This window comes from Sparus aurata, chromosome 5, assembly GCF_900880675.1.
Source record: "Sparus aurata chromosome 5, fSpaAur1.1, whole genome shotgun sequence".
Classification (NCBI taxonomy): domain Eukaryota; kingdom Metazoa; phylum Chordata; class Actinopteri; order Spariformes; family Sparidae; genus Sparus; species Sparus aurata.
The window spans coordinates 4,832,736-4,976,914 of NC_044191.1; the positions used below are offsets into that span (position 1 = coordinate 4,832,736).

Consider the following 144,179-nt stretch of genomic DNA (forward strand, 5'->3'; position numbering starts at 1 on the left):
ATAAAATGAACAATTATGAACAAATAATTTAAAAACAACTCATACATTTAACTAAATAACAGAAATAATGTAAGGATTGTCCTCTGGAGCAGAGAAGAGCCTCTCCATCCTCTCTGTAGCCTCATGTCCTCCTTCATCCTCCCTCCTCGAAGCAAGAGAAAAGGTAAACTCAAGATCACATTAACACAGGGATGCAAAGATTTACAAAAAGTGACATCAGGACTGACAAATCGGCTATTTATTATTTATTATTATATATTATAGCCATACTCCCGTCCAGCCGGCGGAATGTTTCGCCCTGTGAACAAATGTTGTTCTGACTTCGGACAGTGATGAAGCTTCTCTGTTTACTCCCTAAAACACGATGAAATGTGAAACACACCAAAGAGTTCTAATACAGCAAAATAATATAATCATAAGGCTAATAATCATAAACATAGCTCTTTATTCCAACGTTTAACTATACTTTACACGGATCACAGCCTGATCTAAATCTGTTCATCTTGGTCCATTTATGTACATGAAGTAAAACGAGTCTATAACATCTCCACAGTCACAATGCGATATACGATATAAGTCAACCTCTGAACGTCTAATGGTTGAAAGTAAAAGGCATTAAGTTGCGCATTACCAACGTATTTTAACTGATATTTTGAGGTTTTAATATCCCTTGAAGTTTAACATATCTGGCGTTTGACGCTCAAATGACTAAAAACGGAGTATAGACCCAATGCTTACATTTGAATGCGAGATCTGCGCCATTTGAGGTCGCCATTATTTATTTATTTATTTCTTCTCTTTAGGCGCGCAATGAATCTTGGGCATTTTGTATCCGCGAAGGATAGTAGCGGTGTGTCCTCCAGGACCAGGCAAAAGAAGGAGGCATTTTTGGGGAGCATTTGGGGCACACTTTGAATTTGGACAGGCTTCGCGCGGCTTAGTGACGTAATTGCACTTCAAATACGCACTCCGAAGGATGGTGCCCCCCCCCCCCGTTGGGGGGGGCGCAAGATGGCGGCCGAGGCGCAGGGAGAACTTTTTCACTAACGGATGGAAATGGTTTTTTTCACCCTAAAAGTGGACTTTGCTCCCTCAGAACAGTTGTCGCCTGTTATTTTTGTCGCCCTTTGGTAGAATAAGCAACCGTGGAGTGACTTCGACGCTTTTTTGAACTCTACCGTCAATTTGAAATTTCAACTCATATAGGAAGAAGTGGACTTTTACACGGTAGTGGACAGCTTGATAACAATGGCGGAGAAAAGACACAGAAATCAAGGTAACAAGGCATGCAAGTCGCTTTCATTCATTGAAGATTCAACTGAAAACGACATGGAAGTTGTGAAGACGGGAGACATGCACTCTTATGCCGGCAGCTCCGAGATGGAGGTGGGCGGCGGCCCGCGCCCGGATTCGGCGCCAAGTACCCCAGTTACAAAGAAAGGCAAAATTGAACCGACACTCTCCGAACTACAAGACAACATTGTGAGGTTGGTGGCGGAAAAGATAAAAGAAAACGCCGACAGTCTTGCATTACTGATAAAGAAAAACACTGACACCATTGAGGCCCTGAAGGAGACGTCAGAGTTCCTCTATAAAGAAGTCCAAGACGTGAAAATGGTTGTTGCAACGGTCAAGCAAGCCAGCGACGTTCATCAGAAAAGAATAACGGCCGCGGAAGACAAGATAAACGACATGGAGCGCTATCACAGGAGATGGAACCTGAGGCTGTACGGTCTGCCGGAGCAGGAAGGTGAGGACGTTAAACAGCGCATGGTAGACGTCTGCAGAGCAGTTATCCCGGACGCAGGAGGAGACCTACGCTTCCACATTGATGTGAGCCATAGGATTGGAAGAAAAGAGAGCGGCAAGACTCGACCGGTGATAACAAGATTCACATGCAGATCGATGAAAGAAATGTTGTGGAAAGCTGCAAAGGACTCTGGCTTTCTCAAGGCTAAGAAATTGAAATTCGGAGAAGATCTAACTACAAAAGACAAAGAAATACGCAACAAGCTGTGGCCACAAATCGAAGAGGCACGTAAGCAGGGGAAAAAAGCATTCTTTGTAGGGGCCAAAGCCATCATTGATGGCATAGAAATTAGAGTGTGAAACAGTAATACATGTTTAACATCTAAAACAAAGAAAAAGTTAAAATGATAATACCTTGCCTTACAGGTTACTCACTACCGTTCATTTGTTATTATATATGTTCATTGAAAGTATAGTATTACTCTTAAACCAGAGATTTCGAAGATATGGGCAATGTTATGGTTAAAGATACACAGTTTAATTTAGCCCATACTTGATTGTTCAGCTTACTAATATTTGGGGGTGAAAAGGGTCATTTCCATATTGTTTTGTTTTTGGAAAACTTCGAAACTATCTAGATAACCTAGTGTTTTTTTGATTCATATGTCTTTGTCATTTTGTTCATTTAATGTGAGGGGTATTCGAGAAAAGACTAAGAGGAAGGCTGTTTTTTTGTTTTGTAAAAGCTTGAAAGCAGATTTTTATTTTCTACAAGAAACACATGCATTAGCTGCAGACTTAAATTTTTGGAAAAATCAGTGGGGTGATAATATTTGGATGGCTTATGGCAATAGTAATTCTGCTGGTGTAGCTATATTGAAAGGATCCTTTCAAGGAAAAATCCTCAAAAACATTGCTCATAACTCTGGAAGATGGTTAATTTTAGTTATTGAATTTATGAATGAAATTTTCATTCTGGGAAATATATATGGGTACAACAGCAGTCATAGAAACACAATCCTCTTTGAAGAATTTGAAGAAGAAATCACTGTCTTATTAAGCTCCTTCATGAATGCTAAATTGATATTTGGAGGTGACTGGAATTGCATCAATGATCCCATAATTGACTGTCACCCACAAAGACCTTTGAGGAGCCCATGTGGAGAATTTAATAACCTATGTTTACAATTAAACTGTTGTGATATATGGAGATTAAGGAACCCATCTCAAATCCAGTTCACTTGGAATAACAAAGATTTATCAAAGAGATCCAGGATTGACTTTTGGCTTATCTCAAATGATTTAATAGATAAAGTAAAGGAAACCAAAATAGAACCTTCAATACTCATGGATCACAAAATTGTTTCGTTGACATTGTATATAAGGAACCTTCCAGTTAAAGGTAATTCTGACTACTGGAAATTAAACAATACACTTTTGTGTGATAAGTCTTTCAAAGAAAAAGTCATAGAATTCATACATGATAATTGGAAGAAAGCTCAAGAAGAGAAAATATATGGCAAACACTAGGAATATACAAAATTTTTGATTCGTAACATGGCAATTAAAAGGGGAAAGGAATTGGCTAAGGAAAAAAAGAACTAAACAAGAGACTATTTTAAAGGATATAATTTCTATTTATGAAAATAACACACTCTCTCAGATTGAAATCAACAGATTAGCTGAGCTACAATCTGATTTGGACAATATATATCAAAATATGGCACGTGGTGCATTTATCCGTTCCAGACGGAAATGGATGGAACACGGTGAAAAAAATACCAAATATTTTCATAATCTAGAAAAAATAAATGCTTCTGTGAATAACATGTATAAACTCAAAGTTGATCAGCAGATCTCTGAAAACCCTCAAAAAATTTCTAAAGCTGTGGAAGAGTTTTATAAAAACTTATATTCTGAACCAAATGACATTTATAGCCCATCTCATTTTTTTTCTTCTATATATAACAAGGCACGATGCATTGACCAAACGCAGAAAAAATTTTGTGATCAAGATTTATCCCTAAGAGAAATTGAAAATAATATTAGATGCTTAAAAGATAATAAATCCCCAGGGAACGATGGACTTACCAGCGAGTTTTATAAGGCATTCCAAGACCACATTTCTGAATTTTTATTATGTGTTTTTAAGGAGGCCATAGAAATCGGTAAGCTTCCTGCAACAATGTGCCAAGGCCTAATAGCCTTGATACCTAAGCCCAATAAAGATCGACTACAGATTGAGAATTGGCGACCAATAACTTTAATTAACAATGACGCAAAATTATTGTCTCACATCTTTGCAGAAAGATTAAAATTTTGTTTAGACACACTTATAGACGATGGTCAGTCTGGATTTATGCAAGGCAGACACATAAGCAACAATATTCGTCTGATCTTAGATTTGATTGACTACAATGAATACATCGCAGACAACAGTTATATATTATTCATAGACATATATAAAGCTTTTGACACTGTAAAGCATGAGTTCTTATCGGAGGTGTTAGATTTTTTTGGGTTTGGTCAGTACTTTAAAAGGGCAATACAAACTTTATATAGTGAGTGCAACAGCTCAGTTAAACTTCCATGGGGGACCACTCACAGGTTCAACATCTCTCGGGGCATAAAACAAGGAGATCCAGCAGCCCCTTTCTTGTTTCTTTTGGTCATGCAAACAATGGCCCTACATATATATAATGATTCCTTTCAAGGTATTCAAATTTTAGGTAAAGAAATTAAATGTTGCCAGCTGGCTGATGATACTGCTATCTTTTTAAAGGACGAAATGCAGATTAAGAAAATCATAAATTGTCTTAATCTGTTCTCTAAAGTGACAGGTCTAAGTCTAAACATTAAAAAGTGCACTCTTTTTCCTCTTAAAGATGGCAACATTCAATCAGAAGAAATTGAAGGTATTCCTGTTAAAGAGGAAGTAACGTATTTAGGAATAAATATTTGTAAAAATCAAACAAACAGAATAGAATCAAACTTCCAAGCCCTTATTCCAAAAATTAAAAATAAATTTAACATGTGGCTCATGAGGGATTTATCACTCAAAGGTCGGGTACTTTTGTCCAAAACTGAAGGTTTATCACGTCTTGTTTATCCAGCGAAAGTATTAGATGTACCCAAATCAATTGAAAAACAAATAGATTCTACCTTATTCAACTTTCTATGGAGAAACAAGTCTCACTACCTAAAGAGGAGTGTGTTATGTAATTCAGACTGTCAAGGAGGATTAAATATGCTGGACTTTCATTCATCTAACATAGTCTTTAAGGTAAACTGGATTAAACATTACATCCAAAATAAAGATAAATTATGGTACTTATTTCCCAATCTTATTTTTGAAAAAATAGGTGGTATAGAATTTCTTCTCAAATGTGACTTTGACATAAATAAACTCCCGATTCGGCTATCTAATTTTCACAGGCAGGCGCTTTTATATTGGCTTCTTATATACAAACATAATTTCTCTCCCCACAAACACTTAATTTGGAACAATAAAAACATCAGATATAAAAATAAATCAATCTTTTTTGATAACTGGGTAAAAAACAAGATTCTGTTCATATCAAAATTGCTCAATGAGAATGGTCAATTACTTTCATACGCAGAATTTTTAAAGACCTTTGGTATTCCAATACCGGCACGAGAATATTGTATAGTGTTTGATGCGATACCAACATGCTTCTTAAGACTATTACAAGGCAGCATTGTGTTTACTGAACAACCAATTTGGAAGACTGATATCCTGCTGAATGGCATCAATATTAAAGATAAAAAATGCAATAATAAATTGTTTAGACATATGTTGCAATGCTCTATTAATTCTCGTGCCAAAAGTTATTGGAATGGTCTTTTGGATGGAATTAATTGGAAATTGGTATGGACTTACTATAAAAAATATTTGATCAACAATAAGGTGAAAGATGTTCATTATAAAATGATACACCTAATTTACCCAACGAACCATTTTCTCAAAAAATACAGACCTGATCTCTTTGATTCCTGTGTATTCTGTAAAGCTGAGACAGAAACGATTGTACATTTATTTTTTGATTGTATCTATGTAAAGTTCTTCTGGATTGATGTTGAAAATATGTTTGAATTGCTATGTGGAATTAAGATCAGCCTGCAAAAAAGGGATGTTATTTTTCACTTTGGAGAAAAAGTTATGGACCAAAGTCATGTATTTTTGTTAAACCTTTTTATATCACTTGGACGATTTTATGTACATAAATGCAAATGGACTGAAAGAAAACCCAATATACACCAATTTAAAAATGAAATGAGGATATACTTTGATGCACTATCAGGACTAACGAACAGAAAGGCCATCCGGACTGTAGCTCTCTACAGAGCCTTAAGATCCTCTTTGTGAATTTTTATTTATCCACTATATCTTCTCCACAAAGCTTTTGGATCCTCTAATTGAGTCGAATATATGTACCCCATGTTTACTATTGTCTGTTTGTCATTGGTGATGAATTTAAATAAAAAAAAAAAAAAAAAAGGATGGTGCCCCTGAATTTGGACACAGCCACAGTATATAGCCGTGTCTCAATTCAGGGTCTGCACACTTCGAGTGCGCATTTGAAGTGCAATTACGTCACTATTCCGCGGCGAAGGGTGTCCCAATTCAAAGTGTCGTGGTCTCACATATCCCAAGATTCATCGCGCGCCCGAAGAGAATAAATAAATAATGGCGACCTCAATTGGCGCAGATCTCGTCTTTAAATGTAAGTATTGGGTTTATACTCGGGTTTTTACTCCTTTGAACATCCAACGCCATATATGTTAAACTTCAAGGGACATTAAAACCTCCACATTTCAGTTAAAATACATTGGTAATGCTCAGCTTGATCCCTTTGGAAGTAAAGCCTTAAAAGCCTTCACTTTCAAACGTAAGACGTTCAGAGGTTGACTTGTATTTTATATCTTATTGTGACTGTGGAGATGTTAGAGACTATCTTTACTTCATGTACATAAATGGACCAAGATGAACAGATTCAGATCAGGCTGTGATCCCTGCTTTATTTCAGACCGTAACACTGTAAAGTCTAGTTAAACGTTAGAATTGAATAAAGAGTTTAAAGTTTAGGATTATCCTCGATAATTAGGATATTATTATCCTCGATGATGATATATTTTTTGCTGTATTAGATCTCTTTTGTCTGTTGACATAACACAAAACGTCTTTTACATTTCATTGTGTTTTAGGGAGCAAACAGAGAGGAGGAGGATGAAGGAGGACATGAGGCTGCAGAGAGGATGGAGAGGCTCTTCTCTGCTCCAGAGGACAATCCTTACATTATAGCTGTTGTTATTTAGTTATTGTATGGGTTCTTTTTATATTATTTGTTCATAATTGTTCATTTTATATAATTCATGAAATAAAATATTGTTCTATTGTTACACGTTGTCTATTCCATTCAGTATTTACAGCTTAAGTACAATTTATAACAGCAAACAGCATCAAGTGCTACTTTTCAGGGACAACAAGGGATTTAATGTTTTCTTTTATTATGAAGGTCTTAACATTTACAACTATTTCCAAATTTACAGCATAAATAACTATTTACAGATTATTATTCACTATTAACAAAAATAATTATTATTGAAAACAATATTAAAACAGTAACAGGTGATGTACAGTAACAGGCTGAGCAGGAGTCCCTGTTCTAAATTATTGTATATGCTGTAATATATTGTAACAACACTGAATCAGGAATGCAGAGATTTATTCAAGAACATTTGTGCTTTTGCATAAGTACTTCAGGACCATACAAAAAATAAAGATTACGTAAACAAAATAATGCAGAATCTCAGAATTCCAGGGGTAGAATACAAATTACAGTAAGAGATAAAACTAAAAAACAACACGTGTACACTGTAATATTCAGACCCTGTCATCTGCATTCGGTCACATCTTATATCTTCTCTGGCAGGGCACCTATGGTAGAATCTTCTTGAATGTCTGATCCATCCCTGGCAGGCTTCGGGAGAAATATCTCTACAATCAGCATTCATTGCATCCAGCAAGGAAAGCTGGTTGTGTGGAGAGCCTTCCTCTCCTGGCTGCTCTTCTCTCTCTACCAACTTCACCCGCTGCTCTTTGATCCATACTTGCACAGGAAAAAGAATCAGAAGCCACTCCTTTATATGCTTTCTAATTAGGCCAAACGCAGATCACCTGAATCAGTTTTCAGCTGAAAACTACCATCAGCCGTTTGGAATTGCATCTTCATTTCTGTTTTGCAGACTGTGCTAAGAGTTTTGAACATGTCGCTTCAGTTTCGACCAATGCGTCTTAGCAATCGAAAAAACCTGTATTTCAATGATTATATGAATCAGGTGTTGAAGCAGCATGAAAGCATAACTAAAACAAACACACACAAAAAAAAAAAAACATTTAAGTAAAAAGGTGAGAGAGTCTCATTTGATTAATTCGAGCAACACCAGTAAGGCAGAAAAATTTGGGGCGCTTCAGTCAGTCATATAGTGAGGAGACTTTGTTAACAACTTAATTTCATTCATCCATCCACTTAACGGTGTTTCACTAGCAAGGACCACAGCGTCAACGAGATGCGTTTAAGGATTTATTAGTGACAAAGGAAAACGAAGTGTCGAAGATCTTGGTTCTTTTGAGTTCTTCGAGTGCGTTGTGGGGATTCTTGTAGAGAATCCGCTGCCGCTCCCAGGCAGCGACGGACCCCCTCATGGATCTACGAAGGAGAGGAGAGAAAGAAGAAACAGGGAGAGATGAATGGGGTGGGGGGGAGGGGCGCAGAATACAAGAGCGATGCAGAGGAGAGGGTCAGGTGGTTATTTATAGTAGGCGCTTTAAGTAGGCGCTGTTGAGGTGTGGTCCTGCTCCTGAAACTTTGCCAATTAAGCTTCAATTCACTAGCAAGGACCACACCGTCAACGAGATGCATTTAAGGATTTATTAGTGACAAAGGAAAATGAAGTGTCGAAGATCTTGGTTCTTTTGAGTTCTTCGAGTGCGTTGTGGGGATTCTTGTAGAGAATCCGCCGCCGCTCCCGGGCAGCGACGGACCCCAAAAACCTCCAATTACTTGAGAAGAGATGGAGCAGCTCTGAGATCTTTGAGATCTGAACGGATGTAGCGGTGGTACGTTTGGGAGGACCAGCGGCCCATGAGACGTATGAAGTGTTCTGGGAAGCCATTACGGGAGGCTGAAGTGGCAGCTCCGATTCTGAAGGAGTGCCCGGAGTAGTTGTCGGGCAAAATACCCGACAATGAGAGCACATGACGAAAGTGATGGTGGAACCAGAATCGAGTAGCCACTGGGCCGGATTCGGAGATGAAGAGAGGATCTGTCATTGTTGTGAGATTTACGGGATTGCTAGAAATTTGCGAGGGTTTCAAAGGGATTCAGGGGAAGAACGGGTGCCGGCATCCCGGTGCTGACGACCCCAGCCGAAATGAGCTGCTGGGACTGATGGAGCTGGGAGATGGAAGCTCCCTGCATCCCGGCGTAGGGTGCTGGCACTCGGTGCCAGGAGCACCGGTTGAAGCGAGGTGCTGTGGTTGCTGGAATTGGACGGCAGAGGGCACTGGCATCCCGGTGCCAGGAGCCCTGGTTGAAGCAATCTGCTGTGGTTGCTGGAAATAGGCGCCAGAGGGCGCTGGCATCTCGGTGCCAGGAGCCCCGGTTGAAGCGAGGAGCTGTGGTTGCTTGAAACAGGAAGCAGGGGTTGCTGGCATCTCGGTGCCAGGAGCCCCAGTTGAAGCGAGCTGCTGTGGTTGCTCTAAACGGGAAGCAGGGGGTGCTGGCATCTCGGTGCCGGGAGCCCCGGTTGATCAAGCTGCTGTGGTTGCTTGAAATGGGAAGCAGGGGGCGATGGCATCTCGGTGCCGGGAGCCCCGGTTGATCAAGCTGCTGTGGTTGCTTGAAACGGGAAGCAGGGGGCGCTGGCATCTCGGTGCCAGGAGCCCCGGTTGAAGCGAGCTGCTGTGGTTGCTGGAAACAGAAAGCAGAGGGCTCTGGCATCTCGGTGCCAGGATCAGAATCAGAATCAGAATCCTTTAATGTCCCGCAGACGGGGAAATTTGTTTGTCGCAGCAGCAGAATATTACGAGAACAGAGCAATAACAAAATAGATAATAGAATAGACACTAGAATTAAAAAGAGAAAGAAAATGGAATCGAATCGACGTGTATACATATTTACATGATGTAGTGCAAGAATGGACGGCAATTTTTTAATATACAGACCGGAGCGGTTGAAGCGAGCTGCTGTGGTTGCTGGAAACAGGAAGCAGAGGGCGCTGGCATCTCGGTGCCAGGATCAGAATCAGAATCCTTTAATGTCCCGCAGATGGGGAAATTTGTTTGTCGCAGCAGCAGAATATTACGAGAACAGAGCAATAACAAAATAGATAATAGAATAGACACTATAATTAAAAAGAGAAAGAAAATGGAATCGAATCGACGTGTATACATATTTACATGATGTAGTGCAAGAATGGACGGTAATTTTTTAATATACAGACCAGGGCGGTTGAAGCGAGCTGCTGTGGTTGCTGGAAACAGGAAGCAGAGGGCACTGGCATCTCGGTGCCAGGAGCCCCGGTTGAAGCGAGCTCCTGTGGTTGCTGGACACAGGAAGCAGAGGGCGCTGGCATCCCGGTGCCAGGAGCCTCCGCTGAAACAGGCTGCTGTGGTTGTTAGCAGTGGGCAGTAGGGGGCACTGGCATCCCTGTGCCAGGAGCCCCCGCAAAGTTTAGCTGCGGTGATGGCTGTAACTGGATGGCGGTGGGCACTGGCGTTTGCCCTTGAGGTTGTAGGTTGCTGTAGCTGATGATGATAATCCTGATAGAAGTTGGAGGGTCCTGGAATCCATCTGGGCGCTCCCTCTGGAGTGTAGTGATGCGAGAAGTGGTAGCGGAAACTCTGGAGTTGTTTGATCTGGCAGAGGATCTCTGTCTCTGCTTTTGCTGCTGCTCTTTCTGTTTTCTTTGGGCTGTGTTATTTGATTGTACTGTCCCTTTAACAAGAGCGTAGACGTCACTGCCTGTAGGGCTGTGCATGATGATGTCACCTGGAAGCGATCTGGTGTTAACGGAACGAGCAGCCATGAGTTTATTATTCATTTTTTTTTTTTTTTCAAAGATTGGCTGTTGTGGTGGCTGGAACTGGATGGCAGTGGGCACCATGTTGTAGGTTGCTGGTGTCGATGATGAAAATCCTGATGGGGATTGGAAGGTCCTGAAATCCATCTGGGCACTCCCTTTGGAGTGGAGTGATGACGAGAGGTGGTAGCAGAAACTCTAGAGTCATTTGATCTGGCTGAGGATCTCTGTCTCCACATTTGCTGCTGCACTTTCTGTTGTCTATGAGCTTTCTGCTGTCTTTGGGCTGTAGTATTTAATTGTACTGTCCCCTTTTAACAGGAGCGTCGACGTCGCGGTGTGTTGCGTGCGCGTGATGACGTCACCCGGAAGAGAGCTGGTGTTGACGGAAGAAGCACACCACGCGTGTGGAGAAAGTTTGGCTTTATAGTCCATTCGGGGAAACAGAATTCATTTGTCGTTTAAAGTTTTCTGGGGAGTGGCTACTGTCCAATCGGTGACTGTAGAAGATGAAAGCCGGTCGGGGGAACTCACCGGAGCGTGGAGAGGTTGAGACCGGCGAGTTGTTCGGCCGGTGTTGGCGGAACGATGGCGGGAGGCTTCGCTTCTTGGAGGTGAAGGAGTCGGCGAACTGAGGCGAACTGCAGCGACGGTGACTTTCTGTTCCGGAATTTCCTCGTCCTCTCTTTGCTGCGGAAGGAGGTGGGCTGGGAGACACGGGAGAGTCGTCGGACGAACTATGATAATCTTGGATGTTGAGGAGAGATGAACCAGGCGGGATGCGAACCATGGATGAGACGAAGTTGGTGCTCTTCGGAATCGCTCGCGTCCTAGGCGGCTGTTGGGCCACTGGAATCAGGGTCTCGGGTACGGAGGTGACGGGAAACATGTCGGCTTCAGATGAATGGTGATCCTCATCTCGTCTGAAAGATTGTCCGACGGGGATAGTGATACGAAGTCAATGATGAGGTGAGTAGAGCCTGATGTTGCTCGTACAAAAGTTTGGATGTGCTCGGACGAGGCGATGTCGCGTGATCTCGTTTCTGGGTGCGAGAGCGCAGAATACGAGAGCGAAGCAGAGGAGAGGGTCAGGTGGTTATTTATAGAAATGAATACCTGTTGAGGTGTGGTCCTGCTCCTGAAACTTCGCCAATTAAACTTAAGTATTTGCATTTATCAATAAAATGCATACTCAACATAATTAGGTTATTTATCAAGAGTTCCGTGTTTTTGTCCGTCATTAATACTCCAGCTAATTGACAAAACGTTCAGAGGGTGCAGTATTATGTCTTTAGAATGAAGCAGGCCTTGAAATACAGTCCAAAAGTCTTGTTGTCATGACTGTAGATCTGTTTGTTGTGTTCTTGTTTGGTTTTGTCTTGTGGTTTCTTGTATTTGATTTCCATGTCTTTGTATCTTGTCTTGTGTCTTGTTTTTCCATGCCCTCATGTGTCCTTTAAGTTCTCCTGTGTATTTTCCTTATGTTCTTCCCTCTGGCTCCCTCTGTCTATTGTGGTGTTCCCTTCATGTTCTCATGTGCTCCTCCCCTTCGTTATCTCACCTGTTGGTCCACCTCACCTGTTCCTCATCTTGTCATCAGTGTCTGTGTCTTTAGTCTCTGTGTTCCCTTCACTCCTTGTCTGGTCATTGTTCTTGTCAGCCCCTGTCTATGTCCATGCGCTTGTCCATGTTCTTCAAGTCCCGTTATGGTAGGTTTTGGTTTTGAGTTTTCCATGTTTGATTTGAACTTTGCCTTTTTCTTTGTACTTTGTCTTGCCTTTTAGTTGCTACTTTGCCTTGCTGTTTTTGGTTGCTACTTTGCCTCTTGCCCCGTTTTGTCTGCTTCTGTTTTTTGTGTTCAGCTTTAAAATAAAGCTCGCCTTTTGTTTCCCCATATCCTTGCCTCTCGTGTAACTGCATTTGGTCCACCTTCCCCTTTCCATAGTCTTCCCTTTAACCCCCTGCCTGACACTTGTACAGGTTCACACTGGAAGAAAATATGTTCTGCAGTTTCAATATGTCTCTCACACAATCCACAACTAAATCCCTCATGCAGGAAATGATATAGCTGTCCTTTCAATTTTTAAATTTTTTTTTTAGTCTTGGTTAAAACTAGCAGACGTGAAAACTGTGGGTTTTTGGAATAGAATGCAATAATGTCTCATTTAACTGATTTTGATAAATCTTTTTTGTTTTAAATGACTTGCATTCATTTAAGTACTAATGATGACAATCACGGAGACACAAAATTAACAAAGTCTGCAAAAACACTACAACTGGCAGTGAATCTGCTCTATTTTCTTTTAGCAGTGAAATGATATACTCCATGACAGAAAAAGATATTATTTTTTTGTATTTAGTGGTTAAAAAAAAAAGTAAACTTGCAGCGGGCTTCTATTATAAATATGGACAATATATTATGCAAGTCAGTTGTCCATATTTTGTTTAATCAATAACATATTAGGGCTAAGTGCTTGAGACATTTGACTGTTTAAACAAGTGAGGGCGTTTCCATTTTCTCTTCTAGCAGCCTACTGCAAGTATGCATATATTTTTACTGTGAGGACTAATTGTATACAATAAAATAAGCGTATCATTTTCTGTCATGGAGTATATCACTTCATTGCCAAAAGAAAGCATGCTCACTGCCAGTTGCAGTATCTTATTTTTATTTGCAGACTTTGATAATTTTTTATCTCAATGATTGTCATTATTAGTACTTGAATATGTAAACCACTGAATATAAAAACGATTAATTAAATTCAGTTAAACATTTCTGCCTTTTACTCCAAAAACCCAGTTTTCACATCTACTCTGTCTAGGGCAGACCTGCCGCATCCAATATGGCGGTGATGATGTCATATGGTCCAGTGAGTCAATTCTGCATCTATGTATACAGTATATGTCTCTGGGTCAAAGCGTGGATACATGCCCAAATCCCGCCCCTTCCTGGGAACCCCATGCAACCTTTTTTCTTATTTCTTGCAACCTCAAGAAAGTCACAGTTTGTCATAAATAAAGAACAACATCATCAAAAACATCACTGCTCACTGAACTACGGTAGGGGAGACTGGGGTAAGTTGAGCCAAAGGGTAAGTTGAGCCACCCCTTGTTGCTGGGAAATGGTAAAAAAAAAAACATTGATCATGTGACCAAATATTTAGGAGTGAGGCATCATTCCATGGAGTCTGTGAAGGTAAGAAACACATGGGTAAAGTGGTTAGACATTTATTTCCAAAAACATTTTTCATTCTTGACAGTAAATTTAGTCTATCATAAGATTCATGAGAATTGTGTTTAGACCAAAATAGATCATTTTAAATTTGTTTTTTATATCAATTGTGGTATCTATGAGCTATAACATGAGGTCATAAACCCAGCACAAAAGTGCGCCATTTTAGCTGTGGGGACTAATAAAGTCAAAATGGTAGCTCTGGGGTAAGTTGAGCCACCCAGAGGTGGGAGATGGATGGATTGAGGGCGAGATGGCGATAAATGGAACGAGAGGAAGATAAAGGGAGGAGTTTAACGAAGATGGAGAAGTGAGGATGGAAAGAGGAAGGATGATGAGATGATGAGCGTTTCAGTTCAGATTGTCCAAATGTGTTACTAGTCCATAACTGACCTTACTGTCAGCAAGGACACCAAGAAACTATGATTCTGGACCAAGAATTCAGTTCTAGTGTTTTCTTTCCAAAAACACAGCTGTTCATGTTCTCTTCCCAAGCGCACTTTAATGCATTCTCATGTTAAAATGTTTTTTTTTGTTTTTTTTTTACAAAACAGCTGTTTAGCAGTAATATGCTATAATAATAATAATAATAATAATAATAATACAAAGTTATTGTACCTGTTGAATTGTGTATAATAAATAAAAATACACATTAATGTGAAGAAGTGACTGTTATTTAGGGAGGGAGAGGGTGAGAGGGCTGGGGAGGAAGATGGGGAGGAGGGTGGGAGGGAGTAGGGATACGGCTCAACTTACCCTGCTCCTATGCTCAACTTACCCCATACACGGGGTAAGTTGTGCCACAAGTCCACTTTTTTTGGACATGCTGTATTATTGAAACAGTTATGTTTACACTCATACTGTTTCCCCGAAGGGATGCACAACATCCTGAAATATATACAGATATATTCGTTAGCGACAAAACTATGATTGCCTTGATGTAGTGACCCTAAATATGAAAAATGGCTTATCTTACCCCAGTCTCCCCTACATCGTCTCCCTCAACATGTGACACCATCGCCAACATGGCTGCTCCCCTGGCACAGAGCAGATACTAAAACATATGAAAATCACAATAAAGCTGGCCATATTGACAACTGCAGTCTTGTGAATTGGTAGTTTGTCAGTTCTGCGAGCTGCTGGTAGGACCAGCTCTACAAAGTTGTGGGTTTTGGTGACCATTAAACAAAACAACAGTCACTAATGTGACTGCCAGCCACAGTTTTTAGAATGATGTATTTTCATAGTCTTATATTTCATTAGTTTTACGACTAACTGCAACTGCTTTCTCAAGTTAAAAAATTATGAGGAAATATAAAAAAATCTTAATAGAAAGTTTTGTAATTTACCTTTTTGGCAATTTGAGGTGTCCTGTGAACAGTTGTACAGACAGCAACCCACAGCAGTCCTCTGGTCTAGTATCTCACGCCTATAACACTGTTGGACCTTATCATTATGGATAATTTAAAAACAAATCAAAACTGGTAAAGCAGAACCAGCAATATCACCTTTTTCCATGCATTCTTTGTTGTTTTCAAAACTTGATGCCTAAATTACCCACAATGCAACAGCAATTTATATGGTTGCATGCAGCTCCCTCAGGAGCCACAAAAGGCTTTATCCTTTTCACAAAGGCAGCAGTACTCCACAAGACCTGTACACACACTTTAATGTGTAAAATCGGTGTAGTTACCCTTGAAAGGGTCATACATGTTGATAATAATTCCAACCCATGAGTAATCACTGCTAAATATTTTTTGTATTTGAGACATTGATTTTTAAATGTATGATTTGTAATGTAACAAATAATCTCCTCAACGCACATCATGTTAAAATTGGAATGTTTTAGTTGTATGTGCGAGTTGATTGTGAAATGTATTCAAAACTGACCGCATGGTGGCACAATTGTTTTGACTCAATTGCTTCAATTGACTGGCCGGGGGAGTGTAAGCATTGAATGCATTGTGACTTAAAGTGGGAAGCCGGAGGCAGTCAGTGAACGCATCGTCAGGCTTGTCAAACTGGCCCAACACGGCCAGGTGAGTTTCACCGCAGCACCGGCATATCGCAGGAATCTGAGAGAATTTTTTTCTCCCGCTGATTAACCCAGTTAACCCGGAGTTCATCCTAATGTCTGACCTGAGATCGGTGTGAGTGCGTCGGAGAACAAAAGGAGGGTGACGCACATGATGTTGCACCTGTTTGACTGAGAATAACTGACGAACTTATCAGCAGGTAAGTCAGCCTCTAACTATTGAATTCGATGTACCGTTTTCGCTTTGAATTAATTAGATTTTAACTTGTAAGACAGAGGAAGTCTTACAAGCCTTTGGTGTTATCCACAAAATTGATGTATTTTTCTTTATTTTACGGTCTCCAATATAAGTAGCTACATGCAGACACCTGTCCTGTACCAGTTATCTAACTTGAATACATGGACAAACACTCTGGCTATGGGCGAGCCTACCGTTGCAACACACTGACTTTGTCTTTCTTAATCCTTTTAATGATCTTGTCATTGAGTTGTTCAAAAATCTTACCTTTAACGTTACCATCAGGGGTCCAAACCTCAGCAGGCTACTAGCTACCAAGTTCTGTACAGCAAAATCACCATTTTAGTCAGTACCTGGCAATAGTAGCAGTACCGGTAGTAGTAGTGGTAGTAGTAGTAGAAGTAGTAGTAGTGTCTTTGCTCGGTCATCCCACATAATAGGTTGCAGTGAGTACACACGGTGTTTCAAGCATTACAAAGGCAGCAGTCTACGTATGAGGGAGTGACTGACAGAATGCTTGTATAGCTGTCCTATATTCTTATAAGTGACAACAACAAAAGTCATTCACACTTATCTAAAAAACAAGTTTTCTGAAAAATATTTTTAAAAACTAAAGTGAATGACACATGTTTGAATGTATATTTGCACCATTCCATAATTTAACCTCAACAACATATCTTTTTAATACCTTTAGTTTTTTGTACAGTAAACTTTCAAACTCCAGTCAGATCATTTGCTCTCCTGTGTTGAGAAAATCTTTTCAACAGTCTACAAGTAACACTGATTTATTTCTGAACCTTATTATTTCATTTTAAAGCAAATCATTGAATGAGAGCGATCCTAATGATCAGTCTTGTTAATGATACATAAGACTATTTGATTTATATTGAATATTATATAGGTTAAATTATATATCTCATACAGTCTAACTGTTCAAATTGAGGTTACATGAAATTATAAACTGTATGAAATTAACCATTTCACCCATATTTTCAGTCATTGCCATATTGTCCAAAAAAGATGTATTTGGGATTGTAGGAAGTTAATGCCCTCTTGAATATTTGTGACATGACTTCCATTTTCCTCCATGCTCTGATGAAGGCCACAAGGCCGAAACATAAGCAGGTTGTTTGACATGACCAGAATGAATTGGTTAACTTTGTCCTGAAGATTTGCCTTTACCTTTGTGCCTTTTAGATAATTAAAATAATTGATAATTGCAGCCCAAATACTGTACAAATTGTAAGTAAGTCAATCTTGAACAATTCTTCACAGTTAAAAATAAAAACACAATTGACCTATCACCAAACTAAAAGCAGTTTGTGGAGGTGTTCTGAGGTCAGACATCTGCCACCAGGCTAGTCAGAGACGGGCAAGATGGGAAAGTTGACCCAGATTGTTTAAAAGTCTGTAATAGAGGTAAATGGAATTTTTTCTGTGTGGCTAACGACAGAGGAGAAAACAGCAGAGACTGGAGGGGGAATCCAAAAAACCAGCAGCACTAAATATATGTTGCAGGCAATTCAACATGTCACAGGCTACATGCACACTGCTCAACCAATAATCTGTTTTATGGGGTTGCTAGATTAGAGTGTTCATGTAAACAGCATAATGCAATATGCTTTATCAAATAAAAGTTGTTATCCCATTATGTGAAATCCGATAAACAGGCCTATTTTTTCCCCCCAATATTCTCTTTTATTCGGCACACGAACACTGTTAATCTGGTTTCTTTCATTGTTTTATATCTGTGTAAGATCATTAAAGAAATGTAAGCGGATGCATTTTCAGCTCATCTATCTATAAATGCACGGAATCTCTGTCTGTCTGTGTGTGTGTATGTGTCTGTTAGTCGAATATCTCTGCGGATAAGGATCACACTGACCCGAGACTTTCAACATGGCTGCTGCGTGGTTCAGTGGTGTGCATCTAAGCATTTGTTTGGACTGCAATGATACCGTGAATAAATAATTTCATAAATGCTTTACAAATTCCGCCGAGCATAGTCCACCAGAGCCACCACAGTCACGTGCGCACCAGAGCCAATCACTGCACACCGTGGCCACGTGCGCACCAGAGCCAGTCACTGCAGAGCTCAAGCCCACGACGTACCTGAAGAAACAAGCAGATTTATACCTGCAGCGGCGCGAGCTGGACCGGGATTTTGCCGGCGGTTCGGTCCGTTCTGTTCTGTTCTGTTCTGTGCATCTAAACTGACTGCTAGGGCTGCACGATTCTGGAAAAAATGTGAATCACGATTTTTTTTGCTTAGAATTGAGATCACGATTCTCTGGCACGATTTTTTTCACAAAATGTTTATTGCACTGATGAACTTGAACAAAACAAAAAAAAACATTGTAGTATGGCAGAGGCATACTACTATGCCTCTGCCAAAGCAATGTTTTTTTTTGTTTTGTTAGTTCTATCATTGGATAATAAATGATTTTTACAAAAGTAAAAAAAAATTTGTCTCCAAGATGAGAGGGCATCCTCTAATACCTCATGTTGTACAGTGTTTATTGGGGCCGTAGCTTTGGCTAGGTGATATGTGATAGCTGCTGTGATCGGCTTTCTAAAACGGAGGCATAATATTCTTCCTTTTCCAAAAGCCGCCTCAGAGGTGACGTGACGTGAAGCCCGAAGTTGGGCTGCAAACAGTTGACAACAAATTTGTCTTCAAAATAAGAGCTTTACATTGCACCCCATTGGAGTTTAGAACTGGGTTCTTAGCGGGGGGCTTTTAATTTGAAAGTAGCGACCGTTCCTAGCTTGTCGCTACAACAACAAGCTAGCAGTCGAGGCGGAAATAAGTGTACCGTCCGAGGCAGCAAATCGGCGGACCAAAACAGACCCCCAATTTGCCGCCCTCTGTCTAAAACCGCGGACCTAGCCGTCAATAGGACGGGCAGATTGGCGGCTTGCTGCCTTGTCTAAAAACGGCTTCTCACACTCCTTCCAAACACTCAACTGCAGGTGGGCTTCCGCCACTGAATCACGTGTTGTAAAGACGCTTTACCACAGGTTGAGGGAGGAGGAAGCGGCCGTGCTGCGTTTGGGGGCGCTTCAAAAAATCCGGGAGGAAAATAGGAGCATTTGTTTGTGATTCGGCTCGAGATATAAAATGCTTCAGAATCGCTGTGTGTAGAAATGAGATCACGTGTATGTGTGAATCGAGATCGCGATTTTTTTAACGATTTTTTGTGCAGCCCTACTGACTGCTGTGGATTAATGAGATTAAACGAGTCCGGACCGAGTCTGTTCGGGTCTGAGGAGATCCGGAGACGCGCGGACAACAAAGTGGAAATTAGAATCTGTGGATGTTCGTGTGTAGCTAGCCGCTAGCTAGCTGCTAGCCGCTAGCTACACGGCCCACCTCCCGAGGCGACGGACCGGACGCATCGGCACGTCCAAAACCGAACCTAGGGTAAATAATGTCCGCCACGCTTTTTCGCGAACATTGCCGTCACGTTTGCTTTGTGTCTGGTGCAGGAAGAAATGGTAAAAACGGGCTTTTGTCACGAAAGTGTCCAAGCAGCAAGTTTGGTTGTTGAGGAACAGGGTTAGTTGTGGGAGGGACCTAGGCGGATGATTGACATGCAACGACGGTCGGTGTGTAGACAGCAATATTGAGAGTTGAGAGATTTGTGACATTTAGCGTGTTTGGAGTGTGTAGTTAGTGTGTTATGTAGTGTTTGGTGTAGTGTGTTTAGTGTGTAGTGGAGTCGGTTTTTTGTTTAATGAGTCAGAATGAGGAGAAGCTGAATGTGGAGCAGGCAGTGCAGCTCTTCATTCAGCTGGAAGGAGCTCAGGCAGACCTGAGCATTGCCTGCATTTAAATGTAAATAGTTACATATAACTTTGTACATTTTTAAATGTATGCACAAATTTAGCAAACAACAATTTATAATTGCATTATAAGTAAAAAAAAAAAAAATTGTTAAACATATTTGTGGTTTTCACAGTAAAAAAATCTAACTTTTTCTACTCGGATTTTATGTTTTTATTGTGACTTTAGGTCCATTGTGTTAATACAGTATGTCAAAATGAAAAAAGAACTGTACAGTCACACATGTGAGGTTGTGCTGAAAATAATGACACCAAGTAAACAGCTTTTAAGGTGAAATATAATGGCAAAATCAAAAATAGTCAAAAACAGCCAATTATACCCTGGAATATCGGATGTCACAACATACCTAAATATCCCTGACGTCCCACTTTCAAACACAGCCTCATTTGGCCATCCATGAAAAAGCTGCTTAACCTCCCACTTTTTTTATAGGAATACACTTTTCTTACGGGCACTGCACTAGTATGTATAATGCGAAGAAGGAGAGCGTTATTTTGCATGTTTTGCAAACCTAACAAACCCCACATAAGGACGGCCCTGACCAGCTGAGATGCCAAACACAACAACATGTTGTCAGGATAAAAACATCCTGACAAACAAATGGTTTTACGTCATGTAATTGGAAAGAATTACAAATAATGGAATCATGTAAACTGTTTCTACATGATTCAACCTGCATGTAAATGCATCAAATCAAATTATTATCATAATCTCATTATTCCCAGTTTTCAGAGTATTGTGGTCACGTTCAACACATCAAAGACCACATCCCTGACACCTTCAGTAGTGTCCTATCAGCAACAACAGATTCACAGAGGATCAGCATTCAACACAGTCTCACTCATGATAGGAAGACTTAACACTCTAAAGTACAACACTCTGCAACTGGATAATTGACTCCTCACAAGCAGCCCCCGGAGAGTTTGATTGGTAGTCACACCTCCTCTACGTTAGAACTGTGTGCTCAGCTCATTGGCCACATTATAAAAATTGATGAGGAGCAATTCAAAGATCTTGCTGAGTGATGCCCTAAGATACTAGAAGGAAACACCCGCCCATCCACAGTCTGTTCACCCTGCTGCCATCTGACAGAAGATATAGGAGACAGAAGATACCAGACTATGGAGCAGCTTCACTCCCCAGACCGTGAGACTCGCCCTCATCTCATCTAACAAAGGTCAAAAATTAAGACATGACACTGTTTTCTGAAGCAAGAACTCCTTATATCCTCTGCAGAGCCGAACTTCCATCTATACAACAAGAATATTTCATTTTTACCAAACTGAACTGTACACTCAGTAAATGTGGGTCGCTGTGGCTAAGAGTCAGTCCTTCAACATTCCCACTGACTCATGCTAACAATGATTCAACTCTACTGTGAGGCCAGGGCTACTATGTGTCTGCTGCATGAGAGAAGCTGTTTACTGGTTCTAGTTTTCCAATTCTATGTGTTATGTGTTTTGCAGGTTGATGGGCAGGATGTCTAGAGTATTGTGGTGGTCTGCTCATCTTTTTAGATTCAATATGGACCCATTTCTTTGTGAAATCATGAACCACAGAAAATGAATCTGGATGTTAATGCTGCATCTTGTTACACCAATTAAAGAAAACATATTTTTTCACCGATCTCTCTGCTCATGCCATTGGACGATATGAAAGTTTAGTGTCATAATTTATCCTGACCAAAATAATTGTGATTCACGATACTACCCGTGTTCATCAAAATATGCTCAACACTCTCAAAATGGCACTAAAACATACTAAAATGAATGTATCTTACATTTTGTTTGAACAAAAATATTTGTATTAAAAGAAAGGCTAAATAAATGGTGGTAACCTTATCTCCTGATTTTATGTTTTTGTGGGGATACAATCAAATCAAATCAAATCAAATCAACTTTATTTATATAGCACCTTTCATACATGTAAAAATGCAACCCAAAGTGCTTTACATTAAAAGAAAAGAAAATGAACCAAACCCCCATAACATCCCCACTCCCCGCACCCTCATTCATGTAACACACACACACACACACGCACACACACCCTTGAGCATACTACACTGATACGTACACCCCACCCCCCCACAAGATAAAGTGGAATATGGCTGAGCACTGATAGACCAAGTGAGGAAACACCATCTTATGGGAGCCATCCCCACCGAGAGCCGTCCAAGCCTATGACCACAGGGTACGCCGCCACAGAGACCACCCCGACCCAGACAGATAGGGGTCCATACCACAGCCGTAAGGCCCTGCGGCAGGACTCCCCAACTGTCGAGGCCCGGACAACCCCCAGGACGGCACCCCCGTAGGCAGGCCAGACAGAGCTCCCGGAGTGGAGGGGCCCATGAGGAGAACACTGGAGCTGGAAACTAAGAAACTATAAATAAAATAAGTACTGAAAGAAATAAAAAACCTCCTAAGACAACATAAATGAATGTTAATATAAATTACTAAGAGCAAAACATAACTTTTAATCACTAAACCCGTAAAAGCAGCATTAAAAATGAATGAATGAATGAATGAATGAATAATAAAAACCTTTAAGAGAAAATTAAAGGACAAAGAAAAATGACAGGACAGTATAAATGAGTGGAACTAGATGAGCAAAAGGGGACTCAGTTAAAAGCTAAATTAAAAAGGTGAGTCTTGAGCCTGCGTTTAAAAGCATCAACAGACTCAGTGGCCCTGAGGCCCTCCGGCAGGCTGTTCCACAGGCAAGGGCCGTAATGATAAAATGAGGCTTCACCAAAGGTTTTGGTTCTAACATTGGGAACAGATAAGAGGCCAGTACCGGAGGACCTCAGGGTCCATGAGGGCCGATACGGTAAAAGCAGGCCAGACGGATAAGAAGGCCCAAGGCTGTTAAGACACTTAAAAACTAATAAAAGAACGTTAAAATCGATCCTGAAACGCACAGGGAGCCAATGCAGTGATTCTAAAACTGGTGTAATGTGCGCCTGCTTTCTGGTCTTCGTCAGCACACGTGCAGCTGAGTTCTGGAGCAGTTGAAGCTGTGAAATGCTCTTTTTTGGGAGACCAGAGAGCAGGGCATTACAGTAATCTAACCAGCTAGAGATAAAAGCATGCATTAGCACCTCTGTGCTGGCCGGAGAGAGAAACAGGCAAACTCTGGCTATATTCTTAAGATGGTAAAAACCGATCTTTGTAGTATTTCTGATATGTGGAATAAAATCAAGCTCGGAGTCGAAAAGAACGCCCAGGTTTTTATGCACTGTGAGTGTTTAAAAGCATTTCGTTTTGGTAAAAGTTTCTCTCTCTTGCCTTCAGGACCAATAATTAAAACCTCTGTTTTGTTCTGGTTGAGCTGTAAGAAGTTTTCTGCCATCCATGACTTTATATCTAAAATACAGTTTAAAAGGGAATCAATAGGCCCCATGTCATCAGGAGACACAGTGATGTAAAGCTGTGTATCATCAGCGTAGCTGTGAAAATTGATGCCGTGCCTCCTAATGACGTCCCCAAGGGGAAGCATATATAAATTAAAAAGTATTGGACATAATTGACCCTTGGGGCACCCCACACTTAAGTTCATGTATCATGAACTTAAGTGTATCCATACTTACAAGAAAGTGACTGTCTTTGAGGTAGGAATAAAACCAGTTAAGAACAGTACCAGAGAGGACCACCAGGTGTCTGAGTCTATTTAACAAGATATGGTGATCTACTGTATCAACAGCAGCGCTTAGATCCAGTAGCACCAGGACTGACAGTTTCTGAGAGTCCATGTTACACCTGAGATTAACAATCTTCACAAGGGCTGTCTCGGTACTGTTGTTCATCCTGAAACCAGATTGACACTTTTCTAAAATATTGTTGCTGTTTAAAAAATCTTTTAATTGGATATAAACCAGCTTTTCTAAAATTTTACTTAAAAAGGGTAAGTTGGATACAGGTCGGTAGTTGGCAAGAATATCAGGATCCAAATTGCTCATTTTCAGAAGGGGCTTCACCACTGCTGTTTTAAAGGCAGTGGGGAAGACACCCGTCTGGAGAGAGCAAATCACAAGATTTAAAAGTTCAAACTCAAAGAATGCATAAAATTGTTTTAAGAGTGATGTGGGAATTGGGTCTAAAAGGCAGGTTGTTGGGTTAACTCGGGAGAAAACTCTACCGAGTGTTTCTGCATCAACCAGGACAAAATGCTCCATTGTCTCCTCAGATAAAAGCGATGGTTCAGGTCTGTTAAAAGCAACATTGTTTAGTTCTAAAAGAGTGGATCTAATGCCATCGATTCTACCTCTGAAGTGGTCTGCAATGAGCAAGCCATGTCTAACAGGCTTGGGCAATTCAAAATAAACTGGAAACCGATAAAGGACAGTGTCATGTGAGGATATTCATGATTATCTCAATTAACAATCATCCCAAGAATGAAGATTCACCACAATCATCTTATTGTTAGTGATTTTTATTAAGATATGTCTATTTCATGCAGATCATTTTTGTTTTCTTCTATAATTTCTTTAATATGTTTTTTTTTTTTTTCTGACACTAGTAACTATCAGGCTGATATTGTGTCATCTGATCATAAAACCTCAGGAATTGCTTTGTCCAGTGTACCATTATCATAAAAGAAATTATGTCCAAAGCTTTTAAAAAAAACACACATTTTATTAAACCGGTTGTGATCCTTTAAAGCCACTGTAGGTCTACCCATATACTATTTTCCTTTTTTTCTGTAGCGAGCAAAGACTCCAGGTCCCAATGTCTTCAGGAGGAGTTGGTTCTGTCACCAGGTTTGACGGGGTGCGGGAGTTCCCACACTATGACCAGGTCCCTGTGGGCTCCTTAGGGTGGGACCTGAATTTCCCTCCGCCCCCAGCATCTTTGCAAGGAACAATGCCTGTTGTCAGCTTAGACCCCCTCCCCCCTCCCCCTCTACCTGAACAGCCAGCTGTTGGGCCTGAATCCTTCTACCCCCCCAGCGACGATAAGCCAATGGAGGATGACTGTGATACGATGGACATTAAGCCGGTGCACCGCTTCATCCCCAACTCAGTCAAGAATTTCTTCCGTGGCAACAGCGGTAACCGAGGGAGCAAGGGTTGGTCCTCCCCCAATCCTTTACCTTCCCCTCAATCCCCTGCCCCCTCATCAAGGAAAAGTGCCAACTGCAACACCACAGTGGGAGTCCCCTGCTCACCTCCTCACTCTGCCCCTCCATCCCCATCCCTTCCAGGCTCCTATCGTGACCCCTATGGCAACACTGAGAAGGAGCAAGACATGCTGCTGCTGGGTGCTGAAGCCTTCAACTCCACATCTGCAGTGCCCTCTAATCTCTCAGCCCAGACTTACCAGGAGCGGGTGGAGGAGTACCACATGCGCTATGCCTACATGAAGTCATGGGCTGGCCTGCTGAGGATCTTGGGCTGCGTGGAGCTGCTGTTGGGGGCTGCTGTGTTTGCCTGTGTCTGTGCTTATGTTCATAAGGACAATGAGTGGTTCAACATGTATGGCTACTCTCAGCCACAGCTGTTTGGGGGACTTGGCGGAGGTGCCGGTGCATATGGGTCTGGGGGTGGTTCCTACACAGGCCCTAAGACACCTTTTGTTCTGGTGGTGGCTGGTCTTGCGTGGATTGTGACTGTTATTCTGGTCGTTCTTGGGATGACCCTATACTACAGAGCCATCCTTCTAGACTCTTCTTGGTGGCCGCTCACAGAATGTTCCTTAAACCTGGTCTTGGCAGTGCTTTACATGGCAGCAGGGATTATGTATGTGAGGGACACCACTCGAGGGGGGCTGTGTAACATACCGGTCTTCAACAATGGAATAAACGGAGCATTCTGTCGCACCGAGGCCGGCCAGACAGCAGCCATCGTCTTCCTCTTCATCACCATGGTGCTCTACTTCATCAGTGCAGGAGTTTGTCTGAAACTATGGAGGCATGAAGCAGCCAGGATAAGGGAGGAGGCTCTGTCACAGGAGGTTTGACTGACACACACACACACACCCTTACTCGACTGTACCTTACTCTTGACAAGCCCCTTTTTCTTTGGATGGATGCTGGAAAACAGTCCATGTCGAGAACAAAAGATGCTAAATGCTGAAATGCTTTAGCCAAAATGCAATCTAGTGTATCAACTTGCTAATCCAACTGTAAACAATTTCCAGCACACACAAGAGCAGGCCAAGGCCTGGATATCAACTGGATCATTTGAACATTAGCTGTTGTTCCATTTTTTTTTCTTAGTTTCTATTAGTCCTTCACTACTCTGCTGTGATGAGCTAGAACTACTATTCCATTACTACTCAATAGTACTTGTTGCCTCTACATGAGCATCAGCCAAACCATGATCTTTTCCTAAACCAGTAGTGGGGTTATGTTGCCTTAAAGCCAACCAAACTTTGACTGAAAACTGAAACTAAGAAGTTTTAGAATAAAAGAGAAATAATAAGTTAGCTGCAGGGCTAGTGCATTTAAAAATAATGTATTGTCAGTGTAGCCCCAGGGAATTTTACAACTTCCTTGCGTGGTCATTAAAGGGTTTGAAGTTAAGAAGGAAGCTGTCTAGCAGGACATTGAATAGGCCTAGTATGAAATTAAAGCACAGTAGTACTAGACGATCACAGTACACAGCCACGATCACAGCCAGGCCAATCATATCACAGTAGGACAGGACTTGGCGAAACTGTCCGACACTGTCCTCTATGATTTGGCACTTTTTGTACAAGGAAGAGCTCTAAGTGCTTTAAATGAAAGTGCATATAGGCACAGGATATATATAACAAATATATGTAATTAAACTACCAGAAGCCACCCACCGCGATTAGGACAGAATCCATATGTACCTCATAGACATAGAAATGTGTTGTTTTTCTAGCTTTGACCCAGCTATCACTTTCAATAAGTATGATTATTGAAATGCAGAGTTGAAACTTAAAGGAGAACTTCGGTCGATTTAAACATGCAGCTTCATTGCTCAAGCTACCCTTGACTTGCCAGTACCGAAGACGCGGACACATTTGGTCCAACCATTACAGAGCTCCGTGAACGGAGATTTAGCATAGACAGCTAACAGCATGGGGTCAGAACTTTACACTGTGTTTTAAGCATCTTAACATGCTCCACATCTCACACCGAATGTTATGCAACATCAGAAGACACCTTAGCACACAGCACTGTAGCGTGTATGACTCAAACTGAATAAAAAAGTAGTTAAAACAGTGTGTTTGTGCAAGGAGCTACTTACCTGTTTGTTGACATCTGTGTGTTCCGATAGCTAGACCAAACTAGCATATCCATCGAGTGTGCACTTAACAGGCTTAACAGGCTATTGTAAGGCTCATGGCCCATGACAGGCTGTAACATGGACATGTAAATTATGAACATAAACACAAAAATGCTGGAATACGTTTCCGTCTCCGCCAGTGAGGGAGTAAGTGCACGCTCGACGGATATGCTAGTTTGGTCTAGCTATCGGAACACACAGATGTCAACAAACAGGTAAGTAGCTCCTTGCACAAACACACTGTTTTAACTACTTTTTTATTCAGTTTGAGTCATACACGCTACAGTGCTGTGTGCTAAGGTGTCTGCTGATGTTGTATAACTTTTGGTGTGAGATGTGGAGCATGTTAAGACGCTTAAAACACAGTGTAAAGTTCTGACCCCATGCTGTTAGCTGTCAATGCTAAATCTCCGTTCACGGAGCTCTGTAATGGTTGGACCAAATGTGTTTGCGTCTTTGGTACTGGCAAGTCAAGGGTAGCTTGAGCAATGAAGCTGCATGTTTAAATCGACCGAAGTTCTCCTTTAAGTATGATAATGACTTGTAGTAATTGGTCTTTAACATTCAAAAGCACTAGAATAGTTGATTGAAATAAGCCATTGAATAATGAACCACTTCCCACCTTTTCATCCCATCACAATCAACCTAGATGAAGACAATTGGATCATCAGTCCCTTTGTCTATAGTAAGTATCAAGGTTAACTTTTTAAATAATTATTGCACACAGTGTGCATGAGCTGAACATATTGCTATCTTCTGTAGCTAGGTCCTTCCTCCAGGGCCTCGGAGCAGACCCCTCTCCCCACTATTCAGCCGGACATCATGGATGCTTCAAATCATTCTGCAGCTGCTGCTACGGTAGTGCTGGACCCAGAGATCATCCGAGGTTACATTCCAGCTGGACACATCCCCAAACCTGTTGTTATAGCCGACTATGTGGCGTGAGTATAAGCATACTAGTCACACTTTTTTGAAAATGCATTGCTGTGTTAAGGCACCCTGGATTGGCAGCCTCTCAGTTATTCATTATTCAACCAGATGAAATTTAGCTAGTAGCTAATTATGGTACGGCTGAGAGCCGTGCACTGTCCCTGTTAAATAAACCTTCATATTTGACATTCAAATTAATTCTACTAAAAAGGTTCTCAAAAATGTTCTGGATGAAAGATACCCTCCCAAAATGTGTTATAATTCGCACTCTTCAAAAACAATTACCTTTTTAATGACAAGTGTTAATTATCTGGTTGACCATAGGCTTTATTGTTTGTAACAGTAAGGAAGAATTGATATTCCCCCTTGTGTTAGTAAAAGCAGTTCACTAGTCTTATAAGATAATAATGATGATAATAATAATGATAATAATAATAATAATAATAATAATAATAATAATAATAATAATATAATTCATTTAATTTATATAGCGCTTTTCAAGGACCCAAAGTCACTTACAGAGATATAGCAGATACAGATAATACACCAATAGCGAACAAAGATAACAAAAGACAAAGCACGACAGGGAAACAAAAGCAATGATGGGGCGTGGAGTAGATAACGCTGGTACAGATAAACAGACAGAAACAGGTACAACAATAGTCAAGAGGTGGGGGGGATGGATTGAAGAGCGGTGGGGGGGCTGATGAGTGAGGAGAGTGGAAGGAGAGTGTAGGGGGGGGATCAGGGGGAGAGGGCAGGAGTGAATGTAGTTATGGGTAGGGGAGATCGTAGGCTTGGGCGAAGAGGTACGAAGAGGTTGACATTTAGTGAGTTAACAAAATGAACTCACTAAATGTCAAGAAAGGAAATATTTTTGCACCTGTGCTCCTCACCAGGGATGTCCCGATCCAATCTGCAGGATCAAGATCAGGGCCGATGTGGGCATTTTCCCACTGATTGGGGATCGGGAATTTTGAATGCGGACAAAGGCCAGATTTTTTTATTTTTTTATTTTTTTGATGTCAGAGCATGATTTGTGATGCGTGCGTAACATCTGGACAGAGCAGATATGCAGGACTTCAGCACAGCGCAGACAGGATTTCAAGCAGATAAAACAAAGACGAAGGAGCAAATCCTTACCGGAACCCGAATGCAACAGACATGCATCCAGTAGAATCTTGAGTCACACTGGCAAACCTTTGGATAAAACATCTGCGGTGTGGAAATATTTTGAATTGCGAAAACAGTCCAGCGGCGACATGTAACATCTGCAATACGACCGTTTTGCGAGGGGATAACAAAAGAGCTGCATTTAATAATACTCCATTTGATACGATAAAATATTACAAAGAAGGTAATTGAATTAATCGCTCTGGATAACCAGCTCATCTCTGTGGTAGAGGATCAGGGTTTTCTTCGTCATCTGGAGTTTTTGAATCCCCGCTATGCCCTACCACCTCAGCATTACATTACATTATTTTCGAGTTACAACGTGCCGGTATGCGCACTAATTTTGTGGGTCTCATATAGCAGAGCATGTAAGAAAGGCAATCAAGGAGATTCTGAACGTGTGTAAAATAAACAAGTAATGCATCCACGTCATTTTACGTGACAACACAAGATACTATAGGGAAATAGCAATGGATGGTATGGAGGTACAAAGCGTGGGCTGCGTCTTGCACACACTTCAGCTGGCTGTACTTGAGGGTCTGCTGTCACAGTGCAGCGTCACAGACTCACCTGCTAACACAAGGAAGGTGGTAGGCCAATGTTGCAATAGCATATGCAGAATAAGAAAGGGCCATATGAAAGTATATACTTTGTTTCAACAAAATAAAAATAAAAAACTATTAAGGAAGAGCTTAGATGCAGGTACTTTTTTTCTTAATGCTGCTCTATTATCCAGGAAAATATTAGTTAAAGGAGAACTTCGGTCGATTTAAACATGCAGCTTCATTGCTCAAGCTACCCTTGACTTGCCAGTACCGAAGACGCGAACAAATTTGGTCCAGCCCTTACAGAGCTCCGTGAACGAAGACTTAGCATTGAACGCTAAGAGCATGGGGTCAGAACTTTACACTGTGTTTTAAGCATCTTAACATGGTAAACAGGTAAGTAGCTCCTTGCACAAACACACTGTTTTAACTACTTTTTTATTCAGTTTGAGTCATACACGCTACAGTCTTGTGTGCTAAGGTGTCTGCTGATGTTGCATAACTTTTGGTGTGAGATGTGGAGCATGTTAAGATGCTTAAAACACAGTGTAAAGTTCTGACCCCATGCTGTTAGCGTTCAATGCTAAGTCTCCGTTCAAGGAGCTCTGTAATGGCTGGACCAAATGTGTTCGCGTCTTCGGTACTGGCAAGTCAAGGGTAGCTTGAGCAATGAAGCTGCATGTTTAAATCGACCGAAGTTCTCCTTTAAGGCTAAGTATCGGACTGGGTCTCGGTATTGGCATTTACTTGATATTAAAGGACTTGGATCGGGATCGGGGTAAAAAAAACCTGATTGGAACATCCCTACTCCTCACTGAACAGAAAAAATACAACAGCACACCATCTGAAATCAAGTTTGTCTCTTTTACCAAACTAAGACAAACTCTTGTTCAATGATTCATACAAAGTTGACATGAAATAAAAATACAATTTTATAATCGATTCATAATCATCAATATTACAATCGCAATTAATCGATTATCGATTTTTTTCACCACCGCTAGTCCTACGTGCCAGAGACGGGGACTCATTTATTTTTCAACATTAACAAAATGTCTGAAGAGCTGAAAGTCGATCCAGCTGTGTCTCAATTCAGGGGCTGCGTCCTGGATGAATTGAGACTCAGTTTCTTGTGTAACCTTTTTTCAAAGGATTATTAGGGAGCCAAGCCCGAGGGGGCAAGGGAACGCGTATGCAAGCAGATGCGTTTCCTAGGACCAGCGGTGCAAGGAAACGCTCAGGGGAAACTTTTATCAATTATTAAACAATTATCCCCAGCAGATTTGGTGGTGATCTGTCCCAAAGTAGTGTTGGATACGTAGATGGATTGGATTGGATCATTCAGACCTATTTTGCAGTTTCACATTCACTGTAGTCTAAATTTAAACTGTAGGCCAAAAAAATGTGTCATCTCCTGTCCTGTTTCCACAGGAAGTACCCAAGCATTCGCTCAGAGGAGGAGAGGGACCAGTACAAGGCTGTGTTCAATGACCAGTACGCTGAGTACAAGGAACTACACGCTGAGGTTCAGGCAATGGCAAAGAAGTTTGAAGAAATGGATGAGATGATGCAGAACCTTACATCCCGGCCCTCTAGCCAAATGGTAGAAGTCTCTCCTACACGCACACACACACGCACACATACACACAAACACACACACACACAGATGGATACACACTCTATATTTATGTCCAATAATATGCTGATTGTGTTTCAGGAGAAGGAGCGGATCGGTAGCATTTTAATGGAATATCAGAGGAAGAAAGTTGTAAGTATGATCCATTCAAGGTCACTCACTGTAGCTGTAACGTCTATGCCCTGGTTAGTCTGTTTATGTTAACCTTAATTACCCCGGTGTAACTAAAGAATCTGAAAGACATTCCCCCTGTACATATCGCATACTAAGAGCTTACTTTTAAATGTACTTACTACATTAAAGGGGTACTGCAGTGATATGTATTTCACTTCCATTAATTTCATGAAACAGGAATCGACAGAGAAAGGATCTAAATCAAAGTAGCAGAAGCAGGATATTCTCATTTCTAGTCCCTGGCACAGGTCAACTTATTCACATCTGTTAAAACCTGTTAAACACTGACATTTTCTTTCAGTTGGCCCACCTCAGTTTATAACCAGGACAAATCAATTATGATGGCAGTTTTCTTTCTGTCTCTCTCTAGACCAACTTTTAGTTGGCTCCATTTTTGGTCAGAGTATTTTGGTGATGGTTTTCACACACTCCCTGTGATTAAACATCAGAAAGGAAAGTTTGACCCTATCGTATCAAACTGGGTCCAGGTTAACTACATTGATGGTTTGCTTCTTAGCAAAACTTGGTCACATCCAGAATACTGTTTAATATTAAAGTTATTTGGCTTGCCAGGTCCCATATTTTTGACTGTGACCTTTTCGATTAAATCCTCCAATTGAATGTTTTATGAGCAGTGAATCAATACTTCACACCTCTGATGGTTGGATGCCAGAAAAGAGTTAACAAGACAATTAAAAAAGAATAACCGGTGTACTATGACAAGCCGGGCCCAACTTTTGTCAACCCATCACGCTAATTTAACCAACTTAACTCATCCTAAGGATGCCCCACTGGGCAGAAAATGGAGCAACGTGGCAACATTTGGGTGTAAAGTGTTCTGCCCCATATACTGTTACATTTGGTGTGCCGTGTCAAACACAGGTACCACCAGGAAAAGCCCAATATGATACACACATACCACCATTGAACTAAGTATGCCCTTCAGCACACAGACAAAGAAAGGCTCTAATTTTTCTTCAATCATTGCGGGTTCTAATGATAATAATGTTGCAGCGGAAATGTATATTTGTGCATACACACAGCACAAAAATATCTACATAGGTTTTTCATCAAATGTGTATTAGATCACAATTGGAATTGCCCAGGACAGGCCCAGCCCCAGTGTCCTTAGTGAGGACCCTTAAACTAAACAGCATGTGACCCACTGAGTTTGATGGGCACCAATTTCTGGTGTATATCCAGATACAGATATTCTTGTTAAACACGTACAGATAGTAGCTTTGTGTAGTATAAACTGTAATTTCGGGTGCACACACCAGGGTTTGTCAGGAACTTGGGGCACTGAGAGGAAATGTGGCCTTTTTTAAAAAAGTAGAACTTGTATTATTAATGACAGGAGCTGAAGAGGAACAACACCATTGTTGCATTTGTATAATTACATCAAAGTATAACAAGTTAGTATTTTATTTAACAAATTGTTATGATATGTAAGACGTTTGCATGATATAGAAACCACTTCGTCATCTTACCAAAACTTCAGAACATTGTGTGCCAGTTTCGTCAATCAAAACCTGGCTCCACTACTTAAGTCTTAAGACAGGAATTCTCTGTCGTTTTCATAACCATTGAGTCACACCAGGGGAATGAGACCATGGTCACCTGTTTCAAGCTGCTGAAACTATTATGGAGCATTTGGTTGTTCATTCATTGTGTTATGAGGAGGTAAAAATAGAATATAACAAAGCTGAAGTTATGTGATATAGGTTTGATGACCTAAATTCCTTCAGTGTGTTGGTGTGTTGTGGGGTTTGGACTGCAATTAAACCGTTTTGTTAAATAAATAAAAACATTTTTAACCTCACTAGCTTTATGTTATAAATCCCTAAGGTGAATAATTTTAGAGGGCATAAGTGAATACAATAAGATCAAGGAAATTATGCTAAACCTTGTTTAAAAGTTTAGAAAGTTAGAAATAATAACCCTGGTGAGGTCATCATAGGTATTTCAGTTTGAGTTTGAATACTACAAATTTTTAACGAAAGTCTATGTTACATACTAAGGCCGTGCACATCAACATAAGGTAGGAGGTTAAAACCGAGCTTTTAATGATAGGCCAAAAATCTAAAAAAACACAAATTAACGACTAAAAACCAAAACAAGGAACAAATGAACAAATGAACAAAACAAAAAAATAAAGTGAAACATATGTTACTGTATTCCTCACAGGGCTCCAGACTGCGACCAAATTTTACATGCCATTGTGTGTGAGAGGGGCAGGGAATGGGGAATGGCACTGTAATTGGCTAATGTGTGGAGGGGGAGGGTCCTAAAGTTGTTCCGAGCATTGAAGGAGAAGTTTTCTAGATTCCACCAGATATGTGTCCGCTGCGTTACGTCTTTACCATGCCAGCAGAGCTGATAGGTTTCACTTTAGTCTTAGGCGCGTTCAAGTTGAACTCCTGCTGAGCGCCTGCAGCAGCGAGATCTGCTGGCGACTGCAGGGGCAGGGCTACAAACGCTGCTATGAAGTCGAACACTCTCTCTTCCCATAGATGTGACGAGACTTGGTTGAGCTTGCGATGTTTGCCTTCTTCGTCTGTGAAGAAGTGGAGAAAATTGAAATTTCGTTAATGTTTGAGAAAATCAACCACGACGGCAATCAGTTTTGTTACCTGATGCTATGGGAACTTTGCTGGCCTTTTTCTCATATTAGTCCTCTTTGGAAATTATTAAATCTGAGATGTTCAAAATAGTAGTCAACCAAAACATGTAGGCTGAGGGAATAGAGCAGTGGAATTGCTGCAGCTTTGTCACAATAACAACTTCACATTTGGATATTTTATAATTGCTTCACTTGAAAACGGTCACACAGTGGCGCATCAAGTGTAGATGAATGTCCTAAATGTTGTCTTACTGTAAATGCTCATTTCCCCTTTTTTCTTGTAATGTCACCATTGATTAAATTTGAACTTTGTCTATCTGGTACATTATAGTTAGTCTTGCCCTATAACAATACAATACAATTACAACAGTTTTTCATTATTATGATGACAACTGTGCTTAAGTGCATGACTATATCACAGCTGAGGGGAATTTGCTGACTACATTTAACCAATATGCATAACTATAGACACATAAGATGATGCATTTTCTTATAGCAACATTATTCACAATGAATGAAATACATTTCACTGAATGAATGAAATACAATAATCAGAACAAATTACTGAATCAGATGCCTTGTCCCGCCGCGTCATCTCATCACACGCAAAATAGCTCAGGATAATTCTTTGTATTGTTAATGTGACGGGAACAGAAAGGGTTAATAAGAGTGGATAGTACAGATAACACTGGACACAGCAGTTAACCACTTCTCCATCATCACCACAAGTAGGGTGACAGAACTGAGCAATTTTTTGATGACACCTTTCAGGGTTGTTGCGTTACATAAAGGATTTTATAGGTTTATTCATGTTGACTATCCCATAGGTGCGGCCATACGGCTGCTACTTATCTGAAAGTATGTGATACTTGAGTAGAAAAGAGGCACAGGCGCTTATGGATATGGAAATTCATCGAAACACACGTCATATACGTCAGTGTAGATAAAAGCCAATTAGGGCAAAGTCCTGACGTCATTTAGGTGGGTCTAGGCTCGTGCAGTACCTGGAGAGCAACTGCGCAACTGCTCTGCAGCTGCCTTGCCCCCACGATAACTTAAGGTCATGTGACATCGGATGCGGAGCAGAACCCACTCCCATCCAGGTCATCGTGGACACATTTTAACCAGCATGCATCACAATTTAGGCAGCGTGATCTTGGACTCGCCTTAAGTGTTAACTTCCACCAGGTCCGCTGCGCTGTGTAACTACTCTGTCCCACCTCCGGCTGTTCGGAGCCCTCCGGCACAAATACACAGGACATCTATTTCGTCCAAAGTCACTCACAAAACAACAATATGACATTCAGTTACTTTTAAAATAAAACAGTCTGTGTTGACACCAGCACACAAATCTCAAAAAAGAGAAAAATACAAGCCTGTTGTTGTTTTTATAACACATACCTATAACTGTGGTACTGCAAAACGCAACGGACAAGTATCTGGTAGAATCCCGGGGTTATTTTCTCCATTATGAGCCAGAGAGAGTGAGAGAGAGAGAGAGGGAGAGAGAGAGAGGGAGAGAGAGAGCTCCCCTTATTATGCAGAACAAAACTGGCAAACAGGTACTACAAATGTGTAAAGGCTTGGGTCTGTACATTGTTAATGGCAGAGTCAGAGGAGACTCTCTTGGCAGACTCACACAATGCTCTGTGTTAGGTAGTAGTGTTGTAGATTATGCCACTACTGACATTGAACCACAATATATAAATGCATTTACTGTATCACCGCAACAGCCCCTTTCAGACCATAGCCAAATAACCCTATTTCTGAAAAAGTCATTTTCAACCACTGAGAATCCAAACCCTGAGCCAAGACTGTTGCCTCTACCGAGGAGATACAAATGGACTAGACTAGACAAATGGACTGCACTAGACTCTGCTCAAATTCACAACATGCTGGATACTTTTCTCAACACCCAGTATCAGCCTGAAAGGGAATACATAAATCTGGCCACACATCACTTAAACACAATATTTATTCAATTGGCAAAAGAATCTAAATTAAAAATCTCACAAACTAGAAAATCCAGCATGAAACAAAAAGAGCGATGGTTTGATAAAGAATGTGCTATATCCAGACAAAACCTGAGAAAACTGTCAAACAGAAAACACAGGAACCCAAGTGACCTAATGGGACGGCTTGAATATGTCCAAGCTCTGAAAGATTACAAAAGACTCCTTCATGTATAAAAAATGCATTATATGGAGGGAGAACTCAACAAAATTGAAAAAAAGCTATAAATGAAAACACCTTTTGGAAATTATGGTAAAAACATCAACAGAAACCCATGTACAGCGACCAACCCAATGTGTCACAGTCTAAATCCCCACCAAATTTTAACAACAGACAAACTGAAAGAACTAGAAATGACAGTGAAGGACACCCAGTGTGCCCTTGACTACCCCATCACCATTAAAGAAATACAGCACAAACTCAAAACCCTTAAAAATGGAAAAGCTTGCGGTATAGACAGCATTAACTCAGAGATGCTGAAACACAGTAATTTAAAACTCCAACTTGCCGTGCAAAAACACTTCAACCTGGTGTTGGCTGCTGGATATTACCCCAGTGTTTGGAATAAAGGTCTCATTTCTCCTATATTTAAAAGTGGAGACAAGTACAACCCCAGCAATTACAGGGGCATCTGTGTTAACAGCAACCCGAGTAAACTCTTCTGTAGCATCCTTAACTCCAGATTAATCACACTGATCATCATATTCTGTTTAGAAGCCAAATTGGCTTTTTACCCAATCATCAAACATTTGACCACATCTACACTCTCCATACACTCATCCAACAGCATGTTCACAAAAAACACAAAGGAAAGATGTTTGCATGTTTTTTAGATCTAAAAAAGGCTTTTGACACAATTTGGCACAATGGGTTATTTCTGACAACCAGTGCTGTGTCAAAACTGGAAACAAAAGAACAGAGTTCTTCAAACAAGAAAAAGGGATGCATCAGGGGTGCAACCTGTCTCCTGCTCTGTTCAACATATATATCAATAAATTGGCCACTCTTCTTGAACAGTCCACAAGCCCAGGATTAGATCTACAAGGCAAAGAAATCAAATTCCTCATGTATGCAGATGACCTGGTTCTACTGTCCCCAACAGAACATGGTCTACAGCAGAACCTCTCTCTGCTGGAGACGTTATGTCAAAACTGGGCGGTAGATATCAACCTTGACAAAACCAAAGTCATGGTATTCCAAAAAAAGGCCAGGCTACAGGAATCCAAACATGTTTGCAAGGTAAGAGGGACCACAGCATACAATGGACTATAATTATCTAGGCATCATCATCAGTGCATCCGGCAGCTTTGACAAAGCAATAAATTCCCTCACAGAAAAGGCACGCAGGGCCTACTATAGCATCAAAAGCTCACAATATAAATTCAATCCCCCAATTACAATTTGGCTAAAACTATTTAACAGTGTAATCAAACCTATACTTATGTATGGAAGTGAAGTGTGGGGCCCTCTAATTATCCAGAGACACACCTCATGGGACACAACACCCACAGAGAAATTTAACCTTCAATTCTGCAAGGAAATCCTCAAGGTCCACAGAAACTGTCCAATCCATGCATGTAGAGCAGAGCTGGGACACTTCCCTCTCTCTCTACACATGATCAAAAGGTCAATTAAGTTCCAGGTTCACTTAACACAAGCTGATCCTGATTCCTATCACCACAGAGCCTTTCTCAGTAACAGCCTTTGTCCAGAGACAGAACTCACCTAGCATCTATAGACAAAAACAACAAAATGACTTACATTGACAATTGGAAATATGAAATTAAATCCATCAATAAATTAGAATGCTAACGCTTACTGGATAGAGAATATTCTCCAGCACAATATCCGGTCAGCATAAAAAACCCCATACAGAGACGCACATTAACAATGTACAGAATTAAGAGTATGTAAACACTGTTCTTCAGGAGAAATAGAAACTGAGGCCCATTTTCTCCTCTCCTGCCCCCTGTACCAAACTGAGAGAGAGGCTTTCCTCCAGCAGATAACTGCAGCAGATCCATCATATCAGGGAACAAAATGTGATGAACTGTTAAAAGTATGTCTGGGAGAAGTTCCACAGTTTATAAAATTAGCTGCACAATATGTAACACTCTGCCATGATGCTAGAGAAACACACAAATGCTGATCAGAACCATTATTGCTATAGTATAATATTGTTGTTTTTATTATTATTGTTATCATTTAATATGAACTATATGTGTATATATGTTTTTCATTGTATATGACAACTTGTAATTGCCCAATCTTATTAATCCTTCCACACACACATTATTAAGGTCCGGGCAGCTAAGCTGCTATTGTATTCCTAGGAATTCTTTCTTTCTTTCTTCTTTCTTCAGAGGAAGTCATACTTCCCAAGGGCGAGAACTCACCAAACTTTACAGAAATGTCCGGCCCCATGCCAGATTTACTTAATTCCAAGGACATGTCAATATTCCTCCTGGGGGGGCACAATAAGCGTTTAGATTTTAAAAACTTAATACCTACAAAATCAACAGTACATGCTACAGTTTTGAAACTTTCACCAAACCGTGGCCCCAATACTGCTGAAACTTTAGTCCACTTAAACTTATTACAAATTATGAAGTCCATCACTCAGCTTTTTTCAAAACCTGTAAAACTTATTAAACCTCCTCCCTCAATTTTTGCTCAATTGTCACCAAACTTGCTAGAAAGCATCTTCAGACCGTCCTCCACAAAACTTGTTTCTCTGATTTTTGATTTATCAAAAATTAAGCCTACAGTGCATCAAAATGTTTGACTGTAAACAGTACTGTAAACATATACTATCAAATTCTTGCTAAATACATTTTCAATCTTCCTGAAAAAAATTGAGAATATTTTGGAGTCATGGTTGATGAAGTTTGGCAAATATCAGAATTTTATCTCAAAAACTGAATTTTTGAGAACATTTTGAATTCTGCTCTCATGGGAACAACTGGAGTCAATGTTAGAGTGGCATTTTTAAACATCAGATTTTTTCTTATGAAGCAAAACACTTAGAGTTAAAAACAAATCACCAACATTTCCATGCTGTCAAGATGCAATTTATGTATTATCAGATTTTTGTTCAGGTAACAGAATTTCTGACATTTTGACCATTTTTGAAATCTGCCTTGACAACAGCTGCCCAGACAGTGACTCCCTGAGTCGACAAATGAAGCTACACAGCAGGTCTCACTTCAAGCCAATTAGCTCAGTGAGTTAGGAGCTGGTTCTTGGTGTCAGGGGTTTCGAGACCCAGCAAGAGTGATGATGATGATGACAGATCAAAATGTCAGATGTCCTCAACATGAAACACAAGACAATTGTCCTGATGGTGGCATCACAGCAAGCCTCTAAATTAAATAAAAACAAATAGCTTGGACCGGACCATGGGTGAAAGCTAGCCAAATTTTGCACAAAGGTCCAGTCTCATGCCAGATTACCTCAGCTGTAAAACCAAGCCAATAGTCCTGATGGTGGCGCTACAGCAAGCATCTAAAGTTCAAAACATTGAAAATTCATAACAAATCAACCTGCTAGAACTTCACACTTTCATCAAACTGTTGCCCCAATATTGAAGAAACTTTTGTACATTTAAACCTATTAAAAATTATGAAGTACATCACTCAGTTTTTTTTCAAAAACTGTAAAATTCTTAAACCTATTTCCTCTCTCCTCCTTTGATTTATCAAAAATTGAGCCTCAAAAACTGAATTTTTCACAGCATTTTAAATTTTTCTTTTATGTGAACAATTGGAGTCAATGCAATAATGACATGGCTAAACATCAGTTATTCACTTATGGAGCAAATCAATCATTTTTAAAAAAACAAATTACCAACATCTCCATGCTGCAATATGTGTATTTCCAGATTTTTGTCTTGATAACTGAATTTTTTACAGTGGTTTCAAATCTGCCTGCACAACAGTGAATGGCTTACTCAATTTGTGAAGCCACTGTTAACTGCCAATTAGCTCAGAGCGATAGATGACAGTCTTTGGTTCCAGAAGTTGTGAGTTCAAGCCTCAAGTTGTCCAAAATGAACATTGTTGTCAACTCTCTTGTCTTCCTATTCTCCTGTTTGTTGCTCAGAATTGCCTAAATTTGCCAAAAATAGCCTGGACCCGACCCATCGCTGTGCAGCAGCTATAATTCTCTTTATTTTTTAAGTTTCATTTCATTTATTTGTATTTTAACCTACGAATTGTATTTTTTGGTTTGTTTAATTGATTCTTGATGCTTTGGCAACATAGTTCTCGTAACATTCATGCCAATAAAGCAAATTTGAATGAGAGAGAGAAAGAGAGAGAGAGAGAGAGAGAGAGAGAGAGAGAGAGAGAGAGAGACCCTGGCGCACTGTATGAATTGTTTAACTGGATAGAAAGCACCACATTTAATTTTTTTCCTATTTTTTTGTGTTCAGGACCCAACATATCTGGAGAAAAGGGAGAGGTGTGAGTACCTGAAAAGCAAGCTCTCTCATATCAAACAGAAGATTCAAGAGTACAACAATACCACAAACTGAAACAACAGCAACTCAACGCTGCAGCTCAACGCTGCCACCAACTCACTGGGAAATGATATGCAGACTCTGTCAGCATCATATTAAATCAGGAGGACATGCAACTACTGTTGTATGTAAAGTGACATGACATACAGAAAAATCATTGTCACAGGTAGAAACGTCATCAGTCAGGAGAAATGTCATAGAGAGTGGTAAAAAACAGGAAATGCATGGTTTACTAAGAAGAGGGTTGTAAAAACATGGCTGGAATGCAAACAGCCTGTATGGATCAGGCCTGACCAAAATAGATAGCTTAAGATGTTGTTCATTTTATTTACACACAGTCTGGCCTGGTGCACATCGCATTTTAATGGAATCTTTAGAGACTTTCTGTTTTTTTGTTTTGTTTTTAGGAGCCATTTGAGATGAACAGGTGATGAGTATGTGCAGAGGTAAACTATAAGAGAAACGTGGACTCCAAGTATTTTAATGACATGCACAGTTTCCATCAAATTTGACTACGAGTTCACTGTAACACATTTTTTATGAAGTAAATTACTTTAATTGCATTAAATGTGCCCAGTTTACATCGAACAGACGCATTATTATAATCAGATGAAACATGTACACGTAATTAAAACCAAAGAATCAATGTTTCATTGACTCATTTTTTTGAGTGAACATGACGTGTTACACATTTTTATGTGCCTCATTTCGTATTGACTTTGCTGTGACTACAAAATACACCATGACTTATCAGACAACAAATTAAAAGATCTATTCATCTGAGTGCGAGTAAGATTATGATTAAAAACATTTCCGAAAAAATGTGAAAATGTGTGAGTAGAACTGTAGCCGACAGAAAGTGGAGGTGAGCTGCTTGCCAGAAAGCTCACTGTTGTCACTGGCTTTTACAATACATGTCTTCTGTCCAGTAGTCCTGACTTGAACTGTGATGGACAATGTGAATTTGAGAATTTACTGAATTACCCACAATGCAACTTAGCCACAGTGTTGCATTGTGGAAAATGCAGGTGTCTTTTGGGCACAGTGTGTCTTTGGGCAAGACTTCCAGTGCTTCTTGTCACTTAATTGGAATCAAAGTTTTCCATGGTAATAAGACCAGGATCTTCCTTCTTAGAGTGATTGGTATGGCTTATAATTAAAATTAGGGCTGTCAAACGATTAATTTTTTTAATCACGATTAATCACATTTTGTCCATAGTTAACTCGCGATTAATTGCAAATTAATTGCAATTTTTTGGCACATTTCTTTCTGTTCTAAATGTACCTTAATGTATTTTTATCATGTTCTTAATACTTTTAACAACATAAGAAAGGGCAAATATGCTTGCTTTATGAAAATATTTATTCAACACTTAAAAACATGCACTTCAAATAAAAGGCTAAAAAAATATCCCCTCACCCTAAATGGGATCAAAACATGGTGATGTCTGCTTTTGGCGAGGGGAGGCGGGGGGCTCTCTGCATCTGCCGTGTGTTTGGCTTGCAAATGATATTTGAGACTCAACATACTTTAGTGGTAACTCATTTCATGTCGACAGTAGGTGCAGATAACTTTTGTCCTATCGACTGAACCATCTGGCAGTGTTTTGAAAGTGAATTTGCCGTTCATAAGTCCTTTCTCCATTTACTTTCACTTTCGCTTTTCCGTCCACCGTGTTTTTCCCGAACGCCAACCCTGCTTCTTCTTCTTCTGATTCCCTTTCTTATTCTTCTGCCACCCTCTGGATCAAGACTACAGGTGCCACCGACGGCCTTAAATCAAACAATGCGCGTTTCTTTTTTTTTTTTTAATACCGAGCATTAATCGCGCGTTAAAAAAATTAACGGCGTTAAGAGGATGTTGCGTTAACGCGTTAATAACGCGTTATTAACGCGTTAACTTTGACAGCCCTGATTAAAATACAACGTTATCCAAGGAATACCATAACACTTTATAACTGCTCTTCCCACTTAGAGCTTGTAAAGCCGTGAAAGTGCCATTGGTGCTATTATGATTTTTGACCCACGTTTTTTAAATTTTTTGCTCCGCCAAGTACTGGAATTATCTCCTATGATGGTTTCCCCACTAGCATCCTCAGTGACCTAGCCAGGAAACTACTGGCTGTGGCTAAAGCTGTGGTCAAACGTTTTCATCTCCTCATAAAGATCATGTGCATCATGTCAGTCTTCAGTTCCAATGCTTTCTAATGCTCTTATGTTTCTGGTCACATTTTCAGAAGACCTATAATAATTTCATGATTGAACCAAACTTCATGAATGTTTTAGTGTAGTTTGTGTTCCACTCATTCATCACAGAAACATGAGAGCTGTAGAAATCACTGGAACTGAAGACTGCCATGATGTTCATGTTTTTTATGAGCGGATGGAAACTTTTGACCACGACTATGATATTTCAAAACAGCTTTTTGCTGAGTAAGCACTATATAAAATAAATGTATTATTATTATTATTATTATTATTATTATTATTATACTTATTTAAAAAATAATATGTAATTGAAAATTAAGTTTGACCTACACTAAGTATATAGGGATGATATACAATAAGTATGATAGAACGCCTCATTTTTTGTGAAGGAATTTAATTCAGATGTTTCTGTAAAGCTGTTTTTTGTGTATCATTTAAAAAGATGTGCACCAAATGTTGACACAAAATTGTTTAAGAGAATTATTCTAATGAGAAAAAACAGATGTAAAACTGTCAAATTAAGAGACGCTGAATCCATTAATGCAGATCGACCTGGAGAATAACACCTGGTGTAGTGAATTGGCTGTGGTCGTGGCTCTGCAGGTACACAGCTGCAGGGACAGTTTGTTTTGAGACAAGTGTCAGGTTGTGTAAAGCTGGAGGCATTTTTGCTCAGCAGAAAGCCTGTCACGCCTCAGGTTAAATTATCATGACAGAAGCTGTAAAATAAATGTGTTGGTACTTGTGTTTTTTATTTTTAATTTCTTTCAAATTCGTTGGTTTGATTTCTTAAACTGATAAAGCCTATAGGATTTAATGATAACAGATAAGTGTTGTCATATGTGAGCTCCGTTTTAAACCACATTCATGAATGGCAACTGTGACATTCATACCGAATGTGCCACACAATGAAACTGGAACGGGCCTGGCCTCTGGAAACAAAGGACAGTTACCTGTTAAGATTCCCGGGAGCAGACAGGTTAGTCCTGTATGACCTGGGGAGGAGCCCACGTGACGAGCACACACCTGTGGGCGCGTCTCTTTGTCCTCTGTGAACGCGCGCTCTTCACCCTGCAGGGATTCGGCCGCGCGCACAACCTATGTGTTTTGTTGCGTTCATCACCTGAGCAGCTCAGCGGGCTTCATTTGGACCGGGCGGTTCGTCAGACGAGGTGAGTCTATTTAGACATAATAACTGAAGCCTGAGAGCAAAATGTAATCATAGAGAGTGAGAATGTTAACTTAAGACAAGTTGAATTATGGCATTTTAAAGATCGTCCTCTGGAATGAGCTCCTAAATTTTACTGCGTTTGATGAGCTGGCCTGCAGTTAGTTTTGGTCTTAACCTAGAGCCTGAAGTAGTAATTTCAAAGGCTTATTTTGAATTTCGAATAATTGATATGTTTTAGCCTTTTTTCTGCTCTGTAACTTTATATTAACGTTGAAAGCAACTGTCTTGAGCAAACGAAGTGATGAAGGGCCAGCGGCGTCCACTGTATGTTGCCGGAGTGTAGTTAAAGTGTGTATTGTAGTTGAGGTATGTTGTACAGGGTGTAGTTGAAGTGGGTCTCTGCAGTGACACTAGCTCACAGCTCAGGATTGGCTGATGAGCTGCACATAGCCTCAGCTGTGTGCCAGCATGTGTACACCCTGTCTACACCCTGTCTACACCCTGTTACTACTGCTTTGTTTCCCAACAAACAGTCCGACAGCAGATGTGTTTCCTGGTCGGTAGCAGAACAGCAGCTGTTGATGGATGTTTGAACATTGATTTTTAATTATAGAGCTAGCCAATAGGTTCTACTTCAAAAGTACATGGCATACTACGCTAGCTAACCGCCCACACATGACTGTGCCATCAACAACATATTACCATGTGAAAAGGATTACAGTTACATGTTTAATGTCCTCCTGTTACTCTCAGTCAGCTGCTGGTCTCCATTCAGATCAGAAGCACTGGCTACTGGACCTCTGCACTGGTTTTGGTACTCATAGCATATTCATAGCATGAAAACTGTCGAGCACTCAGGTCAGGTTTTCACCAACTTTAGTTGGTTGGTTAGATTGTTGGTTAGCAAGATTACACAGAAACTACTGCTTCCACAAGACTTGGATGGAGGATTGGTCTTGGCCCAGAGTAGACCCTGTTAAATATTGGTGCAGAACTTTATAAAGGGATGGATTCAGGAACTTTGAGCGGCTTCTTAAAATAGTTGTTGTATTTAATTTTTGTATTAATCTTTATTTTTTTGTGGCAGACTGATTCCCAGTTGTAGTTCAATATGCCGAGGGACAAACACAACCCCACTTCCTACCAGCCGGGTAGCAAACAGTAAGTTGACATACATGAATCCCTCATTACTACACTGTCATTCTTGTGTTTCTGTCACACACACAGGTAGATAACTTACATTCAGTCCTAACATCTGCAGACATATTTTTCTTTCTGTTTTATTCAGTGATAAATTGATTGACCTGATTAAATATATGTTCACCTTTGGTGGACTTTTTTTTTAACTCTCTGTACACAACCCTATGTAACAGTGGAAGGGTTCTTGCATTAGCAGAACAATTGTTCAAAAGAACCGTTACATTTTTGGGAAGTATGCATCTTTTCTTGCTCAGCAAGATGAAAAGATTAAATGTTTGTTATGAGCCTTGAAATCATTTCCATGATATAATTTTAATTTAAGTAAAATTTAGACTTTCTCTTATCAAGTGGAAATACTCTGCATGAAACACAGACGTAAGGGTAATTTGTAAATACCATTATGTCCCCTGGTAACACTAGTCCTGTGCAGCTGGAGCATAAGACAACAAGAGGATTTCATAAAATGTTGAACTGCTCCTTTTAATGAACAATCAACCAAAAATAGACCGCTCCAAAATGAAAAGTTGTGGTTGTGTAATTGTGTCAGCTTTGCATTATCTTTGTCCAGTATCAGTGGCGTGTTTGAGTTCTGTCAGTGTCAGTGTGATTTAGTGTGTGTTTACCTTCCACACCTGAAGTGCAGCTTCAGTCAAGAGCTTGCACATCACTCCTCAGTCTGTTCTGTTCCAGCACACTTTGACAAAGCTCCTCTGTCGTCTTATGTTGCAGCCATAGCAGCAGACACAAGCACAGTGAGCCCATGTCCAATCCAGCCTTTTCATACTACCCTGGAGACACGATGCTTCACTTCTACCGCTGGACTTCACCACCGGGTGTGATGAAGATACTTTCCATCATCATCATTGTCATGTGTGTGGCTGTGTTTGCCTGTGTGGCCTCCACACTGGCCTGGGACTATGATATGAGCCTCATGGGTTTGGGTGGTGGTGCTGGCTTGCTGCCAGGCATTGGTTATGGAGGTTCATATGGCGGCACATACGGTGGTGGCGGCAGTTTTGGTGGCTCATATGGAGGAGGTATTGGCAGTGGCAGCAGCAGCTATGGCAGCAGCTATGGCTACGGAGGGTCACAGATGAATCCCAAAGCTGGCAAGGGCTTCATCATCGCCATTGCCGCCATTACCTTCATAGCTGTGCTCATCATATTTGTGTTGGTTATTTCGAGGCAAAATGCTGCCAAATCTGCAAAGTTTTACCTCGCAGCCATCATCGTCTGTGCCATTTTGGCATTTCTGATGATCATCGCCACCATTGTGTACCTGGTAGCAGTGAACCCAACAGCCCAGTCTACAGGGTCTGTGTACTATAGCCAGATCCGCCAGCTGTGTGCTCAGTATCAGAACCAGGACCAGGCCCAGGGTATCTTCCTCAACCAGTACCTGTACCATTACTGTGTGGTGGAGCCCCAAGAGGTGTGATATGTTTTTTCTTTTGTTCACTATGGAGCACAATGAGTGTTTTGTCTCCTCTACCAACAGGAAGCCAGTGATGTATCCAGTTGTTTTACACGATATCGCAGATATATGATTCAGTTTTTGTCATATAATCAACACTCATTTTCCACCAGCAATTAAACAACTAGATTAACAGTATTGCTTCACAACATTTTTTGTAGCAGTCTTTCATTCCATTGTGTTCATTCTTGGTAATCAATAAAAGTATCCACAATAAAGGAGTTTATGTAGTGCCAAAATCTTAATTATAGTTCTAAATCAATCTTGTTTAATTCATGTCCTTAATTCCAGAAAGATTTACACACCATACCAGTGTTTTGCATACGGCTATTGAATGTTCCGCATCATCCAGACAGTCACTGATTTAATTAATTTCAGTATGATATAAAAATCTACTTCAGAGTGTTGTAACTTCATGGGGAAACTGTAGGTAATGTTTCACACTCTACAACATGTCCCTGTATCTGACATCACGACCACTGTGATGGGCAGAGAACTTTGTGTGGATTATTCTAGCCTTGACATTGTTTCTAGATCGACATGTCATTTTGGATAGACTCAGACCAAGTATTTATCAGTCTAATGCTTGTGATAGCACCCCCGATCAGACCACCCTCTTACTTACTGTCCATGTTAGTGGATGTAATTTCACTCCACTAATGTTGAGCCCTGTGCTTCCTGCAGGCCATTGCTATTGTCCTGGGATTCCTGGTGTTTGTTGCCCTCATCATCCTGCTGGTGTTTGCAGTCAAGACTCGCTCCCAGATCAGGCGCTGGGGCAAGGACCGTATTCTCTGGGAGGAAGTGAAGGTCCTCAGTGACGTTCATCATAACAGCATTGGGGAGTGGGTGAGTATGTGTGTGTATGTGATGCTGTGGCAACATCTGTGTAGCATAGATCAACTAAATATTTTATTTATCATTCAACTAAGTACATCAGGTAATTTCAACATATTACAAGACTATAATATAGTAGTTTAAAAATGTGAACACCAAATCAAACACAAGTGTTTGTATGTGTATTTTAAGTGGGAAGGGAAGATGCTCAATTAGACAATCAGCATTCAACCCACTGAAATCCAGTTCTCAAACCAACCATCAGTCATTGTAAACAGTTGTTGCTAAGCTTAGCACTGTTGAGACCCCTGTAACATTATTAATTTTCTGGTCTAGAGATTGCAAAAATGTCCCAAGATACCAAACAGATAACGTCTATTTGTGGGAAATTTAAACAAAGTGATAGGATGTTCCATGAAAAACCTTACATTTGGTGTGAATCTGGTGAGAGGGACGGATCCAAGAATTTTTTTTCTCACTGTCTTTATCATGTATGTATTTTTCAGTATTTTGTTACTTTCTCAAGGATTTTTGCATGGATCTTGATGAAAAAACAGGTGTGTAAAGGGGCTGGTATTTCTGAGTGAGTACATTTTGATGCAAATTTAAATTACGGTTAAGCAGATATGGGTGGAATTTTTTTTAAATTATACAGGGCTATCTAGTTTGCATATTGAATTATGCCTAATTGCATTAAAGTGTTGGGCCTTGTCAGAGTTCTGTGCTCTACAGAATGCTAAAGAAGTTCTGTTTAGAGTTTGGCGAATACTGGAGTACAAGCTTGTGTTTGATCATTGTGTTACATTTTTTGCTGCTTTTTTTTTCTATGTCCAAGAGATATTCACATAAGCTGTTAACATACTTGAGCGACTTCTGTCTTTGAAGTCTAGGAAACTTAGAATCCTTAAACCATTACAAAACTACTTAATGTTCAACTGTCGTCCTTCAGAATGAAAATGGCTACATAGGAAAGTTCTTCACATTAAGGAACCAAGCGTAGAGTCTGGCCTGTTCTGCTGAAAATGCAACTAGACATATTTAGGCTATATGCACAAATTTACAGGCCCACACAGAATCTTCTGCGCGGAATTCCACAGACAACTCAGCAGATATTCTGCAGATTTTAAATGAGTAGAAGTGCTCTTTGGTAAACGTTGGTAAACAAAACATAATTTTGACAGCTGAATAATTAGGTAATAGATATTAATTTCAACCTGCTTGAGATAATTTTAAGTTGTTTTAATGAATTGTGTTTGCTCAAAAACAATGTTATTAATCTTAAATGAAAATGGTTAACACTTTAAGAAACATTCCTCTAAATTCTGCACATTTTCTTCCTGGATTACTGCTTAAAAGTCTGAAACAAATGTGCTGTTTCCATTTAGTCTGTCTGAGTTAAGACAGATGAGAAGTGATAAAGGTGTGTGTGTGCGTGTGTGTGTGCGCGCTTGTGTGTTACACAAGGATCTGTGTCATTTGCAGTTTCTGGGTGTGGTCTGTTAAACCACTCTTAGCTGTAGCTTGATGTCCTCTGTTGTGAGGAAGATGAAATCCTGAGGAGTGCGTGTACAAAGGAACATGGATACAAAGCCAAGGGTTCCTTCATTACATGGTTTTAGGTTTGAGTGGCATAAGTGAAAGTATTTACCCGAAAATTACTTTCATGCCAGGTGTGTGACGTTTCCAAGAAATGCCGACAGACCAGATACTTCAGCCATTGTACTGGCTGAAAAAATAGTTTCGAGCTTCCTGTTGATGGCAGTGAGGGTTTCGGTGGTATTCAGGCATAGAGGCAGAAGTAGAGGAACCGGTTAGTCCTGGTCAATGTTATGTACAACCAGCATGTTTATCATATGAAGAGAACAGGTTGGTGTAAACTAGGGCAAGTATGAGAGGAGCCTCAAAACACCTGACTGAAACCCCAAGCAAGCAAATCTTTCCAGGAGAAGAAGAGATAAAAACAAAATATATGGCTACAGTAGCCATAATAGCTATTGTAAATGGTTAAAGGGACAGTGTGTAACGATTTACGTAATTTATTAACTCAAATCAACGTCTTCGTTCATAAGTAAGTCCTCATTGGTGTACAATTACCTCTGCCGACAATCTGACTTATCCTCCTGAACGAAGAATTACCTATCTGAATATACATAGCATGGGCAAGCTCTATGGAGGCCGCCATGTCTTTCCGGTTTTAAAAAAACTACGGACTGCCGAGAGGGACAGAAAGCACTATGTGGTACTACGTAGTAAAGCTAAACGCGTTTTCGCTCAGAGCTAGCTTGACTGCGGAACTGAGAGGGAGCTCAGCGAGTTTTATATTTTTATAGCCCTAATAACTAACTACATCTTTACCTTATTACTTGAATCAGTAGAAATACTCGACGCTGTTGGGAAAGAGTCCATATTTTGAAAATGAGTTTCTTGACCGTCAGGGCCACCGTAGCTTCTGGAATGTCTCCAATGTCTTCAGAACGGGAGGGGTGAGCAAAGGAGTGTTGCAATGTAGAACCTCACAGCTAGATGGCGCTAAAAACTTGATATATTACACACTGTCCCTTTTAATACTATAACAAAGGTGTGCTTATGCAGATTTTCAACTTATGTACTAAGAATGTGTCAGGTTGTCCCTGATTAAAAAAATATGATATTTGTTAATCAGATGATGGAGGGGGACCAATCTAGTTATAATATTGCACTTTCATAGGGTTGATGGTTTTGTGAGAGACAGTTTAAAATAAAGTGTAGTCAGTATTCAAGTAAGATATCTTCAATCATTAGTTTTGCCAAAGTTCCAAAAACACTGAATGCTACACATGCTTAAGACATATTTCCTAAGTCCTCTTTCCTACCTTGGTTTCACTGCGTCTGTCCACAAATCCATAGTGGGCAGGACAAGGTCAAAATGAAAGGACACAAATGAGGGAAACATGGGAACAATGTATATGTGTAGCCTGTTCCGGGCTACCGTGAGTTGTCTCAGCAGTCACAGAGCACACAGAAGTTGATTCAAGCCTTTATTTGCTTCAATCACACTTTACACAATATTCACACTAGGACCGAACGCGGCTCCTGCGTCTTGGCTCCTTAGTCGCTGCTCCTGAGTCGCTTCTCTCCTGGGCACCTTCCATGCCTCCCCGATCCGAGGTCCAGCATGCTACTGCATATAAAAGGAGAGAGAGTGATAAGTAACCGGGTGCCAGCCATGCCAATCACTCACCTGGCGCTTCTCTCCTGAGACATCTCCGTCTCTCTCTCTCTCCCGCAGCCGCGCCTCGACCGCACTCACCTCCACAAGGTGAAATAAGAAAAAATCTTTAGTGCTAAGCTCTGCTGAAACCTTGTCTCTTGTTCCAGGTGAATAATGTGTCTGGTGCCCCAGAGGTGTTGTTGAATGACCCCAATCCCCATGTCATTGGATCAAGAGACTATCTGGACCAGCTGGACCACAAGAAGCCTCTTTATCTGCCAGGGTAAGATATGAGTCATACAGTACACAAGAAGAGCTTGTTGTTTATTTAAAGATGTTCCTCAGTGTGAAATGAGCCAGATGAGTTTACTGTAGGCCTATGTTAGCTCAGTCTTTCGGCTCTTCTCTCGGGTCTCATTTATAAAACTCTGTGAAGAATCCACACAATTTTTTGCTAACGAACAAGATTAATGAACAAAAATTGTTTGCCTATATAAAACCTGGAATATGCCATACTGTACACTTTTCTTTTTTTAAATCCCAAATCAACGTCGAAATGTGCACACATGGATCAAGAGCCTCACTTATAAAACTGCCTGGGATTCACGTCAGAAGGTGGTGTACGGTGAAACACAGAGTGCTTATGGTTAAACATGATATGATTTATAACAGTGCACAAGCTGGTTTCGAAATGTGAACCTTGTGAACCAGCTGCCTATGTTGAATTGCCCTGATCAGATGACTGAGAACCTTCATCAACAAAGCTTTGGGGCTCAACAACTGACCACTAGCTTCCACACTGCGCTGATGGTTTCGAGGTCTCGGAAATTGTCTGACACTACAGAATCCACATATTTAAAAAAGAGACACTTGCAGCTACTTGAGGCTCGAATAACTTGTTAAATTCCAGGAATTTTGTCTGAGTGAATTAAAAAGGGTAGGTTACCCTGGAGCTTTTAGGAACATAATTTGCCTGAATCCACACTATAGCTATCTCATAGATGTCTGTCTTTTTAAAGGTTGGTTGTTGTATTTTACCACATTATTTTCAACCTTTTCAGCATCCTCCAGTGAGATAGCTTTGCTGTTTGGAAATATTCACTAGATAAATATCAGAATCAGAAAACTGATATTTTGCCATGTAAGTTTAACATAAAAGGAGTTTAGTGAAATGATCTGTGCAGTGTTTAAAATGATGAGAAAGGACTGTAGAGAATACTGACATGGAAACTGGCAAACGTTATTATATAAGGAATATATGCAAGTTTCAAATAATAATGCAGAAATGAGCATTAGTGTAACGTAAAGGTAAATGTGGAAGCTTTAACCTTGATGTCTTGATGGATCGTAGCTGACCACTGGAGGGGAGTCTTTTAAAGACTTCACGACCAGGTTGGGAGGAGTCCACCGCTGCGCGTTGGACGGTTGCCTCCGCGAAGTCCATTAATTCTTGATTATGGACACCTCGAAGGGCATTATCCCGCTTATACCATGGTCACTTGCCAAAGAAAACAAATTCAGACCATTCATTTATATTTTCATATGTTTTACAATCAAAATATAAAGTTTTTCACAAGCCATAACTTAGTTTCCCTGGTAACGCCTGAGGGTTTGACTAATACCTGGAACAATCATTACCCTCCCGTAAGATTCTAATGCAACGGAGACGTTGTTCACTCCTCCAGTAAATAGGACTGACCATAGATACGACTTGGCAATGGGAGATATTCTAGTGCACTCACCGATGAGCCAGAAAGCTAATGCTATGCTAGCAAGATTCAAAGTCAATAACATTGTGCACTGTTGACAAACAGTAAATGTAATTTCAGAGTATGCTAGCTAACCAGATTAGCTACCTATCCAGTCATGTCATTGTACCTAAATCAATAGCAAGATTTTCACGAACAAATGATCGGCCATGTGTAACGTTACTGTGGCCGCAGCCTGAAGTAGAGAGCTGGACAGCAAACGGGATGTGAGATTATTCACGTACCAGTAAGTTTAGATGGGAAGTGTACTTTCTGCAGCTTGTGTGTTACAGTCGCCATCCTGTGGTGTTCAGAGGATAAGGCACTGAAGGACTGACGGACTGCACTCAGTGCTGGAAATGAAATATTCAGATTTGATACGCCAGCTACAGCATTAATTTAGAGCGGTGAACAGACAATTTGACTGGAACTACTTAGTAGGTGTCCATTAGGGGTGGGCAGATCGATCCAAATATCGATAGTATCGATACCAAGGTGAGTATTGGTATCGGATCGATACCAGCGTGATGAGATCGATATTTTTGTTGTAGTTTCTCTTCTATAAATTCAGCAAATCACTTGTATTTCTTCCCAGAGTTTGTGTGAGCGCAGCGCTCCTCTTCACCTCTCTCACTCCGCTCACTCAGGTTCACTGTAACTGGAACTCAAAAATATATACTTATATTAAGATATACAACCTACCTCAAGAATATAATAACCCTTTTGTGTATCTGTTGAAGGAACATTAGTATTCCTATTTAGGCTACATGCAGGTTAGAGATTTAATATGTTAAATAAAGTACAAAATCATTAATTGATCAGGAATTTTCAAGTAAAAAGTATCGGTATCGGTATTGGTATCGGCAATACTGGCCCTGTATTTACTTGGTATCGGATCGATACCAAAATTTGCAGTATCGCCCACCCCTAGTGTCCATATATCAGGGGTTAATTGATACCCTGCAGCCAATTAGAATCGAGTATTCCCCCAGACCATGGTATAATGTTAATGTATTTGCAGAGACTCGGACATCAGCAGCTCAGTGGGGGGCTTGAAGCCCAGGCTGAAGGACAATGACACTGATGCGTATTCTGGAGATGAGCTGGACGAGGAGGACTTCAACTAGTGAGTGGATATTAAGGCCATCTGATAGTAATGATTAAGCAGCTTGTGCCCTGCATATTCTATGCTTTACTTACCAATTCTAGGCTTTACTTTACTGACCTCTACCTCTTTACTTACCTTTCATATCTATCTATATATCTATATCTATATATCTATATCTATCTATCTATCTATATCCTAAATATATCTATCTATATCTATCTATATATATCTATCTCTATATATCTCTATATATCTATATATATATCTATATATATAGATATATATCTATATCTATATATATCTATATATATCTATATATAGATAGATAGATAGATAGATAGATAGATAGATATATCTAAGGACATGAATTAAATAAGATTGATTACATACATACATACATACATACATACATACATATCTATCTTGTCTGTAGTATGTTTCCTTCAATTGTGGATGAGCAAGAGCGTCTGAACTATAAACGGGAATTTGACCGGGATCACCAGGAGTACAAGAGCTTGCAGGCTGAGCTGGATGGCATTAACCAGGACCTGGCTGGCCTGGACAAAGAGCTGGACCGACACCCTCAGGGCAGTCAACACTTCCTTGTGAGTGTAGCAGTACCAGTTTGAGTTGTGGCTCAGTCCACCCTTTTTCAATGGAATAAGGAGGTTTCAAATCTGTAATTATGATAGCAAAATTAATTATGTTTAGATCAAAATGAAAATGTCGCCAACTATTGAGGAAGTAGAGAGCAATATTTTATTTAGAACAATTGGTCACTGACCACTGTTTCCATTCATAGCATGCTATGGATCAATTCACCCGACTGAAGAACCTCAAAAAGGTAAGGCATATACAGTAATTTCCACCAATGCTGTTCTAGACAGTGAAATGCTGTTACTCTGTGATTAAAATGTAATTGTTTGAATTACTTTCTATCCACTGCAGTCTCCAAACTATGAAATTAAGAAGAAAAGGTGTAAATATCTCCGTTCCAAACTGTCGCACATTAAGAGGAAGATCAGCGAATACGACCGCCGACCTTGAGCCCCCCCCCCCCCCCCCCCACACACAAAACCATTTCCACCACCACCAACCCACCACCAGACAAATCTGTCATCTCCCATCCCCACCGTGTTTGAATTTTTGAAATGGCCGTGAAGGAAATGTACATGTTTGATTGTTTTTTTTTTAAACATATTGCTGTGGTCTTTTAATAAATTCTTCAACCTCTGAGATCTTTATGAAGAACTATTTTGGTATATTAAATGTATTTTGTGTGATTCTCCCTGACTTTAGAAAGTGAGAGGTGTGATTTGACATGTTTTATCAGGGAGTAATTTTTATTAATTTATAGGCTTTTTAAAGAAACGTGTTATATGTTCTATGAAGCCAAAACTAAGATGAGACATGAATTTGCTTGGCACAGAGCATCCCTTGTAAATAAAGTTTACTTTTACTCTTAAAATACATGTGATTTTACCATAGTAAGCTTCCTTGTACCTTCTTGAGTTATCTGCAAATGATAAAACCTTTGTGTCCTACAACTGTAACGTCTCTTTTAGACCTTTTTGATAACGCATATTAAAAGGGGATAGTAATTCCTCCAGCATGTCTATATGTATTCTGCATATTTTCCATCAATGGAAAGACTGCCTGTTTCTGTCAACTGATGATTTCAACGTGTGTGATTTTTTGTACAATCAAAAAGTTATATTGGATGAGATCTGGAGATAACCGGGATGTACGCTTTCAATAAAACCAGTTTTAGTTGAATTAATGAGACCGTTTAACGTGTTTTCCACAGACGGGCAAAAATCGAAAGCGCCTTGGTAACTGTGCTGCAGTAGTATTATTGTTAATATTAATTGTTATTATTATTTTCATTATTACTATGTTATTACTCGTAGCAGTAGCAGAGAATGCAACTTCATGCACAGTTGACAGAGGGGAAACTTTTCTCTAAAGCGCATGTTTCTTCCGGACTAAATACTGCGTGGCACCAGCTGGCGTTGCACTGCACGGTATTGTAGGTATGACTGGTTGTTAAAATTAGCGTATACTATTTTGTTTAACACATAATAATGATAACAATGATAATAATATATTAAGTAGATGATAAGGATGACAACTGGGTGGCGTCAGAAATTATTTAATCCAACTGCGAGGTTTATTTGATGTGCATGATGAAGTAGACATGAATTCGTTTCACACACAGCGTTAGCGCTTGTCAATAACGGTGTGTGTTTGTATGTGAAGAAGAACAACATCCAGTTTCGTTATAGTTTCTTCTAAAATTAAATAATCGGCACAAAAAACGATGTATACATGATGTTATGTAACAAGGCTAAGCTCAGCTGGCAACTCCGATGATCTGTGTTGCACACGGTTCCGTCCACAACACTTGTACTGAGCGCCGAAGAGAAAGACTTTGACTGACTGTTAAACAAACCAAATGAACTCAGTTCTGTTTCATGTGTGAACAAAGTGACCTTAAAGGACAACACTATGTCACACTGTTTCACTTTGTTTATATCTGGCAGACCCTGCCAACAGTCTTCTGGGGACCTTGTTTTTCTCTGAGAACAGCTTGTTTGTTCAGTTAAGGAAAAAAACAGATGTCTTAGTCTGTATCATTACCTCATTATATTGTAAATATTAAAATGCTGAGTTTTGAATTTGTCTTCCAGAAGTTTTTTGATGGATTCATTAGTCCCCTCTCATATATTATTTGGCACGTTAGCAGACCAGTTGGAGATATAATGTTGTGGTAAAATCAGTATGACCATTGGTGCTGGCCATTCTTTGCTCATTTACACAGTTTTGACACCATAAGACTAATATGAAGGTGATATTTATTAGTTATTTTATTGCTGCGTGATTAGTGGAATTTCTGTCTGTTAGATATCATGGATGAAGAACCAGAGAGAGCCAAGCGGTGGGAAGGGGGCTATGAGAGGACATGGTAAGACAGTGGAGATTTCAAACTTGAGATGTGTGATGTCATCGTATGCAACATTATGGGGTGTATGAATTTTCCTCCAGGGAGGTGCTGAAGGAGGATGAATCCGGCTCACTCAAAGCCACAGTGGAGGACATCCTGTTCCAGTCCAAAAGGAAAAGGTGTGTGCATGTGGTCATTTCCAAGAGGAAATCAGTTAATTCTCACAAAGGTTCATACTGTTGTTGATACAAATTTAACTGCCACATTTTTTATCTGGTAGGGTGATAGAGAACCATGGACAAGTGAGGCTTGGAATGGTGAGTGTTTTCTGCCTCCTTCCTACACAGTTCCAAACCTGAGGTCTTTAAGATCTCATGGCAACATTGTGTCAATTTCTACACAGCATTACATTTCAATATCTATAAGGACATGTGGTGGGAACAAAAACAAAGTCTCTGTCTATGATCGGTGAGAAGGCTATTCATTCTGATAATGTTTTTTTTCTGTTTTGACTGGCATCATGCCTGATTCAATTAATTTCTCTCACAGAGCAAATTATACTTTAAATTAATATTGTGTGTATAACTGAACCCAACAAACGGGTTCAATATCAGTCTCATCATCTAAACCTTCATTACAGATAGGAGTACATTTTTGCCAAATATCATTACTCTTTATGGAACACCCTCATCTCAAGAAAAAGAAAAAAATCAATAAAGTGATTATTAAATGAAAATTATAAAGTAAATAAATAAAAATCATATCACCCCCAAAATATTAGGTCTAAGTTAGGTTCCAATATTAGGTCTCTACTCAGTGCCTGTAATACCTCCATCCATATGATTTCAAATTGGGTTAATTTATTCTTTTCCATGCTCAAATAATAACACATTTCTCTCTTCCAGTGCGGTAATGTGGGAGGGTGTGTGGATTTCTAATGTTTAAGGATCAGTTTCTTTCAAACTATTGATGAAAAAAGAATAATCCAACTCAGTGGATACTAGGGCTGCACGATTCTGGAAAAAATGTGAATCACGATTTTTTTTGCTTAGAATTGAGATCACGATTCTCTGGCACGATTTTTTTCACAAAATGTTTATTGCACTGATGAACTTGAGCACAACAAAAAAAAACATTGTAGTATGGCAGAGGCATACTACTATGCCTCTGCCAAAGCAATGTTTTTTTTGTTTTGTTAGTTCTATCATTGGATAATAAATGATTTTTACAAAAGTAAAAAAAAATTAGTCTCCAAGATGAGAGGGCATCCTCTAATACCTCATGTTGTACAGTGTTTATTGGGGCCGTAGCTTTGGCTAGGTGATATGTGATAGCTGCTGTGATCGGCTTTCTAAAACGGAGGCATAATATTCTTCCTTTTCCAAAAGCCGCCTCAGAGGTGACGTGACGTGAAGCCCGAAGTTGGGCTGCAAACAGTTGACAACAAATTTGTCTTCAAAATAAGAGCTTTACATTGCACCCCATTGGAGTTTAGAACTGGGTTCTTAGCGGGGGGCTTTTAATTTGAAAGTAGCGACCGTTCCTAGCTTGTCGCTACAACAACAAGCTAGCAGTCGAGGCGGAAATAAGTGTACCGTCCGAGGCAGCAAATCGGCGGACCAAAACAGACCCCCAATTTGCCGCCCTCTGTCTAAAACTGCGGACCTAGCCGTCAATAGGACGGGCAGATTGGCGGCTTGCTGCCTTGTCTAAAAACGGCTTCTCACACTCCTTCCAAACACTCAACTGCAGGTGGGCTTCCGCCACTGAATCATGTGTTGTAAAGACGCTTTACCACAGGTTGAGGGAGGAGGCAGCGGCCGTGCTGCGTTTGGGGGCGCTTCAAAAAATCCGGGAGGAAAATAGGAGCATTTGTTTGTGATTCGGCTCGAGATATAAAATGCTTCAGAATCGCTGTGTGTAGAAATGAGATCACGTGTATGTGTGAATCGAGATCGCGATTTTTTAACGATTATCTGTGCAGCCCTAGTGGATACCTCACTGTGTCCTGCGACATGTCTTGGAATATGCAAACTGATGGGTTGAAATTAAATCTGACCTTAAATATGTCTGATAGCCAATTGTCTATATTAACCCAGATCTTCTGAATTTTGCTGCAGTCCCAAAATGCGTGGATTAATGAATCTGAAGTTCCACATTTAAAACAGTTTCCTGATATATGTGGGTTGTATTTATGCACTTGTGCAGTAGGTTCTATACATTATCTTATATTGTATTAAACGTAAATTCTCATTGACAGTAATATCTCTAGTTATACCATGGTCTGGGGGAATACTCGATCATTAATCCCTGATATATGGACACCTACTAAGTAGTTCCAATCAAATTGTGTGTTCTAAATTAATGCGCTAGCTGGCCATCGAAAAAAAAAAACGGAATAGTCCGTCAGTCCTTCAGTGCCTTATCCTCTGAACACCACAGGATGGCGACTGTAACACACAAGCTGCTGAAAGTACATGCATGAAAATATAAATTAATGGTCTTAATTTTTTTTCTTTGGCAAGTGACCATGGTATAAGCGGATAATGCCCTTTGAGGTGTCCATAATAAGGAATTAATGAGCTTCACGGAGGCAATCATCCGATGTCGTACATGGCTCAGGTGGTAGAGCGGGTTGGCGGGTCGGCCTATGTTGGAAGGGTCGGCGGTTTGATCCCCGCCCCTGCCAACTGTGCCATGGTTGTTGTGTCCTTGGGCAAGACACTTACCCCACCTTGCCTCGTGTGAATGTGTATAACTGCTGTACGTTTGAGGTGGTGGTCAGAGGAGCCGTAGGCGCTGAATGGCAGCTACGCTTCCGTCAGTCAGACCCAGGGCAGCTGTGGCTACTATTGTAGTTTACCACCACAAGTATGACTGTGTGTGAATGAATGGAACCTGGAACCCTGTGAGGCGCTTTGACTGTCTAGAAAAGAGCCATATAAATCTAATCCATTATTAATTCCTGATTATGGACACCTTGTCGGGCATTATTCCTTAGTTAAATGACAACAATCCCTCCATCTTACATTTATTACATCAGTATCCTCTCGTTTTTAAATCTTGGTTCCACAAATGTATTCTTGTCAGTAGCAAACTATCTACAGAATACGATTTCTGTAAGAGTCTGTAGACTTGTTATAGACCTGTTAAATGATCACCTATTTCTGAATCAAATATTACATCTTCTAAATTACTCTGCTGTCCGATGACTGTAAATCCAAAGTTTAAAATAAGCTTCGGAGTTGCATATACCTAAAGAATTCTCCATGAGGCAAACCAAATTCCTTTTGCAGATCAGCACATGAACTGAGTTTGTTACCATACATTAAATCATTTATAGTTTCTATACCGCTATCTCTCCATGTAGGCCAGCTTAATGGGGAGTTTTGAAGAGCTATCTAAGGATTGTTCCATAAAGAAGTATTTTGGGGGGCTGATATTACTCATTCAAAATACCTTTCATTTTTCTCCATGTTGTTGCTAAAGTTCTTCCTACAAAGTTGACAGAGCTAATGTTTTGTCATTTGAAAATGTATACGACAAAAGGTTTTGAGGATAAACTTGTGCATTTTCCACTTGGACCCACAGCTCTTCTATTGTGTTTTTGACTATATAATGTAAGTAAAATGCTTGAGAAGCAAGATGATATAGTTCTAAGTCCGGGAGGTTAAATCCCCCTTCCAACTCTGGAAGAAGTAGAGCTTACCTTTTAATTAAATGATTTTTCTTCCCCCATATAAAGTCTGTAATAATAGAATATGCTTTATTAACATATATTTTAGGGGGGTCATTGTTACTGTTGAAAATAATAAGAAGAAGCTATTGGAAGCTATGTCATTTTAAATAAATTGATTCTTCCTGTAATGTTTATTGGAGGGTTCATCCATTTATTCAAGTCTGATTTGACATTACTGAGCAACGGAATGAAATTAACTTTATATATTGTTGCTTATTGTGACTTATTACGCATCCTAAATACATTAAACAAAAATATAAACGCAACACTTTTGTTTTTGCTCCCATTTTTCACGAGCTGAATTCAAAGATCTAAAACATTTTCTATATTCACAAAAGAACCATTTCTCTCAAATATCGTTCACAAATCTGTCTAAATCTGTGTTATTAGCACTTCTCCTTTACCAAAATAATCTGTCCCACCTCACAGGTGTGGCATATCAAGATGCTGATTAGACGGCATGATTATTGCACAGGTGTGCCTTAGGCTGGCCACAATAAAAGGCCACCCTGAAATGTGCAGTTTTGCTTTATTGGGGGGTCAGAAAACCTGTCAGTATCTGGTGTGACCACCATTTGCCTCACACAGTGCAACACATTTCCTTGTAACCTGCAGATCAAACGACGACCCGCTCTATCTACTGAGCCACAGCTGCCCCAATTGGATTATCTCGGCAAAGGAGAAGTGCTCACTAACACAGATTTGTGAACAATATTTGAGAGAAATGGTTCTTTGGTGTATATAGGAAATGTTTTAGATCTTTGAGTTCGGCTCATGAAAAATGGGAGCAAAAACCAAAGTGTTGCACTTGAAAGATTGTTGTGATTTCTGTTTTATGTTTTTATGTTTTCCTACTGCCATTATTTCTGTTTTGTTCATATTGATTTTATTACCTGAGACCAATGAATATTCAGAAATAATTTTAAACAAGGAAGGTATAGATTTTAGATAAGTTAGTTGGTACATCAAATGATCATCTGCAAACAAATTAAGTTTATATTGTTGTTTGTTTGTATTTGTTTGTATTGACAACCGTAACTTTTGGATCCTGTCTGATTTTCTCTGTGAATGGTTCCATTGCTAAATCAAAAAGGAGTAGGAAAAAGTGGCAGCCCTGTCTATTGCCTCTCTCTAATATAACTTTTCCAGATAGTAAATTATTAGTATAAATCCCAGCTGTGGGATATTTATATTCCAATTTTATAAAATCTATTATCTCAGCTGGAAGATTAAACACAGCCCAGTTTGACTGCCCAATTACCATAAATAGGTTACTCGTGTTTTCTTTCATTGGCTTACAGCTTCATCTGATCAATGTTAAGCTGTTGCGTTTGAAGCAATGCACAGGAATGATTTCAGTTCTACGAACCACTTTGGACAGCTAGCATTAGTGTTACATAAAGTGCTGTGTAGGGATTAGTGTATTTTGCTATTAGGGAAATAAAATCTTCTGTTTAGGATGTGTCATAACATAAAATCTCAAGAAACTATGGGATGTCTTGTGCTCTAGATGCGTCACCTCTATGTTTTGATTGACTGTTCGAGGAGCATGGAAGACCAGGACTTGAAACCAAACCGTCTCGCCTCCACTCTAAAGGTAAATTCAGTGGCAGACTATGACACTGGCCACCAGCAGCCATACGGTATGATTAGCTGTAAACCACTGTCTCATTTCTCTCTTCCTGTTCAGCTCATGGAAGCTTTTGTTGATGAATATTTTGACCAAAACCCCATCAGTCAGGTATGTCCATCCAGTACAATCATGAGTTTTACACTGAGCTGTATGGAGACTTTAAGTGTAATCCTTTTCAGGTCATGTTTTAACATGTCAGGTTCAGAAGAAAAAGTTACATCCTTGTATAAAGGTACAAGTAGGCAGTAAAACTCTGCACTATCATGTTGAAAGTACATCGCATTATAGGGTTCCTGCCCCTGTCTTTGCACTGGCCACCACAGAGAAACTGTTGTGATGGGGAAGCTGTAAGGTTAAACATAGCTCTGGGCTGAACCTTCAACACACTACCAATGGCTATTATGTGACAATCAACCTTGTGTTATGTGTCTTCAGGTGGGTATTATCACCACAAAGAATAAAAGGGCTGAGAAGCTGACTGACCTGGCAGGTGAGGATCAAATAAGTTCTACACCTCAGTGTAATGCTAGAAGGCCCACTTAATAGTATTTATTAATCTGATTAATTATATATCAAAATATTATCAAATCGTGATAGGAAAAAATGTAAAGTTTTAAGAAATCTGAAAGTTATATGTTGATGGAACAGGGTCTCAGGGCAATCATGCAATATTTTAAGTTTGTGCCTTTTCTAATATGCTTTTATCCCTATTATCCTGTTTTTGTCGACACCGCCAGACACCATATGAAACGTATTATTCCTATTTATTTAATCTACATAGATTCAGAGCTTATAAAGTATTGTGTCCAACAACAATTCCAACAATTTCACCACTCAAGTCAATGTTCCATTGATTAACATCTTTATGTTACAATCTGGTCATACAAATGGCAAAAACAACTCAGGATGTCCTGATCCTGATCCTGATCCAATTACTATGCATATGCTAGCAGGTGAGTCTGTGATGCTGCACTGTGACAGCAGACCCTCGTGTACAGCCAGCTGAAGTGTGTCCGCGATGCAGCCCACGCTTGGTACCTCCATATTAGTTGGGGGCCTTAAGCACATAAATGGGTAATTTCGCCCAAATTCATCTAAAAGTGCAAAATTTGGCAGAGATGTAGCTCAGGTCATACTGAAATAATTTAGCTAGGGCGCCGGAGCCAGCGAACCTCGGGGCCAAGATGGCGGCCAAATCCAATATGGCCGCTGCCCGAAAAGGGTTCTGACTATAACTTTGGAACCACATGAGCTACAAATACAAACTTGATGTCTTTTTCAGCTTAATTGATCATGGGGAACACATAGGAATGTTAATATTTATGATCCGGTGCATCTGGACCCCTTATTTCCTCCAATTCCAATATGGCTGCTGTCCAAAAAAGCAGTTTGACTGTAGTATGGGCCTGTTTATCTACAAGCACCAAATTTGGCACAGATGCAGCTGAGGCATACTGAGATGATTTAGCCAGGGCGCCGGAGCCAATGGTCCCTGAGACCAAGATGGCAGCCAAATCCAATATGGCCGCCGCCTGAAAGGGATTCGGCCTTAACTTTTGAGCCAGATGAGATACAAATACAAACTTGATGTCTATTTTACCTTTTTTGACCATAGGAAACCCATTGGAATACTTACATTTATGATTGGGTATATCAGGACCCCTCAAATTCCCTTAATTCAATATGGCCGCTGCCCGAAAAAGGGTTTTAGCTACAAATCTTTAACCAAATGCGCTACAAATGAGGATGTGGTGTCTATGTTATGTTTATTGACCACAGGAAGTCCATTGTCATATTTATATTTATACTTGTGTAAGTCTGGAACCTGTATTCTTTTCAAGACTGTGGTTGAAAAACCCTTTTTTTACCGCAACTTTGAAGGTTATTCTCAATGTTGATTCATTTCCTTATAAAAGTGAAATGCATTCAGTGTACCACAGGTGAATACATTTTAAAGTGTAATCATATAAGAAAGAATAACACACAATTGTTATTGCAAGGCAATATTTATATTATGTCAAATTGTTAAAAGAATAATATAGTCAATTTGTCCAAAACTTTTAAAGGTTTGCTTAAACAGCGATAACATAAAAAAACAACAGTGAATTTGTACCTTGTACAGTACACGGAGGTGGCTTCCCTTCCTGCGTGGGTGTGGCTCCAGCGCCTCTAACTGACACGCCCCCAGTGTTTCACAGCAGAGAGAAGTGCTAGTTTTTCCATGATTTTGAGACCTAATTTTATATAATTGGCAACTTTTTTAATCTTTCAAATTTGGCACAGTGGTCAATGATACATGTTTCTGTGGTGTGACAAACTCATAACGCAATTTTTTTCCTGCTTTACACTGTCTTTACGGCCCCCAACTATATTATCCATTGCTTTTTTCATATTCCTTAAGTAGTCACGTAAAATGACATCAACCCGTTGCTTGTCTATTTCACATGTTCATCATCTCCTTGATTGCCTGTCTTACGTGCTCTTCTGTATGAGACCCACGAAACTTGCGTGCATACCGGCACACGTTGTAGCTCAAAAGTGGAGTTGGCAGCCGTGTTTATACTGGGCAGCAACCTGCCAATTTGGCTGTCCTTTTTGTGGGTAGGTCGACGTATTTAGACAGAAGGCAGTATATTGGGGGTCTGTTTTGGTCTGCCAATAGGACGTCTGGGAGGGTACACTTTTTTCCACCTCTATTGCTATGTAAATCCAAGGCGTCTATGTGCTGGCAATTGCGTGAGATGGGCGGAGGTGTCGATGACGTGCACTGTTGTGCGACCTACAGCCAGGGAGTTTTTTTTTTTTTAACAACTTTTATACATACACACACATAGGGCTGGGCGATATATCGATATAAAACATATCGATATATATTTTAAATGTGATATGGAATTAGACCCTATCGCATATATCGATATAGTTCAAATTTGCGCTGTGATCCTTGCTCCTGGCAAGCTGCTGACCCAGAGCTCTCTGCACTGCTCCCCGCGTCCCTCCTCTTTCATGCACAGAGAGGGGAGGGGCTGGAACAGACACTCCGGCACTCTTCAACAAACATTTGTTGCCCCGCACTTTGGCCTTGATGCCCCGTGAAAAAAAATCATCGTATGGCCGCAGTGGCCCCTGTGCCCCTGGCCCGGTCAGCGTAGCGGTCTTGCCTTGAATTACAGCCACCTGAGTGCACAGTAGTCACTCACAGTAACTTCAGTGAGTCCGCGGTTCACGCAGGTGGAGCCTCGTAGTAAGGAAGACAACGAGCTACAACCGTATTTTCATCAAAACGAGCGGCTGGACATGAACTCTGGGCTCTATGGTCAGCCGTCTGTGAGACAAGTGCAACACCGAAAAGAAATGCTACAAAAAATATTCAATAACTTCACTATTATTCAGAGTGTAGTGTCACCAAAATCATTCCACACATCACTGGTCTCCTGCTGGTTATTCTACAATTTTTTTGTTTGGGAAAAAATGTGCTATGCCATAATTTTGGGGAATTTCTATTGGGAGAAATATTCAATAACACTAATATTCGGTGTAGTGTCACAAAACTCACCTCACCCTAACCCAACTTACAAAAAAACTGTTTTCTAATGTAACATTAACTTGATATTGGTATTTAGAAAATGTTTTAATACATAATCAGTGTCTTATTATAAATTAGGATGTTATGGTATCAGTCTGAAAGGTAAATCAACAAATTTTACTTAGTGGTCTTTGTGCCGTGTCATGTGGCCTTGGTGCCCCTGAAAAAATAAAAAGTGAAGGCCAAATGGCCTTGCCCTAAAATGACGAAATTCCCACCCACATGGCATATTTGGCTTTGACTTTGACTGAACATTTGCTCTCACTTTTCAATAAAAATATCGGGATATATATCGTATATTGATATTAAGCCTAAATATATCGGGATATGACTATTGGTCCATATCGCCCAGCCCTACACACACATATCAATTCTCATGAACATAATCCCATACTAGTACCCTCCCCACATACCCTCCCTTGGGACCAAGAGTACTACCGCCAGGGAGTTTTGAAACCAGGAAACAGCTGATCACATCAGTCAGTCCATCACTTCATCCGCGGATGTCAAGATGAGCAACTGGAAAGCTGCTGAGATCCAGGAGATGCTAGCATCTCCTCGGTCTCTGTAGCTGTCTTGGTTGTCTGCTTGTTGTTGTAGCGGCAAGCTACTAACGGTCGCTACTTTCAAATTAAAAGCACCCTGCTCAGTGCCGGTCTTGAGTAATTTGGTGCCCTAGGCAAGATCTTAGCTGGCGCCCCCTTGCATCGCGTCAATTTCACAATCAAACTCTCTCATACTCTCAGACAGAAACTGCATGTATGTATTCAAGATTTTATTTCTTTTAAGTCAAAAATATCACACCAAATAAAAACTGAAGAAAGAAACAAGTGATACAAATATAATGTATTTTTGGGAAATCTGTAACTGCTTTTTTATTTGAAATGGTCCTCTGTGAACTAACTCTCATCTCACTTTGTCAGTTAGAAGAGATGGTCAGTAGGCAGGTTCTATTGGTGCAGCCTTTAGTCCTGATGCTGTGTCACTCTGCTGTGCTGAGGTATAGGGACAGGAGCACCTGCTGCTGTGTCACTGGGCTGGTTGTGAAATATGTTAAAACTGCATCTGAAGAGAGAAGAAAAGTATATAGTCAGCTGCAAATATGGTTTGACCCTGAAAAAATTCTAACAAATACATTAATACATACACTAGCGAATTGGCATTGAAGAAATCAAAGTTATCTTATTTAGAACAAGGGGAAATGGCAGGCAAGTTACTAGCTAGATATATAAAAAAGGAATCAGAAGATAGAACAATTGTTAAAATTAGAAAACAAGATGGGTCCATTACAGTGGACCATCTTCAAATTAATGGTGTCTTCAAATCATATTATACTGAATTGTATACCTCTACATGTGTGTGTAGTGTAAATCTTTTTTGGATAATATTTTGCTACCTGTTTTTTTTTTTCACTTTAATTTTTATTGATTCTTCAACTTTTATCTACATACACCTCTCATCCAACAATACAAAAGAACAAACAAAGACACAAGACAGTCCTGTAGGGAGTTGCATTCCTTCTTGTTCGTTCATTGGTTTTCTCAATTTCGTCCTCTGTATCTAATGTTCTTTCAATAGTCTTTGTCGCTGGTCCTGGCCCTGAAAAAAGTCCATTTCAGCCATTTGTCCTCCAGTTGTGATTCTTGTAATCTCAGGCGATGCGTCAATTTTTCCATCACATAGATTTCCTCTATTATCTCCATCCAATTTTCCTGGGTGGGAAGGTCTGCCCTACCCCATTTTCTTGTGATAGCTTTTTTACCAGCTATTAACAGAATTTTTACCATGTATCTATCCCCTGCATGGACATTTTCCTCTTTGAAATTACATAAATAGAGTACCTCACAACACATAGGGATCTTATATCTCAACACCTCTTGCAAAGTTTTATGGACCGTCTTCCAAAACAGTTGCACCTTATCACATTTCCAAAATACATGTGAATGGTCTGAGTTTAATGCTCCACATTCTCTCCAGCATGGTTGATTCACACTCAGATAATTACTCTTGACCTTGGGCGTGATAAAGAATCTGACCAAATTTTTCCAAGAGAACTCCCTCCACATCCGCGAATTGGTGGATGTTTGATGCATTTTCCACATATTTAACCAATCTTTGTCCGAAATTTCTATGTTTAACTCTGACTCCCACTTTTCTTTTATATAATTAGTTGTATTCTTGTTTAGTGTCAATTTTTGGTACAGTGCTGAAATCATTCTAATTTTGGTGTCCTTGTAAATACTAATTATTGTTTGTATCACACCATTCACTTCCGTGGAGGGGTCCGTCTTGATTTCTTTTCTGTAATAATCTCTTACTTGTATGTACCTATAGAATTCATGTTTACTCAGATCATATTTGACTCTCATGTTCTGAAAACTCTCCAGCCCCCCGTCTTTCTCTAGCGTACACCAAGCTGTAATGCCCTTAGTTTCCCATTGTTTGAATCCCTTGTCGTATTTGGCTGGCATGAAATTGCTGTCAGATGCAACCCACTTTAACAAATGTATGTCCTTATTCATCCCATATGTTTTAACAATTTTATACCATGATTCCAGTGTGAACAATGTAATCGAGTCAATTTTATCTTTAATTTTATTGTACGCCTCTTTATCTCCAATCAAACTCTGGATTGGGTATCCTCCAAACTCTTTCTCCATTTCTTTCCACTTTGCTGTGTAGTCTGGTTTACACCAGCAGAGAAGATATCTCAGCTGGGCTGCAAAGTAGTATTCTTTCAGACTTGGCAGACCCATTCCCCCTCCATCTTTTGGGAGCTGGAGAGTTTCGAACCTAATTCTAGGTTTTTTACCTGCCCAGATAAACCTTGATATCATTCTGTTCCAGGTCACAAACTGGGTTTGAGGAACCTCCACTGGTAAAGAGTGAAATAAATAGAGGAGCCTAGGTAGCAAATTCATTTTGATTATTTCAATTCTCGAGTTAAAATCTAGCGGCAGAGTGGCCCATCTTCCAATGTCTTTTTGTATCTCTTGGCTTATTTTATCATAGTTTTCTTTGTATAGTTTAGGTAATCCTTTAGTGATGGAGACCCCCAGATATTTTATTTTTTTAGATTCCAACTAAGATGATATGACTCCTGGATCTCTTTTGATGGAATGTAGTTAAGTGATAGTATCTGTGTTTTCGAAATATTTACTTTATATCCTGAGAGGTATCTATACTTTTCTAAAAGTTTCATCAATGCAGGGAGTGAGTTGTTTGGTTTTTCTAAGAAGACTATGATATCATCGGCAAAAAGTCCTATTTTGTGTTCTGTTCCGTTCACCATTACTCCCTTCAGTTCTTCGTTCTGACGGACTGCTTGTGCCAACGGTTCAACGAAAAGAGCGAACAAAGTGGGTGATAGGCCACAACCCTGTCTGGTAGACCTTTGCAAATTAATTTTGTCGGACAAACTTCCGTTTATTTTAATTTTGGCGGTAGGCTGTTGATATACAGTCTTTATGCATTGTACTGATTTACTGTTAAATCCAAATCGTTTTAAAACTTGATATAGAAATCTCCAATTCACACAATCGAACGCTTTCTCTGCGTCGATACTTACTAATATAATGCTTTGTTTTTTCTGTTGCGCTTCATCCACGATATGTAGAGTTCTTCTGATATTGTCCTGCGCTTGCCTTCCGCTTATAAATCCTGTTTGATCTTCCTCGATAATTTCTGTTATGAAAGTATTCAATCGTTTAGAAATAATTGTAGTGTATAATTTATAATCCACATTTAGCAACGAAATTGGCCTGTAATTCCCACAGTGCTCCTTGTCTCTTCCTTGTTTATGGATGACCGTAATGATTGCTTCAGTCCAGGACGGAGGTATTTTATTGTTTTGGAGTGTCCAATTGAAGGAAGCTAAGAGTAATGGTGCGAGCTCATCCTTGAACACTTTGTACCACTCTATGGGGTAGCCATCGCTGCCCGGAGATTTATTATATTTAAATGCACTTATTGCATCATTTACCTCTTCCATTGTAATATCAGCCGTTAGCCTATCATTTTGGATATTACCGATCGATGGCAGGTCCAGTGAATTCAGAAACACTCTCATTTCCTCTTCATCCGCAGAGTCAGGCTGTGTATACAGTTCCTCATAGTATCTCTGAAAGATTTTCTCTATCTCCTCTGGGTTGTGAGTTAACTCACTTGTATTTGGATCTCTGATTTTACATATGTTGCTTAACACTTGTTGTTTTCGTATTCTTTTTGCTAGCAGTTTAGTGGCCTTCGAGCCTGCTTCATAGTAGTTCTGTTTCACAAACTTATTCCTTTTTTCAACTTCTTCCAATAACAGGTCATTTATCTTTGTTTTCAGTGTCTTGATCCATTGATACGTTTTTGTATCCTTTGTATTCTGATATTCCTGTTCCAATTCCCTCAGATTATCTGTATACTTTTTATATGCCTCTAATCTAACTCTTTTCACATGTGCTGTTTCAGCTATCAGTTTTCCCCTAATGACAGCCTTCATGGCATCCCACAATATTGTCGGGTCCACCTCTCCATTATTATTTTCCTCTATATATCTTTTTATTTCTGCTTTTACTTTCTCTTTTCTTTGTTCATTATTCAAAATTCCTACATTGAGTCTCCATACTGTGTGTCTTTTCCTGTTGTTTATATTAATTTTCAGGTAGAGAGGGTTTTGGTCTGACACATCTGCAGCCCCGATCTCACATTCCTTCACTCTGAAGCTGTGACTCTGGTACATCAGGAAGTAATCTATCCGTGAATGAACTTTATGTGCAGCTGAATAATGTGTAAAATCCTTAAGCAGAGGATGAAGGCTTCTCCATACGTCTACCATTTTGCTACCTGTTTTAACACAAGTTGATAGACAAAGTTTAGAAAAAGATATATCTTCAGAATAACTCCTGTCTGCTATGGCAGTACTTCAAAAAGGCAAATCACCAGGTTTAGATGGCCTGCCAATTGAGTTTTATAGTCAATTTTCAAATGATTTATTGCCTCTTTTTCTTGCTATGATCAGTGCCTGTTTTAGGAGAGGCTGTCTCCCTCAGTCTTTATGTTTGGTATCTATAACCTTCTCTTAAAGAAAGATAAAGATCCTCTCCATTGTGCCTCTTATAGGCCAATTTCAGTTAATAATATAGATTCCAAAATCATTGCCAAGGTTCTAGCACTACAGCTTGAAAGGGTTTTACCTAGTATTATTCATCTAGATCAAACTGGGTTTGTTAGTTTGTTTATTATTCTCTCTGTCGATGCTGAAAAAGCATTTGAATGGAAATATCTTGCGTCTGTCCTTAGAAGGTTAATTTTGGTCCTAAGTTTTGGCACTGGACATTAACTCTTAATAGTTCTTCTATGGCCATTGTAAAGACAAACACCAACTATTCTAAACCATTTCTGCTCTCAAGGGGCACCAGACAAGGTTGGCCGATGTCCCCTGCATTGTTTGCCATTGCTCTTGAGCCGTTAGCTGCAATGATCAGATCTCATGATCATATTAAAGGTATTACGATTGGGAGGGAGGAACACCTCATATCTCTGTATGCTGGTGATATATTTTTATATCTACATGACCCCTTAAATTCTATAACATCTATGTTATATCTATTTAAAAAATTTGGGAAGTTATCAGGCTATAAGTTTAATTGGGATAAAACAGAGATGATGCCAATTTCGAATTTCGACCATACTTTATTGAGGAACCATGTTGATTGGAAATGGTCTACTAAATGTATTAAGTATTTGGGTATGTTTATTCCGAGAAAACCGGAAGACACCTTTAATTTGAATTATCTTCCATTAGTTAATACAAAAATCAGAGAAATTAAAGAGAAATGAGATTAGGTCAAACCGGGGCGCTGTTTAGCTCAGTCGCGTCCCATGTGCCGAGGCTCTGCAGCGGACCCAGGTTCGACTCCCGGCCTGGGTCCCTTTCCTGCGTGTCACTCCCCCTCTCTCTCTCCCTGTTTCCTGTCATATCTTCAGCTGTTCTATCAATAAAGCCATAAAAGGCCAAAATAATATTTAAAAAACAAGAGATTAGATCAAACCCTAGGCATAACTGATAGGGATCTATATCTCTGTGAGTTTTATATATCCCCAGTAGATTCTCCTTATTTCGAAGAAATCTTTCCATTCAGAAATTGCCTACTTCGAGGCCCAGGGAAACATGCTTTTAACTGGAGATCTGAATGGACAAACAGGAATTGAACCTGATGTCATAGACCCACAGGGCAACAACCATGTACTTGGTCACGCCCCCCTGTTTACCACACCAACCATAACCCGTCGGAACAACCTTGACTCTGAATTAAATCAAAGTGGCAGGGAGATAGTGCATCCCTGTCGGGCCTTAGGCCTGTACATAGTTAATGGTAGGTTCAGAGGGGACTCTTTTGGGAGATTCACATACTCATCAGCTCTTGGGTCTAGCGTAGTAGACTATGCAATCACTGACATGGACCCCTCCACTATCAGTGCATTCACTGTCAGACAGGTGGGCCCCAGACAGTGGAGACAAATTCATCATGGCCTTGAACTCACCTGATCTGATGAATGACATATCAATATATGACCTAAACCAATATTTCTCTACCAGAGATGGTGTAAACAAGGCCACTGATGATATCAATAAGGCAGCTATAAAAGCTGACCGTATAAAACAAAAACGGAAGCCTGTTAAAAGGCAAAAAACTGAGAAATGGTTTTATCAAGAATGCAAGACCATCAGAAAAGACCTGAGAAAAATAGCAAATGAAAAACATCGCCAACCAAACAACCCATGCATTAGATACAATGAAATATGAATGTACAATTAGGAACAAAAAACAAAATTATACTCACATGAAAGTTGAAGATGCCATTAATCAATATAAATTCTGGGATATGTGGAACAAGTTCAACATAAAGCAACAGACATTACCCATCTAAAATGGTGACATCTGGGGAGCACATTTTGAAAATAAATAAATCAAATCAAAATATATATCAAAATCAATTCAGATCAACGTAGTATACAAGAAAAACTCCAAACATTAGAAGAAACAATTAAAAACAACCAAAACCCCTTGATTTCCCAATTACTTGGGAAGAACTGGCCACACAGACAAAATCTCTCCATCTGAGGAAAGCTTGTGGTCCAGACAGCATTAAAAATGAAATGCTCAAAAGCAGCACCCCAGAGATGCAGGGTGCAGTGTTGAAGTTGTTCAATACTGTACTACAGTCAGGATGGTTTCCTGACATCTGGTGCAAAGGGCTCATTTCCCCTATTCATAAGAGTAGGGACAAATCAGCTGTCTAGGTAAACTATTCTGCAGTATTCTCAATAAAAGAATACTAGATTTCCTTGAGGAACACTCCATCTTGAGCAAAAGCCAAATTGTCTTCCTCCCAAAACACCGCACCACCGACCATGTAAATACCCTTCACACCTTAATTAACAAACATGTAAGCCAAACAAAAAATGGTAAAATATTCACTTGTTTCATTGCTTTCTTGAAAGCAATTCTTGAAAGCAATGTATGTATGAAAAGAAAAAGCTCGAAGAGCCTTACATGCAATTAAGAGAACATTTTATAATTTCCAATTCCAGTCAAAATTTGGCTTAAATAATTTGATGGTGTCATCCAGCCCATTGCGCTGTACTGTAGTGAAGTATGGGGTTCACTCAGTCATCAGAGCTATACCCGCTGGGACAAACATCCAACAGTATCCTTACATGCAGAATTCTGCAGATATGCAAATGCATGTAGAGCAGAATTAGGCTGATACCCACTGATAATCAACATTCAGAAGAGAACACTCAACTCTTTCAACTACCTGAAATCCAGCCCCCGAGACACCCTCTACTCCAAAGCCCTCCAAACTCAAGAGCTGATCCCAGAACAGAGTCCCTTATGTCAGTTGGTACTGAGGCTAACTGCCCCCTCTCAGACACAGTCTGACCAGCCTCACAACAACATTGGTCTCCAAACACAAATCAGAGTAAAGCAAATTATAACACAATGTAAAGAAACCTATCTGGAACATTGGAAAGAGGAAACTAAAAGCCAAAGTAGATTAGAATGTTATCTGACCCTAAACAGAGATTATGAACTAGCAGAATATCTCTCTACTGTCAGAGATAGAAAGCAGAGACAGATCCTGACCAGGTACAGGCTCAGTGACCACAAACTGACAATCCAAACAGGAAGACACAAAAAATCATGGCAACCAAAAGAAAACAGAACATGTGGTCACTGTTCAACAGGTGAGGTCGAGACAGAGATGCACTTTCTCCTAAAATGTGAAAAATTCAATAAAACAAGAAACGTTTATTTTAACAAATTCAGCTCTTTAATCTCCGATTTCAAAGAGCTGAATGACCAATCAAAACTAAATATACTCCTGGGAAAAGGAGAAAGGGCATATCTTGCTGCCCAATATATATCAGCATGCCACAACCTGAGGGACAGTGAGTGACTGACACACACACACACACACACACACACAGTGTATATATAATTAATGTAAATCAATCTTGATGTTGTGTTGGTGTTTGTGTTATCGTTTAAGTTATTATTCACGTCCAAATGTTTGGACAAAATGCTTTGGCAATATTGTTATTTTTTCAAACTTTCATGCCAATAAAGCCCCTTTGAATTGAATTGGCTTCATTCAGCGTCTCTCCCTCCCCTCTGGCACCGTGAGTTACCATGGTTACAGGAACGCCCTGAAACTTTATAATGATGATCAACAACAAGTTTTTGGTTAGAGTGACCATACAAAATCATGAATGTAGCCTGATTGTAGCTCAATGCATAAATATTATAACATATAGAACACATGTAAAGCCCCAGAGCTTCTTTGCTTATTAACAGTATGTTAGTGATGACAGAAAGGTGATAACTCGCCATCAGACTGACAAGGCTGCAAAAGTTGCTGTTTGTATGATGTATTTTTCTGTTAAATAAGAGGCTCACTTTAAATATTATTATTATTATTACTATAAGAATTAATGATGATGATGAGAAGAAGTAGAAAAATAGCGTACTGAAAAGTTCTGTAGATGGTTGATTATTTGAAAGAGTAGAACTTGAAAAGGAGCTTGGCAACAAAAAAATGGCACAGTTTGATTTCATAGATTGAAAATTACATTGAAAAGACAAAAAACATTTCAAATGTGAATAGAACAGCCGTTCAGATCATCCTCATGTAAAACACTGTTGGTCAAATATTTAAACTTGATGTCTGCATTAGAAAACACTAGTTCATTGCCCGTAGGAAGCATGTATTTCTATAGAAAAGTGGGAGGTTAAGTAGCTTTTTCATGGATGGCCAAATGAGGCTGTATTTGAAGGTGGGACGTCAGGGATATAATTGGCTGTTTTTGATTATACCATTATATGTCACCTTAAAAACTATTTACCTTGCCTTACTTGGTGTAATTATTTTTAGCACAACCTCACATGTGTGACTGTACAGTTATTTTTTCATTTTAAGGTACTATATTAACACTATGGACCTAAAATCACAAAATAACAAAATCAGAGTAGAAAAAGTTAGTTTTTTTACTGTGAAAACCACAAATATGTTTAATGGACCAATTGCATTAGTTATAATGCAAATATAAATTGTTGTTTGCTAAATTGGTGCATAAGTTTTTGAAATTTACAAAGCTATGTGTAACTATTTACATTTAAATGCAGGCAATGCCTCAGGTTCAGGGCTCAGCTCATTCCTGCCTGTTCCACATTCATCCGTCTCCTCCTTGGTTTGCCTCACAACACGACTCCACTACTCACTAAACACACTACACCAAACACTACATAACACACTAACTATACACTCCAAACACGCTATATGTCACAAATCTCTCAACTCTCAAAACTCGCTATCTCTGTCGCTGTCTCCAACACATCACTGCTGCTGTCAATCATCCGCCGATGTCCCTCCCACATCTTCCTGTTCCTCAACAACCAAACTTGCTGCTTGGACACTTTTGTGACAAAAGCACATTTTTACTGTTTCTTCCTGCACCAGACATAAAGCAAACGTAACGGCAATGTTCACAAAAAAGCGTGTTGGACATTATTTACCCTAAATCCGGTTTTGGACGTGCCGGTGCGCCCGCTCCGTCAACTCGGTAGGTAACGTTAGGCCATGTGGGTCGGCTAGCGGCTAGCAGCTAGCTACACACAAACATCCACAGATTCCGATCCCACTTTGTTGACCGCGCGTCTCCGTATCTCCTCAGACCCAAACAGACTCAGTCTGGACTTGTTTAATCTCATTATAATCCACAACAGTCAGTTTAGATGAACAGAACAGAACAGAATGGGACCGAACCGCCGGCAAAATCCCGGTCCAGCTCGCGCCGCTGCAGGTATAAATCCACTTGTGACAAAAGCACATTTTTACTGTTTCTTCCTGCACCAGACACAAAGCAAACGTAACGGCAATGTTCGCGAAAAGGCGTGTTCCGGTTTTGGACGTGCCAGTGCGTCCGCTCCGTCGACTCGGGAGGTGGGCCGTGTAGCTACACACAAACATCCAAAGATTCCGATCCCACTTTGTTGTCCGCGCGTCTCCGGATCTCCTCAGACTCGAACAGACTTGGACTTGTTTAATCTCATTAATCCACAACAGTCAGTTTAGATGCACAGAACGGAACCGAACCGCCGGCAAAATCCCGGTCCAGCTCGCGCCGCTGCAGGTATAAATACGCTTGTTTTTTTAAGGTATGTCGTGGGCTTGAGCTCTGCAGTGATTGGCTCTGGTGCGCACGTGGCCATGGTGTGCAGTGGTTGGCTCTGGTGCCCACGTGACTGTAGTGGCTCCGGTGGACAATGCTTGCAGAATTTGTAAAGCATTTATGAAATAATTTATTCACACTATCATTGCAGTCCAAGCAAATGCTTATTGCACACCACTGAACCACGCAGCAGCCATGTTGAAAGTCTCAGGTCAGTCTGATCCTGATCCGCAGAGATATTTGAGGAACACACACACACACACACACACACACACGCACACACACACACACACACACACAGACAGACAGACAGACAGACAGACAGACAGACAGACAGAGATTCCTTGTATTATAGATAGATGGTGTGGGGTGAGGTTGTCAATCTTATCTTATTTTTTTAACCACATGTCAAGTAACGTGCCCTGTAACATGTTTCACAAATTACAAATTGGGAATATGACTTGGCTAAAGCTAGAAAAAAAACATTTCAGTCTAAAGATTTTTTTTTTTGCTTTAATCCATGCATTTGTTGCAGCAAGAAAGGCAGAGGGTGATCAGGCAGAGAGGAGGAAAGCTGAGAATTTTAATAAGCTAAGAGAATGAGAAAAATAGTGAACTTACCTGCAGATGAAACAGATAGTTATCAAGTTTTGAGTCAACTGATTTGATATGGGTTAAATGTCTTTTCAATGAATTCTTTATATCATTGCAGAACAGAGGAAGCCTGAGCAGGATCTCCACCTTTATCATCTCTCTCTCTCTCTCTCTCTCTCTCTCTCTCTCTCTCTCTCTCTCTCTCTCTCTCTCTCTCTCTCTCTCTCTCTCTCTCTCTCTCTCTCTCTCACACACTCACACACACACACACACACACACTCAGTCACCATAGCCTATACCAAACACTTAATGTATAAAGTTACAGCCGCATGTGGCCCGGGGGCCGTACAATGCCCAGGTCTGATCTAGTATATAGTGAAAACAGAAGTGGCCCTAATACTGAGCCTTGTGGAACACCAGTTTCCAAAAAGCAGGGTTTGGACAAGGACCTGTCCATGTGACCTGAAAGGTGCAATTTGTCAGGTATGATGTGAAGCAGGTTAGAGCAGAGTCAGCAATGTTGACATGTCATGGTTGTGACAGTAGACATTTACAGATGTTTTACATTCCTTCTTTCATCTGGAGTGTGTATTGTTAAAAGTTGACATGATGTTTTCAGTTTCTGTCAAATTGAAATAGTATTCTCTTGTTTTGGGACAACTGGTTTTGTGGGTATGGGCTGACATAAAAATTATATAAATTATAAAGTTATAAACATACATATGTAAAAACGTTGTGTTTAGGACCCACAGATGATCAACCATGATCGATGAAAATGTTAGTTTTCAGTCGAATTAGACATGTTTTCAAGAATCATTTACAATCATCTGCTTTACTATTTGACCTTTAAAGGGGAGCTGAGTCGCAAATCTATGGCATTACATAAACATTATGAGCAGTGCCAGCTACTGCCTCCTGTCTGTGCAGTTTTAATGTATTGTGATGTGTCTTTCATTTCACCATTAGGTAATCCAAAGAAGCACATTGCTGCTCTGAAGAAAGCAGTGGACACTTTGTGTGTAGGAGAGCCATCCCTGTACAACTCTCTCAACCTGGCCATACAGACACTCAAGTAGGTTCTGCATGGTTTATGATCCACATTGTTTTCTATAATATTACTGAATGTCACTCAGCTGTGGCCTTTCTTTGTATGAAGGCACATGCCTGGGCATACGAGCCGGGAGATCCTGATAATCCTCAGCAGCCTCACCACTTGTGACCCAGCCAGTATCTATGAGCTCATCAAGGTGAAGTCACATCAAACTCTGCAGGGATAACCGTATATCTGACATTTATTTTCTACTTAATGTAAATGTAACTGTCTCTAAACGTGTTCATCCTCTGTCAGACCCTGAAGTCTCTGAAGGTGCGGGTGTCAGTAATTGGCCTGTCAGCAGAGGTCCGGGTATGTACGGTTTTGACCAGGGAGACAGGCGGATCATACCACGTTATCCTGGATGAGAGCCACTTTAGAGAGCTGCTGATGCTGCATGTCAAACCTCCTCCAGCCAGCTCATCATCTGAATGCTCTTTAATACGCATGGGTCAGTATACATATGCTGTCTCTGTCTTTGTCTAAGAATCAGCTCCTTTTCTGCTCCCAACCTACGAGAACCATGAGACACATCAGAACTACCACATTCCATGTAATGAAAAAGAGCAAATACAAAAGCACTAATCAACCAGCTGGAAGGTTGGCCTAAGTGCCATTGGGCTGCCTTCACAGACCAAGGTTTGACCAAACTTTGAATCACCACTCATGAGGCTAAGATGAAGCAGGGTTCTCCCCAGTCACTGTCAGTCCAGGGAGGGGTGTAGTACGGTCGTCAACTCCGTGAGCCGGGGGACGGACGGACGCTCCTCGCCGTCAACTGGGGGATGGAAGGACGGATGCTCGTCACTGTCAACGGGCGGGCGGGCGCTTCTTTTACAAAAAGACCGCAAACACCCGCTACAAAGCAGCTAACATTGAAAATGAGTATAGTGGCGCTGAGCTAGCACTATAGCGGTGCAGCGCCGCTGTTCCACCGTCTGGGGAGAACCCTGTGAAGGATTCCCCATTTTTGTTTTTTGAAACAGAAGGAGGATTCAGTTCACCATCATTTATGCATTACTGTGTCGATGAATGTTCCACGGTCAAAGTTCCTCTCCTTGTAAAATTGCTTTTCTTGTAGTGCCCCCTAGCAGTGCAAGTTTAGTTCTAGATTAAATACTTACATTTTTAAAAAGTGATCAAGAATATTGTAACCGAGCGGGTGTAATTTCGCCTATACTTAGAGATTGTTACGACCACCTTATGTAGCTTGGCCCAACATAATCGAGTAGACAATACAGTCACAATAATCAGTCCATTTATTGAGCAAAGACACTTTTAGTAACCAAAGAGGTTGGTGAGCCGGCCAAAAGAAAAAAGCCAAAAGGAAGGGGAGCCACCCAGGCCAACCCACAAAGGGTCGTAGGACCTGGTTCTCCCCTCTAACCTAGGGTCACCCAAACTACCACTAAAGAAACAAAGCCGCGAAAACAGGGCTGCAAGGCTCACCAAAACATTAGTAAACTGAGGACACAAAACTGACACATTTTAGATCAGATAGCCGAAACTCAAGTTGCAGCTTAGGCTGGCAGCAGGAGAAGTGAGAGAGAGTCCGCCACCTTCCTTTCCTTCTTTATAGGTCCTCCCCTTGAATCAAATTAGGGCCACCTGGGAGGAAGCACAAAACAAAGGAACATTAGACCCTGGTCATATATATCACCTCCAGCAGGGGGGGGAGCATGTAACAGAGATAATAAAATAAAGATACAGGATACTCTATTCACTGAAAGGGTCGCACTTTATTCTTCAGTGCTCCACAGTGCAGAAACATTCAGACCACACACTTCAATTTCTATAAAACAGAAATGCAATTAAGAATAACAAAACCATTCACAGCAACAGCAGCCCTCACAAACGGAAAAAAATACCTTTCCAATTCACAGTCCCATAAAACATGAGGTATTGTAGATGAAATAATGCTGATAACCATAGCATCCGGACATATCATGCACCCTGCAAATGTGTACTACAACATAGCAGAACAAGTCCAAACCGGAATGTGTGTGACTCATTTACAACTGAGCAGTGTCCCGAACCGGTTGACAAATTTCTGAAAAATGATTGTTTTTTTTCTTTTTTTCTTAAAGCAGTCAGACAAAAATAACACAAAAAAACAAACACACACTATGTCGCACTGAAATTGCATGTAAAACAGAACTAATACAAAATAGTGTTAGACACCCTGCCCACTCATCGGTTAACCATAACTAACAAAAGCCTTGAAATGCACTGGCTGTCTCACAGCTCTTCCCGAATGCAGCATTCACCTGAGCAGCTGTCTCCTGAGAGGTGTTATTTTCCACACGAGGCTCAGGGTTCTGAGGCCGCCTTGAGAGAGAGTCAGCATTGATATGCTGCTGACTCTCTTTGTGCTGCATGACCCAGTTAAAAGGGTCCAGTTTCAATAACCGTCTCGCTCTCCTACCTGTGGGTTCTTTGTTAATGGACATGATGCGAAGGCTTAGCAAAAGCTTATGATCAGTTATGATGGTTAAGGCAGCGGAACCTATGTAATGTCTGAACTTATGAACAGCCTATACCACAGCCCACAGCTCTCTGTCTAAGTCAGGGATGGGCAACTTTAATGATAGAGAGGGCCACAAAAATGTTATCCTCACTACCTGAGGGCCAAATTGTAATCGCACACTTCCACCAGTAGGATACTGTATCCCTATCATTAAATTAGCCAATTTAACACTGTCACAGAGACAAAGACAAAACATTCACATTCCTGAGTGATATACAATTATTTCAGTGTAATGACATCTCAAAAATCATTATTCAATAAAAGTGCATTATTCACAAAGTGCAACAGTAATAACAAAAAACAATATTTATGTATGATGTGCACTTCTAGTCTCTGCCCTCCCTTTCCATGACATGTTTCATATTTATGGCATGATATTTGTGCCACATTCGTGAAGGAGCAATGGGAGATTTTGAGCACAGAAAAATATATTTTGCTAGCAGATAAATTATATTTTGAAGATGATTTTTCCCCGGGTAAAACATAATTTTATTTGCGTAAAAAGAAATATATTCTGTGCTCAATTAATGTATTTGCATGTTTGCTTTTATGCATTTTAAGGTGCAATAATAACCTCTGTGCTCTCACAGACTCTTGCTGGCTGCGCTGCAGATCCCTTACTCTTGCTCTTAATCTCTCCTTCTGTGCGGTCAACTTCGCCTGCACACTGGCTCAAGTTAGCACTGCGTTAACAAACAGCTAATCTGAATTTAGCGTCTGATCTCCAAGTCTCCCACTGGGTTGACTTTGTGGCACATTTATATGGCTGTGCCAACTTGAGCGAGTATTCTTCATGCTGCTGCACTCTGTCCTCTGCTGCAGTGGCACAGTTATGCGTCTCCGAGTGACACCTCCATCCTGGGCACATTCAAGTCCATCAGGCTCCACAGGTGTTTGATACAGTAAATAGCCGACCGCAGTGTCTCCACCTTGCTGAATCGTTTGTCTTCCAGCTCCTGCGGCAGATGCTTTCTGAGCCACGTGTAGCCTTTATTTACGCAGCGCATTCGATGCCGCTCCTTTTGAGGATGAATGCAGGCTCGAAGGACTAATCACACACACCGAGGAGTCCGTGACGGGAAATAGAAGAACCCTGTGTAGGGTAAACTTTGGCCATGCACGTGATCGTGGTATGCGGCATCCAGGTGGAAGGAGAGGGGCAGTCCAGTTGGAGTGGATGCTTGTAGTGCGCTCCGGTGTTATCCATGGAGAGGCCATGCATGGACATATGAAACGGGCTCCACTAACGCCTCTCTATGAGTTAAAAAGGATAGAACGTGTTTGTTTGTTGTGTTTTTGAGGCTGGAGGTATGGGGGGTGTGATCTGGGGCGGAGAAGTAGCCCTGTCTCTCTCATCAAGATACTAATTGTTTACATAATGTTCCTTCCGTCCACTTTTATTGATATTTTTAAATTGAGTCGTGGGCCGCATTGAGTGAGGGCGAGGGCCGCATGCGGCTCGCAGGCCGCCAGTTGCCCATCCCTGGTCTAAGTGGACCAGCTTTTTTCTGTGGCAGCCAGTGACTGACTAGCGCACAGCACCACTCTCTCTAGCCCTTCCTTGTCCTGAGCCAGCACAGCCCCCACAGGGTCCCTGTAGGCGTCGAAATGTACACTTCAAAGAGAATATGGAAGTCAGGCATTATGACAACTGGGGCAGATGAGAGTACTCCCTTAAGATAATGAAAGGCTGCCTCAGCTTCAGCTGGCCACTGGAACTGTATGTCTTTGCATGTTAAGTGGTGCAGGGGAGCTGCGCGCGGGGCAAAATCCTTAATAAAACGTTGTTAGTAGGAGCAAAGGCCCACAAATGCTTTCACCTCGGTTTTGTTCTGAGAGGTTGGCCAGGTTCTGACTTTGTCAATGTTTTGAGGGTCGGGCTGCAGGCCATGTTGCGAGACACAACATAGCCGAAGAACACTACATGGTCCTGGGCCAAATGACAATTTCTAGGGTTTAGCCTGAGGCCTGCTGCCTGAATACTGGAGAAAACTTCACACAGAGAGGACAGGTGATCCTCAAAGGTGGGGCTGTAGATCAGCACATCAAGGAGCTACTTGGAAAAGTAGACCATGCACGCTTGCCAGGGAAGCCCCCTGAGCACTAGCTCCATCACAGGCTGAAACGTTGCAGGTGAGTTAGTGAGGCCCGTAGGCATCGACTGCCACTGGTAGATGTGCCAGTGGTGAAGGCAGTTTTCTCCCTGTCCTCAGCGACCTCCACCTGCCAGTAACCATTACAGAAGGCCAGGGTGCTGAGCCACATGGAGCCAGCTAATGCATCCAAGGTGTCATTCACCCTGGGGAAAGGATGCAAGTTTTTGCAGTTATATTGTTCAAGCGACGATAGTCAATGCAAAACCTCTACTCACCATTTTTTTCTTCATCAGGACGGCCGGCAAGTCCCAGGGGCTGCTGCTTTCCTCAATTACCCTGTCAGCTAACAGGGATGCCACTTGTTTGTATATTTCCTCTCGCTTGTCTGGTGAGGTCCAGTAGGCAAGCTGCCACAGGGGAGGATGGTTATGGTGTCACCTGTTGATATGGGGAACGTTTCCCTCTCCAAAGGGCCCCTAGGTGTGGTAGCTGGTGTTTGGGCCATTAGCTACATCTCTTGTCCTGAGAGATGTAGAGTGCACCATTGCTGCCGCACCACTGCCAGTCGGAGTCTGGCGTACTGGAGGGTTACCATAGTCTAGTTTAAACCCTAACGGGCCATCTCACATCGACTGGCAATGACCAGGGCCTCCTCAAGTAGTAGCTCCTTGCTCATGACATTTAACTCTCAGGACTGGGTCGAGCCCTGCCAGAAATCTGCTTCTTTAACTAGCTTACTTATTTCTGCTGCATAGACATTCAAGCTCTCACCTTGGGCCCGAAGGCGGGCAGAAATGTTTGATCTGAAACAGACTAGAAAATGTCTTTGTCCAAATGCCTCCTGCAATTTCTCCTTTACTGCAGTGTTGGCCTATATGGCAGGCTATCCCGTTGACGAGACGAGAATGGACCTAAATGTTAGTGGTTGGTCTGTAAGACGTTCAAAATGCATGACATTTCTGCTGTCTTTGTTGTCCACTTGTTGTTGTAGTGGCAAGCTAGGAACGGTCACTACTTTCAAATTAAAAGCCCCCCGCTAAAAACCCAGCTCTAAACTCCAATGGGGTGCAATGTAAAGCTCTTACTTTGAAGACAAGTTCATTGTCACTGTTCACTGCCCAACTTTGAGCTTCACATCACGTCACATGTTTACACCTACCCCTAGATATATGGACGTATTTTAAATATAATCCATAAGTATTGGAGAGTGCCGTGGACAGAAACCTCCATCTCCATATTTCAACTTTTCAACTTTTTTTCCAACATATTTCAACTGTTTTTTTCATGAATTGATGCCCTACTTCATCACACAAGAGTGTCACACATAAGTTGTGAAAATAGCAGATCTACAAGCTGAAAGGCTGGAAGGCTCTATGGAAATCTAACACTCTCTTGAACGAAGTTAAACTTTGCTAGAGTGCCGTTCACAAACGCCAAAATGAACGCGTTCACAATAACGTTCATCAGGCAGAATACAGTATGTTCAGTTCACGTTCATCCAAAATATGAACAAGTTCATGAACGATTGTTCACTGAACGCGTTCAGCACAGGTTTTTGACATGCGACAAACAGGACATAGGACAAAGATAATGGCACAGCAACAGAATAGCACAAGTTAAGTTTGAAGACATTTAATCAAGAAAAGGTTGCCAGATTTTAAAAAAGCAGACATAATGTACCTGATTTTCTCCAAGTGTAATACAGTTCCCAGCTCTCTCAACCACATTTCAAATGTAGGAGACCTTTCAGATTTCCAGGATTGTAAAATTAGCTTTCCTGGCTAACAATGTTGAAAGGGAAATAGCCTTAGCTTCACAACTACTTTTCACACTATGGATTGGCCACCCTGAACAATACAGTGAATGGGTCTTGGTTACATGGATGATTAAAGGCCTTAGTGAAAAACTCAAGCAAGGAGCCCCAGAATGATTGTAGCTTAAGACATGACAAGAATAAGTGACAGAGTTCCTTCTTCACTTGATACATTGGGAGGACACATCCGGAAATATTTTCTGCAATCTGGAGGGAGAATAGTGTCGTCTATGTACTACCTTGAATTGTATCAATTTATGTCTTGCATTGATTGAGCTATCATGGATGTTCTTAACCCTCTGGCCTTGTTCGTTTTTACTACCCTCTCAGCTTGTTCGTGGCCAAAAATGGCCACCAACAGATTGAGTCTGTAATTTTTCGGATTTTGTATGTTTTTTGATGCTTTTACTGCATAAAATGTTTAATTAATATCAGTTCTTGTCATAAGTACAAAAAATTAATTCATTTTTAATTTTTTAACCCCTCAAATGCCAATTTGTTTGCACAATGCGCTTGTTGGAAAACTACCACAAAAATGATCACTGCCTATCTTCTCAGTGCTACCGGTTTATCTTGTATTATCAATAACACAGTCTGAGATATGTAACTGATTAACACCAACATTGATTATTATGCATTGTTATTTTTGTGCAGGGAAGGCAAAGTGGAAAAAACTCCCTCTCAGCTTGTTCGTGGCCAAAAGTGTCCACCTCCTGTTTACATTTTCAAAATGCTATAAAACTAATATATATATTGAAAAAATTCAATTTTCTTTTTTTCCAGTTTTTTAAATTTGCATCAGTCCTTGTCATTCAAATTCAGAATTTTAACCCTTTAAATGCCTATTAGATAACATAATGCTGATGATTTGTAAGGGAGAATAGCATTAAATCAGCATGTTTTTACAAAATAATACATGCTACCTAAATTATTCTTTAACCATCATTGCAGCTTAATGTGTGTCAATAATAAGCAGTATCAATGATTTTTATGCTTCATTAGTTTTTTGTGCAGTGACAGAAAAACATAAAAACTCCCTCTCAGCTTGTTCATGTTTACATTTCTAAAATGCTATAAAACTAATACATATATAAAAATAATTCCACTTTTTTTTCCCAGTTTTTTAAATTTGCATCAGTCCTGGTCATGAAAACTAAAATTTCATATAAATTTTGAATTTTAACCCTTTAAATGCCTATTAGATAACATAATGCTGATGATTTATAAGGGAGAATAGCATTAAATCACCATGTTTTTGCAAAATAATACATGCTACCTGTATTATTCTTTAACCATCATTGCAGCTTAATGTGTGTCAATAATAAGCAGTATCAATGATTTTTATGCTTCATTAGTTTTTTGTGCAGTGACAGAAAAACATAAAAACTCCCTCTCAGCTTGTTCATGGCCAGAAGTGTCCATCTCCTGTTTACATTTCTAAAATGCTATAAAACTAATACATATATAAAAATAATTCCACTTTTTTTCCCAGTTTTTTAAATTTGCATCAGTTCTGGTCATGAAAACTAAAATTTCATATAAATTCTGAATTTTAACCCTTTAAATGCCTATTAGATAACATAATGCTGATGATTTATAAGGGAGAATAGCATTAAATCACCATGTTTTTACAAAATAATACATGCTACCTGAATTATTCTTTAACCATCATTGCAGCTAAATGGTTGTCAATAATAAGCAGTATCAATGATTTTTATGCTTCATTAGTTGTTTGTGCAGTGGCAGAAAAAACATAAAAACTCCCTCTCAGCTTATGCATGGCCAAAAGTGTCCACCTCCTGTTTACTTACAAAATGCTATATACAAACACTATATACTGAAAATATTTGCTCCTTTTTTCAAATTTGACATCAGTCCTGATCATGAAATCCAAAATTTTAATCAATTCCAGAATTAACTGGGTGGTAAATCTCCATGTAAATCTCCATGCTCCAGGCATAGGAGGTTGCCACATCACAGGTGAACCAGATTTTAATGCCATACTGTGCAGGCTTGTTGGGAATATATTGTAGATGTCAGTGGTGTGCATGGGGGGGTGGGCAGTGGCCTAATTGTTGGAAAATGCACACTAAAGTGCCCTCTTGGGTGCCAAAATGCTTGCTAAAGTGCCCTCTTGGCAGCCAAAATGCGCGCTGAAGCACCATCTTGAGAGCCAAAACGCGCGCTGAAGCGCCCTCTTGGGAGCCAAAAAGTGTGTTAAAGTGCCGTCTTGGTTGGCAAAACACAACAAACTGCCCCCTTGGCTGGTTAAAACATGATAAACTGCCCTCTTGGGTGACAAAATCAGGCACTAAAGTGCCCTCCTCGGAGCCAAAACGCGCGCTACTGTGCCCTCTTCAGTCGCAAGAACTTGCTGTATGTGCCCTTTTTTTGCCTTTCGCCCCTGCCTTTCAAAAGGTCTGTGCACGCAACTGGTCGAAGTCCACAATGACCTATGAATGCAACATGCTGCTTGTCAACACACACACATCAACCCCTGGATTAAATAAGAGGGGGAGGCAAACAACCCACTTTTCCCACAGGATGCGAAATGCAGCGAGTTTATCATTCCTGAAGCGTCCTGGGTGGGAGAGCCTGTCATCAAAGCAGATGTTAGCGCTGATCTGAGTGAAGCTGCAGAGGGGCATCGTGGCACAAAACGTGGCCCGTCCTGTCTTGGCATCCCACATGCCACGTGTTGCTTCATGTCTTGAGCGGTAGACGCCAGCTAGAATCAGAATCCCAATGTAGACTCTCATCTCCACTTCATCCACATCCTTCCAATCCTCACACCTTCGCCTTCCATGCAGGTTTGTGTTGGTGCACAGCAGCTGAATGATCTCCTCTGTAATAAAATGGTCAAAGGCAGACCTCAGGTTGCTGATATGGGCAAATGCATACAGGGTGGGCCCTGGGGTGAAACCAGTGGATACTGGATTGTGGTGCAGGGTCTCTTCAGCAGTGGGAAACCACATTATTTTCCCATGACGAGACATCCACTCACCCGCCAGCCCCTCTGTCTCTGCCATCAGCTGATCGGCCTCCATCGCTGTGTCTGTACCGTCCTCTTCCCCTGAGGAAGAGGAACCAGGCACTGGCTGGAAGTCGTCATCAGTGGTGTTGCTGTCATCCTCTGAGGAAGGTGTCCCATCATCTTCAGGAGAGGACGTGTCCTCATCTTGGGTAGAAGATTTCTCCTCCTCAACCGCAGAGGATTTCTCTCCATCTTTACTCTCTGAGCCAATCACATACTCAAGTGCTTCAGTCAGGGCATATGACCTTCTCGCCATCCTGCACATAAAGAAGGATCTGGGAGCTGATAGGCTCACTTATAGCATTAGTACTGACTGCACCTGCAAAAACTCCAGGACAGATTCATAAACAGTGTCAGACTTTGTTTTTGTTTCCCCAGAAGCCAGAGGTCAAGATGACCTGTGATCCTTTCTTTTGGAGAGCAGCTGTTTGAGTATGTAAAGGCTATTGTGTAGTTGTGTGTGGCATTTTTTATGAAAAGATCAAAGTTACAGGTGTTTTCAACCTGTGCATCACAGCCAGGTTTGCCTTGGAAACTCAAAGCTCAATAACCTGTACCAAGAGTAATTCACCAAAACTTGTATGGTATGATACACTGTAGTTTATGTCACTTTATCTTGCTAATACAATTTTTTTTTTTCATGCACAAACACACATCATTACCTGACATCCTTGGGATCACACCTATGTCAAAATTGTGTCATTCATTTGCTCCATTGGAGTGCAGGAAGCCATCATACGCCCCTAGTGGAAACTAAGAATATTAACTGAAATTGCTCCCTTGCCCAAAAATGGACAAATGACACAATCTGGTAAAAAACATTAAAAACTAAAATTTTCAAGTGTTGAGTTTAGAATGAAAGCCATTTTACCTAAATTATATGATTTTATACTGTAAATCACAAGGAATTAAAAAATGTGGTTTTAATGGGTTTCAATTGGCCAAAAGTGTCCACGATAGAGCCATAAGGTACAATTGTAGATACACAGTATAATATTGACATATTTAAAGAGCAGGTTTTGAAAATGGAAAGATCAACCAAAAATCCAGACCCTTGGGAAATATCATTCCATATGCATTAACACAGCTAAAATGATCAACAAAAAGGAAGTGAGGTGGACACAATGGCCAGCATAGAGTCCAGAGGGTTAATACAGTTTTCCCACATCTCATCTGAGATTTTCAATTCTCTCCCCCAAGCCTCTTTAAATGGGTCTGACAATGTGTTATTCACATTCTGTATGATTCCATAGAGTTTAGATATAGACCCTCTCGTATATGGTTTGATTTGAAAAAAAACGATCTAATGCTACGTGCTGAGGTTTACGTTCATATTATGGAACATGAGTTCTCACAAAATGTCTCAACTGTAGGAAACAGAAAAAATGGGAAACTGGAAGCTGGAATGCCCACTGTAACTGCTGGAAGGAGGCCAAATGACCCTCAATATAAACATTTCTCAAAGTGATAATACCCTTCTCTCTCCAGTTTGAAAAAACTACATCATCCAATGCAGATTTAAATGCATAGTTACAGCAAATAGGAGAATCCAAATAAACTTTGGGTGTTTTCAGAGTTGATATTACCTGCTGCCATATCTTTAAAGAATTATAAATTATCGGGTTATCATTATACATTATTCTTAATCTTTACTGGGCTATTAATGAGTGCTTGTAGAGAGGTGCGCTGACAGGAGAGGTGTTCAATTTGTAACCATGCAGGCATCTCCTCCAGGTTATCGCCTGGTAAACACCCCAACCAAAACAAGAAAATATTTAAATGTGCAGCCAAATAATGGGATCTAAATTGAGGCAGGCCGTGACCTCCCTTGGACCGACTTTTGATAAGATGTTTCTTCGAGGTCCTAGGTATTTTGCCAGACCAAAGATGATATTGAAGAAGTTGTAGAAAATAGGAAGCGAACAACTTCTCTCTTTGACTGCCTTACAGTCGTTTATTCAACAACAGAACTCAAAACTCTCTAACGTCTGGACTAAACGGCTGGAAAAACGGCTAAAAAACTCCTCATTTCCTCCGTTGCCAAGGTAACCCACTGACGCTTAAGCTGAGTTACCGGGCGCCTCTGTTGCCATGGTTACTCACTGACGCTTACTAGGTGCTTAGCCTAAGAGTCTGTTGTCAGTGAGAAAGAAACTAACCAAATGGTGAATTATGTCCGCTCAGTCCACTACATACGCCCCCCCCCCCCCCCCCCCGGAATTCACCTTACAAAGAATGAAATGAAAATATCAACATGTTGGAGGGCCATAACGGCTCCGGAGAACAGGTGTGGGGGTCAGGGCTCCCGCCGGGGAATCCACTGAGGTCTTGTTGCTGTGCTGGGGTGGTGCGGGTGGGCGCCCCCTCCGCGGGGGCTTGGCCAGCTCCACAGGCCGGTCCAAGTCCAGGTGAGCTGGTTTGAGGCGGTCTATTGAGACACACTCCGGCTTACCGCCAATGTCCACCACAAAGTGCTTGTCCCCGGTCTCCAGTACGCGGAACGGTCCATCGTAGGGAAGTTGTAGAGGCCCACGGTGGGCGTCGTGGTGGATGAAAACATACTTAGCTGCCTGCAGGCAAGTGGGCACATGAGACTGAGGGAGACCATGTTGTGACGTGGGGACGGGTGTGAAGGTTCTGGCATTGTCCAGGAGCGAGGTCTGTTGATGCGTTGCCAACCAAGGGGCTGTGTTGTTGGGGAGGAAATCCCCTGGGACCCGAAGAGGTTGTCCATAGACCAGTTCTGCAGATGAGGTCTGAAGGTCCTCTTTGGGTGCAGTTCGCAGGCCCAACATGACCCACGGAAGCTTGTCGACCCAGCTGTTGTCTGTGAGGCTGGCTCGCAATGCGGCCTTCATGGAACGATGAAAACGCTCGCACAGTCCATTAGCCTGTGGGTAGTAGGCGGTGGTGCGGTGGAGTTTGACTCCTAGGCTCCCTACTACTGTGTTCCAGAGCTCGGAGGTGAACTGTGGGCCTCTATCAGAGGAGAGGTCAGACGGGCGACCCAGGTGGCAATGAACGCCCATGCTACCTCAGTGGACGTCGTTGAGGACAGCGGAACGGCTTCTGGCCACATTGTGGTCCGGTCAACCATGGTGAGGAGGTGTGTGAAACCATGGGAGGGGGGTAGGGGTCCCACCAGGTCTATGTTGACATGGTCGAACCTCCTCTCGGGCACGGAGAACTCTGCCAGGGGGGCCTTGGTGTGGCGGTGCACCTTAGCGCGTTGGCAGTCCACGCAGGCATCAGTCCAGGCCCTGACATCCTTCTTGAGACCATGCCAGACGAATTTAGCCGATACCAGTCTTTGAGAAGGTTTCCTTCCTGGGTGAGAGAGGCCATGCACAGCCTCGAAAACTTGCAGTTTCCACCCGGCAGGGACGATGGGCCGTGGCTGACCTGTGGAAACATCGCACAGGAGTGAGGTTTTGGCTTCATCAAAGGCTATGTCCTCCAATTGCAACCCGGTGATAGCTGTCCTGAAAGCCTGCACGTCCGGATCAGCGGCTTGGTCTGCTGCCATGCGGGCATAGTCAATCCCCAGGTGGACGGTTCTTGCGACGGCCCTGGAGAGGCAGTCCGCGACCAGGTTGTGTTTTCCGGCAACGTGCTGTATGTCCGTTGTAAACTCTGAAATGTAGGAGAGCTGTCTCTGTTGGCGGGTAGACCAAGGTTCGGTCACTTTGGCCATGGCGAATGTCAGTGGTTTGTGGTTCACAAACGCTGTGAACTGCCATGCCTCCAGCAGGAAACGAAAGTGTCGGATGGCGAGGTAGAGTCTGAGGAGTTTGCGGTCAAAGGTGCTGTATTTCCGTTCGTTTGGCCGTAGCTGCCGGCTGAAGAAAGCAAACGGTTGCCAGGCGCCGTTCACCCACTGCTCGTGTACTGCGCCAACTGCATAGTCTGAAGCATCGGTGGTGATGGCGATGGGAGCATTGGGTGTTGGGTGCGCCAGCATTGTTGAGTTGGCCAAAGCGTTCTTCGCCTCCCTAAAGGCCATATCTCTTTCCTCGGACCAGTCCACAGCGTGTCTTTGGGCTTTGTTTTTCAGAGCTTCATAAAAGGGGCGCATGAGTTGGGCAGCCTTAGGGATGAAGCGGTGGTAAAAGTTCACCATGCCGAGGAACTCCTGCAGGGACTTGACTGTGAGCGGGCGTGGAAAGTTCACAATGGCGTCCACCTTCAACGGGAGGGGGACGGCCCCGTCTTTGGTGACGCAATGTCCGAGGAAGTCGATGGTGGACAGCCCAAACTGGCACTTGGCCGGGTTGATAATCAGTCCGTGCTGGCTGAGTCGTTCAAAGAGAGTCCTGAGATGGGACATGTGTTCCGCTCTGGATGTGCTGGCGATGAGGATATCATCAAGGTAGACAAAGATGAAAGGCAGGTCTCGCAGCACTGAGTCCATTAGGCGCTGGAAGGTTTGTGCTGCGTTCTTGAGGCCGGATGGCATGCGCAAAAATTCAAAAAGTCCAAACGGTGTGATAACTGCAGTTTTGGGGACATCCAGCGGATGGACTGAAACCTGGTGGTAACCGCGGACGAGGTCCACCTTGGAGAAGATGACTTTGCCAGCCAGGTGGGATGAAAAATCCTATATGTGTGGGACTGGGTACCGGTCAGGTGTGGTTGCATCATTAAGGCGACGGTAGTCGCCGCATGGGCGCCACCCGCCACCGGGTTTCGGGGCGATGTGGAGGGGTGAAGCCCATGGGCTGTTAGAGCGGCGTATGATGCCGAGACGTACCATGTTTTCAAACTCTGCTCTTGCGACGGTCAGCTTGGTTGGATCGAGGCTTCGAGCCCGGGCGTAAACTGGTGGGCCGGTTGTGGCGATGGGGTGCTCTACTCCGTGCTTAGTAGCAGAAGATGAGAAGGTGGGCTGTGTGAGGTCCGGAAACTCAGCGAGGAGACAGAGGAAATCGTCCGTGGCTGAAAGCATGCTAGACAATCTGATGGAACTTGTTCCACCAAGGGTACATGGATATGAACAGAGGGTGGCAGCATTGATCAGCCGGCGGTTTTTGACATCCACCAGCAGGCCATAGGCGCAAAGGAAATCTGCGCCCAGGATGGGGAAAGTTACCTTGGCTGTGACGAAATCCCAGCCAAACGTCTGTCCATCAAAACACAACCTCACATATCTCGTGCCATAAGTGCGGATGGGGCTGCCATTTGCAGCTGCCATGGGGGGGCCGTGTCCGTCACCCAGGATGTCCACTGTAGATGCAGGGAGGATGCTCCACTGAGCGCCAGTGTCACACAGGAGCCCCCGACCAGAGATGCTGTCTTTGATGAATAGCAGCCTGCCTGTATGGCCAGCGCTCATGGCCACTACTGACCGCCGGCCGTTGCGTTTCCCATCCCATCAAAACTGCAAGGGGATCGGCACCGCTTGGCTTTGGGACCGAACTTTGCATGGTAAAAACACAGGCCAGTGGGTCGCTGCCGTGGGAGAGCCACTGCCGCTGTGGCAGCCGTAACGTGTCCTGTCGCTGGCGAGAAAGACTGGACGGGAAATGGTGCGACCGCGCTGTGTTGCTGTCCCGCGATGAAGATTTATCAGCCTCCTCGGCCAAAGCTCGGCAGTCCGTAATGGCAGTGTTGGCCAGCGCTGCTCGTACCTGAGAAGGTAGCTGCCGCAGAAAGAGTTGGTTAAAGAGGAAATCCGGCTTGTGTGCTCCCATGAGATCCAGCATCCTGTCCATGAGTTCAGACGGCTTGTTGTCGCCGAGGCCTTGGATGGAGAAAAGCCGGCCGGCTCGTTCTGCGTCGGGAAGCTCGAAAGCTTTCAACAGGTGAGTTTTGAATGTTTTATATTTCTCCTCCTCAGGTGGGTTTGTGAGAAAACTCGACACTCTCGTGGCTGTTGAATTTCCCAGTGCCGACACCACATAATAATATTTCGTGGCATCTGCGGTAATCTCCCGGAGTGCAAACTGCGCTTCTGTTTGGGCGAACCAGGCTGAGGCAGATGATTTCCAGAAGTCGGGCAGCTTAAGGGAGACGGCGTTAGTCGACATGTTCGTAGAGATGTCTGTGGAGGCGTCTAGCAGACATCACGTCAGGGTTACCAGTGAAGAAGTTGTAGAAAATAGGAAGCGAATAACTTCTCTCTTTGACTGCCTTACAGTCGTTTATTCAACAACAGAACTCAAAACTCTCTAACGGCTGGACTAAACGGCTGGAAAAACGCCTAAAAAACTCCTCATCTCCTCCGTTGCCAAGGTAACCCACTGACGCTTAAGCTGAGTTACCGGGTGCCTCTGTTGCCATGGTTACTCACTGACACTTACTAGGTGCTTAGCCTAAGAGTCTGTTGTCAGTGAGAAAGAAACTAACCAAATGGTGAATTATGTCCGCTCAGTCCACTACAATATAATTTAATCCAGCTGTCTGAAGTGATTTTGAGGGGTTGCACACTGGGATTGATTGAAATATATAAAGGAACCCTTTTACCCCAATTTATCTTGTATCCCGAAAATGAGCCTCATGTATTTATTAACTGCAGCAGTGCAGATATAGAAACTATGGGGTCTGAAATAAATAACGTCATCAGCATAGGCCGAGATCTTATGTTGAGTCCCTAGGTGTGTTATAGGGTGAATTTCGGGGCTAGAGGACAAAAGGATCTTTGATCCTGTTTTAGCAACATTTTCACGATCACACTTTTAGTTCATTGTCGTTTTAACCCACATCTTTTACCTGGATGAAGGATTTTAGTCTTCGGACGTGTTTTTAAGCTAACTCTTTTGCGACCTGACCAAAAGCCAGGTTGCTAACAGCGCCAACAGCACTGGATGCTGACAGCGACCTAGGACAAGCCAGTTTGTTTTTAGCACTGGATGCTAACAGCCTACCAGAACCACTCAGACTGTGAGGACATCTCCAACTTCCTACTTTAACTGAAGCCTAACCTCCGCAGCGGGTCCACTGGTTGGACCCATGTCGGTAAGTTTTTTGCCTCTTGATGTCCTTTCTCTGGACCCGTAATCTCTGCTAATGCCATATCAAGTGCTGTGGGCTCCAGGTTAGAAACCCATGCATGTAAGTGCCTGTGCTCTGCCGGTCTGCAGCTAATGCTCCCCTGGTCAATGATCCATCCTACACTGTTAGCCTTGTACTGGCCTCCTTTCTCACTTCTGTTCCCCAGCCACCCCGTCTACACCCGATGGCTCCACTCATCTCTTCACCCAGCTGTGTCAGCTGCTCCCGCTTGGCTGAGAAGATCACAGAACTGGAGGGACAAATTTCCACCTTATACCACATCCAAAAAGCAGAACAACTCCTGGACACCATCACCTTTAGCCCAGCAATAATCAACACAACTTGCACCCGTAAACCCGACGCCAGCCTCCCCGTTGCCACAGTTGAAGTCGCCACTCCTCCAGAGTCAGGTGTCACCAATCCCTGCAGTCCTGCTGATTCTCCCCCTCCTCCGACCTCTATCCCTGATGACTCCTAGCTACGGCTCGGGGGTGTGGGTTAGTCAGGAACTTACTGTTGCCCCCGTTCCCTCCACCATCCAGTCACTCCGCTCTTCCCGTTGGGCTTGCCGCTCCACACCGCTTTTTACACCTGCACCGCGGCGGGATCCTGTCCACCTCTCTGCTCGCCCCGACAAATCCACCTCACTCAAGGTCAGGTCCACTCCACCTGCCACTCCCCCCACATCTGAACTCATCATTGGAGACTCAATAGTAAGAAATATCAAGAAACCATCCGCACTTACTTTCTGCTTTCCCGGTGCCAAAGTAACGGACATAATGGAAAAAAATCCAAGCATACAGGCCGACCACCCACTCATTAAAACCGTTGTCCTCCATGTTGGCTGCAACGACATCTCCAAACAGTCCAGTGAAATATTATACAGGACTTCATCCAGCTCCTCGACTCTCTCCAGCTCCACAGCAAACAATCCTTCATCTCAGGAGGGTCGCCTGCATAGGTCGCCTAGGCCCCAACGGCCTGGGCTCACGCATTTTACAGACAATTTGTTTTACTCAATTTTAAACTCTTCTTTACATTCACTACCTCAGCACTCAATCTCATCACCGACAGCACTCTCTTCTCTCACTAACGGGACCTGTACACCTTCATTCATAACTGCCATCATCCATTATCATAGACTCTCTGCAACACATTCAAGACCCCACTCATCTGCTGTCAATCACAGTAACCTAATTGAAGTCACTCTACAACCTTTGTCCCCTCCTGCTCCTAGCTGTAACCCTGTAAATATTGGACTTTTAAACATCAGATCACAAGGAATGACAAGGTACGACAAAATTCTTATTCTAGGTGATCTTAACATTCATGTTAGTTGCCCTCCTCAGTCTTTCACTACAGATTATATGGATATTCTGGAGTCTTTTAATCTCAACCAAGCAGTTCGAGAACCCACTCATTTAAAGGGTCACATCCTGGACCTGGTTCTGTCCAAAGGCCTCAGCCCAGATAATCTAACTATTAAGGATATTTGTGTGTCAGATCATAAAGCTGTTTTATTTAATATCATTTTTCCCAAATTCCTTTTAATCAAAACGCCCAAGTCCGCAGCCGAGTTTTTAATACCAGCTCAGCTAGCAAGTTTTTAGAGATGTTAATTGCTTCTTTGACTGCTTTTAACCCTGATTTTAACACAGAGGAGCTGGTCTCCTTTTTTAACCGCTCCTTTCAGTCTGCCCTGGACGTCATTGCGCCCTACAAAAACAAACAAAAAAAAACAGTACAGTACTGCAACCCTGGCTAAATAACCACACTTAAGCACCAAAAAGAGATTGCAGGAGAAATGAAAGAAAATGGAAAAGACCGGCTTACATGTGTTTTATCAGACCTGGAAAGATGCCATAACAAATTATCAAAAAGCAGTTAAATAAGCAAGAACTCCATTCTTTTCTAAATTAATTTTAGCTAATCACTCCAACCCCAGGATTTTATTTAAAGGTCCCATATCATAAAAAACAAGTTTTCTCTGGTCTCTACATATATAAGCTGGTCCTCCCTGAGCCTGCCAACTCCCAGAATGAGGAAAACAAGCGAGTCCTGCATGGTCTCTGCAGCCCAACCACTGGTAAAACGGCGCTCCTACAGGCTGTTCAGATTCTGCTCCTTTCGTTATGTAACGTTATGTAACGAAAGGAGTCATTATCATTATCATAGTCCGACCTCCTCTGCGAGGTGAAGTTCGGTGTGTCCAGTGGAGAGACAGCAGTGTTTCACAACGTTGTCGCTCAGAGCTAGACACGCAATTGCTCTGTTGTTGGTTGTATAAATCAACATAAGTGCCTATATTCTGTCCCAGCTACAGAACAACAGAAGAGACAGTGGTTGTGTTTCATTTTTTATGACAACATGCCGGCTGCGGTTCTTGTTAGCCTGTATGTGTGTGCTAACCACTTACATCGGACTGCTTCAGTAATGAGGGTCAGTACAAAGCTGGCTTTGCCTCAACACTGACCCTCTTTAAAGGATCAGTCTCAACCATACCGGACCCAGCAACTGCACCCGAGCCACCGATAAGTGTCGCCGCGGTTTGATAGTAACGTTAGTTGCCGACGAGTATGATGAAGTCAGCTGGAAATTGGCTAACTAGTTAGCTCCACTTCGGTCCGCTATGCAATGGCGTTTGAAGCGAGTTTGATGTTAATAATATTATGATGGAGCTTAGTTGTCACAGTAGAAAGTCTGGAAACATGTGCAGACTGGAGACAGAGACGATGCGAACAGTGTATAATAGTTTGGAGACTGTGTTGGAGAAAAACACAGCTTTCACTAGCTGTTAGCCATTAGCTACATGGTAACGTTAGTAACTGTAACAACACATACAAACAAACTAACATTATTTAGACAGACTAACCATTCTGAAACGTCCTGCTGCAGCCGCAGAGTCTGTACTACTTTAGGAGCCTCTCCTTCTGGGTCAAACTGGTTCGGTTGAACGAAAAAATCTCTGCGAGCCATAGTGTTACATCCACCGTAAACATTAGCGCATGCTACCGTTAGCATAAGGGGCTTCCTCTCCCTGAGAGTGACGTAGCAGTGATGTAGTAGCATGCACGCTACCCTATTAATGCACAGTTTAGGTACTAACAGATAGCTACAACATTATTATCTGGGCTAGGCTCAGAAGACTAGATTCGGCTCTAGGAGCGGATAGTGAGACACGGAACGCGGTTAGGTTTTAGTGACACCATATATTATGATAGTGAAACACAAATAACATTAAACATAGACAGCAATGAATATAATAACAATAAGGATATGAAATGCAAATACAAATGGCCATTCGTAAAAAACCTCAGTATGGACAATTAATTTAGTCAGTGAACATCAGGGGACTTGCAGCGCACATATGATTCATAAGCACCTGGTATTCCCAGGCGGTCTCCCATCCAAGTACTAACCAGGCCCAAATGCCAAAGAAATAGAGTTCAAGCTTCACCGCAATACAACGGCCCAACAGATGAGTGTCCAAGCGGGAAGGAAAAAAGTCCAAATGTTGGGAGGTGAGTGTGTGTGCTGTGTGTAGGGGCCAAAAACGTAGGAAAAAGGGTGCGGCTGCATAAAGGAGCCTCCTACCAGCCTGACCAGAGCAGTGGGGGTTTAGTTGGTTCTTTTCTCAGGACACAGTCTTCAGGCTTGGTGCCCAGGCTAACTCTTAGCTCGCCATCAACCTGGCCTGTATGGAAAACAGGTCCAATTAAATATCTAGTGTGCACACAACATTCAAGAAATACTACAACCAAATAACACAGGCTGCATTAAATAGAAGTATATTAAATTCAATAATTCCAATATTGTACAATATAATCAAAGCATGATATATAAATCGATATGAATCATTAACACAATATTTGTTATATCAAAATATTCATCACAGTAACTTCAGTATCACCAAGACAAGCATCCAGACCAAAGTGCATAGCAGTACCAGCAGCTACCTGGACTGCATGTAAGTGCATTGGATGCAAAGCACTAACAACAAGGAGACTAGCTTTAAAGAGCTTTAGTACATTCAATTCTTGCCACAAAGGTAATACACACAATCATAAAATCGCGTCACACTCCTAACGCTTCATGTGGCAGGACACATTCAGAGAAACTAGGCATACAAGACACTTTTAACCACTCCAACAATCAACAGGTAGCGGCTAGGCTAAGCCAACGCCATTCAAATGAATAGCGTTAGCACGACTCACCAAAGTCTGTGATTAAATCGGCATACGGTTCCAATTCTGATGCTCAGCGGCTCCGGTAGTCGGCTCCTATGTTTCGACAGTTATTGCATTTAGTTCTGGAATGGTTGATGTTAAATGAAGTGAATGATGATACGACGTACCTGCAGCAAACATTTCCCCAGCCTGCTCCTCTCGCTACTGCTGGCAGCAAGCCACAGCTGGGTTATGTTACTGCGACTGGTCGCGCTCTGATGACGTGACGTGGTGACGTACAGCGCAATCACATGACAATTTTACTTTATAAGGGAAAAGATTATAGATAAATAAGGGTTTTCCCACCCGGGTTACACAAGGCTCCCCAAATAGGCGTTGACAGACGGAGCACATTAGCATTTAAAGGTGCAGGCACAGAAACAGAGTGCTGTGAACAGACCTCAGCAGAGCGACTTTTAGACAGCTGGAGTTCAGGACCATGGATGTGTTTGGGGCAATGCATATCAAATACAGAGTTGTTGGACCTCTGACAGCTGTGTGAAATTGAGGAAAAACAGTATAATATGGGACCTTTAAAGTTGTAGAATCAGTGACCTCCCCCTCCCCCACTCCCTCCATCGATGCTTCTCAAGAAAGGTGTGAGGACTTCTTAACTCATTTTAGAAATAGTCAATGATATCAGGCAAAACATCACCCCCCCAGACCGAATTTTACAGACGAGCAGGGACATCCATAGTTATTTTAGCTGTTTTGAACCGGTTTCACTGCCCTTTTTAATGAAACTCAGAACACAAATGAAACCAGCTACTTGCAGCCTTGATTTTATCCTCACCAAGTTTCTTAAAGAGGTTATCGACACTGTTGGACCCAGTATTTTAATGGTTATTAACAGCTCCCTCAAAAGTGGCATTTTCCCACACTCTTTTAAACATGCTGGGGTCCAACCTCTTTTAACCTCTTAATGAACACCCCCATTTTAAGGTTCTTTTTCCAAAACGACATACCGAAATTAAAAGCATGACAGCTCCCACATAGTTTTAGACTCAGGGATGTGCTTGGTACCACTAGAAAGGGTACACCCTAAAGCTTTTTCTAGAAGTGTAAGTGTGATTCTATGACATACTGATACAGAGTTACAGAGGTTGGAACACAGGTTTTGGTTTCCGTCCAATTCATATGTCAATAAACTGACTAAGATATAAGGGCTCAGGTATGTCTATGGACACAGCAGACACAATTAGGCCATAGCCACAGGTCTCAGCTTGCTACACTCAAAATTTGTCAAAAGACAAAAAAATTGATTTTTCACAATTTTTTCTCTAAAGGCATATCTGTGCGTTTTGCTTTTTTTCCAAGAGCGCCTACTGAGATTCAAAGGTTTATAACTTGAGAACCCCTTTACCTAGAAACATAATCTTGGTCTCAAATGAAAGCCACGACCCTGGGGTTTCTTGCTTGTTCGACACTTGTAGCTAGTTTTGGGTAAAATGACATGGATATTCCCATTCTATGGACTCTTGGCAAACTGTGAAAAAAAAATTGTGGCATGTAGTAAAAGCATTGGAAAAAGGGCACACTCCGAAGGTATGTAGGCATTCTTGCTTCTTGCGGTAGAGGGCTCTTTCTAATGTTGTGTCATGGTGAGTTTAGAAGGCTATTACATGGTCTGGAAATAACTTTTTTTAAATAATCACGACAGTCTCAGCATTCCAACAGTGAATACTGTTAGGATCAGATGCTTAAAACTATTAGCAAAAAAACTATTCGTTTTTACGAAGGGTGTTCATTTAGTGAATGGTGTTCCTATGTTGGAACGGTGTTCCTTAAGGGGTTAAAGAAATTAAACCTCGACCCTTCTGTTCTTAACAATTTTAGCCAATCTCCAAGCTTCCGTTTTTATCCAAGGTTTTAGAGAAAGTATTTTCTACGCAACTTTTAACCTTTATGTCTCACAACAACATCTTTGAGAAGTTACCGTGTTTTTTTACTTGGCTTTTAGATATTCTACAAACAGCGAGCGACTTAATTAGAACATCTCTGTCTTTGCAAAAGCCAGAGTGTTTCCACACACACTCGCTGTCTCCTCTGCATGCTGCATTTTGTTGTTGTTCTGAGATTCGGGCTGCTGCCGGCACGTGCTGATGATGTCACAGACTGAATCGAGTAATGTTTAACGGGTCTTTATCATTAAAAGTGCTTAAAAAACACACATCCTTAAAGTTTGCCGTGGTTAAATCCAGTGTGTAATTTCCTAGTATCGATAGAATTAATTCTTTACCATTTCAAACAAACTTATCATATTTGGATTGAACCTTTGGACACATTCTTTTTAGAAATCATCAGTTGCTCAACTTCCTCTTTTAGTTTGAAGAGTTTCCTTACTCTGGAATTTCTTTCCTTTTTTTGTGACAATATTTTTCTTCTATTGCTTTAGAAATTAGTTTAATTAGTCTTTTTCCAAGTTCCTTTCCAATATCACCTTGATTGACAGGTGCATTCATGTCATTTTACTCATTTTGATATTGATTTAGTGGAGCTGCCGAAGTTTTTTTTTTTTAGAATTGAAGAGGGATGTACCTGTATCCTGATGTGGGAAGTCCAATTTCTTCCACACAGCTTGTAACAGTTCCTAAATGATCCTACTGTGATTCTTCAGCGTTGCTTTTGCTCCAGTTTAGTTGTCAGTCTGTGTCCATTGAACAAAATCAGCTGATACGCTGTGCGGCTGGAGCCGCTAATCAGCTGATCTGTCCATTAAAGCGTAGGTTTTCAACTTAATGTAGTGGAGATCTATCCACAATATTGCCTCTTGCGCAAATTTGAGATCATTTCTAATGTGTTGTTGTGCAAAAAGATGAGGCCTGCCATGACGCATGCGTTTACTGTTTGTTAAACTAGTGCATTGTCCGTAGGAAGTATGTATTCCTATAGAAAAGTGGGAGGTTAAGTAGCTTTTTCATGGATGGCCAAATGAGGCTGTGTTTGAAGGTGGGACTTCAGAGACATTGAGGTTTGTTGTGAAATGTTTAGATTGATTGATTGATAAATATTGTGTTTTCATATATTTTGGCTTCAAGCAAGGACACTGTAGGGAGTTGAACCCCATTCCACTAATGTGAAAGTACCACTACCGGTGCCTTTTGCTTTTTTAGCCATTGGGAAATAGCAAAAACATTAGCTAGCTGCTAACAATTATGTCGGACAAACAACGTTAGCAATGCACCAGACATGCTAGCAAGAAGATAAATAAAGCAAAGTGCAATCGTGCAACCTATATGAAAAAACGCACATAAAAAACTTTATCATGACCACCAAAATAAACTACTGAACAGAAGCCTGACATGGCACAAAAATCAGTATCTTTAAAACACTAAGAAGGCTCCACACAACATGAAACTGCTCGTAGTATCACCAGGGTCTCTACACATTAACACGAGCATTGAGAACATTGTTTGTGTACACAGAGTTTACTGAAGAGAGTTTTTGGACAACTCACGTTAGCAGATGTTTCTTCCGCTCGCCGTACACAATGTTACAATGTTGTCAATGCTCGTGTTCATGTGTAGAGACCCTGGTGATACTACAAGCAAAGTTTCATGTTGTGTCAAGCCTTCTTAGTGTTTTGAAAGTATTGATTTTGATGCTATCGTAAAAGTGCCCCTTACACTGAGAAAAGGAGCTTGACCCGAAAACTTAAATACAATAAATCTTAAAAGTGGCTCTTTCGTTTCATTTACAAAATGGGGATCGTGGCTTTCAACCAGAAATTTGGGCTCAAAATTTACATTAGACATCATGACAGACTTAGTGCTTTTCTTGTTGCTTGAAAGCATGTACAGCCAAAAATGTGAGTCTGGTTGCTTCCAAAATGAGGTCACTGTGTCCAGCACATGATTTCCTCCATTTTTGATGATAGATTATGTGTGTGGAGTGGAAATTGTGGGACTTTAACCAACATTTTAAGAAAAGACACCCACTCACAAGTGGACAAGAGACAAGTTTTTAAAACAAAGTGCTGAGTCAGTAGGAGAACATAAGACTGAATGAGAATACGAACAAATGGGCAACATTTTGCAGAAATGGCTAAATGTTTTAAAAAGCATAAGAGGTAGAAAAGACAAAGTAAAGATCCATGTTGTCCTTAAACAGCTGAACATTTTGATAGTTGAATGGTTTTATTGAGATTAATAATTTAATAGTAGTAGAAAAATGTGGAACAAGTTAGGGGCAAGTAAACATGACAGAAAAATAATAAAGAGTTCTGTCTGTAGAACATATGCCTTCAGCATTCACAACCAATAACACAAATATAGAATCAAGCTCATTGATTGAATTTTAAGAAACTCTATTGAAATGTACTAAGGTTTAAACCAAAGCACTTCTGAACACTTGGATCAATGCCTCCTCATTTTACCCCAACGCCGCAAAAAATAACTGAAATTAGACAGCGAATTTCTATAAAATGCAACTTTTTGTTCCATAAACCAGATTCAGGAATACCATTCTCACCTGATCAGAATATGATTATAAGTCTTTAAGGACTGTTTGTTGTAGAACCCAATTCATTGTAATCTTCCTGTATCTGCTTGGGTGCAGACGCTTTTCTGCTTGCTCTCGCTTCTGCTTGCTTTCTTTTCCACTGTTATTCTTTTTTTTCTATTTCACTTCTTTTTTTTCTGAAATCAGTACTTTCAGAACGAGGCCTACGAAGTAGCACAAGCCTATTAGCAGCTAAAGCCTGTTAGCAGCTAAAGCTAACTAGCACCAAAATGCCTGTCGTTAGCCTGAACTTTGAGAACATCCTTCAGAAAATTGCTGAGCTGGAAACCAAGATCCACCAGATAGAAGTAAATGTGGAAGTGAATGGACTATCTGGGAACAAAACCACTCTCCAATGGAATCAAAACAGCAGACAAGAGCTGCTAACACATGGCTAATTAGCCCCGACAATGACTCGACAAAACAGGAGTTCTGGGGACTGGATAAAAAGCCCAGGAACATTCTTCCCTGCTGGAATACTCTTGGAACAAAGCCTAAAGATAAATCATTTTTGGGAGAACAAGTAACAGGCAGAGCCCAGCGTCCTGAGATCTGTGATGCATCTGGTTGGCCTGCACTTTCCTCTGAAAAGAGTGCCTCCTCAACGCCCGTACCAAAGAGGAAACAACCGTGGACAACAGTGAAAACAAAAAGTAAGAGAAAACCTACCCAAATAACAAAAATACAACTGGAGAACAGATTTGCTGCACTTTATCAAGACCGTGCAAGCTCTCCGTCAATGAACAAGGAGAGATATGAGACCAAATCCAAAAGTAAAAGACCACAGCAAGAGCTAATGATTGGACGACAAACACTGATTGTGGGTGATGTTGCTGTGAAGGAGGTAAACAGCTTTTGCAGCAAGAAGAACACCAAAGTACTCTGTTTTACCAACGATATGGTCTCTGACATCTCAGAAAAAATTCTGGACATTGTTGCTGAACATCCAACCGCGAAATCTCTCATCTTACAGACAGGGGACTGTGATGTTGTGAAACAACAATCTGAGGTATTTAAACAAGACTTTACTGATGTGTTGAACAAAGTCAGATCTCTCGATACTGTGGTGTTTGTCAGTGGCCCTCTACCAACTGTCCGTAGAGGTGATGAGAGATTCAGCAGGTTGTTGATGTTGAACAGATGGCTCAAAGCTACATTTGCCGCTCAATCGGTGAACTTTATTGACAATTTTAAAATGTTCTGGGAACGCAGACACCTCTTTAAGGCAGATGGATTCTGCCTTAACAAGTCAGGAGTAAGGTTGTTAACCTCCAACATATTCTACTCAGTGCACCACACACCAGTTCTTCCCTTCAAGGACAGTAGGCAAGACAAACCAAAACAACTAATAAGACAGCCCTTGGAAGGAGAAATACTTGTGCCTGAGATAAGCTTCGGACAGACAAGTCAGCTGTGCCAGGAGGAGGAGTCCTTGCTGCCATCTCTGCCCTCCAAGGAGGAGTCCCCCCCCCAGTCGCAACAAGAGGAAACATCCACTCTCCACCAACCCCAACCAACTCTCTGCCCTCTCCAGCCAGCCTCAGCCTCTCCCCCTCTTCCCCCCTCCTCGATTTCACGGATGAGATGAAAAAGCTGGTCAATGTTGGACTCAGACTCACACCCCGTCCAAATCTGCCACGCTTGAAACCACCATCGCCAAAATGTCATCGTGCCCCTCCACCCCCTTCGAATAATCTTTGGCCTCTACAGTCTGAAAACAGCGAAGCACATCCTGTCCATGCTGACAGTACAATTAACGCTTACTGATATGTGCCGGGTCCGGGCTACGAAGTTGATATCACTACTGTTTTCCCCCGAGAAAAGCCAGGGCCCCTTGGAGTTCAGGCAGCCTCCTCAATTCCTGTGCTTACAGGTAATAGAACAATTGTGAATTTGTTGAGAAACAGGAAATGCGGGACTAAATGTGCCAATCCATTCAATTTAGCTCCCATTCCTCGTCAGCCACTTACTGTCTCAAAAAATTGCACAGTTGGTTTTGATACTGTAACTGTAGCTCTATTAAACATCAGATCTCTGGCAGGAAAATCTTTTTTAATAGATGATTTTATCATCAAACACAATCTTACTTTGTTTACAGTGCAGCTGTTCACATTGAATCAAGTCCTCCAAATTTCTCTTTCATTAGTGAAACTAGAATGCATAAAAAAGGAGGAGGTGTTAGTATTCTGTTTAATGAGTTACTCAAATGCTAGCAGATGTTTTATGGAAGTTTTACTTCTTTTGAATATGTTGCTCTTCAGGTAAACTCATCTTCTCGAGCTATATTTCTAAACATCTACAGGCCACCTAAACACTGTACGTATTTCTTTGATGATCTTGTTGAGTTACTGTCTCTTATCTGCACTGACTTTGATTGTGTGTTAATTGTTGGTGACTTTAACATCCATGTCGACGAACCTGAGGACAGATGGACTAAAGAACTGTGCTGTGTCCTTGATAACTTTGGACTCAACTCAGCTTGTGAAACAGCCCACACACAACAGGGGCCACATCCTGGACTTAGTTATCTCAAAGGGTCTGAACATTTCTAAGGTTCTGGTATCTGATGACGCTCTCTCTGACCATCACTGTGTTTTCTTTGAGAGTGATATATCTGTGTACACAAATGTTAAAACTAAGGTTGTCTCACAGTGATACATCACTGAAAACACTGGTTACATATTCATTGATGCTTTCTCTTCCACACCACCCCTCTCTAGGTTCTCTGTCAATGACCTTGTACTTCATTTCAATTCCAAAATTACAAATGTCATGAATGCCATTGCACCCACTAAAGTGAAGGTGGTCTCTGGTAAGAAAAAATCTCCTTGGAGAAACGCCACGCTAGTCAAGATGGAAAAAAAGGAATGTCGAAAAGCTGAGCGCAGGTGGCGAAAAACAAATCTCCAGGTTCATTTTGACATTTATAAAGAGAGACTTCACATTTTTAATTTAGAATTAAAAAAGTCAAGGCAGTCCTTCTTCTCAGACATTATCACCAAGAACAAAAATAATGCTCGTGCCTTGTTTGCTACTGTCGACAGGCTAACAAACCCTCCTGTGCCAGTAGCCTCTGAACATCTGTCTACCAGGGCCTGTGATGAATTTGCATCATTCTTCACTGCCAAAATTCAGAACATTAGACAAGCGGTCAGTGCCACTCAACCAGGTACTGGAGGTGTGTTGTCGTTTTGTCCACCTAAACCCAACTCTAATACCCTGACACAATTTGATCCAATCAATGACAAAAACCTGCAAGACATTATACAGCATTTGAAGTCTTCCTCCTGCAGCCTGGATATTTTACCAGCAGGGTTCTTCAAAAAGGTTTCGGACTGCATGATTCCAGATCTGCTACAAATTGTTAACACGTCTCTTCTCTCAGGTGTCTTCGGCCAAGCCATCAAGACTGCAGTCATTACACCACTCCTGAAGAAGAGAACTCTAGACACATCAGTAATGAATGACTATAGGCCCATTTCAAACCTCCCAATTTTAAGTAAAATAATTGAAAAAGCTGTCTTTCAACAAAATGGCTGTTTTGATGTTTTCCAATCAGGATTTCGACCACATCACAGCACTGAGATGGCTCTTGTTAAGGTCCTCAACGACATTTATTCAAACACAGACAGCGGAAAAATCTCAGTCTTAGTATTACTCGATCTCAGTGCTGCGTTTGACACAGGAGACCATAATATACTACTGGACCGACTGGAAAACTGGGTTGGACTCTCTGGTACAACACTAAAGTGGTTTAAATCTTATCTAAATGAGAGATTACTTTGTGTCTATTGGTGATTACACATCTGAATGGATGAAAATGACAAGCGGAGTACCCCAGGGCTCCATTCTGGGGCCTCTACTATTCAACATTTACATGCTCCCTCTAGCTCAGATAATGGAAAACAATGAAATTTGCTACCATAGTTATGCAGATGACACACAAATTTATGCAACCATATCACCAGGGGACTATAATCCCATACATACCCTGAGTAGATGCATTGAACAAATCAATGATTGGATGTGTCAGAGTGTTCTTCAGTTAAACAAAGATGAAATAATTGTTTTTAGATCCAAGGAAGAACGACTTAAAGTCTCTGCTCAGCTTCAGTCTGTAATGTTGAAAACTACAGACCAAGCCAGAAACCTTGGTGTAATTATGGACTCAGACATGAATTTCAGCAGCCATATTAAGACAGTTACAAAATCAGCCCACTATCATCTTAAGAATATATCCAGGATAAGAGGGCTTATTTCTCGGCAGGATTTGGAGAAACTTGTTCATGCATTTATCTTCAGCAGACTCGACTACTGTAATGGTGTCCTTACAGGACTCCCTAAAAACTCCATCAGACAGTTGCAGCTGATTCAGAACGCTGCTGCTCGAGTCCTAACAAGAACCAAAAAAGTAGATCACATCACTGCAGTTCTTAGATCTTTACACTGGCTTCCTCTCTATCAAAGAATAGATTTCAAAGTCCTGTTGTTGGTTTATAAAGCATTGAATGGTTTCGGGCCAAAATAAATTTCTGATCTGCTGCCACGTTATGAACCATCCAGACCTCTGAGATCGTCAAGTACCGGTCTGCTTTCAGTCCCGAGAGTCAGAAGTCAACATGGAGAAGCAGCTTTCAGTTACTATGTGCCACATACTGTATTGGGAACAAACTCCCTGAAAATTGCAGGTCTGCTCCAACACTCACCTCTTTTAAATCAAGACTTAAAACATTTCTTTTTGCCACTGCTTTTAACTGAAGCAATTCAAGTCTTTGAACTGCATTATGACTCTGACTCTACAGTCTTGTTTCTTTTAAAGCTTTTCTATTTTAGCGTACTTGTCTTGATGTTTGTTTCTTAATGTTTTTACTGGTCTTAAAATGCTATTTTTAATTTTTTTGATGCAATTTTTAATGTCTTTTAAATGAATTTTTTATGTCTTTTATTGTAATTTGTGTGTGCCTGTAAAGCACTTTGAGTTGCCTTGTGTCTGAATTGTGCTATACAAATAAACTCGCCTTGCCTTGCCTTGCCTTACGTTTGCTCAGGTTTCCCGCAGCACACCATCGCCTCGCTTACTGATCAGGGTGCCAAGCCTTCATTCAGCATGTCGTAAGTAGAGAACAATATGGTTTAAGTCCTGTAGACAGGACTGCATGCAGCTGCTGTGCACCAAATTAATTTTCTTTGTCTGGTGTGTTTCCTAGTCATCTGGACAACAGCAGTGGCCCAGGTCTCTCTCTGGAAGGATACTTTTGTCCACAGTGCCACGCCAAGTACACAGAGCTTCCTGTCGAGTGTAAAGTGTGTGGTATGTCTCATAGGCAGGATTCAGAATCAGTGTAGGATTAGATGAAACTTGGAGACATTTAATTTCTGTGGCATCAAAAAGTGTATTGTACTATGTGTTCAAGCGAACAGTGGTGGACTGGTGTGTGTGATGTGTTGTCTCCAAAGGTTTGACTCTGGTGTTGGCTCCCCATCTCGCCAGATCCTTCCACCACCTCTTCCCTCTCCAAGCCTTTACAGAGAGTTCTGTAGAGGAGCTTCAAGAAGACAGGTGGCTCTGATACACACACACTCTCTCTCTCTCTCTCTTTCTCTCTCTCTCTCTCTCTCTCTCTCATTTCAATTTCACAAGCTTTATTGGCATGACTGTCTTTCACAATATTGCCAAAGCGCACAGGACTACAGAACAGGAATATTAACAATAATAATGATAGTTGTAGGATACACTACTTTGATAATAAAGGGTAATAAATCATTGGTGATTAATAACACACTCGTAAATGGGGCACCACCTCCGTTGTTTGATTTACTGGAATAGGCTGGAGGGAATTATTACAAACATCTAACTACACAAGTTGGCTTGGACAGTTAGAGTATCAATTTATCCAATTTCAGTTTCAAAATCTATGTTCTATGTCTCAATTTCTGAAGTAGTGACTTCTTTGCACGATCCCATCGATTTCCCACGTTAAATTAAACTTGCACAGACAACGACATACGGTTATATATGTTTATTAACTAAATAAATGCACAGTAAATATGAAGTAAGAATTCAAACAGATGACAACAAATAACAGAAAATATGGATGCAGTAAAGGTTAAATTATGGAGATTAGGTGAGTTTGTGACGATGGTGAGTTTGCGGACAGGTAGTTAGTTTAACTTATTACGAAAATACATTTTGCAAATTTCCGAAATTCTCTTTGAGCTTATCAAATGGAAGTCGAAGCTTTATAAACACCAACTCTGATCTTTAAGACAACAGCTGTGTGCAGAAGTTTTCAGCCTACTTTGTTTGCAGGGAAGAGGTCCACGGACTTGGGTCCCTCCTCTGCTTGGCTGCTGGTTTAACGGCTGGAGGATGACGATGCTCAAAGGCCCAACGAAATTTTCCTTTTGAGTGCGCTGCGGGCGTTCGGTCGTGGCTGGATGGAAATTTCTCTGGTCAGCTGGAGAGGTGTCCCGGCTTCTTGAACAGTTTATTTTACTGTACTGGCTTCTTAATGCTGATCAATGTCTTAATCAGGACTTCTTGGAGCGGTAGTTTAGTCAGCTTCGACTATGAACTTATTTCACTTCTTGTCTAAAATAACTGGAGGAGGAAAACACTGGCCAGGCGAATCTACCTTCGTCTACTAAATACACGACTAAAAGTAGCTTCTTCTGAGTTTTTAAAATAAGTTTCGTTCTTGTGCGTGCTTTCAAAATAAAAGTACTCAAAGTGTTTCTAATCTGCGGAGATTGCAAGTCTCGGAGCTTGTCGCAAAAACAAAGAAAGTAAAGTACGGAGATCAAAAATTAAAAAGCAAATGCGTAAGAGAATTTAAGAATGCAAAAGAAGAGAGTAAAGGGTAAGAGAGTAAATAAAGTCAAGAGTAAGAAAAAGCAAGAGTGCAGTCTGCTGTTTTATATTTTAGACTGAAGGTGGACCCGAGGGGCGGGCTGACCGCGTCACTTCCTCCGGCCATATTACAGTTTATCTCGCGGATTTATTAACGGATTAAACTATTACTATCGATTTGAAAAGTTTTAAGATCACGATTCACTGTTAAAAAAACATCCACCATGGTCTTACATAAACATTGGTTTACATGGTTTATAAAAGAACATAACCAAAATCACTTTATAAGAAAGAAGGAATCACTGGTTAGGATAACTCAAACACACAGATACATTTGCAATAGCAACAGTGGTGAATTAAACATATTTTGTATAGTGCTAACTTCATACTTAATGCTAAAACATATATGTCAGAGGTAGATGACTACATTTATAAGCATAAATGTAAAGTCAGTCCATTTCAGAAGCTTTTCTTTCAACTATACTGGAACTTACCAAAAGGTGGCACTGTGGCTCCACCAAACATTCATACACATTAATTCATGATAAGTAGCTTGGTCCAAATATGTGCCAGAAGGATGGGAGAAACATCAAATTAGAGAAAGTTTTATAATGGTTACAAATATGTTGTTTCTGAAAAGATAAAATTCCAGTTTGATACTCGTCCAGGAGTAAGCTGAAGTCAGATCTTGCTGACTTCTGCTGTGGAATGATCAACAATCAACAGGGCACTCATTTATCAGTACTTCTTGGCTTAAGACAAGCATTTGTTATCTGTGCCAGAGCCATAGTTATCGAATCCCTGGTTGTTGACTGTCTGTAACCTGGGGAAGAAGACTTTCAAGTGTCAAGAAAAGGGTGCGGGGGAGCAGATTGTGATTCCATTTGTGAGCCCAGCAGGCAGGTTCATCCTGTGGACAAAGTTTTATGGCTGTGCCAAATGTTCTCCTCTTCTCTGCCAGGGCAAAAGGTGATAGAAAAAGGGGGGACTCTCTGGGCCCATCTTTTGGGGGAGACGGGCAGTAGGTGATAGTTGAACACGGACAGAGAACAGGATCTCCTGTGATGATGAGGTGATCAGGAGCAGCTGGTTCATGTGGAGGAGATCATGTCAGTTGTTGTTGTGCAGCTTGTCTCTTCTCCTGTGGCAGGCACTCGTATATCTTGCTGGATCTACAGCATCAGCACTTTGTTCTCTCAGTAAATGGTGTAGCCTTGATTGCAGCAGGGGCTGGCTCAATTTGTGGCAGTGTCACCTAGCTGCAGCATCTCTGGTGGCACCCCCAAAGCCACAGCTAGGTGCCGCTAGCAGAGATGCCGCAACTAGGTGCCGTCTCTACCTGTCTGTGTGGACAGAGCCAACACAGCCGCTCCTCTCTGGGCAGCAACGTTTGTCTGTGTCAGCTGCTCTCTAAGGCCAGGCTGTGGTCGCTGATTCTCTACATAGTCAACTTTTTCCTCAATCTTGGGTCAGTTACAGAGCTCAGATAATCTGCCATGCCATCTCTCTCTCTCTCTCTCGCTCGCTCTCGCTCTCACACACACACACACACACACACACACACATAGCCTCCGTGTATCTTAACTAGAGATGCACCAATCGATCGGCAACCGATCGCAATCGGCCGATAATGCCCCTTTCGGTTTTGATCGGAGTTCTCAAAATAGATCACATCAGGCCAATCAGATGACGTTTAATTATAAAGACAGTGCATTAACTGCATGCAGGGAGGGAATTTCATGGCCGCCGTTGCCCCGCACTTTGGCCTTGATGCCCCGTGAAAAAAAACTCATCGTACGGCCACAGTGGCCTCTGTGCATGGAGTTAGAATCATGCCAAAACCTCACACACACACAAAACGTGTTTTACTCACACCCAACGATTCACAAACAAACTCAGTGTGGTCTGCAAATGCAAAACATCATTCACAAACTAATGCATTTTGTTTTGCAAAAAAGAAATGTACCAATCAAACAAATACATCATGCTTCAGAAACAAATACAGCATGTTTTACACATACAAAGAAACATATTTCTTCAATTACAAAAAAGTATCCTTCAAGTACAAATTAAAATATTTCAAGTACAAAAGAATTTCCTTCAAGTACAAACTAAAATCCTTCAAGTACAAAAAACAATTCTACTAGTACGAAAAAAACTGTCACGTGACTTTTGGCACTATCTTACCTCTGTCACGTGACTTTTGGCACTACTTTTCCGCCTTGCTGATCCACACACAAATGTCTTCAGATCCACACACAAATGCCAGTAAACTTTCCAACAAATGTCCTGTAATTCGCACTCCACAACAACAGGTGGCGCTGTTGAGTCATTTTAAGGCCAGTAGGACGTTTTTTTTCCCCCCTAAATCTTTATTTTTTATTGTTCTATTTTATTCAAGACTGCAACAGGATTTACCACAGACACATGTACGTCGACGGCACCATCATATTGGAGGAGTCAGCTACTGGCCTTAAAATGACTCAACAGCGCCACTTGTTGTGGAGTGCAAATTACAGGACATTTGTTGGAAAGTTTACTGGCATTTGTGTGTGGATCTGAAGACATTTGTGTGTGGATCAGCAAGGCGGAAAAGTAGTGCCAAAAGTCACGTGACAGTGGTAAGATAGTGCCAAAAGTCACGTGACAGTTTTTTTCGTACTTGTAGAATTGTTTTTTGTACTTGAAGGATTTTAGTTTGTACTTGAAGGAAATTCTTTTGTACTTGAAAGATTTTAATTTGTACTTGAAGGATACTTTTTTGTAATTGAAGAAATATGTTTCTTTGTATGTGTAAAACATGCTGTATTTGTTTCTGAAGCATGATGTATTTGTTTGATTGGTACATTTCTTATTTGCAAAACAAAATGCATTAGTTTGTGAATGATGTTTTGCATTTGCAGACCACACTGAGTTTGTTTGTAAATCGTTGGGTGTGAGTAAAACACGTTTTGTGTGTGTGTGAGGTTTTGGCATGATTCTAACTCCATATCTGTGCCCCTGGCCCGGTCAGCGTAGCGAGATTGCCCTGAATTACAGCCACCTGAGTGCACAGTAGTCACTCACAGTAACTTCAGTGAGTCCGCGGTTCGCGCAGGTGGAGTCTTACGATGACGATGATCTCACGTGAAAGCCTCTCAAACAGCAGCAGCAACGTCTCAAAACAGAAGAACGAAACTTACAGCACAGGTACGGTGTACATTTTAGGACATCCTCAGGATCAGGCTTCAGCGTCAGACCTCAGATGAAAAGGTATAAGGTCTCAGGAAAAGCTCTGTCACACTCGCACCAAACAGCCACATGAAAAATAGTCATTGGACCAAAAGGCCTAAGAAAAAAAACTTGTCACACTGAAGTACCTCAGGATAAAAATTGTCACACTGAAAGCATTAGTAACTAAGTTGTCACACTGAAAGGTATCAGGATAAAAATGATCACATTGAACGGCATCAGGAAAAAAATTATCACATTGAACAGCATCAGTAACTAAGTTGTCACACTGTAAGGTATCGGGGAAAAAATTATCACATTGAACAACATCAGGAAAAAAATTATCACACTGAAAGGTATCAGGAAAAAAAATATCACATTTAACGGCATCAGAAACTAAGCTGTCACACTGAAAGGTATCAGGAAAAAAATTATCACATTGTGAATGTCATCACACTGAAAGGTATCAGGACAAAAGTTGTCACACTGAACGTCATCACACTGAAAGGTATCAGAACAAAAGTTGTCACTCTGAACGTCATCACACTGAAAGGTATCAGGACAAAAGTTGTCACACTGAATGGTATCGGGAAAATCAGTTTCCTACAGAGGTCGCATAAGTACGGTGGCCGACAAGGGCAAACGCGCAGTAACGGCCAAACGTTGCAAATACATAAACGATGCAGAACCAAAGACACGCAAAACACATGCAACTACAAAATGCTGCAAACAAAGAAACGATGCAGAACCAAAACGACACAAACCTCAATATAATATATCTGGTTTAAACAGATTATTATTAATTTTTTTTTTTGCATAAGCAAAATGCTTCTTGTTAACACTAGAAGGGCCTGAACTCCAACTCTACTAGAACGGTCATAAGTGGTCATTGTGACCGCTAGATATTAAACTCTATAATCTCTCATGTAAATACCCAACTGAGTGACGAATGCATTCATTGTGTCATGATATTTTTTAAAAAAACGAAATAACACCAATATGTACATTTTAACACGCTTAATTATACATTTATCAATATTCATATCATGCACATAGTAAACCGTAATTATTGCATATATTTACACAAGATTTTAATAGAGAAAACACAGAACAAGAACATTAACAATTAAAAATAACTTATTTGATTATGAAACATTTTATTTCAACACTTAAAATAATAATAATAACAATAATACTAGAAAAGCTTGAAAGGAGCTGATCTAAAACAAAAAAGAGCCGTTTTGATCACTGGTCACAGTCTGCAGACTACCTCCGCTCTCCTCACAGTCACCACACACGGGCTTGTGGCATTTCAAGTGTCCGAGGTTTGGTTCCGTTTGCAGCTCTTTCAGACCGGCACTGCCTCCGTCTCCGTGTCTGCTGCTGCGGTGGTTGCTTCCACCTTGTGCCGACTGCCGCGGCCGCTTTCCCCTCCATGTATTCTGCCCTCAGCTCCTCTGCCAGCTGCTGCAGGACTTTCCTCCGGGCTCTCCTTCTGCTGGTGCTCCTTGAATAAGATGCGGGCATTGATCCCAGCCAGGTTGAGGAGGATGTTATAGAAGACCGCCACTGGCCATCTTCCATACCGCCTTTGACGAAGTACGCCCTCGCCATCTGGTCCGGGACGTCCACACAGTATTGGTGTTGTTATAGTACATAACAGACTCTGGTTTTGCCTTCGCCCCACTAAAGGTGCCCACACCTGTGTGCATGGTGCTCAGTATGCAGACATTCTTCCTCGGATTTCCCTGCTACACAGTCAGAGTCGCATCTCTTCAGCACCGAACAGCTCCGCACGCTGTTTCACGGAGGGGGAACTCCCGTTTATGTTTGCGCATGCCAACCAGGCTATACAACTAGATTAATTAACTTGCAAGTAAATTCGCAAAGAAGCACAATAAATGTGGAGTCTCGTTGTTAATGAGACCCTGCAAAATGATGCGCGGTCAATACGACCACTTATGGCCAAAATAGGTCAAATATATATTTTCTTTGTCTTTTGTGTAATTTATATATATATATCCCCCGCACTTTTGAAAAGCTTGCTACACCTCTCTATTGTATGTGTTTTGGGGTTTTTGTCGTTTTGGTTCTGCATCGTTTCTTTGTTTGCAGCATTTTGTTGTTTGCAGCATTTTGTTGTTGCATGTGTTTTGCGTGTCTTTGGTTCTGCATCGTTTATGTATTTGCAACGTTTGCCGTTACTGCGCATTTGCCCTTGTCGGCCACCGTACTTATGTGACCTCTGTAGGAAACTGATTTTCCCGATACCATTCAGTGTGACAGCTTTTGTCCTGATACCTTTCAGTGTGATGACGTTCAATGTGACAACTTTTGTCCTGATACCTTTCAGTATGATGACGTTCAATGTGACAACTTTTGTCCTGATACCTTTCAGTGTGATGACGTTCAATGTGACAACTTTTGTCCTGATACCTTTCAGTGTGATGACGTTCAGAGTGACAACTTTTGTCCTGATACCTTTCAGTGTGATGACGTTCAATGTGGCAACTTTTGTCCTGATACCTTTCAGTGTGATGACGTTCAGTGTGACAACTTTTGTCCTGATACCTTTCAGTATGATGACGTTCAATGTGACAACTTTTGTCCTGATACCTTTCAGTGTGATGACATTCAATGTGACAACTTTTGTCCTGATACCTTTCAGTGTGATGCCGTTCAATGTGATAATTTTTTTTATGATACCTTTCAGTGTGACAACTTAGTTTTTGATACCTTTCAGTGTGATAATTTTAATCCTGATACCTTTCAGTGTGACAACTTAGTTTCTGATACCTGTCAGTGTTATATTTTTTTTCCTGATGCCGTTCAATGTGATAATTTTTATCCTGATACCTTTCAACTTTCAACTTAGTTAATGATGCGGTTCAATGTGATAATTTTTTTCCCGATACCTTTCAGTGTGACAACTTAGTTTCTGATGCCGTTCAATGTGATAATTTTTTTCCTGATACCATTCAGTGTGACAACTTAGTTACTGATGCTTTCAGTGTGACAATTTTTATCCTGAGGCAGTTCAGTGTGACAATTTTTTTTTCTTAGGCCTTTTGGTCTGATGACTATTTTTTATGTGGCTGTTTGGTGCGAGTGTGACAGAGCTTTTCCTGAGACCTTATACCTTTTCATCTGAGGTCTGACGCTGAAGCCTGATCCTGAGGATGTCCTAAAATGTACACCGTACACAGGTGCGAAAGCGAGCGCAGCCGGTTTTTGACATGATACGTAACTGACTTATGTGGTAGGATTTAGTCCAGTAAAGTTGGAAATATATTCACAGATTCGAACTTCCCGGATCAATAACTCATAAGTGAAACCTTGTTAAAACACAAACGACGGCTCTTTTCTATCGTAGTAAGGAAGACAACGAGCTACAACCGTATTTTCATCAAAACGAGCGTCTGGACATTAACTCTGGTCTGTATGGTCAGCCAGCTGTGAGACGAGGGCGCAGGGACCGTCTACAAAGTGCAACACCGAAAAGAGAAACTAGAAAAAATTCAATAACTTCAGTATTATTCAGAGTGTAGTGTCACCAAAATCACTCCACACATCAGTGGTCTCCTGCTGGTTATTCTACATTTTTTTGTTTGGAAAAAATGTGCTTTGCCATAATTTGGGGGAATTTCTATTGGGAGAAATATTCAATAACACTAATATTCAGTGAGGTGTCACAAAAATCACCTCACTCTAACCCTACTTAACAAAAACTACTTTCTAATGTAACTTTAACTTGATTTTGGTATAAAAAAAAGTTTTAATACACAATCCATGTCTTATTATAAATTAGGATGTTATGGTATCAGTCTGAAAGGTAAATCAACACATTTTACCCAGTGGCCTTTGTGCCCTGTCATGTGGCCTTGGTGCCCCTGAAAAAAAAAGTGAAGGCCAAATGGACTTGCCCCTAAAATGACAAAATTCCCACCCTGACTGCATGCATTCCCACTAGTAAGCTACAGTTACTCTATGTAAGCTGAGTCCAAGTTGTCTCTAAGAGAGTCTCCAGAGTGTGAAATATTGCACATTGCCTCAGCCTGCTATAAAACGGTGGTCAATTCATGATACTTTCTCATCTCCTAATTGTTATACTTAATAATACAATGTCAATGTTGTGTAAGAAGAATCATTAATTAAATATATTAAAGTTACACAAGACAACAATATAGAAAAATTTATGGATTTGAGGCTGTGATCGGTGATCGGCAATATCGGGATCAGCAGATACTGCTTTCGGTGATCGGTGATCGGCCCCAAAAATCCTGATCGGTGCATCTCTAACCTTAACCCTTTTTGATTTGGTTTCAGGTTCTGTCAAGCTTGCCAAGGAGAGCTGAAAGATAAAATTGTAAGTAGCTGAGCATATATCTGGCCCTGTGGAGGCCTTTCAGATGGTGCAACATACTTTTTGAAGTTTGCCTTGAAGCTGAAACGATTAGTCGAGTAACTCGAATAATTCGATTACAAAAAATTGACAAAGCAAAATCTCTGCCTCGAGGCTTCGTTTAATTCCTATCACTGGCATTATGTGGCCTGCTTTGCTCAGGGATAATTTTTCCACACAGACTGTTATTGCGGACACACACCACTACGTTCAGAATTGAGTGGGCATGATGGCGGAGAGCCAAGAAACCGTCATTAAATATCAGAGAATAGGATAATCGGTAGAATACTCGATTCTAAAAATATTTGATAGCTGCAGCCCTAGTATCACTGTGCAGAGGAAGCGTATCAGCTCTTAAGACAAGAGGTTAGATAAGTAAGCTAGCTAATGTTACAGTTCAGCTGAGGACATTAAGTTATGATGGGCGTAGTTTGGTTGTAAGAAAAAAGATCCTACACGAAACTGCTCCAACGAGGTCTGTGGATTATCGTGAGTAACTGGGTCATAATTTCTGTTTAGAGACATTGCTTTGGAGATTTTCAAATGTATTCAAATCAGACATTTCTACAGCTGATGTTTCAAGATCCATCACCACACACCACAACAATCTAGATAGATAAGACTACAGCACCATACACTTTTATCATATTGTATGGTAACAATAACCAGTAACCTACCAGATATGACAGGTCTGCGTTACAAACTAGATGTGTGGAGCTGTGGAGATTTACTTAGCAGGTAAGAAGTATGGAGAGACACTTTGAATTGTAGGATTCAGTGCCTTTGGTGCTTCTCCTATGCTCTATAAATCATGTTATCTTGGCTTCAGCTGCTTCAGTTTTTAAGCATTCTTTTTTTATAAATTTCTTACTAATGCTCTGACTTCATGGAACTGCAGTAATAAGTCAGTGGTTGATTAATGAAAGTAAAATATAGCAATATTGAGTGTAAAATTGTCTACTTACATTAATTTATTAATTGCAACTGAAGTCCCTCCACCAATCTTTATTCATCTGCTGTCTATCAATCTCTGTGTTGCTAGATATTCACCTGTCCATCATGTCGAAGTGTGTTCTGTGTGGAGTGTGATCTCTTCATCCATGACTCGCTGCACTGCTGCCCATGCTGTATTCACAGTCAGAGCACCTCCTGAAGCTAAGAGGATTACCAACAAAGGTTTCATGCCAACTACTCTGAGAACTACATCTAAGCTGCTGCACACCGCTTTGTATGAGAAATTGTGTCAGAAATGGTTTACATGCTTTGCTTATACATATTTTTCTACTGCAGTTCTTTTTGTGACATGGAAGTTACAATAAAACAGATTTTGGTTTTTGTACTCAAGTTTTAACGTGTGATGAATGTGTTCTGTATGTAGTTTCAAGCCAGATCAAATTAGCCCCTTTTTTCGACTTTCAAATCCCAAATCTTGCATTTGCTCTGCTAAACTTTTAGGATACAGTCAAAATATATTCAAGGATGCATGTCAAGCATGTTGGTAAGTTCATTCAAAATAACTAGGGTTTCAACTTATAATTATTTTCATTGTCAGTTAATCTCTCAATCGATAAGTTGTTGGTCTATAAATGTCCGAAATTTGTGTTTTCCAAAGCCCAGGATGATGCCCTTGATGTTGATGTGCTGTTTGTGTCCACAAAGACATTCAGCCTACTGGAGGAAAAACAGAATATTTTACGTGTCTGGCATTAGAGACTGTTCAACCTCCAAGAAGGTTATGTTTTCGCCCGTGTCTGTTTTTGTTTTGGCTAGTTGGTTAGTTGATTTGTCAGCAGGATTACACAAAAACTTCTGAATGGATTTCCAAATAATTTGGTTGGTGGACCTGTCTCAATCCCATTTCTGGTGCCAATCTGGATAAAGGTATCTCAACATTGTGTCATTCGGTGTTTTTCGTTATTTTCGTCAAATTATCCGGAAATATTGCATGGATCTTGATGAAAGGAAAACCCCAGCAGTAGTGAGGTGGCTGGCATCTATGAGTGAGTACAAAAGGGGACTGATGGGCCATGGTGCAGGTATGTATTTTACTGATGCCATTCTAGTTTTATTTAAAAATGACTCAAACCAATTTATTGATAAACAAAATAGCTGGCAATTAATTTAGTAATTTACAACTGCTATATTAACTGTTGCAGCTCTAAATACCACACTGAACATTTACAATGGGCAGATTTGGGGGGGGGGGGGGGTGTTTAAAGAAATTAGCCTAAACCTGCAAACTACATATTTCCTTCAGTCTCCAACCTTATCAGGTTCAATCCTACTTAGCTCAATATTTTTGGAAAATAGCAGTTAACTCAAGAAAAATGTAAAGACATTCCCAAATAAAAGAGAGAGGATGCACTAAAATATTTGATCTTTGGCAGAAGACAGTACTAGCCTAATTTTAACCGGGGGGCAGAATGGAGGTGGAGGAGGTGGTTATTACTCCAGAAGGTGGTATTGATGCAACAGCACACCATAGACATAATATAGACTCCTCATGACGTGCTGGAACGTAACCCGGCGTCGCCGCCATCTTGGTTGGGTCTCCTCACTGTAGCCGTGTCTCAATACTTCAAGGACCCGCCCTTTGCGGTCTCACCAAGTGAGTGTACTTAGGTGCGCCCTGCAGGCCGCGTCAGCCTGTTGTGAAATGGGACGGTCTACCCTTTGCAGCATTTCCTGGTTGCGTCACCAGGTGTTCCCGCCTCTACTCGTACGTCACTATTTCTGCAGCCTAGGTCCTCGAAAGTGACAAGAAGAGTAAAGTTTGACTGTCAGATCTGTTTGAGCTTCAGGAATTCCAGATTTCCTTTTTAATCCTCCTGCTTGTGGAGGAAGAGGAGAAGCGGCTCTGGTTTATCTCCGGCTGAGAGGACTGTGGAGAGGTAAACCTGTTATTGATCCCACAGTAATGTTATCAATATTATCATTATTAGCTAGCTAACAGTTTGGGGTAATTAACATACAGATACATTACGTTAATGCTGACATATAAACTGCTGATCGCAACTTAGGGTTTTATTTAAATTTTAAAGGCGTTATTCCTATTTAAAGTGTTTGGTAGATAGTTTTGTTTGTTGTAATGATTTATTATTATTATTATAATTGAAATTGCCTCTTTCTTAAAACATTCTTAATGACATAGCAGCCGTCGATCAAGTCAGAACTGCAGACCCAGTTGACGGACGATGTGGTGGACAGAGGAGACTGGACCCCCAAACACCCTGAGTACCGACCCAGATGATGTCCCACTGACACCATCCAGCCCAGCAGCACTGCAGGGACTCCTGCTCAGCCTGTTACTGTACATCACCTGTGACTGTTTTAATATTGTTTTCAATAATTATTATTTTTGTTAATAGTGAATAATAATCTGTAAATAGTTATTTATGCTGTAAATTTGGAAATAGTTATGACCTTCATAATAAAAGAAAACATTCAATCCCTTGTTGTCCCTGAAAAGTAGCACTTGATGCTGTTTGCTGTTATAAATTGTACTTAAACTGTAAATACTGAATGGAATAGACAACGCGTAACAATAGAACAATATTTTATTTCATGAATTATATAAAATGAACAATTATGAACAAATAATATAAAAATAACCCATACAATAACTAAATAACAACAGCTATAATGTAAGGATTGTCCTCTGGAGCAGAGAAGAGCCTCTCCATCCTCTCTGCAGCCTCATGTCCTCCTTCATCCTCCTCCTCCTCTTCCTCCTCTCTGTTTGCTCCCTAAAACACAATGAAATGTAAAAGACGTTTTGTGTTACGTCAACAGACAAAAGAGATCTAATACAGCAAAAAATATATCATCATCGAGGATAATAATATCCTAATTATCGAGGATAATCCTAAACTTAGCTCTTTATTCAATTCTAACGTTTAACTAGACTTTACAGTGTTACGGTCTGAAATAAAGCAGGGATCGCAGCCTGATCTGAATCTGTTCATCTTGGTCCATTTATGTACATGAAGTAAAGATAGTCTCTAACATCTCCACAATCACAATAAGATATAAAATACAAGTCAACCTCTGAACGTCTTACGTTTGAAAGTGAAGGCTTTTAAGGCTTTACTTCCAAAGGGATTAAGCTGAGCATTACCAACGTATTTTAACTGAAATGTGGAGGTTTTAATGTCCTTTGAAGTTTAACATATCTGGCGTTGGATGTTCAAAGGAGTAAAAACCCGAGTATAAACCCAATACTTACATTTAAATACGAGATCTGCGCCACTTGAGGTCGCCATTATTTATTTATTTATTTATTCTCTTCGGGTGCGCGATGAATCTTGGGATATGTGAGACCACAAAGTGTAGTAGCGGTGCACACTCGAAAAACTCGGTAAAAGGAGTGCGCATTTGTGGGGTGCATTATGAGAACACTTTGAATTGGGACACCCTTCGCCGCGGAATAGTGACGTATCGCACTTCAAATGCGCACTCGAAGTGTGCAGACCCTTGTTGTGTTCCGATATCCATACTTCCATGAGTACACTTAAACGTAGTACACTATCCACACTTACTAAGTACGCAGATTTACTGGTACTGGTACTGGTGCTGTTAGTGTTAGGACAGCCTGTCACAGATCCATGAGGAACAGTGAGAAGCCACATTCCCTGACAGTAATAAGAGGGGTGGTTTGGGTGTTCTGTTATAGTTGTTCAAGTTTCTGTTTGTTCCAGTTCAGGGACATTATCTATCAAGCCTGCCAGAGTATGAGCAAAAGTAATGCAGTCAGTAAGTATGACCAGGTCCTTGACATCACCTTAATCAGAAAAGCGAGAGCTGTATTCTGAGAGGCTTGATAAATGCATGCACAGTTGTGCCAGTTTCACTGTTGTTAATCTATTGTCAGAGGAAAGGAAAATGCAAAGTAAGATGTCTTGCCCATTTGTCCTTTTCAAAATTTAGGGAGATTTAATATCGGGAATATAATATCAATTTATAATATCAACCCGAGATTTCAGTGTTTGTAAATTGTAACTTCAAGGTCAGAATTAAGTAAGAGCCCACTTATTTTTCTCAAGACAAGACTGACAAAAGCAGCAAGACTTTCCTCTGTGTAAAAGAAGAGGATAGTAAGGTCATTGGGTTTAGTTAATTCTAAGTTTATTGTAGAATGTTTCCACCAGGAAATTCATGTTATTCAACACCTGGGGCCCGTTGCACAAAAGTAGGATTAAGACATCCAGGATAAGTGACTGAGCTGAGCTCAATGAATCCAAAACAAGAGCGTCCAGGCTTAATTGGTTGCACAAAGACCAAGCCAGGATGAGCAGACACTGATTCATCAAGCCAGGTAAAACCAATCCTGGATAAGTGCACGCTCACGGCTCCCTTAAATAGACCCCGCCACCGATCACAGATTCACTGATTCACCATGGCAAGTAGGGCAGCTTACTTTTCCCTGCCGGAGGCAGAAATCCTCATGGAGGCATACGAGGAGGTAAAAGATATAATTAAAAAGAAAGGGAACACCGCCACAGTGATAAAGCAAAGAGAAAAAGTGTGTCAAAGTATTGCTGACTGCCTGAATGCGTAAGTAGTGCAGAATTACACACTCACCGCTCCGCTGAAACATCACAATTACAATCCAAATAGTTAATTCACATCTCCAAAAATGCAGTTGTACTCTGATTATGAATCAGTTACATTTTTATGGAAATGGACTGCATATATGAGTGAAACTGTGTAAATGTAACTCCATCAGACTATATAACTCTTTGATAAATAGATGAGCTAATAATATTAATAACTAGAAAAATTTGCATTTCCTACGAAAATACAGTGTGAATGCTGAAGACTGAAGCGAAATCTGCTGAACGTACTGCCGAAAATGCATAAAACTATAAGGTTGAATGGTCGGGAATTTGCAGAAAAAGCAGAATTTTTCAAAAGCTGAAAAGGCAGGAAGGCTTAAAAATAATGGGTTGAATGGGCTAGCAAAGCTGAACATTTTGATAGCAAAACAGCTTATCTAGCTGAATATAAAGCTGAATGTATGAAAAAGTTGAAAATGCAGAAAGATGAATATTTGAAAGAGCTGGTAAGGCAGGAAGGTTTGAAGGTAATAGGTTTAATGGGCTAACACAGTTGAACATTTTGATAGCTGAACAGTTTCTCAAGCTGAACATTAAGTTGAATGTTTAAAGGAGTTGAAAAGGCAGAAAGATGAATATCTAAAAAGGCTAAAAAGCTGTAGAGTAACGGGGCTAAAAGAGCTTAAAAAGGTGAAAGAAGGCAAAAAGGTGAAAAGTTAAAGGCTGACGAGGACCAAAAAAGTTTAAAAATGTGAAAAAGGATGAAAAGCTGTAGAGTAAGAGGGCTGGAAGAGGTTAAAAAGGTGAAAACATATGAAAAGCTGTAAAGTAAGAGGGCTGGAAGAGGTTAAAAAGGTGAATAAAGGATGAAAAGCTGTAGAGTAAGAGGGCTGGAAGAGGTTAAAAAGGTGAAAAAAGGATGAAAAGGCAAAAAAGTTTAAGGGTGAAAGAGCTCAATAGGTGAGAAAAGGATGAAAAGGTAAAAAGATGTAGAGTAAAGGCCCCCACACACCGCCCAGACGTCCAACTGCCTTATCCGACCACTCTGTTGTCTCTTGTCTGACCCGTTCGGCAGAAAAGTTGCATTGAACACACCGCTTCGACGTGCAGCCTACTCCACAGTAGCGTGTACGTTCTGCGCTTGCGCGAGATGCAATAAGCGGGTGGCGCTTGTGTTGTGAGTTGTAAACGAGAGGCTTGTGCACGCAACTCTCTTTACTTTCGTTCAAAACGAAACTTAACTATTTCCGCTAAAAACAGCTGCATACTAAACATGCAGCGAGGCATTACCAGACGAACACAAATTAATTCGTCCTGAACGGACATAACAACTAGTCTGGTGCCACTACTGCAAAACATGAAAACGGGGAATGACGGAACGGAGTGCATTGAAAAACAAAGCGCACACAGTATTCCGTCCCTCCCACACACCGCGCTGATTCGCTAGCACACCGCCAATCAGAACGGCCATTCAGCTGGCACACAACCAATCAGAGGATCCAATGGCTCAGACGTCCGACGGCCCTCCTCCTCAGACTTCGCATGCTCAGTCGGATCCGACAACGTCCGCGCGGCTCCGAAAGCTTCCGACAGAGCTGAACACACCAAACATATTTGTTCCCGACCTCGTCCGAGTCTCTCCAAACGCTTCAGACGTCCAACGGTTGGGCTGGTGTGTTCCTGCCTTAAGAGGGTTGGAAGAGGTTAAAAAGGTGAAAAGAATATGAAAATCTCCAGATTAAGAGGGCTGGAAGAGGTTAAAAAGGTGAATAAAGGATGAGAAGCAGTAGAGTAAGAGGCCTGGAAGAGGTTAAAAGGTGAAAACATATGAACAGCGGTAGAGTAAGAGGGCTGGGAGAGGTTAAAAAGGTGAATAAAGGATGAAAAGCTGTAGAATAAGAGGGCTGGAAGAGGTTAAAAAGGTGAATAAAGGATGAAAAGCTGTAGAATAAGAGGGCTGAAGAGGTTAAAAAAGTGAATAAAGGATGACAAGCAGTAGAGTTATAGGCATGGAAGAGGTTAAAAGGTGAAAACATATGAACAGCTGTAGAGTAAGAGGGCGGAATGAGCTTAAAAATGTGAAAAAAAAGGCTAAAAAGTTGTAGAGTAAGAGGGCAGAAAGAGGTTAAAAAGGTGAAAAAAGGCTGAAAGCTGAGAAGTTAAAGGCAGAAAGAGCTTCAAATGGCTGCAGACATGCTGCAGCAGGAGCAGAAACACAGACGAAAATGTCCCCATGAGGAATGAATGGGAAAATGCCTGCCAAACTCCTGCGATTTTTGGGAAAACTGTTATAATTATCGGCAAAACATGCTACATGTTGAGTTACAGGAGACATTGCTGAACGCACTCATGTCATTTTTCTGTAGAGTGCATAATGAGGGCACAGGAGCGAGAGACAAAACATGTACCATCTGCGATCCTTCAGAAATTTTGGCTCGAAATTAACATTGCGGCTTATGGGGAAGATTCAGGAGTGCTTGTCACTCTCGGGCTTCTAAATCCAAAACCGTAAGTCCTACAGCTGAAATGAGACCATCAACTGAAACCCAACAAGATTTCCTACATTTATATGCCTATATTGTCTATGTCAAGTACAAGATTTGGGATCCAAATCAAGCTGAAACAAAGAAAAATCCAGTTTTCGGAGCTGCTCCTCACTCTGGGGTGCGGCAGTTGATGATGTCACGCACTCTAGCTCACGCATTACACACCCATTATAAACTCAGAAGACGGGCTTAAAATCCTTAAAACTAAAACTGCGACCATTTCAAAATCGTACAAGAATTTTAAAAACTGAATACAAGGTCAATAGTTCAAGGTCTTGTGATTCATTTAAAGTTTGAATGGTGTCTCTCGCTCAACGTATGAGGAACAAGAAGAGGCTGAAAGTCGATGAGTTTTGAAGAGGATTTGAAGCTTTTCCCATCTGCTGCAATGTTAAAATTTTTTGGGAAAAAGCTGAATAGCTGAAAAAGTTGAAAAGTTGAAAAGCAGAAGGTTGAAAGAGCTTAAAAAGCTGAACATTTTAATGGTTGAATGGTTTAAATAGCTGAAGGTATGCTGAAGTTATAGCAGAATGAAATTTGAAAAATCCCCATAAGGATGAATGGGAAAAATTTTGCATTAAAAGCTGAATATTTCCAAAAGTATAATAGTAAAAAAAGCCAAAAGTAATAGCAGCCATGTCCTTAAAAAGCAGAACATTTTGATGTTTGAATGGTTTAAATGAACATTTGGTTTTAATAAATTCCAGAAGAACAATAGTGTGAATGCTTGCAGCATTCACACTAATAATAACCACCTCCGGCGCCAAATACAACTGGCAGATATAGATATGCAGTACAAGAAGAAAAAGATGGAAAACCTTGCACTGGAGTCCAAAATAAAAAAAGAAGACAATTAGAAAATTGGACCTTGAAATCAAAAAACTTGAGCGGGAGGTGAGTTATGCCTTCAATGCACACTGTATGCTGACTGTAACACAAATGTATTAATCATTATTCTCCTTTCCTCCCCCAGCTCCAAGAAGATGACACATCTTAAATAAAAAAATAAAAGGTCAATCCTCGTAAAGTCAAGTGAGCCAATAGCCTATATGAAGGCCCAAAATGGTGTGTTCCTTTCTGCTCTGACAATGGCGAGTGAGGGACCAATATGTGTTAAATTATTTTAGTTAATATGCATGCTTTAAATTTCAGTTAAATATGTCCTGCAGTGGTAGAGGAATTTGTGTGTTTTTTTTATTTTATTTTATTTAAATTGATTGGGCTTATGATGTTTGTGCTGTATACTGAAGCTTGCAGGGAGGCTACTGCATCCATTCATTTGTCTGTTCATTTGATGTGTATGGATTTGTCCTGCATTTATTTCAGTGTGCAGACATGCGGGGTGTATTATATACAGACCTTTGAATGTGTATTTATCCTTGTGTTGTATAATATGCTTTGATTCTGTGCTTCCCATCTTGTAGAGTCACTGTGTGACTTCAGTTTTGAAAGGAGCTGATGGTTTACCTGTTTTGCTTTGTCCTTATTCAATAAAGGAACATAATGTTACACTTTGATCTGTATTTATATTTATATGGGATGTGTATTTTATACGACGGAGTATTAGGGCCACACTGAGGAAGAAAGAAAAAGTCATACATTTATGAGACTGGTTCTTTCTGCGTAAAAGATGCATTTTCTTGCATATTCTTTTTAAAGTCCTAATACTTATGACAATGTGATGCTGATGTGCCAAAAGATTAAGTATCTCTTTGTTTGTGAAACCTATACTGAAGTACAATTCCACGAAATGCTCCACAGCCCTCATTTTAACAACTCTCCTCCTCTAAAACAACGGGTTACAATATTATGACTTTATTCTCGGAAGTCTGTGAATTTTTTTTTTCTTTCTCTGTGGCCCTAATATTCCGTCATTTTATATATAGCCTTATAGTCTATGGGAAACTGTAAATTATCTAATGATAGCAACATCATCTAAAATCATTATTTATCCAAAATCATTGAAATTAATAATCACAAACCTTTAAACAATGACAGTGGGTCTAGGTATATGTGATAACAATGTGTAGTGGGCAGTGGAATAACTATTGGTTTCCATTTGTGGTGACTGCTGACTGAGATAAGGGATGAGATTAAATAGATCCTGGAACTTAGCCTGGTCTGGAGCAGGCTAGCTCCACAGAATAAATCTCCATTGTAACTTATACCATAACATATCCTACTGCCCCCTATCCCACTTTTGTGCAACCGGATCACTGATAAGTTGAGCCAGGATAACCAAGATATCCTGGCTTAATCCCTTATCCTAGTTTTGTGCAACGGGCCCCAGGCCTCCCCAGATAATCCCTCTGTTATGCTATATTGTAGTGTTGCTTTTTCATAGATGAACTTCACCCAGTGTCCTGACTAGACTTAAAACGGTGGTATCTGTTTGGACCACCAATAAAGTTGGATACCAAGATCAGTGTGTATGTTTATAAAAACTTCTCTTCATCTGCTTTGTACAGGTAGTGCTTCAGGACTCAGAGCCGGTTGAAATGGCGGCAAATCACTGCTCATGCGTTGCTGGCACTGCTTTGTGTAATCACACAGTTGCTCTGCTGTTTCAAACAGCGCATTATTCAGAGCTTAAAATGCAGGTTGTGCCCCCCGTCCACAGCTGCACTGAGGCAGAGCAGCAGTGGCACAAGCCCAGAACAGCAGTAAGGGTTAAGACATGTAATCAGTGTAATATTCTTGCTATGTGAGATATTTAAGTGTAGACAATGGGACAACAGTCAGTCATATTCAACTTGTAGGTTTTATTATCACTACTCATTGTAGTCCTTGTGATCTTGGTACAAGTGATAAGATGGATTATAAACTATAAATATTAGAGTGATTATTTATTCTAGATCATTTGTATAATGTTTCCTTTTATATTTCAATTTTCTTGTCTTTTCTCTTATTGTTGATGTTTATTCTTCATGTTTGTGTGTATTTTGATTTCTTTTGATTTCTTCTTTTTGTGTGTCTTTTGTAAGGGACTGAAACCAGTGCCAATAGAAAAAGTGGTCGTTACAAGACCAAAGCAAAACAGACGGACAGAAGGAGGTATCAGGTGAGTAACTTAGCGATATGTCATTTTTATATAGCTGTCACTAATATGTTTTTACCGGGTTTTGAACAAAAACACAACCCTGTGTAAGACATACATACTTAGACAATGAAGACAGTGAAAATGGCAGTGAAAAAAACATGTTCAGTTTAAAGTTGCCTTTTGCCAGGTGGCCATTGTAAATAAGAATTTGATCTTAATGGCTTTACCTGGATAAATAAAGGTTTGATAAAAAAAACATTTAAAAAGTAGGCAGTAATGCCAGTGAGCACAGTGTTTTCTATCGCATTTATGCATTCCTACGTGACTGGATGCTTAACAGTATTATTGTCTTTCACAGGAGCATACTCTACAAGGGTGTGGTAGGTGACCTGCTGGAGATGTCTCTGCTCAACATTGGTGATACTTACCAAGATTTCGATGTCTTGGAAAAACCTCTGGCAGCAACAATGGGCATCACAGTGGAGAAAACCTTGGTGGAAACAGTGTTTGGGCTGGCACAAAAAGGGAGTGTGCTGTCATACCAACAACCTGTGGTACCCTCCAAAATAATCACCATTCACAAGGCTGTGCCACCTTATCCAGCAATGCCACGGGAGGACTACAGACTCTCTCCAAGACGGTGTGTTCATGTGTGTAATGAGAAGGAGGACCTGCACATTACAAGTATAATGGTCACACAAGATATGGCCCTCAAAATTGAGGCAACAACCAGAGATCAGGCAGCCAGCCAGGAGTGGCATCTCCTTCGCAAACCGAGGATCACCTCCTCGCATTTTCGGGAGGTCTGCTTTGTGAGGGGAGTGAGCTCCGCGGAGTCTCTGGCAGAGAGAATCCTTAAAGGAACGAGACAGACGGGAGAGATGAGGAGAGGTGTGTTAAATAACCCTAAACCTTCTGTTCAGTTTTGCCATTAAACACAGTTACAGTTAACACTTTTAACTTATGTTAGAGTTGTAGAAGTGTCTTAACTGTAAAATGGGTATTGATTATGCGTTTCATGAAGCCTCATTAAAATGTTCTCTGAATAGGTGCAGACATGGAATTTGAAGCAATCAGGGAGTACTGCCGGATGAAGAACCTCAACTATACACCCTGCGGCCTTGTCATCCACCCTGACGCCCCTTGGCTTGGAGCCTCACCAGATGGACTGGTAGAGGTTAAGTGTCCAAATGTTAAGAACTATGTGGATTGCAAGTACTTGCAAATGAAATATGGCTCTTTGTCTTTGCGGGAAAGCCATGCATACTATTGGCAGGTGCAGGGTCAACTGTTGATCACTGGCCTGGAATGGTGTGACTTTGTGGTTTTTGCACAGGAGGATATGCTGGTGCAGTGCATCCATGTTGATGGGAATATGACAGCAGTCATTAGAGAGAATGTGGACCAGTACTACTTCCATGTGTACATGCAGAAGTACCTGTTGTTAAATTAGTTGTTACATCTGACATGGCTGCTCCTAATAATTGTAAATACAAAGTCTCTAATAGGTTATGTTAACTGTGTTCATGTTCATGTTTTACAGTGTGCCATAGGAATGTATTTGTTGTTAATGCACTGTCATTGTCTTTTAAATGCTTTTGTGCTCTTACTCCTCTTTATGTTTGTATCCTCATTTTATACATTTTATCTTATTTTACTGTTTTAGTCCCTCAGTTTTTAGCTCCAGTGTTTCCTCATGGGGGCCTACCAGACTGGGAGTTGTTGACAGTGCTGTCCTGTGGACGGCTCCGGCCTGGGTGGCTAGGGGGCTCTGCGCCTTGGTGTGGAGCGTCCTGACAAACTGACAAATGACATTTGCAGTAATTTGTATCAACATTGTGCAACAGCTGAGAGACAAACACCAGGCAACAACAATCTGCTCCTCCAGTGGCCACATGTGAACTGGAGACCAATATGTAGTGGGAGACTACCATCCTTATCCGTCAAATTATTCCACAATCAGGCCCAGTAAATCCACTTGAAGGTTAAAATCCAAATTAAAGGAAAAACAGCCCAGATTTTAGATCCAACTGAGAGGAGAAATCCACTCAGAACCTAAGTCCAGACCAGAGGTGAAATCCGCTCAGAACCTAAGTCCCAAAATCGCTCCAGAGACTAAGTCCCAAAATTTACTCCAGAGCCTAAGTCCAAATCAGAGGCGAGGCAGCAGGTCTTCAGTCAAAAAGGTGTTTATTCCAAGAGAAGTTATAAATCCATTAGGTATCCCGAACAACTGAGAAATCTCCCCGGATCACCCCCTTTTATACCTGGGGTCAGTGTCACCAACGCCCCTTCTTGGACCACCCCCCTCGTCATGATCACACGAGACTATCATCTTAATATTATTTAATATCTTCCCTAATGGCTGCAAAGTGTCTTACCCAGGCCTCTATCTTGGCCTTGGGTGGGCTGCGGCGTCACCTGTTGCTTCCTCACTCCAGCCCTGTTATTATAAAGGGAGTATCTGACCTTGGTCTTACATCAGGCTCATATTCACTGTTAGAAGGTGTATTTCTCAAATAAAATTTATATGCATGATCATGACCCAGTTTATATTTGCCACTACAATCACACCGTCTCAATAACAGCTGCCACCTCTTTGAACCGTTTCTAAAATTACTGAAACTGTGGAACGGTTATCTCAAAAGACCTCAAACACATCTGTCAAAGGGTTAAACAATCTTCAGCTACAGAGTTGTCTAATAGGGATTTCAGAGATCAACATGTGTCAGAGCTCAGGTCCATGCCAAGCTTCTACTGGATGTCCATTACATCGCGTGGACTTATTAACACTGCACTAGATCTTTGGCCCAAGCCTTTACCAGTGGCTTGTTCTGATAATTTGCCAAGAGGCAGGCTACTGCAAAAAGCTGGTTAATGCTGCCAGAAATTGTTAGAGGAATAACTGTTTCAAACAGCTTATTCTCTTTGATTCTTCTGATTGCTCTCTCCACATGTACCCTTAACCAGGCTATTTCCTGGGTTTCCATCACTTCATTATGGGACAGCTGTGATTTTTTGCTCAGGAAAGGTGGCCTATAAACTTTGCACGGCACAATGTCATCAATCCTGAAACCCTTGTCTGCCATCACTGCCATGTCCTTGTCCAGAAGAGGGATAATGCCAGACTGCCTAAACAGCTCTTTGTCACGGACTGAACCGGAGTACAGGGATGACACACATGTGACCGCGCCATGTGGTGACACACCTATTAAACCTTTCAGGGCAGTGTGTGATTTGTACTGCGAGAAGAGTTCACTTTGCAACACCAACGATGATGGTGTCTGGCATCTCCATTCAGTGCAGTCAATTATGACTTGTGTGTCACTGTACTTCCCAAACACATTGGGCATCATCGCTTTAACAGTGTCAGAGGACATCCATATGCCCACAGCACCCAGCACAGTGTACAGGAAATTTGCCCATGTTTTCAAGATTCTGCTCACTGTTGACTGATGTATGTTGTAGCGATCACCTAGATCCTTCTCCTTCAGGCCCAGAGACAGATACACAAGGAACAGGAAGAGCTCGTCAATCAAAGGAAGGCATCGGCTCTGGTGGAGGAGGCAAATGGACAAGCTTTATTGGCAAAAAAAACCCCAACTTCATTTATAAAGCACATGCATAAGCAAACTCAGTGTTCTTTACTAAAGATAATTAAAATGCAAATTACAACAAATGATTACAATTTAATCACAAATGCCCTTCAGGCATGTCTAAACTATTCCACAAAGGGCTGTGTGGCTGCAAGTTTTTGTTCCAACCAGTCAAGAGCACACAGTTTGACCAATCAATTTTCTGAAGACTGAGATCAGTTGATTAAATGAGTCAGGTCTGGTGTGCTGCTGCTTGGTTGAAAAGAAAACCTGCAGCCACATCAGCCCTTTGTGGAATAGTTTGGACATGGCTGCCTCACATCGACGGAGGAAAAACTACCAAGAAAAAACAGGAAAAACCTCAGGGTGAGCACAGAGGAGGGATCCCACAAGGGGCAGACGTGATGTTATGTACAGACAAGAAAACAGTTTACAGCACAGAATATGGGAAAACATGGAAATGGACTCAGTCAGTAAACAAGAGTTGATGAAGGTCGCTTCTGGTGGGCAGGCTGGGCCATATACAGGAAAAGCAGACCAGCTTAATGGGAGTACTGGTTGGCCGACTGTTTCATGAGCAGGGATTGCTGGCCGGTTTAACAGCAGGGGAAAAGAGGTGATGCAGGCAGCGGTTGGTGCAGAGGGACGGAACTCCAGAGCGATCTGTGGAAACAGGGAGAGCGCAAGACACCAAGGCCAAACTACAAAGTCTCTGCAGCAAAATGCTGTGACCGATGGTATCAAATGCAGCACTGAGATCCAGAAGTACAAGTACAGAGACAAGACCTCTGTCTAAAGCTATAAGAAGAGTGTTAGAGACTTTGACCAGTGCTGTTTCAGTCCTAAATCCAGATTGGAAAGCTTCAGAAAGCCTGTTACTGTGCAGATGTTCATGTAGCTGCTCTAGGACAACTTTCTCAAGGATTTTAGAGATGTAGGGAAGGTTGGATGTAGGTCTATAGTTAACTAAGACATCTGGATCAAGAGAAGGTTTTTAACCCTCTGGTACCCCTGGGGACATTTTCGTCCAGTAGGGGGCATTTGTCACTTGTAATTTGGCCATAACTGTAACTGTGTCACATGAAATGGATATTTCAAAGAGAAGTAAAAACAAAAATAATTTTGATGCATTACATTTTGTGAGGTATAAGATGTGAACTTTTTCCCCTTAATTTACTCTTCATGCACGTTTTTTACCCCTTTGACTCCCATTATAACGGTATGTTTTGATTGCACAGCCATAACAGGATATAATGTATATTCTTTAATGTTACCCACCGCCCGGTTGAAAGGAGGTCAAATTTGTTATTTTTACTGTCGATCATCAGATTATGCCATTTAATTACTATCCAGGACCATGCAAAGAAAGCCTATAGTTCTGGGCTTGTATATGGAGTTTAACAGCATAGTTTCTTTGTGTGAGTGTGTGTTGCTGATGCACATCATATCCTGTTATGACTGCAATCAAAACATACGGTTATAATGGCAGTCAATGTGGCAAAAACGTCCACGAAGAGTAAATTAAGGTGAAAAAGTTCATATCTGATACTACACAAAAACTAATGCATCAAAATTAATTTCTTTACTACTCTACCTTTTGTTATATCCAAGACTGTGATAACACGTAAAAAATCTTCAGTATAGAAGCGTTAGTATAGCAAACTGTAATAACAAAATTGATTTATAAATTTCACCTACCGGTCAACAAGGTGGATCAGCTGCCTTCACAGAAGCTGCAGTTTGGCTGGAGGATGGCTGTGTACCAGCACGCACAAGTCTCCTTGTTGCTGGTTCTATTTGACTCCAGAAAGCAAGCAGGTGAGATAGCTGGCAAACCTGAAACATCAATAGAAATCAGGCCTATTACTTTGTAATTTACCAAAGGATAATCCAGTACCCTATACTGTGTATATACACTACTCACAATAAGTTAGGGATATTGTGAGAGACTCAGTGGATTTCATAAATACGGTGTTTGTTTCACTTCAGAGAGTTTTGGGATAGGGAGGCAATTGTATTGTGGTGATAGACTAAAGATGCACCGATCGATCGGCAACCGATCGCAATCGGCCGATAATGCCCCTATCGGTTTTGATCGGAGTTCTCAAAATAGATCACATCAGGCCGATCAGATGACGTTTAAGTATAAAGACAGTGCATTAACTGCATGCAGGGAGGGAATTTCATGGCCGCCGTTGCCCCGCACTTTGGCCTTGATGCCCCGTGAAAAAAAAACTCATCGTACGGCCACAGGGGCCTCTGTGCCCCTGGCCCGGTCAGCGTAGCGAGCTTGCCCTGAATTACAGCCACCTGAGTGCAGTAACTTCAGTGAGTCCGCGGTTCGCGCAGGTCGAGTCTTACGATGACGATGATCTCACGTGAAAGCCTCTCAAACAGCAGCAACGTCTCAAAACAGAAGAACGAAACTTGCAGCACAGGTGCGAAAGCGAGCGCAGCCGGTTTTGACATGATACGTAACTGACTTATGTGGACTGATTTAGTCCGGTAAAGTTGGAAATATATTCACAGATTCGAACTTCCCGGATCAATAACTCATAAGTGAAACCTTGTTAAAACACAAACGACGGCTCTTTTCTACCGTAGTAAGGAAGACAACGAGCTAGAACCGGATTATCATCAAAACGAGTGTCTGGACATTAACTCTGGTCTGTATGGTCAGCCAGCTGTGAGACGAGGGCGCAGGGACCGTCTACAAAGTGCAACACCGAAAAGAGAAACTAGAAAAAATTCAATAACTTCAGTATTATTCAGAGTGTAGTGTCACCAAAATCACTCCACACATCAGTGGTTTCCTGCTGGTTATTCTACATTTTTTTGTTTGGAAAAAATGTGCTTTGCCATAATTTGGGGGAATTTCTATTTGGAGAAATATTCAATAACACTAATATTCAGTGAGGTGTCACAAAAATCACCTCACCCTAACCCTACTTAAGAAAAACTACTTTCTAATGTAACTTTAACTTGATTTTGGTATAAAAAAATGTTTTAATACACAATCCATGTCTTATTATAAATTACGAAAAGACAACCCTTTTCAATGTGGCATCAATTTCAACATTCTGTGGGAATAAAAAGCTGGTATTGTCAGTAAGTCATTCCAAGTTCATCATTCAAACAGCCATGAACACACGACGTCACTTAACGGACGAGCAGCGCCACCTGGCCATAGCGCACCTTTGGGTCGGTGGCAGGCAGTCAGATGTTGCTCGTGAACTTGGTGTGTCTCAAAGTGTCATCAGAAGACTTGCATCAAGACACAGAACTACTGGCAGAGTTCGTGACAGACCCAGGAGTGGAGCCCCACGAGTGACAGACCGCAACGATGACCAGTACATAAGGACCTATGCACTCAGACATCGTTATACAACTGCCACACAGCTGCAGGCTCAGTTACGAGATGTGAGGGGTACTAGGGTTTCCAGACAAACCATTCGAAACCGACTCCACCGTTTTGACTTGAATGCCAGACGACCGTTGCAGGTGACTCCACTGACACTAAGACACCGCCGTGAACGTTTGCAGTGGGCACAAGACCATGTGACCTGGACAATGCAGCAGTGGACTACCATCCTGTTCACTGATGAGTGTCGGGTCACCTTGCACAGAAATGATGGTCGTCAGCGTTGCTGGAGAAGGCGAGGTGAGCGATACGCCGAGGTCAACATGGTCCCCAGGGTTCCCTTTGGTGGAGGAGGTGCAACAGTCTGGGCAGGCATCACCAGTCAGCGCAAAACAGATTTGGTTATTGTAGATGGCTCAGTCACTGCACGTTCTTACCTCAGAGACATCACAGAACCCATCATCATCCCCCAATTCCGCCAGCACACCCCCAACTTTCTATTCATGGATGATAATGCTCCACTACATCGTGCCAGAATTGTCACAGCTCAACTTCAGGAAGTCGGAGAGCCTCATATGGTATGGCCAGCAATGTCCCCTGACCTGAACCCCATAGAGCACGTCTGGGACCAGCTGAAGCAGAGACTGGATGATCGTACCCCACCCCCACGTGACCTGGCAGAACTGCGTGTAGCACTTGTGAAGGAGTGGAACGCATTGCCTCAGAACAACATCATGAGGCTAGTGAGGAGCATGAGACGTCGCTCTCAAGCTGTCATTGCGCAAATGGTGGAAACACCCGCTACTGACATTGTCAATTTTTGTTATTTGGGGCTATCCTTGTTATTGTCTACATTTTTGGGGTAATAAATATTAAACTAATGAAAATGGTGTTTCTTCTCATTCATTATTAGTAATATCAAAGGGAACTTTTACTTATTTCATTAAAATTCCGACCAAATAGGAAAAGCACTCATGTAAATAACAATATTCCTAACTTATTGTGAGTAGTGTATATGACTTCAGTACAAGAACAATCCAAAATTTGTTGTGTTTTGAGTTACTCTTGCTTCTTGATTTTATGTTTCTATGTTTGCCTGTTATGTTTACAGCTGTGGTCTCATGTTGTGTTTTAATGTAACTGAGGGCGTTTTCACACCTGCCTTGTTTAGTTCGGTTAAATCGAACCCTGGAGCGTTTACCCCCTTGGTGCACTTCGTTTGGGAAGGTGAGAACACATCAATCGCATTCGGGTGCGGACCAAAACAACCGGACCGAGACCACCTCTTCAACAAGGTCTCGGTCCGGTTCCAAACAAACTCTGGTACAGTTCGTTTGTGGTGAGAACATGATCCAAACTCGATCCGACCCAACTGCAGGAAGCATCAGTGCTTAACCCCGAATTTCCACTGGATAGTGTCCGCTGCGTTACGGCCAGATCAGGGGCCTCATATACTAAGACTTGCGTGGATTTCTTACTGAAACATGGCGTACGCTAGAATCCAGAAACTGTCGTATGCACAAAAAAAATCAGATGTATCAAAGTGTGCATACGCATGGATCCAAGCACTTTTCCTTTGTCCCTGTCCACGCCCCCATTTAAATATGCAAATTCATTTAAATAGGGCCTGCACCGGGGATTCCCCTCTCTACATCATCAGATTCACACCATGAGTAAAGGGAAGAAGCTCAACTTCACCGAGTCTGAGCTCGAAACTCTATTAAATAAAGTTGAGAAGATCTGTATTATTTGGTAGCCTCTCGTCAGGGATAAACACCCAAAAAAAGAAATGTGATTGGGAGCGTGTGTGTGAGGCACTGAACGCTGTGGGGTCAGAGCAGCGCACACTCCCAGAAATAAAAAATTAAAAAATGGTCCGACGTGAAGGTGAAGCGGAGGATTTCGGCCCACCGCAGAAGCGTGACCGCAACGGGCGGGGGGACAGGAGTCAAATGAAGGAGGCATACAACATGTGAAATAGATTTAGTTTCCTTTGCTCATGCACCACTTGATTGAATCACTATTGCTTTTTTAAAAAAGAAATATATGATAATAATAATAATAACTGCTACCGTTAGTGGGAAACAAACAGAAGGACAAAACAACTTCATTACAAGGATTGACAAGACTGATCACACTTATATTAATGACTGCAGAAGTGCGCCGTGGCTACTGCAGTGTTGCATTTCCAACTTTACGCACGCGTTTATTGACACAAATACTGAACACAAGGAGACAATAAAGGGCTTGATATCTCTGCTGCTCTATTTTCACCAGGGAAAAACAAATACACATATTTGAATGCACGTGCCCAAATGGGCATTGTGCTGGTTTACATTCGGGGCGCAATTAAACGGATAAATTATTTGCTCACCGAGAAGCCACCCATCGCGCACCGTGCCAGCCTCCAGCCTGTTACCAACCATGCTATTGGTAAGAATGAACGAGTCATGCATTGAACCAGGCCACCTTGCCACAATGTTGGTGAGCTGCATTTGCGCATCACATATTATTTGAACATTAACTGGATGACATTCTTATGATCCCATCCCACACAGCTGGCATGGCTCGGCTCAGAGTGGACTGGCACACTCCTGACCGGTCGGCCAGTTCCCTCTGGAAGGCTCCTGTTGCCAGAAACCCCAGAGTGGTCAGCACCTGTGTGGTCACGGACAACCCCGGGCTCCTGGCTGTGTTTCGTTCTAGGGCCGGCCGCAGCTCTGCGCACAGCTCCAGTAACACTGGCCTCGGCAACCTAAAACGACTCATGAGCCAGTTGTTGTCATTTGCCTACAGATCTTCCCGTTCTCTAATCACCCTCTCACGTCTGATATAACCATTTGCGATGTCTTCTAACAAGGCCAAGGCTGCCATTGTTAATGCCATTTTTTCATCACTTTGCGCATGCTTTTATATCCATCCATATGATTGCAAACACGTGTGTGTTAATTGTCCATTAATGTGTCTCTGATGTGCACATTACACTGAGGATGAATTGTTTTCACATAATTAACAGTTTCCCAGCATCACCTCTAAGTGTCGCCAAAGGAACAATAGCTGTAGAAACGTGCGTACGCCAGCCATGAAGCTGGCGTGGGGCACCGCACATTTCCACGGTCATTTCACTTTTGATACATCTGAACGTTGGCGTGGAAAATGACGTACGCTACGTTTTTGTGTGTACGCAACATTGATACATGAGGCCCCAGGTGTTTTGCTCCGCCGTCCGGTAACCCCCGGTTGCGTTTTGAGTCGGACACGGTGCAGTACGGTAGGCAGCGGGCGTCGCGAGGCCAAGGAGTTCCCGCGATAATCACATGATCACTCGAGACCGCAGTTATAGGTCTGTTTCATAAAAACAACAACACGAAGTGTTCCCGACCGAAGGATCAGAGGCCTGTACTGCGAAGCCAGTTTAGTGGGTTAGCGAGGTATGTTGAGTCTAAAGCCAGGCTTCCCTGTACTACAAAGGTGGCTCTCTTTTAACCCGGCGAGATCACCATGGTAACTTATGCTTAGCTCATAACCTGGTCCCGACCAGGTTATGTTCAGAGTTTCTGCTTAAAATCGGCTATAAAAGCGCCGCTGTTTCACTGTGTAACTCATTCGGAGATGGCGTCACCGTTCATTGAGAACCCGGTGGACCTGGGAGCAAGAATAATTCGGGCAGCACTGCGACGTGAGCGGCGCTGATCCGCTGGCATTTCCTGATGAAATTCTCTATGAGCGATATAGATTTTCAGCCGAGGGAATACGGTACATTTGCTCACTTATTGAGCCGAGTGTCAGGAATGCCACTGGAAGAAGCTGTGCGCTCACTGTCGGGCAAACTGTTTGTGTAGCCCTTCGTCTTTTTTGCCACGGGAACCTACTTACATTCAGTTGGTGATGCAGAAAATCTGAGCAAGAACACACACTGACAAAATGATGGGGCAGCTTGGCTACACTTTGAATGATGTTTTTGTATTTGGCTCTAACTTGCTGCCATGTCCGACTGCTGCTTCCACATCTTAATAAAATGCAATATGAAATATTAATTAGGCCAACCTAGTATTTATTTGTCACAGATAAGGAGTAAAGTTAATTATTTCTTTGATGTGGCCATGAATAAACTGATGAACTGATCAATGTTTCACCCGTTGTCGGGCAGTGTACACCCAAACACAAATCTTACAGGCTTGAGCGATTTTCACTGTCAGGAAGCTCTTTATTGTCATTGTACAGGGACAGTCGCTACATTTGCTTGTTCATCCCGACACAGTAATAATAAAAAAAAAAACACCGAGCCTACGCACACTCAGCCTCGCTTTCAATAAAACACACACGCGCATTCTATTACTGAGATCAGTCAAATGTGAAAACAATATAGACATCATTCAAAAATGAAAAAAGATAGTTGTTGCTTCAGTGTATTTATTTTTTAAATGGATGAGGGTTAATATGTAAAAGTTGCACAATGTTGAGCTTTCAGAAATTAAAACACTAAGGGCTTAATATAATATTTATCTTAATATTAATCATTGTTAACTTACGCATTTACACGGTCAGCTATTTTCTGCCAGCAGCCCTCCCTCGCTCTACTGGCGGTGACAGTGTGACTTTTTGCCGTGATTGTGTCCTTGAATTCTTCATAGTCCTGCATAATAAGAATCTGCTCATCTTGAGTAAAATATGTGGCCCGGGATAGATCATTTTCGCACGGAAGTAGAATAATATGACGTCAAACGCCCCCTTTTACATGTACGCGCGCAGAGCACAAAGCAGAGAACCGGACTTGACAAAGTAAGTTGATAACCACCGTCGCAGTACCGTTTAACTCTGTTTGGGGACTTGGGGCTTTGTTGAGCTGCATCATGAGCACAAAGCCTGGCTATGTTGAGCCCCCTTCGCAGTACAGGCCTCAGAAGAAGAGCTTGTGTTTGTCTCTTTTTTGAGATTTGTGTGCTGGTGTAAACACGGAGTGTTTTATTTTGAAAAGTAACCGGATGTCAAATTGTTGTTGTTTCAGTGCTTGACTTCCTGTCTGCTCGGTGCTAAATTCAGCTGAATTGCTGCCTCGTTTTCGAAATTTAGACCAATTAGAAAGCAGTTTCCTCGCGCATCACACATTTTGGTCCACTTGTAAATACTGCTGTGTGAACACAAACCAAACTCGAGGCAATATGCAACATTGTAACAAGTTGGTCCCTCATTCGGACCAGAGCAAACGAACTATAGGTGTGAAAACGCCCTGAGGTGAGATTTCCTCTAGAAAAGAGCGAGCAACTATGCCCGTTTACTGTGTCTATGCAACACACTGTCAGCTGCCGTAAAACGTGACGAAGAAGAAGAATTCGTCATTTCCGCTGCCTCAGTTGTAGGAGGGAAGCTGTGGTTATACACAACAGACGAAACACAGCACACGCGTTCACTGTATACTCTATGAAAATGTCCCGCATTGTGAACGGTATCGTGGCCGTGTGCCCTGACCTGGGTATCGGGAACAATGGAAACCTGCCCTGGCATCCTGTCAGACTCAAGTAAGTCCCGTTGAAGGGAGGCTAGTTGACTTTTAATGTGGAAACAGTAAAACACTCCATGAGCTTTATTTAGCTGCTCAGAGCTCGAGACATTGAAGGTCCAGTAGTAGGACTGCAAATGTATTAACGTTGTCAACGAGTTAATAATAAGTTTTCTCTTTTTTAGTCGTGAATTCAAACACTTCAGAACGATGACAGCGACTCCATCTGTGAAAGGTAAAAGTCCACCTTGTTGAAGTAATGTGAAACAGGTCCGTGCCAGTGTTGCCAGATATCGTGAGAGAGACAAGCAAGCGGGCCTATGAAAACAAGCCCAAAACAAGCGACTTCTCCGTTCGTGGTAAAAAAAAAAAAAAAAAAAAGAGAGAGAGATTATAACACTTGTGCGCACACACACAAATATCAACCTGAATCCAGAAATATCATCGTATTTATTACTGTTTTTATATGTTACTAGTGCATTGCCCGTAGGAAACATGTATTTCTATAGAAAAGTGGGAGGTTAAGTAGCTTTTTCATGGATTGCCAAATGAGGCTGTGTTTGAAGGTGGGACGTCAAGGATATAATTGGCTGTTTTTGATTATACCATTATATGTCACCTTAAAAACTATTTACCTTGCCTTACTTGGTGTAATTATTTTTAGCACAACCTCACATGTGTGACTGTACAGTTATTTTTTCATTTTAAGGTACTATATTAACACTATGGACCTAAAATCACAAAATAACATAAAATCAGAGTAGAAAAAGTTAGTTTTTTTACTGTGAAAACCACAAATATGTTTAATGGACCAATTGCATTAGTTATAATGCAAATATAAATTGTTGTTTGCTAAATTGGTGCATAAGTTTTTGAAATTTACAAAGCTATGTGTAACTATTTACATTTAAATGCAGGCAATGCCTCAGGCTCAGGGCTCAGCTCATTCCTGCCTGTTCCACATTCAGCCGTCTCCTCCTTGGTTTGCCTCACAACACGACTCCACTACTCACTAAACACACTACACCAAACACTACATAACACACTAACTATACACTCCAAACACGCTATATGTCACAAATCTCTCAACTCTCAAAACTCGCTATCTCTGTCGCTGTCTCCAACACATCACTGCTGCTGTCAATCACCCGCTGATGTCCCTCCCACATCTTCCTGTTCCTCAACAACCAAACTTGCTGCTTGGACACTTTCGTGACAAAAGCACATTTTTACTGTTTCTTCCTGCACCAGACATAAAGCAAACGTAACGGCAATGTTCGCGAAAAAGCGTGTTGGACATTATTTACCCTAAATCCGGTTTTGGACGTGCCGGTGCGCCCGCTCCGTCAACTCGGTAGGTAACGTTAGGCCGTGTGGGTCGGCTAGCGGCTAGCAGCTAGCTACACACAAACATCCACAGATTCCGATCCCACTTTGTTGACCGCGCGTCTCCGGATCTCCTCAGACCCGAACAGACTCAGTCTGGACCTGTTTAATCTCATTATAATCCACAACAGTCAGTTTAGATGAACAGAACAGAATGGGACCGAACCGCCGGCAAAATCCCCGTCCAGCTCGCGCCGCTGCAGGTATAAATCCGCTTGTTTTTTTAAGGTATGTCGTGGGCTTGAGCTCTGCAGTGATTGGCTCTGGTGCGCACGTGGCCACGGTGTGCAGTGGTTGGCTCCGGTGCCCACGTGACTGTGGTGGCTCCGGTGGACAATGCTTGCAGAATTTGTAAAGCATTTATGAAATAATTTATTCACGCTATCATTGCAGTCCAAGCAAATGCTTATTGCACACCACTGAACCACGCAGCAGCCATGTTGAAACTCTCAGGTCAGTCTGATCCTGATCCGCAGAGATATTTGAGGAACACACACACACACACACACACACACACACACACACACACACACACACACACACAGACAGACAGAGATTCCTTGTATTATAGATAGATGACCCTTTTTTGTTTTAGCTCCAAGAATATGACATGCAATACAATAGGAAGAGGAACACTTTAACAACAAGCCCAAAAACCCGCAACCCGCGACTACCAATACTTATAAGCGACTCTACTGAAAAACAAGCCCAAAATCGCTTGTAAAAGGGGGATTGGCAACTGTGGTCCGTGCATGAAGTCCAATTCATTTGCACGTGATCATGTAATATAATGGAAAGTGTCAGTGTAGGAGTATTTGCTAATGTCATTGTCCCACTTGTGCTAAAGCAAGTGTAAGCTCCCGCGCACCTTGTGGTTTTGTATACGTAAATTGTTCATTTAAAAAAAAAAAAAAAAAAGCGCAAGCTCCCGCGCGCAAGCTCCCGCGCGCAAGCTCCCACGCGCTATCCGATTCTGACTAAACACCGAGTGAAGAATGAGGTAGTGGACTCATTTACATGGCACAGTCATACAAAATATGTGAAAATGGTGTTTCAAACACCAGTAGTAGTAAGTCAAATAATTAAACTATTAAAATAAATTATTGTTTAATTATAAAGAACATAAACATAAAAACTTGTCGTCAGAAGTGGCAGTAATTCCCAGAATCTCACTGCTAGTTTGCTCAGGGCTGGGAAGGTTGATTCATGTTCTTGCCACCAAACC

The 144,179-nt window shown here is 41.3% G+C and overlaps 4 protein-coding genes and 3 long non-coding RNA genes across 11 annotated transcripts; 5 read left to right on the forward strand and 2 right to left on the reverse strand.

Moving 5' to 3' along the window:
* The first annotated feature begins 11,591 nt into the window (after window positions 1-11,591).
* Window positions 11,592-41,857, forward strand: LOC115580971 (MARVEL domain-containing protein 2-like). 2 transcript variants are annotated; one of them, XM_030415733.1, is made up of 8 exons: window positions 11,592-11,823; window positions 16,197-16,321; window positions 24,912-26,157; window positions 28,111-28,146; window positions 28,224-28,402; window positions 31,541-31,712; window positions 31,827-31,877; window positions 40,988-41,857. In XM_030415733.1, exons 3-8 carry the CDS (start codon window positions 24,934-24,936, stop codon window positions 41,087-41,089), a joined length of 1,764 nt encoding a protein of 587 aa, XP_030271593.1. In that variant the 5' UTR covers window positions 11,592-11,823; window positions 16,197-16,321; window positions 24,912-24,933; the 3' UTR covers window positions 41,090-41,857. The 2 variants fall into 2 exon arrangements, with proteins under 2 accessions (XP_030271593.1, XP_030271592.1); XM_030415732.1 differs by lacking the exon at window positions 11,592-11,823 and adding an exon at window positions 12,486-12,563.
* Window positions 41,858-44,299: 2,442 nt separating this feature from the next.
* On the forward strand, window positions 44,300-55,786 carry oclnb (occludin b). The gene is made up of 9 exons (XM_030415736.1): window positions 44,300-44,454; window positions 45,541-45,614; window positions 46,383-47,085; window positions 47,812-47,976; window positions 51,322-51,437; window positions 53,924-54,028; window positions 54,444-54,615; window positions 54,813-54,854; window positions 54,959-55,786. The coding sequence occupies exons 2-9, from the start codon at window positions 45,565-45,567 to the stop codon at window positions 55,055-55,057; spliced, it is 1,452 nt and encodes a 483-aa protein (XP_030271596.1). The 5' UTR covers window positions 44,300-44,454; window positions 45,541-45,564; the 3' UTR covers window positions 55,058-55,786.
* Window positions 55,787-55,904: 118 nt separating this feature from the next.
* Window positions 55,905-119,314, forward strand: gtf2h2 (general transcription factor IIH, polypeptide 2). 2 transcript variants are annotated; one of them, XM_030415738.1, is made up of 15 exons: window positions 55,905-56,039; window positions 56,915-56,975; window positions 57,056-57,133; window positions 57,235-57,271; window positions 62,204-62,290; window positions 62,384-62,434; window positions 62,762-62,816; window positions 78,196-78,301; window positions 78,386-78,476; window positions 78,578-78,773; window positions 108,557-108,620; window positions 108,716-108,819; window positions 108,966-109,068; window positions 117,895-117,934; window positions 119,013-119,309. In XM_030415738.1, the coding sequence occupies exons 2-15, from the start codon at window positions 56,920-56,922 to the stop codon at window positions 119,121-119,123; spliced, it is 1,179 nt and encodes a 392-aa protein (XP_030271598.1). In that variant the 5' UTR covers window positions 55,905-56,039; window positions 56,915-56,919; the 3' UTR covers window positions 119,124-119,309. The 2 variants fall into 2 exon arrangements, with proteins under 2 accessions (XP_030271598.1, XP_030271597.1); XM_030415737.1 differs by having other exon boundaries at window positions 55,906-56,043; window positions 119,013-119,314.
* LOC115580978 (uncharacterized) lies at window positions 109,514-111,951 on the reverse strand. The gene is made up of 2 exons (XR_003983968.1): window positions 111,410-111,951; window positions 109,514-111,268 (listed from the first exon to the last, which is right to left on the reverse strand). It is a non-coding gene; the product is annotated as an uncharacterized LOC115580978 (long non-coding RNA).
* Window positions 119,315-122,184: 2,870 nt separating the features above from the next.
* LOC115580976 (uncharacterized) lies at window positions 122,185-131,154 on the forward strand. 3 transcript variants are annotated; one of them, XM_030415741.1, is made up of 5 exons: window positions 122,185-123,431; window positions 127,045-128,734; window positions 129,056-129,132; window positions 129,470-130,002; window positions 130,161-131,154. In XM_030415741.1, the coding sequence occupies exons 2-5, from the start codon at window positions 128,570-128,572 to the stop codon at window positions 130,562-130,564; spliced, it is 1,179 nt and encodes a 392-aa protein (XP_030271601.1). In that variant the 5' UTR covers window positions 122,185-123,431; window positions 127,045-128,569; the 3' UTR covers window positions 130,565-131,154. The 3 variants fall into 3 exon arrangements, with proteins under 3 accessions (XP_030271601.1, XP_030271600.1, XP_030271599.1); XM_030415740.1 differs by lacking the exon at window positions 122,185-123,431 and adding an exon at window positions 126,722-126,965; XM_030415739.1 differs by lacking the exon at window positions 122,185-123,431 and having other exon boundaries at window positions 126,722-128,734.
* A 130-nt stretch (window positions 131,155-131,284) lies between these two features.
* Window positions 131,285-140,659, reverse strand: LOC115580977 (uncharacterized). The gene is made up of 2 exons (XR_003983967.1): window positions 140,601-140,659; window positions 131,285-134,543 (listed from the first exon to the last, which is right to left on the reverse strand). It is a non-coding gene; the product is annotated as an uncharacterized LOC115580977 (long non-coding RNA).
* Window positions 140,660-141,222: 563 nt separating this feature from the next.
* Window positions 141,223-141,972, forward strand: LOC115582091 (uncharacterized). Its single transcript, XR_003984130.1, has 2 exons — window positions 141,223-141,587; window positions 141,754-141,972. It is a non-coding gene; the product is annotated as an uncharacterized LOC115582091 (long non-coding RNA).
* The last annotated feature ends 2,207 nt before the right edge of the window (window positions 141,973-144,179 follow it).

What these genes read in the sequence shown, in the direction of transcription:
- LOC115580971 (XM_030415733.1), top strand. Translation starts at nt 24,934, where the DNA reads ATGTCTTCAGGAGGAGTTGGTTCTGTCACCAGGTTTGACGGGGTGCGG. An exon ending in GTTATAGCCGACTATGTGGC is followed by an intron (nt 28,403 to 31,540) that starts GTGAGTATAAGC and finishes CTGTTTCCACAG; the next exon opens with GAAGTACCCAAGCATTCGCT. An exon ending in CCCGGCCCTCTAGCCAAATG is followed by an intron (nt 31,713 to 31,826) that starts GTAGAAGTCTCT and finishes ATTGTGTTTCAG; the next exon opens with GAGAAGGAGCGGATCGGTAG.
- oclnb (XM_030415736.1), top strand. Translation starts at nt 45,565, where the DNA reads ATGCCGAGGGACAAACACAACCCCACTTCCTACCAGCCGGGTAGCAAA. An exon ending in AAGCCTCTTTATCTGCCAGG is followed by an intron (nt 51,438 to 53,923) that starts GTAAGATATGAG and finishes ATGTATTTGCAG; the next exon opens with AGACTCGGACATCAGCAGCT. An exon ending in GACGAGGAGGACTTCAACTA is followed by an intron (nt 54,029 to 54,443) that starts GTGAGTGGATAT and finishes TCTTGTCTGTAG; the next exon opens with TATGTTTCCTTCAATTGTGG.
- gtf2h2 (XM_030415738.1), top strand. Translation starts at nt 56,920, where the DNA reads ATGGATGAAGAACCAGAGAGAGCCAAGCGGTGGGAAGGGGGCTATGAG. An exon ending in GTATCTATGAGCTCATCAAG is followed by an intron (nt 78,477 to 78,577) that starts GTGAAGTCACAT and finishes ATCCTCTGTCAG; the next exon opens with ACCCTGAAGTCTCTGAAGGT. An exon ending in TGTCGAGTGTAAAGTGTGTG is followed by an intron (nt 108,820 to 108,965) that starts GTATGTCTCATA and finishes TTGTCTCCAAAG; the next exon opens with GTTTGACTCTGGTGTTGGCT.
- LOC115580976 (XM_030415741.1), top strand. Translation starts at nt 128,570, where the DNA reads ATGGCGGCAAATCACTGCTCATGCGTTGCTGGCACTGCTTTGTGTAAT. An exon ending in CGGACAGAAGGAGGTATCAG is followed by an intron (nt 129,133 to 129,469) that starts GTGAGTAACTTA and finishes TGTCTTTCACAG; the next exon opens with GAGCATACTCTACAAGGGTG. An exon ending in GACGGGAGAGATGAGGAGAG is followed by an intron (nt 130,003 to 130,160) that starts GTGTGTTAAATA and finishes TTCTCTGAATAG; the next exon opens with GTGCAGACATGGAATTTGAA.